General features: G+C 33.6%; 6 protein-coding genes, 2 long non-coding RNA genes and 3 pseudogenes across 11 annotated transcripts in view; 4 read left to right on the top strand and 7 right to left on the bottom strand.

Annotated features, from left to right (window-relative positions):
- The window catches only part of LOC145972934 (uncharacterized), a 65,034-nt pseudogene extending 48,312 nt beyond the window's left edge, over positions 1-16,722 (top strand). The window contains exons 2-7 of the transcript XR_014439319.1: positions 14,527-14,792; positions 15,007-15,060; positions 15,273-15,386; positions 15,501-15,757; positions 15,938-16,046; positions 16,240-16,722. The product of XR_014439319.1 is annotated as an uncharacterized LOC145972934 (transcript). The remainder of the gene's footprint in view (positions 1-14,526; positions 14,793-15,006; positions 15,061-15,272; positions 15,387-15,500; positions 15,758-15,937; positions 16,047-16,239) is intronic.
- Positions 16,723-26,006: 9,284 nt separating this feature from the next.
- LOC145972981 (uncharacterized) lies at positions 26,007-26,584 on the bottom strand. Its single transcript, XR_014439328.1, has 2 exons — positions 26,474-26,584; positions 26,007-26,140 (listed from the first exon to the last, which is right to left on the bottom strand). It is a non-coding gene; the product is annotated as an uncharacterized LOC145972981 (long non-coding RNA).
- Positions 26,585-29,708: 3,124 nt separating this feature from the next.
- On the top strand, positions 29,709-37,337 carry Thg (tRNA-histidine guanylyltransferase). The gene is made up of 3 exons (XM_083101817.1): positions 29,709-30,238; positions 32,118-32,362; positions 36,026-37,337. Exons 1-3 carry the CDS (start codon positions 29,881-29,883, stop codon positions 36,470-36,472), a joined length of 1,050 nt encoding a protein of 349 aa, XP_082957943.1. The 5' UTR covers positions 29,709-29,880; the 3' UTR covers positions 36,473-37,337.
- Vhaac39-1 (V-type proton ATPase subunit VhaAC39-1) lies at positions 36,977-40,281 on the bottom strand. The gene is made up of 6 exons (XM_083101818.1): positions 40,037-40,281; positions 38,493-38,843; positions 38,239-38,396; positions 37,987-38,163; positions 37,766-37,843; positions 36,977-37,561 (listed from the first exon to the last, which is right to left on the bottom strand). Exons 1-6 carry the CDS (start codon positions 40,155-40,157, stop codon positions 37,400-37,402), a joined length of 1,047 nt encoding a protein of 348 aa, XP_082957944.1. The 5' UTR covers positions 40,158-40,281; the 3' UTR covers positions 36,977-37,399.
- A 23,433-nt stretch (positions 40,282-63,714) lies between these two features.
- On the bottom strand, positions 63,715-64,794 carry LOC145973767 (uncharacterized). The gene has a single exon (XM_083103343.1). It carries the CDS (start codon positions 64,792-64,794, stop codon positions 63,715-63,717), a length of 1,080 nt encoding a protein of 359 aa, XP_082959469.1.
- Positions 64,795-65,563: 769 nt separating this feature from the next.
- Positions 65,564-67,350, top strand: LOC145973404 (uncharacterized). The gene is made up of 3 exons (XM_083102738.1): positions 65,564-65,751; positions 66,164-66,348; positions 66,466-67,350. Exons 1-3 carry the CDS (start codon positions 65,596-65,598, stop codon positions 67,226-67,228), a joined length of 1,104 nt encoding a protein of 367 aa, XP_082958864.1. The 5' UTR covers positions 65,564-65,595; the 3' UTR covers positions 67,229-67,350.
- Positions 67,351-68,156: 806 nt separating this feature from the next.
- Positions 68,157-71,384, bottom strand: LOC145973056 (uncharacterized). Of its 3 annotated transcripts, none has more exons than XM_083102218.1 (5): positions 71,238-71,384; positions 70,473-70,625; positions 70,180-70,401; positions 69,562-70,071; positions 68,157-69,396 (listed from the first exon to the last, which is right to left on the bottom strand). In XM_083102218.1, exons 3-5 carry the CDS (start codon positions 70,247-70,249, stop codon positions 68,321-68,323), a joined length of 1,656 nt encoding a protein of 551 aa, XP_082958344.1. In that variant the 5' UTR covers positions 70,250-70,401; positions 70,473-70,625; positions 71,238-71,384; the 3' UTR covers positions 68,157-68,320. The 3 variants fall into 3 exon arrangements, with proteins under 3 accessions (XP_082958344.1, XP_082958342.1, XP_082958341.1); XM_083102216.1 differs by having other exon boundaries at positions 70,473-70,640; positions 71,238-71,277; XM_083102215.1 differs by lacking the exons at positions 70,473-70,625; positions 71,238-71,384 and having other exon boundaries at positions 70,180-70,450.
- Positions 71,385-74,758: 3,374 nt separating this feature from the next.
- Positions 74,759-76,738, bottom strand: LOC145973768 (uncharacterized). Its single transcript, XM_083103344.1, has one exon. It carries the CDS (start codon positions 76,736-76,738, stop codon positions 74,759-74,761), a length of 1,980 nt encoding a protein of 659 aa, XP_082959470.1.
- Positions 76,739-81,000: 4,262 nt separating this feature from the next.
- LOC145973769 (uncharacterized) lies at positions 81,001-91,424 on the bottom strand (annotated as a pseudogene).
- A 3,055-nt stretch (positions 91,425-94,479) lies between these two features.
- Positions 94,480-95,448, top strand: LOC145972778 (uncharacterized). Its single transcript, XR_014439286.1, has 3 exons — positions 94,480-94,673; positions 95,091-95,310; positions 95,409-95,448. It is a non-coding gene; the product is annotated as an uncharacterized LOC145972778 (long non-coding RNA).
- A 17,817-nt stretch (positions 95,449-113,265) lies between these two features.
- LOC145973770 (uncharacterized) lies at positions 113,266-114,850 on the bottom strand (annotated as a pseudogene).
- Positions 114,851-144,179: the final 29,329 nt, after the last annotated feature.

Here is a 144,179-nt window from a genome sequence, read left to right on the forward strand (position 1 = left end):
TATCGACCCTGGATCGCGAGATCCAGGGAATCATTCTGGTGCGGGCGCTCTCAGCTTGTAGTCGTTTTGCTAAACGTATCGTGTCGTACATAGTGTGTTGTCGCCGAGTAGATCAAGCCGAGAGGACGAGACCGAGGATCATCCCCTGTCTACGGGAGCGAGTATCGGTGAGGTTGCCCATCGCTATTTTGTAAGCCACGTACGCGATTCCGTCCGCGGACCGGCCGCTCTGTCGCCGTCGCCATTTTGTGTCTCGTTGTCGCTCGGGCATTGTACCGAGCTCGCGATTTTCGTGTATTTCGGGCGACCGGAGACAAGCGACCGAGGCATCAAGGACGATCGTAACGTAGGCCGTAGATGATAAGGAACCGTTCGTCTCTCTCCGGGATTCGGGGTGTCGTAAAACGCGTAGTGACCGGCTCTCGCATATCGACCACGTGCGCGGTAAATCGCGGGGAATGCGTTCGCTATCCGTGCTGTCGAAAAGAGTTGTCGAAACCGCGTAAGACATCCCCGCAATCGATCTCCGGGCAATTTTCGTCTGCAATTAGCGTCTATGTGAGCGTGTGACCGTATGCGTGTGACGACGTGGCAAAAGTCGTGCTGTCCTTGTCGCTCTTGATACTAGTAGGAATCGCGTTTATTGCGTGGTATTTGTCGTACGTTTGAGTGTGTCGCGGTGCATAATAGATTGAGAAAGTGTCGAAATTCGAGGGTTTCGCGTAGATAGAAAGCGTTACGCCGAAAAGAAGCGAAGCGACGTCCGACGATCGAATTCCGAGCGAATCGATCGCGCTCGTCGCGGGCGACAATTTCTCATCTTCGCAGATTTCGGGATTGCTCTCGCTCAAATGTTCAGCCTCTTTTCAAACTTATTGCTGTCGACTAAGTGAGCGAGCGAAAGAATAAAGCCTAAAGATCGGGAAAATTGAGTCGTTAATGAGACTGTCGAAATTTCCGTTACGATCTCGAAACGCCGTTCGGTTTCGCAAAGTCCGGCCATAAAAACGGGCCTGGCGGATGACAAATATCCCAGCTTTCTTATGATCTCGATCTCGTATTATTATTGTTATCACCGCTGTCGAAGAAGTATCTGTTGTACGTTATTTCCAATTTTCGAATTTATGTTAACCGCAGTTATAGTTCGTTAATTCTGATCTGCTAATTATTGTCATTATTATTTCTTTCTGGGATTCACTATTTCTTTTCCTTTATATTCTTATTTTTATTATATTTCTATTCTTGAATAAATTTGTTACATTTTCTTTTCTATTAAATTCGCGTAACTTATTTGAGTGTTCGTTTGTCGTGAGCGTTAAATCCCGTTGTGTTCGTCAATTTTCGTAATCACCGACCGCCTCGCATAAAATAATTCAATATCCTTTTCAACGGACCCTGCCCCTCTACCGTTAGGTGAGCTAGTCGGCCCGTGGCGAAACAGGCTAATGTTTTTCGCGTTATTCTGACGATTTTGCGAATTGATACGTGAAAGACCGTATCTGGCGCCCATCTTCGAGATTTCGAGACGGCCTTCGCTTCGCCGCGGCTCGCGCGAGAACACCCTCCATCTTAGTTCCTCCGAGCGCGAGTATCTCTATCCGCCTTGTGTTTTTTTTTTTGACGGCGTTTTCGCTCCCCCTTTCACATCCTCCCCTCCAACATCCGAGGAGGATTGAAAAATTAAAAATAAAAAGCGTCGCAATGTATAAAAGCAATGCGAGAGTTACGTGAGGAAGCGAGAAGGACGAGTAAAATAATAATAAGAGCGAACGAGATAGAAATAGCACGAGCAACGAGGACTCGAGCTCGAGAATCGGATTTTTCTTGCGCGCTATTATTTTCCTCTCGCTCGCATCTATTACTGTCTCGCTCGCTCCTATTACTGTCTCGCTCACTCCTATTACTGTCTCGCTCGCTCCTATTATTGTCTCGCTCGTTCTTGTTACTGTTTCGCTCGCTCTCAATTCTTGGATCCGCTTATCTTTCCGAGCTGTCTATCACGATTGTCAAGTGTGACAAAGAAAGTAAGACCATGAGTAGAGAGCGAGCGAGATGACCTATCATCAAAGAGTTTCGAAGTCTCTTACAATCGGTTTCTTCGCTTCCTCTATCCATTCGCAATTCACGAAAATGTAAACATCTTATAAAATAAAAATTGAAACTTTTATTTTTAATTTTATCGGTTTGAAAGTAATTTTAATGAATTAATGAGATTTTTGCGATTAAAATGACATCAAACACGACGTAAATCGTAATTTTTAATTAATCTGATAATAAATATTTTATTATAATTATATATTTAATTAAATTTATGCGATTTATATCGTGTTTGGTCTTATTTTAATCGCAAAATTCTCATTATTCTATTAAAATTACTTTCAAATGAATAAAAAATGCATTTTATTTTTTGACATATATTCGTGAATATTATAAATGAAGTCTCATGTAAGAAACTTCGGAATCTGCGGCATCGGGAATTTTTTCGTTATTTATAATAATATACGACTTTAAATTGCCATAAAATAAAAACTAAAACTTTTATATTTTGTTTGATCTTTTTTGATTGAAAGGGATTAACGAAATTCTTGCGTTTAAAGTGACATCGAACACAATATAATTCGGATAACTTTTACTTATTATTATACATATAAGTAAAAGAATGTTTCTAATTGAAAATTATTTGAATAAAATGTTGGGTTTAATGTGATTTTACAATTAGTCGTAAAAATCATATTAATTATAAAATTATGTTCAGTAAGATAAATTAAGTAATATAAAAATTTTAGTTTCTAATACATTTTCAATGTTATCAATTGTGGCGTTCACATGACGTCTCCTGGTCTAAATATGTTCAATATAATTAATATTAAATGGTCTATATATTGTGCACACACACAGTGAAACAATTTATTTTACTTTATTATATGTACACGGTGTCCCATTTTAAACAACGACCTCAAATATCTCCCGAATAATACGTTTTACAGAAAAATGTTTCAGACAAAAGTTGTATGGTTTCGAGGGGGTCATAAGATGGTACCATTGGTTTGACCTTGAAGAGTCATTTGAAGGTCACGTGAAGGTCACTTCAATTTTTTTAAATGGAACACCCTATATATTTTTGCACATTCTTGTAGCTCATCTCGAGAGTTTTCCAAAACACTAATTAAGTTAGTTTTCCTTAAGTACTTTCCGAGTTATGAGGCTTGAAATAATTTCTTAATTTTACATAAACCGTAAAATATCTTGTAAAATATTCATATTTTGATTATCTTACCTTAATACTTTTATGTACAAAATAATGAGAGAAATCGATTGGTGTAAAGACACATAATTGTTTCGAAGAAAAAATATGTAATTTGCAATTACCAATTACATATTTTTTCTCAAAAACAACTGTGTTTTCTTTACACCAATCGATTCCTCTTATTATTTTGTACATAATAGTATTAAGGTAAGATAGTCGGAAAATGAATATTTTACAATATATTTTACGGTTTATGTAAAATTAAGAAATTATTTCAAGCCTCATAACTCAAAAAGTACTTAACGAAAAGGTACTTAATTATAGTGTTTTGGAAAGCCCTCGAGATAAGCTACAGGAATGTGCAAAAATATATAGGGTGTTCCATTTAAAAAAATTGAAGTGACCTTCACGTGACCTTCAAATGACTCTTCAAGGTCAAACCAATGATACCATCTTATGGCCCCCTCGAAACCAAACAACTTTTGTCTGAAACATTTTTCTCTCCCGGGCTTGGTTTTCGAGTTATTCTCCATTAAAGGTTAAAATGGTCCACCCTGTATAATGTAATGTATATAATGTATATAATGTATATGTATATAATGTAATGTATATAATGTATATGTATATAATGTAAAAATATATATAAATTGTATTGTATAGGTGTATTTATTATAACAAAACAGAGAGAAAGAGAGACAAATATTTTATATTTATTATAGAATAAAAATGCATACATATAAAAAACTTATTTTCATATAGAGAACCGAGAACCAAAAAAGTAAAAATGACATGAGCGAATGAAAGAATATCATACCGAGCAAATAAACAGAGAGAGAGAGAGAGAGAGTGAGAGAAACGTAACATGTGTAATCGTGTATGTGTGAAGCATGAAGCTGAGCGATATGTAATGAGCGAGAAATTAAAAAGAGACAGAATGAGCATATGATCGAGAAAACGAAAGAAAAAATACGAGAGGGAATGTAATAATAATAATGCATATATATAAATTATTGTCACACGCATGAAAGAGGGAAAGAGAAAATACGATTTTGTCTGTCCTTGTCGATAAAAGTTTAGATGGCAGTGCCATCTATCATGCTATCCGTCAACTAATTTTGTTTGGTTTTACTCTTTTGATATCGATACTGTATACGCACGCACGTACACTAAACAGTTCGATCATTAATCTTTTTATACAAGCTTCTGTTACGTCCAGACCCTGGAATGGATGGGTCGTATGGAAGGACGCAACTTACTTACCCCGTGACACACTTTATTCGGGCGTGTGTATGGATCGGGTCGAACGAATGTGAAGGGCCTGACACAGGTCAGCGACCGAAGGTCTCTTTAACGCTGCGTTTTTAAGCCTATTCGTTCGGTGGTCCCTTTTCGGCAAAGGAATTTAATCCTTGTTACGCGGGATGGGACCTAGTGCGATCTCAGGATTTAGGGAAGAGAAAATTAAATAATTAAATTAAATTTAAATAATTAAATTATACATTAAATTAAAAATACATATATTATAAAAAAAAATAATGAAAGAAAAATACATCTTAGCAGTTGTAGGTATGCGTGAGTGGGTATCTGTGTGTGTATGTATATATTCTCGCGGGTGTTACAATCATTCGGAGGTCATCAGTCAGAATATACAGGGAAGAATTTACGTTAAGAATTAAATTCTGACTGATTAATACAATATACATATAATTAATATAATATAAGAAATAAAACAAAATAAAAAGTGAATGTGTAATAAAAATATGAATAACGCTTACTCATTAAGGGAAGTATAGAATTCGTCGCTTGCGCGAATATATATGTGTTATAGTTAGAATTAAAATTTTCTAAATTCGCTGAAACACAGGTCTAAATTAAAATACAATAATAAAATTAAGATAAGAGATTCGCCAAGTCTAAGTTCGAAAATTATTCATCTATTTCAACGGCTTCTCCCAAAAGTAATGATAATTCAAAGGAAAATAATATGAAGAGAAAGGAAAAGATAATAATAATAATATGAGGATGGGAAATTGAAAGAAAACGAAAGGGAATCAAGAAAAAAATAGAAATGAAAAGATATATATATATATATATATATATATATATATATATATATACAGGGTGAGCCATTTTAATTAACGCACGCAATTATTTCGGAAACAAAGCATTTTAGAGAAAAATGTTTCAGACAAAAGTTGTTTGGTTTCGAGGGGGCCATAAGATGGTATCATTGGTTTGACCTTGAAGAGTTATTTGAAGGTCACATGAAGGTCACCTTCAATTTCTTAAATGGAACCTACTATTTGTCATTGCATATTCTTGTAGCTTATCTCGATAGCTTTCCAAAACACTATAATTAAGTACCTTTTCGTTAAGTACTTTTTGAGTTATGAGGCTTGAAATAATTTATTAATTTTACATAAACCGTAAAATATCTTGTAAAATATTCATTTTTCGATTATCTTACCTTAATACTTTTACGTACAAAATAATGAGAGAAATCAACTGGTGTAAAAAAAACACATAGTTGTTTTGAAGAAAAAATATGTAATTTGCAATTAACAATTCCATATTTTTTCTTAAAAACAACTATGTGTTTTCTTTACACCAATTGATTCCTCTCATTATTTTGTACGTAAAAGTATTAAGGTAAGATAATCGAAAAATGAATATTTTACAAGATATTTTACGGTTTATGTAAAATTAATAAATTATTTCAAGCCTCATAACTCAAAAAGTACTTAACAAAAAAGTACTTAATTATAGTGTTTTGGAAAGCTCTCGAGATAAGCTACAAGAATATGCAATGACAAATAGCAGGTTCCATTTAAGAAATTGAAGCTGACCTTCATGTGACCTTCAAATAACTCTTCAAGATCAAACCAATGGTACCATCTTATGGCCCCCTCGAAACCATAAAACTTTTGTCTGAAACATTTTTCTCTAAAATGCTTTGTTTCCGAAATAACTGCGTGCGTTAATTAAAATGGCTCACCCTGTATAAAGAAGGGCTGAAACGAGATATAAAGATAGAAAACAATATAAATTCTCGCTAAATAAATCAGAAAGAGCTAATAAAGAGAAATAAGGAATTGTTCGCGAACCACCTAGCGGAGATTCTAGGCGAACGGGGAATCGTCCATGAATCGCCTTGTGGAGATTCTAGACGAACGAGAAATCATTCGTGAATCGCCTTGAGGAGATTCTAGATGAACAGGGAATCGTTCGTGAATCGCCTTGTGGAGATTCTAGACGAACGAGAAATCGTTCGTGAATCGCCTTGAGGAGATTCTAGACGAACAGGGAATCGTTCGTGAATCGCCTTGTGGAGATTCTAGACGAACGAGAAATCGTTTGTGAACCGCCCTGAGGAGATTCTAGACGAACAGGGAATGATGAGGAAGATGATTAGGAAGAGGTGAGACAAGGATTGATTGATTGATAGTAATTAGTAAAAATTTAATGGTTATTAAACCGTTTGAAATTATTTGTCAGACATAGATTTTAAAATATGAGATAGTAAGATATGGGAAAGGGAGAAAATAAAAATTACTCAATTTTACTCACAACTCGTTGGCATCACAAAAATGAGTGCATTGATGAAATTGCAATGGCTGAGGTCGGAGGTTTATAACATGAAGAGCTGGGTAATGGAGATGTTCATCAGAAAATTCACACGATGCACAATTAAATGTTAACAAAATCATTTTCACTGTGATAAAACAGATTAATAACTCAATTGCATAATGCAAGAAAAGAGGATCCCCGAGGCTATATAATTTTAAAATTGAATGACTGAATCTTGACTGGAACTGTGAACTGAACTGTCAACTGCACTGCTGCTCGTCGGAAGAATTAGGATACTGAACTGTCAACTGTAGTGTTAATAGCGCGCGTCGCGTCTTGCGCTTGCATTTTAAAATTATTACTCCTCCTCCTTACTGGATGGTGGGAATCTTTTGTAATAATTTTAATACTCCCTTCTTAAGGACAAGGAGGCTGATTTTTGGGAGGAGAGGCGTTTCTTAAGATTTTTATTGGTTAAGCCCTTTGGCTCGAGACTTAGCTCCATCCAGTAGAGAGTGGGAGTAAGTTGATTAGCTTATCGTTCTTGATGATTTAACGATTCGGAGAACGCTTGAGGGTGGCCTGTCGAACGAGCGCACGTGCACTATCAATTTCAAGAATATTGCTGTATGTTTAGATTTTGACAATCTTCCTGAGAACCAGATCTTTATTTTAAAAATTCTTTAGATAGAGCGGCTTCGAACATAAAGCCGTACCAATAGATACGGGACAGTTGGAGTTTCTTATAACAACTTTTCGTCTTATAATTCACGAATTTATTTAGAGTTCCGTTAGCGCTATCTCGACTGGCCATTCTCTGAATTAGATTTGTTAAAGTTTAGTGGCGATACACGCGGGTTAGGTTGCGTTCTTCTACGCGTTATCTTTATTTCTAAGAAGAATCGCTTTACATTCCAAATGCAAGTCGATCCTTGATTTCTTTCTTCCACGAAATCGTTTCGAGGAAAGAAAAGAATCGTGGAGTCCACCGGACGTAACACTTCTAAGATCATTTCTTTTACTTCTGTATTATTCTTTCATGTTATCCCAAGTAAGAGCGCTGTGTCTTTTACACAGACAAACTGCAAAACTTATATATTAAAGCAATATTGTTACGACCTGATGCAAGAAGTCGGTAACACGACTGTAATTAACACAATTATAAGTAACTTTTCTTGGTTTTTTGTATGAAGTTATAGGGCCCGCACTTCGTTATTCTTAGTACTTTAATTGTGGAAAAGGATTTATCGATCTGTGTAGCCAATAAAAAGATTAATGATCGAACTGATTCTTCGCATCTTATCGGTAAAAAAGTCAACTTTAGGATCCCCTTAAACAACTTGGAAAGATAAGCGGACCCGAGAATCGAGAGCGAGACCGAGTAGAGAGTGAGCGAGATGACCTATCATCAAAGAGTTCCGAAGTCTCTCATAATCGGCTCCCTCGCTTTCTCTATCCATTCGCAATTCACGAGAATGTAAACATCTTATAAAATAAAAATTAAAACTTTTATTTTTTATTTTATCGATTTGAAAATAACTTTAATGAATTAATGAGATTTTTGCGATTAAAATGACATCAAACACGATATATATCGAATAATTTTTAATGTCTAATAATAAAAATTTTGCTTACATTTAACTGTCCGATTTATATCGAGTTTGATGTCATTTTAATCGCAAAATTCTCATTATTTCATTAAAATTATTTTCAAAACAAATAAAATGCATTTTATTTTTTATAGTAAGATGACATATATTCGTGAAATGTTATAGAGAAAGGGAATCTCGCGTAAGAGATTTCGGAACTCTTTTTACGATACATCATCTCGCTTGCTCTATTCGTTCTCGCTCTCGTTTTCAATGATATCGGGAATTTTTTCGTTACTTATAATAATTTACAACTTTAAATATCCACAAAATAAGAACTAAAATTTTTATATTTTATTTAATCTTTTTGAAAGTAATTAAAATAGATTAATGAAATTTTTATGTTTAAAATGACATCAAGCATGACATAATTCGGATAAGTTTTGCTTATTGTTAGATAAGTAAAAGAATTATATCTAATCGAAAATTATTCGAATGACAAATGTTAGGTTGTTAATATGATTATTTTATATTTTTTTGCAAGAATCTCGTTAACTTTAAAATTATCCATAACATAAACTATTAAGAAAAATATAAAAAAATTTAGTTTCCATATATTCAATATTATATTTATTTTTAAAAGAGTTATATATATATATATATGTGGTGGTTCATTAATCTTTCCTCCGCCGACATTCCGGGAGAGGTCCAAGGCCTGTTACAACTAGGGGATAATTTTTGCTTACCAATTGGAAGTAATGAAAAGGCAATAGTTGAAATGGTCAAAAATATCGAACATAACATTAGAAGGCTTCCGATTGGTGATCAAATTACTATCAGGAACCGCTCTGCCCCAATAATTAATAAGATAGCTGGCCACTCTTTTGGTGTGTCGGAGGAGGATGAGACACTTATTCGCGCGGCAAACTTTACAAAAAAATTCCTACGGGAAAATCCCAACGTTATTTTTACAAGAGCGGATAAGGGAAATATCAGGGTTGCCCTTGACAGGGAAATTTATTTAAAAAAGATGACAGATATGTTTAGTGACGAAAGCACCTATTTGATTTTAAGTAAAAATCCGATTAGAAAAATGATTAATGGTCTCCATGAGTTGCTAGTGAGATGGAAAAATCATAACTACATTTCCGATATGACTTACAAGCGTTTGAACTGCACTGATGGTGTGTTACCGAGAGCCTATGGATTATCAAAAATTCATAAACCGAACTGCCCATTTAGGGTGATTGTCTCCTCAATCAACACTCCCCTATACCAATTAGCTGCATTTTTATATAACATCATCTATGACGCTATCCCCAGGGCACATAGTCATGTTGCCAATAGCTTTGAATTAGTCAAAAAACTATCAGGTGTACAGTTAAATGACCACTTTAAATTACTATCATTGGATGTTGTTTCTCTTTTTACTAACATCCCATTAGATTTAGCGTTGGATAGCGTCTCAGAGAGATGGTGTTTAATAAAAGAAAAGTGTAGCATTCCCCGCGACGAATTCTTGACTGCAGTTCGGTTTATATTAAATTCTACTTTCTTCACTTTTAATGGAAAAATATACCAACAAACATTCGGAACTCTCATGGGCTCTCCCCTATCCCCCATCATTGCCAATATCACTCTGCAAGATTTGGAAAATAAAGCAATTGGACGAGTTCCCTTCAATCTACTATTCTATTATAGGTATGTGGATGATATAGCTTTGGCGGCTCCCTCTTCTATGTTCAATAAGGTCTTGGGTATCTTCAACTCTTTTCACCCAAGGCTTCAGTTCACATTGGAAGAGGGAGTTGATAATAAACTTAATTTTCTTGATGTTACGATAATCGTGAACAATAATTTAATTGAATTCGATTGGTATCACAAACCTACTTTTTCCGGGAGATATCTAAATTATAAGTCGAATCATCCACTATGCCATAAGAGGGGAACAATCGTAGGATTGGTGGATCGTGCCTTTTTATTATCGCATCCGAGATTCCATCAAAAAAACTTTGAGCTGATAGTCGGCGTCCTCTTGAACAATATCCTCTATTTTACATTTTCCATGTAATACGAGAGCGTCTGAAGTTGCTATTGGCCTTGAATCGGACAGGCTTGGAGCCCGACGAGGACCACCCTGAGAAAAGACCCTCTTCATATTTTACAATCCCATACATTCCAACGTTTTCGGAACAATTTAAGCGAGTTCTTCGTAATCATGACACAGGAGTTTCTTATTTTGGCTTAAATAAACTTCATAATTTTGTCAAGGTTCATAAAGACATAATGCCAAAAGATTCGTGTAACAATGTAGTGTATAAAGTCTCGTGCAATGATTGCGATGCGTCATATGTCGGCCAAACTAGCAGACAGTTAAAAAAACGAATTTCTGAACACCGAAATCACATTCGACGAAATACGTCACAACCTTCGGTTATAACTAATCACAGACTGGAATTCGGTCATGATTTTAATTGGGAAGAATCTGAGATTTTGGACAGGGAGTCCTCGTTGGAAAAGGCTTGTCTCTGAAATGCTGTTTATCAAGCGCCAAAAAAATAGCTTGAACTTGCAGAGTGATACAGAGGGCTTGCATCATACATTTGCGACGATAATCGATAATTTATCGAAAATATAAGGCGTTCGTTCATGCGTCGGTATGTTTGTTATCGTTGAGTTAACTGCGCATGTCCTTGGTTGAGTCCATGTTTACGTCCTGACAACCGAGGACATATTTATACAGTTCGTCATCGAATCTCGAATCGACATGAGGCGCACAGCGGTATACTATATTATTAAATTGTAAAAAGCGCGGAATCTAGTGAGCCATGCTTCTAACTATTAATTTAAGCAAAAAAGCTTATTCACGTGTAATATCATTCGGTATTTATTTTATTATTTTTACTCGATTTGTTAGATCTGCTGTGACGTCGCATAGCATAACTATAGTATATTTAGTTGATTGTTGGAAGCAGAGCGCTTACTAGACCTCCGCGGGATGTAATTTAGCGTCACCTACGCGTCGAAAACAAATTCGTTTAATGTAACGCGCTCACACTATCTGTAATGTATATTGTTAACATCGCGCTGAAGAAGGATCAAAAGATGATCCGAAACGTTCGCTTTTTGTTATTATAATGTGTTTTTTAATAAACTAATATTGAAAAAAGAAAGAAGTGTTGTTGCTTCTCTGCGCTCCAACTACCGTGCGTTGGCTCTTATGCCATTTTCTTTTTAATTTTTTGATTACTTGAGCCAAATCTCTAATTATTAAATATATACAGGGTGACCCATTTTAACTTAGGCAGCCAAATAACTCGAAAAATAAGCAAGATAGAGAAAAATGTTTTAGACAAAAGTTGTATGGTTTCGAGGGGGCCATAAGATGGTATCATTGGTTTGACCTTGAAGAGTCATTTGAAGGTCACGTGAAGGTCACTTCAATTTTTTTAAATGGAACATCCTATATATTTTTGTACATTCTTGTAGCTCATCTCGAGAGCTTTCCAAAACACTATAATTAAGTACATTTTCGTTAAGTACTTTTTGAGTTATGAGGCTTGAAATAATTTCTTAATTTTACATAAACCGTAAAATATCTTGTAAAATATTCATTTTTCGATTACCTTACCTTAATAGTTTTATGTACAAAATAATGAGAGGAATCAATTGGTGTAAAGAAAACACATAGTTGTTTCGAAGAAAAAATATGTAATTTGCAATTAACAATTCCATATTTTTTCTTAAAAACAACTATGTGTTTTCTTTACACCAATTGATTCCTCTCATTATTTTGTACATAAAAGTATTAAGGTAAGATAATCGAAAAATGAATATTTTACAAGATATTTTACGGTTTATGTAAAATTAAGAAATTATTTCAAGCATCATAACTCAAAAAGTACTTAACGGAAAGGTACTTAATTATAGTGTTTTGGAAAGCTCTCGAAATAAGCTACAAGAATGTACAAAAATATATAGGGTATTCCATTTAAAAAAATTGAAGTGACCTTCACGTGACCTTCAAATGACTCTTCAAGGTCAAACCAATGATACCATCTTATGGCCCCCACGAAACCATACAACTTTTGTCTAAAACATTTTTCTCTATCTTGCTTATTTTTCGAGTTATTTGGCTGCCTAAGTTAAAATGGGTCACCCTGTATATATATATATATATATATATATATATATATATATATATATATATATATATATGTTGCGTATCAAATGTAGTGTTCAAAACGTGTGATATCTCCTGGAAATTGTCTATAATTGTCTTTTTTCTAGGACTGTTTTTTAACAAATAAAATTTAATTTACTGAATTTTGTATAATTTTTATCTCCCTCTTTTCTATTTTTTATTACGAAAATAAAATATCCTAAACAATGTATATTACATGAATTTATTTTATTAATAGCATATATTGATGTTTATAATATATGCTTGAATGGAAAAGAGAAATCGCGCTAACGAAGTATATTATTAATTACGTCTATATGCGAGACGTATTTCTGGTCTATAAATTGTGGATGTAGCACGGACATGAACCAATCGACTGTTTTATCGGCACCTAAAAGTAGATGTGGCCATGTAGTTCCAAGTGACGTAAAATGGATGTACGCACCGCTAGTGCACGACGTAGGAAAAGCGTTCCCTGAAAAATGGCAGCGTGGCCCCTCTCAGGCTTCTCTCTGGTATAGCTACAGACTTCTATATAATATACTAGATTGCGAGCTCTTTATATACCCAGTGAGAAAGCTAATATCAATTCGATGTCGAATCGATATCAATACCGTCAGAATATATCAATGTGCCATAGAATGCAAACATCAACGAATTTTTAAATTTCGATCTTTTCTCGATATATGTCTGTAAGATTTATATTTTAAAATATAATTAAGAGTCGCTTCAAACATTTTTTTACTCGAATTTATGAATATTTTTGAACGTAACTAAGCTAATTTTTCAAAAATTGTTATAATTAGTACTAAAGCTTGTAAAACCAATTATATTTTAAAATATAAATCTTACAGAGATATATCGAGAAAAGATCGAAATTTGAAAATTCGTTGATGTTTGCGTTCTATGTGGCATATTGATATATTCTGACGGTATTGATATCGATTCGACATCGAATTGATATTAGCTTTCTCACTGGGTACTAGAGCACTAAAAACGTAGGTATTCTCGTCCGCCATTTTTCTTCCAACCGTATGTGAAGGTTAGGTATGTTTTGTATACGTCAAACGTCAATAATCTATACAGTCTCGAGGTTATAAACACATCGTGTCTTCGTTTCATCGTCGCATAAAGTTCTAAAGCGTCGTCTACAATAGGTGGAGTAAGCGTGGTGTAAGAAGTAAGAGTAGGAGTAAAAGAGCTATTTCTGGTTTAAGAGAGCTGGAGTAAGGGCGTAAGCAAAATGAATTATTTTTATTTCTTACGCCTACTCTTACTCTTACGCTTACACTCGACCAATCAGAACGCAGGAGGAAAACTCAGGAAGGTTAGAACATGAACACGGGAAGATCGCTCGAAAACGTCGTTAATTGCAAATGTGTTTTGCTATTGTAATTGCTCGATCCCACGCTTTTTTCACGTTTGACTGTCGGGACGGCAACGTCACAGACTATAGCATTACTCCACCGTATTGTAGATTGAGTCAGCGTAAACAGCTTACGCCGAAAACGTTACTCCTACTCTTACTTCTTACGCCAAGCTTACTCCACTTATTGTAGACGACGCTTAATGGTGCTTTCGCAGTATTACGGTTGGTTCACTTAGCGCTACGAGATGCTGGCTGTGTTCCAAAATTCACTGCCAGCGCTGCCAACGCTACAAACTGCGTTCCAAAATTCATGGCAGCACGCTACGGCAGTGCTGTGAGAGAACAATTGACTGCGTTCAGCAGGAAAAGCTGTTTTGCAACTGTTGTAAAATTCGTGAGCCTGATTGGTGTATGCTCTTAATTTTGACTGAATCTAAGAGCATACACCAATCAGATTCATGAATTTTACAACAGTTGCAAAGCAGCTTTTTCTGCTGAACGCAGCTAATGGCCGCATTCAGCGGACTCAACCGCTAAGTAGCAATCGAACATGATTGGTTTCTACTTTCAGGTCCGACCAATCAGCGTCGAATTACATCGGAAAATCTAGTAATGTTGCCCAACTGTTGAGTCTGCTGAATGCGGCCAATGACGTCATTGATTTTGTCGTCACTTCCTGCTGCAGCTACTGCGGCTGGAAAGGTGAGGCAGTTACAATATTTAAGATGGCGGAAACCATGGACGGTGCCATGGAGGAGTTCACTCTCATCGACGCAGAAAATAACGAAGAATATAAAATTTTAATATCGATTACAGATGCTGCAAGAGCAAGAAATGGTATATTTACAACTTTTGTAATATATGCATTCATTTTACAAATATTTCGGAATAGAAATTAATACATAACCTATTTGCTTATAGTTTGATTCGTTAATTTATCTATTATTCTTGAATGCCCAAATAGTGACATTATCATTATTTATTATAATGTACATATTATATTATTTACTATAACATTCATATTATACTATTTTATTTTGTAATTTTTCAGATAATGAATTTACTTATTCATTATTGCGTCAAGCAAAAAAATACGCAAATAAAGGTACGCATATGGAATTGCAAAATGTCATACAAACAGATAATCAACAGATATCAAACAAACAAATTATTTTGATGTTTAATTTATTAATTTAACTATTTGAAATTGTCCATTTGTCATGCTGTATGTTCATAATATTGTATAATATTATGAACATACAGCATAAGAAATGGACAATTTCAAATAGTCAAATTAATAAATTATATATTTTATAGAAGATACATTTACAGATACAGATGCAAGATATGATGAAGTGAGACATGATGAAACAGAGGTGCAACGCAAACCTGATGATACTGCAGACTGCAGTACTGAAATCGGTACAAAAGGTAAAAATTAAAAAAATAATTTTCAAACAAAAGAACATATGTATTATATTTTATCTGTTTAATATTATATTCTATATCTGTTTAACATTTTATATTCTATTTTTATCTCTTTAGATCAACATATATGGACATGAGCTGAAACGTTGTTACTAATTAATTTATATAAGGAGCATATGGAAATGTTCAATAATCCAAAAATTACAGCCAAGCAATGTTGGAACAATATTTCAAAAAAAATAGGAGAAGCAGGACATCAAATATCACCAATAAAATGTTCCACCAAATTTCAGTGTTTAAAAAGAACGTATAAATCTGTTACTGATCATAATAAAAAGTCAGGAAATAATAGGAAAAAATGGGAATATTATGAGGTATATTATTAATTAGAAGTATTATACAATTTATATCAAATATAATTATTTAATTAAGATTTAAGTGTAAATTGCTATTTTGCAAAGACAATTTATTAATCAGAAAGCAATATTTTTTTTTGCTTGAAATTTTCATAATTATTTATTAAGTATACATGTAGAAAAATTTTTTTTATACAGGTTATGCATGAGATATTTGGAACCAAACCTTGGATTGCTCCAATAGCGACAGCTGGGAGTAATATTAATACTATAAGTGAAGATACAGAAAACGATCCAATAAAACCAGGTACTTTATTATAAAACATTATGATTACATATATTGTGTATAATAAATATTTTATTTTTTAAACATAATTATAGAATCTATAATGTGAAATATCTGCACTTATTTACATTTTTTTATTACATTTTCCAATTATGTAGGCATTATTACTTTTTTCTAATTATTAATTTTTTTAAATTATCTTTTTTATTTGCAGTACCAAAGAAACGAAAAATTAACAACATAGTAGAGGATTATTTTGAAAAATCTTTAAAATTTAGAAAGGAAAAAGAAGACAATCTTGAAAAAAGACATAAAGAAAGAATGACTCGTTTAGGTAACATAGAAAATTTAATTACAGAAATGCTAAAAAAATAATATGACTATTATTAATGAGACTAAATAAGACTATTATTTATTATATACAAAATACATAAGTACAAAATTACATAAGTTATTGTATATGTTATTGTTATTGTTATTTGTTATTGTTTTTGTTAGTTATTGTTAATTATATGTACAATTTATTGGAAACGAATGTGTAGTGTATAGTAATCTTATGTTATCTTATTATTTATTTTTATATTATAGTATTATAAGCAATGCAAATAATAATCGTTAGAGCTATAGAAATGAGAAGGGATAATATAAAAGGCAATAATATTCCATAATTTTATAAAAATTTATTAAAATCTATTAAAAATTTTCATTTTGCAAATAATATACAATTGCATTACGTTTTTCAATACCTTCTTCTCTTAAAGCTTCAGGTGCATTTTCGACATGTTGATTTTGTACAGGTTGATTTTGTTGCACAATAATTGGGATATCAAAATGATCATTACGGATTAGACATATGTTATGTAAAATGCAACAAGCACAAATATATTTTGGTATTAAGTCAATTCTTCTCATAGGTAATATATCTAAAAGACTTCGAAATCTTCCTTTTAATAAGCCTATTGTTCTCTCAACCATCATCCTGGCTTGAGATAAACAGGTATTATACTGAACTTGTGCGTTTGTCAAATGTCCATTATCTTTACCATATATCAATACCATCATATATTTTTGGATACTATATGCGGCATCACCTAATAAATGGCTATTTTCGGGAAAATTTTGTGCAGTACACATATTTTCAAAAGCAGATAATCTAAACACTCTCATATCGTGTACAGATCCAACCTGTCCTGTATAAACATGAGTGATTTTCAATTCATGATCGCATATTATCTGGAAAAAAATATAATTATTACTGTTATGTATAGAATCTTAAAAATTCTTTACAAAAATATCTTTAATATCTTCATAGAAATACCTGTAACTGTATGGAATGGTAACCCTTTCTATATATAAGCATCAGGATGCAATTTTGGTGCTGCAATTTTTATGTGAGTTCCGTCTATTGCTCCTATCACTTTTGGAAATTTATATTTGTTTTTAATATGTGTCCAAATTTCTTCACTTCTTCTACTATCTGGCCATGTAATGAATGTGTTAAGATGTGAATATAATGCATTCACAACTTTCTGAACACATCTCCAAGCTGTTGCTTCTCCTACATTGAATCGATCAGCAACGCACCTAAAATTAATAATAGAATAGAATTAATAAATATTAAATATTATGTATTTATTACATCTTGTTATATACTTTATTAAATATATATTTGATAAAATATATAAAACAGGATGTAATAAATATATAATATTTAACATTGAATGAAAATACAGCATGTTTAAAATCGGGATGTTTTTAAGACATCATTAAGATGTCTTTCAGACATCGTAATATCGTGATATCGTAAGACATCTTTAAAATGTCTTTAAAACATCCTATGTCCCGATTTTGATCATTGGTACTATACCTTTTCATCCAAAATTAAACTTACCTGTATGAATTGGGAGTTGCCATCATCCATATTGCTAACAATAACCCCAATAGCCAAGTCTGCTAAAGCAGATCTTATCAGGTAATCTGTTACAAATTTTTGTCGACAGAAAGATTACAGAATTGATGCAGGTTCTGATATATCATGTGATGTCGGCAGAATGTCAACAGAAATATAACAAAATCTGTTCACATAACTGGACAACAGATTATCAACAGAAACCGAGTAGAGCCTGCTAATGTAACTGACAGCAGATTGATGGCAGAAATGGAACAGGATCTGTGCGGCGAAATTTGATGTCAGATTGCCTGTAGAAACCGAGCAGGATTTGCGCACACAATATCTGATAGCAGATTGACGGCAGAAGCAGAACAGGGTTTGCATGATTCGATAGTTCCTTCGTTTACCGCTATGTGATATACTTTCTCGCAATCAAATCTCTGTCAAAAATATATATAAAGTCGCGATTATTAATAAAAGATCAAAAATATAGTAACTATTTCTATCACTTTAATTTCCGACATCTGATACAAACAGATGAGATTCAGAATATTAAACTGATTGGAATCAATAGGATAAATGGTAAATTATTTATTTACTGCCTATTTGAAGCATAAAGCAAGAATTTAATTCTAAATAAATTACATCTCCAGTTTTACAAGTTACATTTACTTTTATCATTTACTTTATTATTAATTTAATTAAATTGAACTAGTCCTTCGTTATGTGAGAATAATTACGATATAACATATATTATTATACATTATGTCATATCAGAAAAAATTGTAATTAATCGATAACTCACCGATAATACTCTTATTTAGCACCTGTAATAATCAATTTTATTGCATTTATACAACATTAATATAAGTAAGCCCAAATCTTGTTCGGTTTCTGCTGTTAATTTGCCATCAGATTGCGTGCGCAGATCCTGCTCGATTTCTGCCGACTATCTGTTGTCAGATTATGTTTACAGATTCTGCTCGGTTTTTGCCGCCAATCGAGCGTCAAGTTATGTTAACAGATCCTGCTGGATTTCTGCTACCAATCTGCTGTCAGATTCTGTAAGCAGGCTCTGTCAGCAGAATATAAGCTGAATGAGGACGCAGTTGATGTCAGTCTGCTGATATACTTTGATTAAACCTGTTACCAGTCTGCCGACATACTGCTAACATTTTGCTTACGGGGAATGTTTTTTCTGGGTTGATAGTATGTCTACCTCGTCCTTCGGATTGTTTTATTAATTGTGGACTTAATAGTTCGAACAAAAATATAAACGTTGATCGACTAAGACTGAAGAACACATTAAAACAAATTAAAATATAACATGGAACTTTTATATGAGATTATAAATTATAAATTATATTTCTTCACAAAAATATTGTTAATGTTCTTTGTTACATTAAATGAAAACGGGTAATAAGAAATCAATAATAATTTATCAAATAAATTATTTACCGAAAATGACTTTTAAAATCACTATCTGTACATTGCCAAACTACATTTTCGATATAATTATTGCAACGTACTTTAGGTACACGTTCGAAATAACTTTTTATTAAATTTATAACTTCTTCCGAATCAGATTCATCGCTTGAGTCTTCATTTGATTCTTCAAGTATTAAATTTAAATATGTTCCAATCAAAAATTTTTGTCGCCTGTCCATATTTCTAGGTTAAATAGGTTACTCGATTACTTTAGTACTGCCAGCACTGAAATAGCGTTCCATTTTGAACATCGTATTCGTACTAGCAGTACGCTCTCATAAAATGGAACGCTGTTGATAGTACGCTTTATGACGTAACGCTTACAGTGCTGGCAGTGAATTTTGGAACACAGCCGCTATAGTAAACCTTATGACGTCATAAAATACGTCATGCTAGCAGAAAACCACATTCCACGAAACGATTTTCGTTATTTCCTTCAACTGAGCAGTCTTGTGATTGGCTATCTGCCTGATCCGCTTACGCTAATTCCGCTCCATGGGACCATAGAAACGAAACTTTCGCGTATCAAAAACAGCGGAACGTCTGCGATTGATCAGATTTTCAATACGCGCAATCCGCGATACGCGCGATACGCTCCATGGGACTGCACCCTTAGGTCCATATTCTGAATCCTCTTTTATCGATAAAAGTGCCTCTAAAAGTGGCTTACAGCCAATCAGAAGGCTTGTAAGCCACTTTTAAAAGCACTTTTATCAATAAAAGAGGATTCAGAATATGGACCTTAGTCACCGAGACGTGACTATTTACTGATGTAATTTGACACTGATTGGCCGGAACTGAAAGTAGAAACCAATCATCGTTCGATTGCTATTTAGCGGTTGAGTCCGCTGAGGGCCGCTTCGACCATGGTGGAATAATCAGTAAAGCCCCTTGCACAATGCTAGGCAACAGGAAATAAGAACAAAAATAGTATCTATTCTCTGCTGCTATTGGCGAATATTTTCTGTTCCGCGTATTTATTGGTGAATAGTTTCTATTCCTTATTTCTATTGCCTGTTGCCTAGCATTGTGCAAGAGGCTTTACAAGGTGTTCTCGTCAAGCAGACCAAATTTCAACTCGTTCTGCGCACATATGGCGCTGGAACAAGTGGCCTTCCATATTGAAAAAATAAAGTCAATTTGTGCCTTGCCATTTTATTTAAATTATGGTGGCATGTAGCATTAAAAGTTGCAAAAATAGCGAAAATGTTAAAGGAAAGAAAATTAAGTTTCATTCTTTTCCAAAAGATCCCGAATTCATATTAAAGTGGATGAAAGCCTGTGGCAAGGAGGTTAACCTAAAAACTGGTAAATACATAAATTTAGCTTTATTATATATTAAAATTTTAATAGATAATATATTTTTAATGTAACCACGTATATATGTTCTGTTCATTTTCTGCCAACGTGCTACAAAGCAAAGCCCGAATATTATGGAGATTATTCTCCAAAGACAGTAAGAAATCTTTTGCCTGACGCTGTTCCGACAGAGAATTTATTTAACGATGAACAAATTTTAAAAGAAATCAACACTAATGATCCCTCAATTTGTGTAAATATTAATAAGAACTCAAGGTACATAATTGTTTGTGCTATTATAAATATGTTTGTGCTAATTTGTGTTATTGCTAGTTGTTGGCATATTAATTTTGAAATAATATTCACACTTTTTGTTTAGACTTATTGTGCCAGTGGCTGAATATTCCAATTCAATTGCTAATTCAATTGCTCGAGTCAACTCAACTATCCATAATGAAAATAATAATGCTAGCAGAAATAGCTATAGATTAACTGCTTTAAATAAAGATTTAGAAAATAAAATTCCATTAAGGATATAGAAGAAGCATCAATACCAACAACACTTGAAAAATTAAGTGCGAACATTATACAAAATGAAAAGTATGTGTTTTTAATTTCTTAAAACATTATATTTTTTTTAGAATATCATATTTAATATACTTATTCATTTATAGTTCTTTTGATCGGCAAATATCTGTTTTTGATAAAACAAGTTGTACAAATTCTATATTAAAAAATGTTTATGAAGTTGGAATACAATGTTCGTTAACAATCTCAAATAAAGCTACTGTTGATTTTTGTACAAAAAATATAAACAATGAAAGTGCAGCACCATCTCTACAACAAACGACTTCTGAAAAAGAAATTGGGTAAATGTTAAACATTTTTATTATTATTTTATTTAAATATAATATTTTATTTTGTTATATATTTTAAATTATTTTATTTAAATATAATATTTTCATTTTGAATAAACTTTAAATTGTTTAATATTTTAAATAATTTATATTTTAATTATGATTACCATTTTGTTTACATTCTGCTTATTTTTAACTGTACCAATATATTGTAATTTGTATACTTTTTATTTTTGTAGATCTGAAAATGTAAATTGTGTATTGCAATTGAAGAAGGAATTGGCGAGTGAAAGGGAACAAAATAAATTGGTTAAAAAAAATATAAAGCGACTGCGAGGGGTAAACCGCTGAAGGCATTGCGGTGTACAGATTTGAGGCATTACTGGGCATTGCTTGGGCATTACTTGGGCATTATTAGGTTTTATTGAAGTATTAATGCGTATTATGGACGTTATTAAAGTATTATTAAATCTTTTCTTCCAAATAATAATTTTAAATTTATTAAAATTTAAATTATTAAATTTTAAAAATTTAGCAGTAATGCCCAGGAATTGGGCATTAGTAGACATTAGTGTACATAATTTTGATCAGCGGTTTACCCCTCGAGCGACTGCAAAGAGAAAACAAAGTTACTGTTAAGAAGAGAGTTCATGAAATATTACAAAACGTATTTACACCACAACAAATGCACAAGATTATGAATCCACAGAAAAAAAGAGTCAAATGGGGAATAGAAGACATCGCTTCAGCCATTGCATTGAGAAGTGTGAGCCCGAAAGCTTATAGATATCTTAAAAAAAATAACTATCCCTTACCCGGATTATCTACACTCCGTAATTGGGCTTCTCGTTTAGATTTAACCGAAGGTATTTTAATGGAAATTTTGACTCTCATGAAACGCAAAGCAAATTCACTTTTAGATTTTGAAAACTTTTAGATTTTGAAAAGATTGTTGTTGTCTGTTTTGATGAAATTTATATATCACAGAAAGTTGAGATTGACAGCTGAACAAGTAGTAGGTCCTCACAACACATGTCAGATTGGCATTGCTCGTGGCTTATTTGGCAAGTGGAAGCAAACAATTTATTATAGTTACGATCAAGCTCTCAACTCGTCTATCGTTAATGAAGTCATTAAAAAATTATATGATATGGGTTATACTGTAGTCGCAGTAACCACGGATTTAAGTCCATCTAACAGTAAAACTTGGAAAGATATGAATGTTGGAATCGACAAAGAACAAAAATGTTATTTTACACATCCAAATAACAATAATCTTAAAGTATTTGTTTTTGCTGATGGACCTCATTTGCTCAAACTTATTAGAAACCATTATTTGAATAACGGGTTTTTGATAAACGATAAACATATCAGCAAAACATGTATAGAACGAATATTGTCAATAAATTGCAGAGATTTGAAAGTTATGTTTAAAATAACTGAAGTTGATCTAAATGTTGTTGGTCAAGAAAGACAAAAAGTATCAACGGCTACAAAACTTTTTTCCCAAACAACAGCTCGAGTTATTAGATGGTGTGGAGAGCAAGGTTATCTTTACAATGAAGAAGCTTGGGAAGAAACCGCTGAAACTTTTCAACTTGTGAACAATTGGTTTGACGCATTCAATAGCAAAAGTATACATGAAAGGGATCCTAAAAAGAAACCTTATGGACTTAATTTAGATTATCAGAATGATTTATTGAATACAATGACTAATTTCATGTATGAAATGAGAGTTGGTGGTCACAAGAATTTATTACCTTTTCAAAAAGGTGTCATATTAAATAATACTTCTCTTCAACAGTTGCTACCTTATCTTCAACAAAAATATAGAACAAATGACTTCAAATTGACTTATATTTTGACAAATAGACTTACGCAAGATTGTTTAGAAAATTTATTTTCTTTTCTCCGAGCAATGGGAGCAGCAAATAATCAACCTTCTGCTCTAAACCTTCGATACAGATTACGTTGGTATTTATTAGGTAAGCACGCATTTGACGTGCTTTCTAATGCAGTAAATACTGAAGTTGATGGGGATGAAAGTAATTTGATTAATTTCAATGATACAGAAAATCCGTTAATAGCATCAGCTTTTGATGCAGGCCAAGAATATCTTAATCCAGCAGTTGATGAAGAATTCAACAAATTAGCTAATGCATTTCAGAATGAAGATTTTATAAATAATGATGTGAATGAGTTTGAAAATGATATAGGTATGTACGTAATTAAAGTGATATAGGTATGTACACTGCCCTTCAATAATTCATTCCGTTTCCCTAGCAAAGGTTAGTAATATATCTATTCTTTGCTAATGCATAGGATTCTTATATATTAATAAAGGATAGATATATTACCAACCCTCGCTAGGGAAACGGAACGAATCGTTGTGTATTGTACAGATGAGTTAAAGCCAATAATCTGTTATTACTGTATATTAACAATTACAAAAATTTAGTATTTTCTTTCTATCACAATGAGTTTTAAAATAAACTATAGTTTATTTTATTTTTTAATTTATTAAAATGGAGATCTTGTATTTAGTATTTGATATTTTACTATTAAAAAAAGAAAAAGTACTTGTGTGTGTGTGTGTGTGTGAAACTGTTTCAAATTTCACTATTTACCATTTAAACTTTTCAACAAATTAAACAATCATTAGTACAAATAAAGAATAAATATATAGAAAAACTAAATATTTTTAAAAAAGTGCGCAGGTTTAAATAATTATAGTTAGAAGACGCAAAAATTTTTTCAAATATTTTATTTATTTATTAATAAGACCATATGGTGAATATTAAATTTTTATTAAAGTTACAAAGTTTTGTAGTCACAGATTAATAGCCTCATAAACTTATATCATGAGTAAATAATTTCTGTGAAAAAAATTATGAATTTGATATACTTTACAAAGAATCATATTACTCGATTTCTTGCACATACAGTTTATGCGACTGTAATATTAATGACTATACTATTTTCACATAATTCGAACTTTTATGATTGCATATTTCTTACAAATATTTTTTAATTTTTTGTATATTTTTCTTATTTTTTTACAATTTTTCGTAATAAATTTTGTTATTCAATTCTCATAATAAATAATAATCTCATAATAAATATATCAAACATCCTTAGATTTCTGTGATTGCAATATGTAAGTATGAAACTTTATATTACTGTTTGTCATTTCAAACGGAAGGAATTAATAAATATTGAAGAATATAAATATATATTGAAATTTATTTATTTATTCTTTAATCCATTTAACTTAAATTTGTAACAAAAATATATAATCACAAAATTAATTATTTTTTCACATTTAGTTTGATTGTTTTTTCCCGTTTCACTTCTATAGTTTTTTATGAATGTATAAAACCAATCGATATTTAATGAGGTACACGACATTATATTGCTGCAATACTTATTTTTATAAATATTGCAACAATACTTTCTTAAGAGAATGTTTAAGGTATTATATATTTCTTTAAAAGACCTTTAATGTTATTGTTTTTCTGGTATCCCTTAATTTTAGATATTACACAAAATGAAGAAACCGTTATACAAGAAATTATTGAGGCTGAAGGTTTAAAGTATATCGCTGGTTACGTTGCTCATAAATTTAAAATAAAATATCCTGTCTTAGGTGATGAGACAAGAAGATTAGAACTCGATAATGACCATCTTGATTGGATTCATTTTTTTTCTGATGGTTATCTTATTTATCCTAGTAAGGATTTAATTAATGTAGTGAACATTATGGAAAAAGAGTTCGTTCTTTTTCATGGACTCTGGTTTGAGTAAAGAAACATTTATATTTGAAAAAGTCACTAGCCTAGTCAAGCAAAAAATAAATGATAATATTATATCCAAAGAAATAATATTGGTTGGTTCGCACACGTACTTATATTAGATTAAGAGAAATTAATAAAAAAATTATTTTTAATATTAATGATAAATATAAGAAAAACAAAATTTTAAAATTTGTACGTTAATATTTTGTTACATTTTTTCTAATAAATTCTGTGACAAAACATTTATAGTTGATTTACTTATTTATCTTTATCTTTATTTTTTAAAATACTTAAGTGACTTCTATAATATGTTAACATTATTATTAACTAAGAATTTGAATCATTTTTAATTTTTAAATTGACGATATTTTTCAATTCTTAATTGTAAGAGGGTTTGTATAGGTTATACGAAAGGATATCTTAAGCCTACGGCACACGGTACAATTTTTCGTACTGGATTTGATAAGATTTAGTAAAATATTAGAAATGCTGCATTCTGATTGGTGCATTTTTAGTATTTTACTAAATCTTATCAAATCCAGTACGAAAAATCGTACCGTGTGCCGTCGGCTTTAGATGGAGGTGTCAGGATAGGAGGACTTCCAAGAAGGGAATCCGCTAACTGAGGTTTCTTAATAATTGAGGCTCTGAGTCTAATATACACATTTAATCTTAACACAAGCCTTATCACTCAACCGTGACTACACTCCATGACTACACTGTCCGACTCCCATGCTGCGACTGTCTCACGTGTCACTCTCTCTCGCCATCTCCCCGCAACGCCACCTATCACATCCCGATTTCCCGCGTTAGGGCCTGAGCAGAATGGCTGCCTTAAGATTTTAAGACTATGTTTTATGCCTTAGGTCTTTGTCTTAGGTAACGCACAATACTGTGTGTTATGTCTCGAGTCTTATGTATACGCGAACGTTTATTTCTTACAAACGTTCGCGTATACATAAGACTCGGGACATAACACACAGTATTGTGCGTTACTTAAGACAAAGACCTAAGGCATAAAACATAGTCTTAAAATTATAAGGCAGCCATTCTGCTCAGGCCCTTACTGAAATGGCGCCTGATAAGGCAGTGGCCTTACATAATTATCCTTTCAATTACCGCGGACTTAGCGGCAAAACATTGATTGGCCAATACATCAATATGGCTGGTCACTTGTTCCATAACGCTGATTTGCTAACCATGACTGTGCGCAACAGCACACCTTGTTAATTACACCATGGCTTCGACTAAACTTAGGGTGCAGTCCCATGGAGCATATCGCGCGTATCGCGGATTGCGCGTATTAAAAATCTGACCAATCGCAGACGAAACTTTCGCGTATCAAAAACAGCGGAACGTCTGCGATTGGTCAGATTTTCAATACGCGCAATCCGCGATACGCGCGATACGCTCCATGGCACTGCACCCTTAATCGTTGATTAAAGGGTTGCCAATATGACAAAATAATTCAGTGTGACCAATTGTATTTCTGACGATATACCACAGACATCTATACTATATACTAGACCGCTAACTTGCGTCAAATACATGTCCACGAAATTTATGTATTAAATTCTCACGCATGCGTAACGTTGGTGGACAGCAGTCACGTTTGTGATTGGTTGATGTTATGTACAATGTACATAAGTATGTAATTTGTGTATAAACTTACAGTTGAATATAAGTTATTTTTAAATAATATATAATGTTCTTCGTTTTTAATTAAAATTTATTACAGCCTTTAAAGATAAAATATATCAAAATATATTTAAAAGGTATATGATATAATTAAAATCAAGATTAAAAATATATGTATATAACATTTATATATATATATATTTATATTTATTTTATTACAAAATTAAAAGTTTATAATGTAAAAAGTACAAGTTTTAAGGTGAAAACTTAAATATTAGCTGGCTACAAGTGTCCACCATATTAGTTTTCCACCAATATTACGCATGCGCGACCGCCATATTATATGGTTTTCGAGGACACATTTTATGTACAAAATCAATGGGAGTTAGCGATCTAGTTATAGTATAGATATCTGTGCGATATACTGTATTTCTACAATTAAGGTACAATTTCATGCAGACGCTCGACGCTCATTTTTAGCGTCAAATCTGGTCACTACATTTGACGCTCTATCTGTGGAGGAGGCAATAGCGTCAAACAGCCAGCGTCCATGCTTGTTTGAGCGTTTGCGGAGTCTGTATCCGTATTATCGACTTGTTTATCACTTAGCGCATCTTTGATAGTATATGAAACAAACAATATAATATTCTGTAATAAAAAATTACTTTCAAGTGATATTTTGAGTGCAGTGTAATATATTTAATAATTCAGAGGGACGCGAAATATAGCCTAACCATGTTAGGTCCACGAGCCTAACCACTGGATTGACTGAAATGAGCGTCGAGCGTCAAAGCTAAACACAGTTTAGCTTTTATCTCTCGACGCGGGAATTTAAAAATCTATCACGTGACCAGATTTGACGCTAAAAATGAGCGTCGAGCGTCTGCATGAAATTGTACCTTTATATTGGCTTCTCTCTGTATATTGTTAGAAATACAATTGGTCACACTGAATTATTTTGTCATGTTGGCAACCCTTTAATCAACGATTAAGTTTGGTCGAAGCACCTCAATATAGTTAGCAGACAAATTCAATATTTCGCATTTTCTATTATTGCATTCGTTTGGGAATCATTTGGGCAAGTTTAGGAAAGCATTTTCATAGTTTGGGAAATAATAGTTTATTTATAATTAATAAAAATAAGTTCGGCGTATAGTTAGCAGAAATAATTTAAAAAAATTTTTTTTTTTTTTTAATCAACGTAGAATTATTTGGGAAACACTTCTGTAACGGTCCCATAGTTTGGGAAATAATAATTTCAATGTAATAAATAAATAAAAATTTCACGATCATATAGTTAGCAGACAAATTTGATATTCTCTATTATCTATTAAACCAATCGCTTGGGAATCGTTTGGGCATATTTAGGAATAGATTCTCATAGTTTAGGAAATAATAGTTTATTTATAATTAATTAAAATAAATTGAGCGTATAGTTAGCAGACATAAATATTAAAAAAAAAATTTTTTTTTTTAATTAACGTGAAATTATGGGAAATATGTCTGTAATGTTTTTAACGTTTGGGAAATAATTATTTCATCTGAAAATCGGTAAATATGTCGATGAAAGGAGCCCGCCTCGACCTCCGGGAACATAGCCGGGCAACTTCGACTTTTTAATTTTTTTTTTTTTTTAATCCTTTGTTGGTTAATTTCTTACGACAAGCATGGAGCTGACACACACACACACACACACACGCGCGCGCGCGCGGGGGGGGGTGGTGCGAGGGGGGCCTTCGGCCCCCCTTCCGCACCCACCTCGTCCCCCTCGCTTCGCGTGGAAAGTTGCACCCTACCGTAGGCACCCCTACCGGCGGGGTGGGTGCAGGAGGGTGCAACTTTCCACGCGAAGCAAGGTTTCACTTTGCAACTTTCCACGCGAAGCGAGGTTCCACTTTGCAACTTTTCACGCGAAGCGAGGGGGACGGGGTGGGTGCGGGAGGGGGGCCGAAGGCCCCCCTTGCACCCCCCCCCGTGTGTGTGTGTGTGTGTGTGTCAGCTCCATGCTTGTCGTAAGAAATTAACCAACAAACGATTAAAAAAAAAAAAATTAAAAAAGTCGAAGTTGCTCGGCTAAATTCCCGGAGGTCGAGGCGGGCTCCTTTCATCGACATATTTACCGATTTTCAGATGAAATAATTATTTCCCAAACGTTAAAAACATTACAGACATATTTCCCAAATAATTTCACGTTAATTAAAAAAAAAAATTTTTTTTTTAAATATTTATGTCTGCTAACTATACGCTCAATTTATTTTAATTAATTATAAATAAACTATTATTTCCTAAACTATGAGAATCTATTCCTAAATGTGTCCAAACGATTCCCAAGCGATTGGTTTAATAAATAATAGAGAATATCAAATTTGTCTGCTAACTATATGATCGTTTATTTATTACATTGAAATTATTATTTCCCAAACTATGGGACCGTTACAGAAGTGTTTCCCAAATAATTCTACGTTGATTAAAAAAAAAAAAAATTTTTTTTAAATTATTTCTGCTAACTATACGCCGAACTTATTTTTATTAATTATAAATAAACTATTATTTCCCAAACTATGAAAATGCTTTCCTAAACTTGCCCAAATGATTCCCAAACGAATGCAATAATAGAAAATGCGAAATATTGAATTTGTCTGCTAACTATATTGAGGTGGTCGAAGCGGCCCTGGATGCGGCCATTGGTCAATGAGTCTAGTAAACTACCCCGGGTTAAACCCGACCATTCGAAAACACCAGAAGGCACACACCGAGCACACAATTTCCGAACGGATAGTGCAACTTCGTGTGCACACAAGTGGTGTTTCCGAACGAAGCCCAAAGCCCAACACTGGACTGCGTGTTCCGGCGGCAATGTTGTATCTCTGACAACAAAGCTTACCTGAATGAAGGGTAGCGTCTTGATTCGAAGGCTCGTCAGTCGGGACAAACAAGTTGCCTCGTGTCGATATTTAAGTCTGACGACGATGGCAAAGAGTAAATTCGAATACGTGAAGGAGTTCGAGCAGGACAATAACTGCTTGCCAAACTGTTGGATTGTAATTAGGATAGATGGCAGAAATTTTTCCAGGTTCTGCGAGACACATCAATTCGTCAAGCCAAATGATGTGGCTGCTCTTGAACTGATGAATCGCGCCGCGATCACTGTTATGGAAGATTTCAAAGAAATTATACTAGGTTTTGGACAGAGTGATGAATACTCATTCGTTTTTCGGAAGGACACACAGCTCTATAAGCGCAGAGGTACACATATGCTCAACAAAGTACGGAGTTTGCCTATCCAAAAGAATTAAATTACTTTACCTATGATTGATATTTTAATACAATTTAATAGTAATGATACTTCAATTATTCTTATATATATATATATATATATATATATATATATATATATATATATTTATATATGTTCATAATACAATAAGAAAAAGAGAAAATAATTTGTGACAATTTTTCTTTAATTTTTCATAGCATCAATTTTGAAATATTTTAAGCATAATTGTTCACTATTATCAGAAAGTGAAAATTAACATATCTCTACTACAGTTTTTATTAATATTATTTCATAAAATAATACTAATAAAAATAGCTTCATATTCATTATAATAAATTTTCAAACTTTTTCTTTCTCTTCTTCTCTTTCTCTATTTAGACAATTAGATATTTTGACTAAATTTTCTGCAATAATTGATTTATATTCTGTTGAAAGATTAAAAGGATGTAAAAAACTAAAATAATAGATGTCTCGTATATCAAATTATATTTCACTTATAGATTTTACACTTCCTTTTTAACAAACATATATGTTAAGAGATTAATAACTGTTAAGATATATTAAATAATTTAAAATGTAAAGAATTTTTCGCAGTTTTTCAAAAATATAAACAAATAAAACTATTTTAATTTTTGGTTGGTCTTTAACAAATTAATTTCAAGATTATCTAAAAAGATTTAATATCAAAAATTGAAAATTAATAAATTTTGTTTAACATTTCTGTTAAAAATTAACTTTGGTTGAAGAAATAATAATAATTTTTAAAAATGAGGAATAATGTAAAAAATGAGGAAATTCACTAGCAAATCTTATATATAAGGTATCACTTTTACTGGAACAGGATAGCTAATTATTTACTTTCAAGATGCAAATAAATAAATATACTTTAAACAATTTGAATAATTTTAAAAAACATGATAAAAAAAAATATTTTTAATATTTCTTTTGCATAGAATTTCTAAAGTCATAATTATTTTTTTAAATGAAATTTTAAATATATATTTTTTTCTTGTCTATTATATATTTAGTATATATTTAGACCACATAATTGATTTCAATATAATTACAAATTTCAAGATTTAAATCAAATATGTTGATTTTAACATTATTAATATATTGAATTTATTTAATTATCATAACAAATATTCAAAGTAATGGTCCTTGAATATTGTCACAGATTTTCTTTTTCTTAGTCCTATCGCACACAAATTGACATTGCTATATGTGCATAGCATAAGATCATATGGACTAATGAGCATCTAGGTGATTTAATGCTATTCGTCCAGATGATCTTATATCATACATATGCAGTTATATTAATTTGTGCAATAGCTCTTAGTGTATTATGAATATACACACACTTATAGTAATAATTGACATATATTAAATTGTTTAGATATCAAATTGTATTAAAATATCAGATTATATTATTTTTATATTATAGAAAATATAATTTATTTTTTTATCTTTATTGTTAAAATTTTCTATGGAAATACATATATTTCTCTTCAGATATAATTTTCATGTGCTATATAATTTATTTAAATAAATTTAAAAAATTTAAATCATTGATTACGTTTCATTTTAATGAAATTTCCAGTATATTTTAAATCATAAAATCTAATTTTGTTCACCGATTATTGTATATATTTTATATTTATGTTATATATTTTATAAATCTATTTAAACTTTATAATTTTATTTAAAATTAGTTTAATTTATAATGTTCTTATTCTGAATGTATAAACAATACAGTTGATATGTTAAATTTTCATCATTAATTATGTTGATTGACTATACATCTACAAATATATTTTTTAAATTTATGTGTGTTTATGTGTGTTTCAGCATCAAAACTATTGTCTAATGTAAATTCATTATTTGCTTCGGCATATGTTTATTATTGGCCACGTATATTTAGAGGAAAAGAATTATACTATCCGCCTTCGTTTGACGCTCGTGTTGTATTATATCCAACAGATAAGAATTTAAGAGACTATTTGGCTTGGCGACAGGCTGATGTACATGTCAATAATTTATACAACACTTGCTTTTGGAATCTGGTTTTGAAAGGAAAATTAACTCCGAGTCAGGTATTATATTTCAAAAGGCAAAAAATATGTGATATGCAAAACTTGTACACAATATTATATAGCTTAATAATTGTTATATATTCACATATACGTTTATTATATCTTTGTACACACAAACTAGTATGATTATTATTTTTCAGTGACAATATATATGTTTATTAACTTTTTAAATAAAATAAATAGTACATTCTTAACAAAAGTAATAAAAATTCATCATTTTTAAAAAATTTATTTGGAAATTATATTTTAGATATATTGCTAAATTTAAAAATTTAGTTATTGAAATAAATAATAGTTTTTTTATTAAATATTTATTTATGAACAACTCGTTAAAAATTTATTAAAAAAAGATTTGTCTTTAAAATATAATATTTATAACACAAGGAATCCATATAGTTATATATAGCACTGGCTATAATACATATGTATTAATAATACATGTGTACATTTCTTTCACAAAATATGTAGATAAATTAAAATATTTTTCTCATGTATATTTGTGTATTGTTATATATATTTTAACACTTTTGCAAACAATATTGAAAAATCGTTAAAAAGAGAAGTGGAAAAAATACAAAATTTTATTTAAAATTTAAACAAATTTTTTTTTAATGCAATTATTATGATTGTAATTGATCAAATTAACATTGTTTTTTCTCCATAAAATTTCATAAAGCTTAGAATGTGTTTATAAGTTTCTAATAAAGAATCCAAATATAATATTAAAATACAAATATGCAGTTTAAATAAAATTTAAGAAATAATGAAATATACATGTGAGATTGAATCAACAATTATCTGCAATCTATTTCTGCAATTTATTACACAAAGAATAATTTACTACACAAAGAATTTAGAAATACATCGTTTCTCCATGTAATTCTTTGATTTTCAATGCATTTGATCTAGTATTTTATAAGTTCGTTCACTCAAAAAAAAAGTTTTTGTTTGTATCATCAGCAACACATGCATATTTTTATGTTGGTTGAAAATTTGAAGAGTTTGTTTGAAGGGAGAAATTTGAAGAACTAATTTGAAGGAGCAAGGTCAGGGCTAGTGAATAGCTCAAGATCTCAAACCCTAAGTTTTGAAGTGTTTTAACTGCATTTCCTACAGACCTTGTGAAAGATATGGTGTATGTATGATTAATAGTACAATGAAAAACTTACTAAAACTAGTACTTTTTCTGAAAACATAAACAAACTTGGAACATTGGACCAAGTGTATTGAAAAACAAGGAGATTATGTGGAAAAATAATCTATAAGTTCTCTGTCATAATTATAATAAATTGAAGAAATAGATGGATAATTTTTTATTTATCTTTGTGTGTGTATATGTTATTTATATTTTAAATTAATTAAAATGTTTATATTTTTCACAACAACAATTCATGATACAGTCTTTATATACAGGGTGTGTCATTTTAAGTGATGCAGCTGAATATCTCTTAAAGTAAAAGAGATTGGGAAAAATGTTTCAGACAATAGATGTATGGTTTCGACGGGGACATAAGATGGTGCCATTAGTTTGACCTTGAAGAGTCAGCTGAAGGTCACGTGAAGGTCACCTCTAACTTTGTAAATGGGACATCCTATATGCTTTTGCATATTTTTGTAGCTCATTTCGAGAGCTTTCCAAAACACTATAATTAAGTTAGTTTGCATTAAGTACTTTCCGAGTTATGAGGCTTGAAATCATTTCTTAATTTTACATAAGCTGTAAAATATTTTGTAAAATATTCATTTTTCGATTACACAAGTTTACAAGGTTTTTATCACAAAAGAAGTAAGAGGTTTACCCGAAGGAATTCGGTGCGCTGAATCCAAATCTGGCCTCAGAATGGCGCCATCACGTCAGGATTTTGAAATATTCTAACCTAAAAGTGCAAAAATGGCTGTTTTAGGGCATTATTGGAGTTCACTCCTGGTTGCAGAGAATTTTACCGACAAAAACTAAACAAAGTACCGTAAAGTACAAGTCTTGCCCTTTAATTTCCATTTTGAAACATCCAAATAGGATTTTTTTTCACCGAGATACAGCAGATTTAAGTTTTTACTGCATACAGAAAATCAAATAATTTGATTTTCTGTATCTAGTAAAAACTTAAATCTGCTGTATCTCGGTGAAAAAAAATCCTATTTGGATGTTTCAAAATGGAAATTAAAGGGCAAGACTTGTACTTTACGGTACTTTGTTTAGTTTTTGTCGGTAAAATTCTCTGCAACCAGGAGTGAACTCCAATAATGCCCTAAAACAGCCATTTTTGCACTTTTAGGTTAGAATATTTCAAAATCCTGACGTGATGGCGCCATTCTGAGGCCAGATTTGGATTCAGCGCACCAAATTCCTTCGGAAATCAATATAAAATTTCATGTGATATTAAATACCCTTTAATTTGTAGACCTGTGTTATCTTACCTTAATACTTTTATGTACAAAATAATGAGAGGAATCAATTGTTGTAAAGAAAACACATAATTGTTTCGAAAAAAAAAATGTAATTGCAATTAACAATTACATTTTTTTTCTTAAAAATAACTATGTGTTTTCTTTATACCAATTGATTCCTCTCATTATTTTGTACATAAAAATATTAAGGTAAGATAATCGAAAAATGAATATTTTACAAAATATTTTACAGTTTATGTAAAATTAAGAAATGATTTCAAGCCTTATAACTCGGAAAGTACTTAATGCAAACTAACTTAATTATAGTGTTTTGGAAAGCTCTCGAGATGAGCTACAAAAATATGCAAAAGCATATAGGATGTCCCATTTACAAAGTTAGAGGTGACCTTCACGTGACCTTCAGCTGACTCTTCAAGGTCAAACTAATGGCACCATCTTATGTCCCCGTCGAAACCATACATCTATTGTCTGAAACATTTTTTCCAATCTCTTTTACTTTAAGAGATATTTAGCTGCACCACTTAAAATAACACACCCTGTATATATACACATATAATACACTTATTGTTATGTATGATTTAAAAAAAGACTGATATTATGTATATATGTATGTGTGTGTGTGTGTGTGTATACAGAGTGTCCGATTCGTGAGGGACCAAACGAAAAGTGATGATAGATTGGGTCAAACTAAGAAGAAAAGTCCTGTACCATTTTGCAAAATTCGCAATAATTATTAAGTAATAAGCAAAAATGTCCCGGCGCATGAGAAGCGGTAAACCGCTTGTAGTGTGTGATTATTAAGTGATCAAACGAAAAGTGGTGATAGATTGGGTCAAACTGAAAAGAAAAGTTCTCTACCATATTGTAAAATTCGCAATAATTATTAAGTTATAGGCAAAAATGTCTCAGCGCATGAGAAGCGATCTGTCTACCGCTTCCTATACTCTGAGACATTTTTACCTATAACTTAATAATTATTGCGAATTTTGCAATATGGTAGAGAACTTTTCTTTTCAGTTTGACCCAATCTATCATCACTTTTCGTTTGATTACTTAATAATCACACACTACAAGCGGTTTACCGATTCTCATGCGCCGGGACATTTTTGCTTATTACTTAATAATTATTGCGAATTTTGCAAAATGGTAGAGGACTTTTCTTCTTAGTTTGACCCAATCTATCATCACTTTTCGTTTGGTCCCTCACGAATCGGACACTCTGTATATATATATATATATATATATATGTTACAGGCAGAAGAAAAGCTTAGAGGCACTCTAGCATCACATAAGAATGAGTTGCTTTTCCAAGAGTTTGGAATAAATTATAATAATGAACCACAATTGTTTCGGAAAGGTACAACACTCATTCGGAAATTGGTGCCCGATGGGTCAGGAAGGTTGAAACCTGCTGTGGTGCCCTTGGTAGACGATATTATCGGTGATCGTTTTTGGAAAGAAAATCCCGAAGTAATTGGTTTGAAGAGTTTAACAACTTATCAACCGCCGAACTTAGTGAATAGCATCAAAAACACAAAATCTGTGTCAACACCTTCCTCACCCACAATGAAACATGGAAATAACATTTCATCACAAGTAATTAACATGAATTCAATGAAAGAAGAAGTAGATCCTAACAGAAATAGAGAGACGGATGGAGATCGAATGCAGTGTGAAAGTGAACATATTTGTAGAAGATAAATTTATATATTTTCTTTTTTCTTCATACAATAAAATAGAATAAATCAGAATTGTATTTCTACTTTCTAGTATTTCTACTTCTAGAGATGCATTAAATAAAACTTTACTACAGAATACTATTAAAACTTTAGAAGAGAATATTATTAATGAAGGAAGAAATGCAGCAAAAGAATGAGCTTTCTTTAAAAAATAATTGTTAAAGAATTTGAAAACAATTTGAAAACTAAATGTGTAAATATGTGTATAAATAAAATGTGTCAAATTCATTGATATATGAATTCAGTAGTGAATTTAAATAATGATAAATTATTTCATATATACAATAATATATGTATTTTCAAAAATATGTAAAATACGTTTTATTGTGCTACAATTATACAAAACAACTAATAAAAAAGTAAAATTATTGATAATAATTTTTTTCTCAATCTTTTTTAGCTTAATGTCAAAAAATAAAGGATTATAAAGGATATATGTATGTGTTTAGAATTAAAAAATTATCCATTATATTATTAATTATGTGGAATATATTTTTTTACTTTATATTTACTTTAAATTGAATATTTGCTATATAATAACTTATATTAATAAAATATATACTATGCACACAAATTTTGCTAAATCATTTAAATTCTAAAGCAAGTACGAATAATTCTAAATATTAATTCTCTTTCTTAACACACACGTTCTATGTTATAGTTAGCACGTACAATATTTAATAAATACATATATTTTTTTACTTTCTTAAAATAAGTTTTCTGGATAATATTTTTCAAACAATTTCAGAAGATTTTCTTCCTCTGATAATTATAACATTATCATATAGTTCACAATATTAGAAAATATCTTAGCATATATTAATAAATTCATTATTGTTGCAGAAATGAATGTAATTAACGTTATTGTAGCATTTATAATATGTTCAATTTAAAATATAGGAATATAATTATCTATTTTAGCACGATGCTTTTGAGCAACGCATTCCGCAATCCACACAATATTGCGACACTCTTGTTCCTTCAATTTTAAATAGCTATAGAATACTCCAAAGTGAAATTGTTGAAGAAATGCATGAACATTCAAACGAACCTGTGTATATCAAAAAGTTAAAAAATTTCAAGGTTAATATAAAATTATAATTGTATTATAAGATACGTTATATATATATATATATATATATATATATATATATATATATATGTGTGTGTGTGTGTGTGTGTGTGTGTGTGTGTGTGTGTGTAATATTTGCATGTATTTTTATGTATTTTTATATAAAGTAATAAATATACTTGCTTCATGCTCAAAGAACTTGTCTTCCAAAGTTTTATCACCAGGATTATTACCTGCGCCTTCAAATAAAGCGCTATATTCCTGTTTAAATATGGAGCAATGAAAAACAAACATTAATTTAAAAGAGAATTATTATATATTATAATTGCAATTACAAAATTAAAGAATTATATATTTTTATTTAAAAAGCATTAATCAAACTGCATATTTAAAGTTTTACTCACAGCATAATATTCTGCTACAGCCTTCACTTGTTCATAATCGTCAGCTCTTGCTAAAGCTGCTAATCCATCTGGATTCAAACGTCCGCAGCGTGGATATAATTTTGCACGATCATCTTTACCCAATTCAGTTCCAAACGAATTAATGGTTATAATAATTGCTCTTCTATCTGCTTCAAACTAAAGAAATAATAAAAATATCATCTATTTTACGCATATCCAATGTTATTATTTTAATAAAATAGAATATCTTACAGCAAGTATTTCGCACATAGTGTCTGCAGTTGTACCACTAAGTTCTTTACAAAATTTATAAAATGCTTCCAAATAAGCTTTATAAAGTGTATTCCTTATTATTTCAATATTCATCTCATCCAAATCTTGCTCAGATATGCAATCCACAAAGAAAGGTGCTATAGTAAAATAAGCATGTTTCATGACATTTGTGTATAATGTGTAATGTAAGAATAAAGAAAAATAAATAATCAATATAAATCAAAATCTCATACCCAAGGGTGTATCTACCAATACAGCATTGTACAACTCAGCAGGTGTGGCAGCGACATGAATTGCTTCCATTTGCTCAAAACTACCAAGTGGATGGCATTTTGGAATTAATTCTGAAATAGGTCTTTGATGCAAAGTACCAGTGATTAACAGAATGATGTTGTCAATCATATAACTGTAAGTGATAAAATCTAGGAACTGAGACAGGGGCTCAACGGAATGATTGCGCATATGTTGAAATTCTACAACCAGTTTCTCTCTCAATTTGTCATCAATCACACTAACAGAAAGTGGAGATGGTTCATTTGCCAAAAAGCTGCCATAGTCTGTACCAGCCAAATGTAGTTTCAGATCTAGATAAAGAAAATTAATTTGAGCAAAAAGAAAAGCATAAGTTTATTAATAGTAAATAAGATAAAATACAATGAACAAACATTTTCCTATGTCTATCACCTTAATGTTATAATAAAAAGATATATATATATATATATATATATATATATATATATATATAACTATAAGAAATTAGGCTCTGTGTATTAAAACATAAACTTAAATTTAAAGGCAATAAGAGCTAAACGCGGATGGTAGTGCGTAAGTTCAACGAGAAATAAGTTTTCGTTGAAACTTATTTGTGTGCACAGGGCACAAATTTTCTCGCCTACAACATTACAGGGGGGAAAGAGGGATAATAATTAAATAAATTCTCGAATTGAGAATTATTTAAATTTGCTTGGTATCGTACCAAGAAAATTTGTGCCCTGTGCACATAAATAAGTTTCAACGAAAACTTATTTCTCGTTGAACTTACGCACTACCATCCGCGTTTAGCTCTTATTGCCTTTAAATTTAAGTTTATATATATATATATATATATATATATATATATATATTTTTTTTTTTATAAAGAAAGTTTTATATAAGAAAAATTCTAGAATACTTGAAAAAACAAACATTTTCAAAAAATTGTGGGATTAAGATAAGGAAACAACAAATTTTATGATAAATTTTGGCATGAATAAAAAAAAATTTAGGATTTGTTGAAATGATGTCAACATTAAAGCATTTAGCAATAAATTGTAGAGATCAGAAATGATACAAGAATGAATCAGTTTTGGAAAAGAAGGGAGAAAGAATCAGTTGAATGAAGAAAATTGTAAGGATAAGGAAAGAGAATAAGAAAATCTAGAAAATAGACTTAGAAAGAAATAAAATAAGTTCAAAGATAATCTAGAAATAATTTATCTTGTGCAATTATTATAAAAATTTAGCGATTAAATCAAGTTATTAGATAAAGATTAGTTAGCCCAAAAGTCATTGTTATGTAAAACTTATTTATATATTTTATATACTCATTATAACATTTATATTTTTATATACGATATTATACACTATTATACAATTTTTGTAAAATTACCTTTAAAGCTTTAAAGCAAGAAATAAATAAATATCTATATCTATATAAATTACATGTTACGAAGATATGAAAAATCTTTTATTAAATGTGAATCCAAGACGACTCGGATCAAATAAACCAAATAAATACCTTCAAGCGTCTCGCACTGAACCAAATTCAGATAATCGCTCTGTTGAAGTATGCCACACTTGAAACCACGGCACAGACCTTCTAAGTAGCCGCCGTCAATGTTGAATATGCATCCCTTCATTCTGCGACGAGATTTTTTTCGAATTACGTTGATGAGGAAAAATCGTAAAATATATGTCAAGTTCGAAACTGGATCTCACACACGACTCGCCCTTTCCTTCGTGAAAATCATATGACCATACGGACTGCGTTCCAAAATTCATTGCCAGTGCTGAAAATCTATAGTTTACGTGATGTACACTATAGATTTTCAGTACTGGCAGTGAATTTTGGAACACAGCCGAAGATATATTGCGAGAACTGTCACATGTACTTGCTATCGATATCGATTCTCGAAACGTAAGTGCACAATTTTGAAATGAATAATTGTTTATTTAGCTCAACTTTACATATTTTCGTTTTTCTTCTATTTTTCTTCAATTTCTATATTTATTTAATTTTATTCTATTTTTTAATTTATCTAAGAGGAACAAAATCTGTAGGCAGTCTTCATAAATCGAAGATTTATACAATTGTTTCAATTGTAATTGCGATTTTTACGTTACGCTTATTAACGGCAACAAAAGTATCGAAATTAAACTTCTTTATTAAGTCTTAATTTTTATTCTACATTTTTTAGAACATTTTTTTTGAAAATGTGTTCTACATTCAAAATTATATATTTTGTTAAATATAAATAATTTTTTTAGCAATGGCTTTTTTCCTTAAAAGAAAATCTACCCGGGAAAAAAAAGTCCATGTCTATTTATATAAAAAAAAGTAAAATTATAAAGGTTAGTTTCATGTATGCTTTGATATAAGTCATATATGATATTATATATAATCATTTAATATTATATATGATTTTACCTTTTTTTATATAGACAAATATAATTTTTCCTAAAAATTATATCTTGCATTATATATTTAATTAATTAAAAGTCCTCTTTATAAGTCCTCTTAATAAATATTCTTAATAAATAAGAATATATTCTTAATGAATAAGAATATATTCTTAATTTGCGACTTCTACGCCGCAACTCGATTTTCGTGTGCGCGACATGTTTCTTCATTTGCCGCTACGCGGCGACACCACTCTTAATTTTTCTCGTATTCAATATTTATCATGAAATGTATATAAAGGACTTGTATTAACGTAAGATCTAAAGTATATTTTTTTCCCTTAGCAGTAATGCGAAAGAGAGGACGCGGCTCACACACAGGTTCTCTGTGTGCACGTGAGCCGCATCCTCTTTCTGACATCACTGTTTATCAGTTTAATTTCAAACTGAATTTAAAATAATTTATTTAATAATCTGGATTCCTTGTTGGGATTCAGAATATTAAACAGATTATTTGAAATTAGGCGGAAAAAAACTTTTAAACCAATAATTAAATTTATTTGACTTCAACAAAATTTATTAAATCCAAAGAAATATTTTTTTCTGTATATTAAGAATATCACTTTAGAAGATTTTCCTCTTAACTTAAGAGGATCCTCTTGGCGCCTATTTTAGTGGTATATATTCTAAAAATAAGTGGCATATTCTTAAGTTAAGAATACAATTTTTTCGGTGTACTTTTAGTGGTACTTAATTTTCAGATCTGATAATATTTATTCATATATGATATCATATATGACTATATTTGGCAAAACATAATTAGATATTGACAAAATCCATATATGGCCAATTTTATATGGACTTTTTTTTCCCGGGTAGCCATCTTTCCGTCGACTTAGGCCCAGTTCCACAACTTATTTTAACCGAAGTTTAGCTCGTTAAAGGAGGATTTACGTTGCGTCCCAAACCCATTGTATCCAATCGGACGTCATACATCGGACATTGAACGCAATGTAAATTCTCCTTTAAAGGCCATCACACACAAAATTGCATAGCTGCATATGCATAACATAAGACCATATGGACCAATGAGCATCGAATATTATGTTATGTAAGTCAATATGGCGATTTAATACTCGATGCTCATTGGTTCATATGGTCTTATGCTATGCATATGCAGCTATGCAATTTTGTGTGTGATGGCCTTAACGAGTTAAACTTCGGTTATAAAAAGTAAGTTGTGGAACTGGGCCTTAGGGTCAGTTTTACCATCTCCGGTTAACTTAATTGGCCGATATTTAAGAATTGCCAACTACAAAATTTAAACTAATTTTTACTCATAGACATCTTATTATCCCGGTAAAAAATTGTTCATGTATATTCATGCAGAATTGAATATAATTGTACAAAACTATATATAATTGTGCAAAAATATGTATAATTATAAATGATAGAGTACAGGACATTATATATATTTATATATAAGCGATAACTGTTACATATAATTATATATAAGGGCGCATTTTGCATACTTATATATAATGTTCACAATGTTTTATGTATAATTATATATGGATTTCTGTTAGTTTAATATATAATTATATATAAGTCTTGCGTCATATATAAATATATATAAGTAACAAATATAGTTCAGATACAATCATGCATAATTGTATACGATTCTATATAAACGAGAAATCTTGATCGAAATGTATATGTATCTTTTCCTCAATGCACTCATGAACAACGGATAGGTGAAACATTTTGTTTTGTGCTTAATAACTGTGATTGGGATATACTTATATGTATACACATTGCAAAAGATCTAGATACGATGTCAATAAATAAATAATCATAAAATTATCTCACTGTTGATATAAATAAATGTAAAATAAATTTTCTTCTAATATTATGCTTTCTACAACCGTTTCGCTGTTGCTTTCAGGTATACATATATATATAAGAAGTATATATAAATAAAATAAAATAAGGTGAAAAAAAGCACCATTTTCACATTAATAAGAACTGTGTTTGTTTATTCTTAAAGAAATATATATACATATATAATGTGGGATACGAACACATTTTGGAGAGCGTTACCGTTATATATTATAATTAATACTTATGGATATATTATAATTATGGATTAGACTATTTTCTAGACATGAACTATATGGCATATACCCCGTAAGCAAAATGTTAGCAGTATGTTGGCAGACTGGTAACAGATTTAATCAAAGTATATCAGCAGACTGACATCAACTGCGTCCTCATTCAGCTTATATTCTGCTGACAGAGCCTGCTCACAGAATCTGACAGCAGATTGATAGCAGAAATCCAGCAGGATCTGTTAACATGACTTGACGCTCGATTGTCGGTAGAAATCGAGCAGGATCTGCGCACGCAATCTGATGGCAAATTGACAGCAGAAACCGAACAAGATTTGAGCTTACTTATATTAATGTTGTATAAATGCAATAAAATTGATTATTACAGGTGCTAAATAAGAGTATTATCGATGAGTTATCGGTTAATGACAATTTTTTCTGATATGACATAATGTATAATAATATATGTTATATCGTAATTATTCTCACATAACGAAGGACTAGTTCAATTTAATTAAATTAATAATAAAGTAAAAGTAATTTAATTTATAAAACGAAATATAATTTATTTAGAATTAAATTCTTGCTTTATGCTTCAAATAGGCAGTAAATGAATAATTTACCATTTATCCTATTGATTCCAATCAGTTTAATATTCTGAATCTCATCTGCTTGTATCAGATGTCAGAAATTAAAGTGATAGAAATAGTTACTATATTTTTGATCTTTTATTAATAATCGCGACTTTATATATATTTTTGACAGAGATTTGATTGCGAGAAAGTATATCACATAGCGGTAAACGAAGGAACTATCGAATCATGCAAACTCTGTTCTGCTTCTGCCGTCAATCTGCTATCAGATATTGTGTGCGCAAATCCTGCTCGGTTTCTACAGGCAATCTGACATCAAATTTCGCCGCACAGATCCTGTTCAATTTCTGCCATCAATGTGCCGTCAATTATATCAACAAGTTCTGCTCGTTTTCTGTTGATAATCTGTTGTCCAGTTATGTGAACAGATTTTGTTATATTTCTGTTGACATTCTGCCGACATTATATGATATATCAGAACCTGCATCAATTCTGTAATCTTTCTGTCGACAAAAATTTGTAACAGATTACCTGACAAGATCTGCTTTAGCAGACTTGGCTATTGGAGTAGTAATATGGCATATTTTTTATTTTATTTATAGTTGATTGATAAACGATTGTGTAATATATTGTACGCGTGCTTATATTACAAATTATATATACACAATCGTTTATCAATCAACTATAAATAAAATAAAAAATATACCATATTACTAAATATACCCAGGTAAGGTTTGCCAACTCTTGCCCAACGTTAAACGTCGGGCCGACATTGGCGATATCACGGCAAATCGACTGTCACTATTCGATCGCGGCGCGACGTCGGCTCAAGCAAGATTAGCCGACTTTTGCCCGATACCGACTCTGGGGTCAACGTTGGCAATACCGCGACAACTGGTGTCTGACATTGACCTGACATTAAGAAAAAAATTATATTCGTATATTTATTTCGAAATTTTATTACTTTCTTAAAACTGAATTTGTTTCTTAATGATAAATTTGGTTCTTAAAATAATTTATGGAAAATTATATATTTGCGCTAGTTATGACATATGTAGATAATATATAACACTTAAATTAAATGAAGAAGTAGTCTACTACACGAAAGGCAGTTGGCTCACGATCCAGAGGTCCCGAGTTCGAGTCCCATCAAGGTAAGTGTGTTTTTCAAATACGAGAAAACATTTAATCCATTATAAAAAACGCTAATTTTCAGATAGAATCATCATATAGGCTGCATCTTAAAAAACAAACGTAGTTAAAAAAAGTAATAAAATTTCGAAATAAATATACAAATATAATTTCTTTTTTATGTCGGGTGAATGTCGGAAATCAATGTCGGAAATCAATATATATATATACACGTGATTACAAAGGATATTGTACTGTATCTAGTTAAATGTAAGACAATAAAAATGCGATGTAACACTTAGTAAATAATTTGTAACAAGCACGCAACAATAAAAAACAAAAAAACCTATATTTGTTACTTTCATTATAAAAATATACCTTTATATAATAATATACAAATATATACAGGGTGTTTCATTTTAATCCGACCAGTCGAATATCTCGAAAACCAAGCCCGGGAGAGAAAAATATTTCAAACAAAAGTTGTTTGGTTTCGAGGGGGCCATAAGATGGTGACAATGATTTGACCTTGAACAGTCATTTGAAGGTCACATAAAGGTCACCTTAAATTTCTTAAATGGAATACCCTATATATTTTTACACATTCTTGTAGCTGACATCGAGAGCTTTCCAAAACACTATAATTAAGTACCTTTTCGTTAAGTACTTTTTGAGTTATGAGGCTTGAAATAATTTCTTAATTCTACATAAACCGTAAAATATCTAGTAAAATATTCATTTTTCGATTATCTTACCTTAATAGTTTTACGTACAAAATAATGAGAGGAATCAATTGGTGTAAAGAAAACACATAGTTGTTTTGAAGAAAAAATATGTAATTTGCAATTAACAATTCCATATTTTTTCTTAAAAACAACTATGTGTTTTTTTTACACCATTTGATTCCTCTCATTATTTTGTACATAAAAGTATTAAGGTAAGATAATCGAAAAGTGAATATTTTACAAGATATTTTACGGTTTATGTAAAATTAAGAAATTATTTCAACCCTCATAACTCAAAAAGTACTTAACGAAAAGGTACTTAATTATAGTGTTTTGGAAAGCTCTCGAGATAAACTACAAGAGTGTGCAAAAATATATAGGGTGTTCCATTTAAAAAAATTGAAGTGACCTTCACGTGACCTTCAAATGACTGTTCAAGGTCAAATCATTGTCACCATCTTATGGCACCCTCGAAACCAAACAACTTTTGTCTGAAATATTTTTCTCTCCCGGGCTTGGTTTTCGAGATATTCGACTGGTCGGATTAAAATGAAACACCCTGTATATATTCATATACATTTATACATAAGCATATCTGTTTTTATGGGCAAAATTGATATATAAGTTTGTATAACTAGATATAATCAGTTTTGTCTAATTATATATGAAAAATTTTTTACCGGGTGCACCTGACCTGCGAGTAGTTGCATAGTTCTGCATGCAACTTGAAAATTTTTTAAAATCTTTTTTCCAAAAAATGGCTCTGTGGCGAGCTGGAAATGATTCTACTGATTATAAATATCATAATTTTAATACGATTCTCTTTGTATTTTGGCTAAAATAATGTTATTACGAATTGGTAGTTCCCGACTCTCCACGGGAAGTCTCCACCGTGCCTTTAGCTGACCCTTAATAATCGTCAACAAATCATCAAATTTTGTAACCAAAAATCGTCATTTTGATTTCTTTTATTGTGATGTAATTATGACGTCAAAATAACGTCATTTTGATTACAATGTGTTCTTTGGGTATATATATATCGTTTCATTCTCTGTTGTGTCATTTTATTTCATCTATGCGAATTTATTATAATTATATTTAATAATAATTATATCGTATAAATGATATATACCCGGTAAAAAATTTTTTATATATAATTAGACAAAACTGATTATATCTAGTTATACAAACTTATATATCAATTTTGTCCATATAAAAACAGATATGCTTATGTATAAATGGATATGAATATATATATATATATATATATATATATATATATATTCATATCCATTATATAAATCCATCATATTCATATATATATATATATCCATCATATTCATATATATATATATATATATATATATATATATATATATATATATATATACAGGGTGAATTTTAATGGTTGTGTCAATCTTTTTATCATGCGGGAGATTACCGACCGCAATTGTAATAAATTGATCGGTACATAGATGTCAGATAATTGGATCGGCCGTATCGAAGGCCGGGATATAATGTGTACAATTAAAGCAAGTTAAAAGCTAAAATTATGTGTGTAGTATGGATTTATTTTTATTATTAAAGCTACGTATTTATTATTATTATTATTATTATTATTATTATTATTATTATTATTATTATTATTATAGCTACGTATACATATTCGATATATTAAAGCAGTAAGAATACATATTTAAAAATTTAGTTCAAATTTAACACTTTAATGTTTCATGTAAAACTTTATTTCAAATTCCGCATTTATTTTTATGGTAAATTTTTATTATTGTTTATATGCTAAAAATACGCAGCAAAAAATTTTCTTCCTTCTTAAATTAAAATTACGCAATTGTTTCATAAGAATGTATTTCTCATGGAACAATTGCGTAATTTTATTTCAAAAAGGAAGAAATGCTACATATCTTTAGCGTATAAAACAATAATAAAAAGGGGGAGAGTCGATAAGGCCGGTTTTCGACCTAAATTGTATTTGGGTGAAAAAATTCGAAAAAATTCCTGTAGTGTCTACTGAAAAAACTGAGTCGATTCCACCCTAAATGGACCACCCCCAACCCCCCTAGTTTCCCCCAACCATCCCTCAAAATAATGAAAATACCATCACTTTGTAACAGCATTTTCGAAAAGATTCGTCACTGGCAAACTAATATTTGATAAATTACATGTACTATGAACTCTCTTTAACTATCTTTACTCTTATTAATCATTTTTTACCTTTTTACTCTCCCTTGAGGAGGGTGGAGGGGGTGGTTTTAGTATTTATTCATGTAAGGGGTATATAAATACAAAAAATCAAAGCTTGATCGCCAGACTTGACCAGGGTATCTTAGGGTTTCCGGGTCCGCTGACTCCGAATTTGAGGTCCGTTAACCTCTATCACATCAGGTTCAAGGTCATTTGAAGGTCAAATTGAAAAAAAGCCGGTAAAAAATCTATAAAAAATGATTACTAAGTTTTTGGGGCTTCTGAATCTGAATTTGGAGTTTGCTTAACCATTCTCTGCCAATTTAGTGTCATTTCAAGCTTAACTCAGTATCGTAAGGAATCAAAAAGCGGTCCAAATTCATTGAACAGCACTTTTATCATCTTAACCTTACAACGATACTGAGTTAAGCTTGAAATGACACTAAATTGGCAGAGAATGGTTAAGCAAACTCCAAATTCAGATTCAGAAGCCCCAAAAACTTAGTAATCATTTTTTATAGATTTTTTACCGGCTTTTTTTCAATTTGACCTTCAAATGACCTTGAACCTGATGTGATAGAGGTTAACGGACCTCGAATTCGGAATTAGCGGACCCGGAAACCCTAAGATACCCTGGTCAAGTCTGGCGATCAAGCTTTGATTTTTTGTATTTATACAGGGTGATTCAAAATAACCCCTGTGTCCCTGAAATGACATATTCTTGAATCAATTCTAAGACGATTTTTCCTTCGGCAAAATTTCGTCCGAAGCTTAGTTTTTGAATTATTAAAGGAAGTAGTTAACGTATGACGGGTCGAATACAAGAGGCAGGCAAGGGTGGCGCGATTCACCGTCAGACGCGGGAGCTTACGCGGGGCGCCTGCTGCGATCAGCTGATCGCTATACACATACAGACACACATGCGAACACATACATTCTCTCTCTGTCTGTCTGTCTGTCTGTCTGTCTGTCTGTCTGTCTGTCTGTCTGTCTGTCTGTCTGTCTGTCTCTCTCTCTCTCTCTCTCTCTCTCTCTCTCTCTCTCTCTCTCTCTCTCATTCGCTCACTCACCTGTAAATTTTTTTTTTTTTTTTTTTACGAGAGAGGGGAAAATGCATTTTATGCATACTCACCGGTCGATCCAGTGAGTTATGTGGGACTCGAGTACCAAGTCGAATTACCAACTCGGTACTCCCTACCCACTAAAAACCCCTCTCTTTTCACGAATTTCCTTTGACACACTGTCCCTCTGACTTCCCGAGATCTGTTTTCACATAACGTCAAAAAATAGTTATTATTACCTTGTTCGATGACTTTTGATGTATTGCTGTAATTGCTTGAAGGAGAAATGAATTTTCCGATAGATCGTACGTTCTCAAATTTAACGTAGATATCACGTTGCAAAAGACAAGAAATCCACACTAAATTATTAACTGAAAGTTTTTCTTCTTTCATGAACTGTATTCTTTTATAAACTTTAACGTAATCACATTTATTTACTCACTCGATGAGACGAGAAATTTACTAATGACTCTATCACTAATCACTATTAATCACTGTCGAATAATAACTGTTGGCGATTAAAAATCACTCGATGAAAGAAACACGCGCGGACACGTTACTACACGACACGACGACGCGACAATGCGACGATAATTACTCGGCGACTGCAAGCAATTTTTTGTCATGGTAGGTTGCGGTAGGTTAAGGTACTACTGGCGCTACCGAACGCGATCATGTGTTCGATTGAAGAATGCGGTAAACATAATAAACATTTAACATATTAATATTATTATTATCATGAATGTATGTGATATCCATACATTGTATGATATCTATTTAAAAATTAATTAGATTAAATAAGTGTTTTTAAAATATTTATTACTTTTACTATTATCATATAAAATATTAATATTAATATTAAATATTTATTTAAGATAATAGTAAAAGTAATAAATATTTTAAAAACACTTATTTAATCTAATTAATTTTTAAATAGATATCATACGATGTATGGATATCACACACATTCATGATAATAATAATATTAATATGTTAAATGTTTATTATGTTTACCGCATTCTTCAATCGAACACATGATCGCGTTCGATAGCGCCAGTAGTACCTTAACCTACCGCAACCTACCATGACAAAAAACTGCTTGCAGTCGCCGAATAATTATCGTCGCATTGTCGCGTCGTCGCGTCGTGTAGTAACGTGTCCGCGCGTGTTTCTTTCATCGAGTGATTTTTAATCGCCAACAGTTATTATTCGACAGTGATTAATAGTGATCAGTGATAGAGTCATTAGTAAATTTCTCGTCTCATCGAGTGAGTAAATAAATGTGATTACGTTAAAGTTTATAAAAGAATACAGTTCATGAAAGAAGAAAAACTTTCAGTTAATAATTTAGTGTGGATTTCTTGTCTTTTGCAACGTGATATCTACGTTAAATTTGAGAACGTACGATCTATCGGAAAATTCATTTCTCCTTCAAGCAATTACAGCAATACATCAAAAGTCATCGAACAAGGTAATAATAACTATTTTTTGACGTTATATGAAAACAGATCTCGGGAAGTCAGAAGGACAGTGTGTCAAAGGAAATTCGTGAAAAGAGAAGGGTTTTTAGTGGGTAGGGAGTACCGAGTTGGTAATTCGACTTGGTACTCGAGTCCCACATAACTCACTGGATCGACCGGTGGGTATGCATAAAATGCATTTTCCCCCCTCTCGTAAAAAAAAAAAAAAAAAAAATTTACAGGTGAGTGAGCGAATGAGAGAGAGAGAGAGAGAGAGAGAGAGAGAGAGAGAGAGAGAGAGAGAGAGAGAGAGAGAGAGAGAGAGAGAGAGAGACAGACAGACAGACAGACAGACAGACAGACAGACAGACAGACAGACAGACAGACAGACAGACAGACAGACAGACAGACAGACAGACAGACAGACAGACAGACAGACAGAGAGAGAGAGAATGTATGTGTTCGCATGTGTGTCTGTATGTGTATAGCGATCAGCTGATCGCAGCAGGCGCCCCGCGTAAGCTCCCGCGTCTGACGGTGAATCGCGCCACCCTTGCCTGCCTCTTGTATTTGACCCGTCATACGTTAACTACTTCCTTTAATAATTCAAAAACTAAGCTTCGGACGAAATTTTGCCGAAGGAAAAATCGTCTTAGAATTGATTCAAGAATATGTCATTTCAGGGACACAGGGGTTATTTTGAATCACCCTGTATACCCCTTACATGAATAAATACTAAAACCATCCCCTCCACCCTCCTCAAGGGAGAGTAAAAAGGTAAAAAATGATTAATAAGAGTAAAGATAGTTAAAGAGAGTTCATAGTACATGTAATTTATCAAATATTAGTTTGCCAGTGACGAATCTTTTCGAAAACGCTGTTACCAAGTGATGGTATTTTCATTATTTTGAGGGATGGTTGGGGGAAACTAGGAGGGTTGGGGGTGGTCCATTTAGGGTGGAATCGACTCAGTTTTTTCAGTAGATACTACAGGAATTTTTTCGAATTTTTTCACCCAAATACAATTTAGGTCGAAAACCGGCCTTATCGACCCTCCCCCTTTATCATAAAAATAAATGCGGAATTTGAAATAAAGTTTTAGATAAAAAGTTAAAGTGTTGAACTGAATTTTTAAATATGTATTTCTTTCGCTTTAATATATCAAATATGTATAATAATAAATCCATAATTTGATCACAGCTTTTAATTTGCTTATTGTACACATTATATTCGGGTCTTCGATACAATCGGTCCAAATAACTGAAATATATTATGGAACAATCGCGTATTTTTATTTTAATAAAAAATTATCATAAAAATAAATGCGGATTGAAATAAAGTTAATAGTGGATTTCCACACCACCCTTGAGGTCCCACTAATGGCGCGTTAGATTTTTTTAAAGTGGACCTTCGCCTGGAGCCATATTATACCACATTAGTGATTATAATACATCAGTATTATAATACATTTTTCGGTATGTAAGGCTCAAACAGTTATATTGAAGTCATATTACGTAAAAGCACATGCGGATGAAAAAATTACATCAACACGTGATCGTGCGTAATATGTCAACAATTTAACTTATTTTTACTTCAGCATGTGCTCGAAGTGACCCCCTTCCATCCTCTCACAAAATATAGCTCTCTTCAAGATTGCGCCATTAGTGGAACCTCAAGGGTGGTGTGGAAATCCACTATTAACTTTATTTCAATCCGCATTTATTTTTATGATAATTTTTTATTAAAATAAAAATACGCGATTGTTCCATAATATATTTCAGTTATTTGGACCGATCGTATCGAAGACCCGAATATAATGTGTACAATAAGCAAATTAAAAGCTGTGATCAAATTATGGATTTATTATTATACATATTTGATATATTAAAGCGGAAGAAATACATATTTAAAAATTCAGTTCAACACTTTAACTTTTTATCTAAAACTTTATTTCAAATTCCGCATTTATTTTTATGATAAATTTTTATTATTGTTTTATACGCTAAAGATATGTAGCATTTCTTCCTTCTTGAAATAAAATTACGCAATTGTTACTTGAGAAATACATTCTTATGAAACAATTGCGTAATTTTAATTTAAGAAGGAAGAAAATTTTTTGCTGCGTATTTTTAGCATATAAACAATAATAAAAATTTACCATAAAAATAAATGCGGAATTTGAAATAAAGTTTTATATGAAACATTAAAGTGTTAAATTTGAACTAAATTTTTAAATATGTATTCTTACTGCTTTAATATATCGAGTATGTATACGTAGCTTTAATAATAATAATAATAATAATAATAATAATAATAATAATAATAATAATAATAATAATAACAATAATAATAATAATAATAAATACGTAGCTTTAATAATAAAAATAAATCCATACTACACACATAATTTCAGCTTTTAATTTGCTCTAATTGTACACATTATATCCCGGCCTTCGATACGGCCGATCCAATTATCTAACATCTATGTACCGATCAATTTATTACAATTGCGGTCGGTAATCTCCCGCATGATAAAAAGATTGACACAACCATTAAAATTCACCCTGTATATATATTTGTATATTATTATATAAAAATATATTTTTATAATGAAAGTAACAAATATAGGTTTTTTTGTTTTTTATTGTTGCGTGCTTGTTACAAATTATTTACTAAGTGTTACATCGCATTTTTATTGTCTTACATTTAACTAGATACAGTACAATATCCTTTGTAATCACGTGTATATATATATATATATATATATATATATATATATATATATATACACGTGATTACAAAGGATATTGTACTGTATCTAGTTAAATGTAAGACAATAAAAATGCGATGTAACACTTATTGTTAGTAAATAATTTGTAACAAGCACGCAACAATAAAAAACAAAAAAACCTATATTTGTTACTTTGATTATAAGAATATATTTTTATATAATAATATACAAATATATATATATATTCATATCCATTTATACATAAGCATATCTGTTTTTATATGGACAAAATTGATATATAAGTTTGTATAACTAGATATAATCAGTTTTGTCTAATTATATATATATACAGGGTGAGCCATTTTAATTAACGCAGGCGATTATTTCGGAAACAAAGCATTTTAGAGAAAAATGTTTCAGACAAAAGTTTTATGGTTTCGAGGGGGCCATAAGATGGTATCATTGGTTTGACCTTGAAGAGTTATTTGAAGGTCACATGAAGGTCACCTTCAATTTCTTAATTGGAACCTACTATTTGTCATTGCATATTCTTGTAGCTTATCTCGAGAGCTTTCCAAAACACTATAATTAAGTACCTTTTCGTTAAGTACTTTTTGAGTTATGAGGCTTGAAATAATTTCTTAATTTTACATAAACCGTAAAATATCTTGTAAAATATTCATTTTTCGATTATCTTACCTTAATACTTTTACGTACAAAATAATGAGAGGAATCAACTGGTGTAAAGAAAACACATAGTTGTTTTGAAGAAAAAATATATAATTTGCAATTAACAATTCCATATTTTTTCTTAAAAACAACTATGTGTTTTCTTTACACCAGTTGATTCCTCTCATTATTTTGTACGTAAAAGTATTAAGGTAAGATAATCGAAAAATGAATATTTTACAAGATATTTTACGGTTTATGTAAAATTAAGAAATTATTTCAAGCCTCATAACTCAAAAAGTACTTAACGAAAAGGTACTTAATTATAGTGTTTTGGAAAGCTCTCGAGATAAGCTACAAGAATATGTAATGACAAATAGTAGGTTCCATTTAAGAAATTGAAGGTGACCTTCATGTGACCTTCAAATAACTCTTCAAGGTCAAACCAATGATACCATCTTATGGCTCCCTCGAAACCATAAAACTTTTGTCTGAAACATTTTTCTCTAAAATGCTTTGTTTCCGAAATAATTGCGTGCGTTAATTAAAATGGCTCACCCTGTATACAGGGTGATTCTGAACAGACGTTTGTCTTTAAAAAGATAAATTGTCGAGTCTATTCTAAGACGATTTTCCCTTTACCAAAATTGTCTACGAGGCTTAGTTTTTAAATTATTAAATAAAATAGTTCGCGAATTACGGAACGAGTACAAGAGGTAGACAGGGACGGCGCAACTCACCGTCCGATACAGGCGATCATGTGGGGCGCGCGACGCGATCAGCTGATTGCTGCACACGATGAGTGTAACAATCAGTGTGTGTGTGTGTGTGTGGGGGGTGTATTTATGCACGCGTATCCACACATGCACCGTACTCTCTCTCTTTCTCTTTCTTTCTCTTTCTCCCTCTTTCTCTCACTCTCTCACTCACTCACTCACTCACTTATTCTTACCTTAATAATGAGATTCTTCATACTGCTGATAAATAGCAGTGCCCAGTGTGTTGCACGATAATAATCGTCGTCGACGAGACGTCGTTTCTTCAACACGCAGTCTGACACAAATAAGCGAAGTTTTTTCTTTCATCACTTTCGACACTTTTACAAATTTACTCGCGCACTTAATCACTCACGATTGATAAAAGGAGGAATTTACCAACAGTTACGGTACGAATTTAATAAACGGTTAACGCATTTAATTATTAATTACACACTCGATTAAAGAAACGCGTTAACAGAACGCGATACTCGATGCAAAGCGCGCGACGACCGACGACAAGCAGGTCAGGTTAGTACTAGCGCGTAATGCTACACGTTTATGTTTGGCAGCGCTAGAGGCGCTAGTATTAACCTGATCTGCTTGTCGTCGGTCGTCGCGTCGCGCGCTTTGCATCGAGTATCGCGTTCTGTTAACGCGTTTCTTTAATCGAGTGTGTAATTAATAATTAAATGCGTTAACCGTTTATTAAATTCGTACCGTAACCGTTGGTAAATTCCTCCTTTTATCAATCGTGAGTGATTAAGTGCGCGAGTAAATTTGTAAAAGTGTCGAAAGTGATGAAAGAAAAAACTTCGCTTATTTGTGTCAGACTGCGTGTTGAAGAAACGACGTCTCGTCGACGACGATTATTATCGTGCAACACACTGGGCACTACTATTTATCAGCAGTATGAAGAATCTCATTATTAAGGTAAGAATAAGTGAGTGAGTGAGTGAGTGAGAGAGTGAGAGAGAAAGAGAGAGAGAGAGAGAGAGAGAGAGAGAGAAAGAGAGAGAGTACGGTGCATGTGTGGATACGCGTGCATAAATACACCCCCCCCCCCACACACACACACTGATTGTTACACTCATCGTGTGCAGCAATCAGCTGATCGCGTCGCACGCCCCACATGATCGCCTGTATCGGACGGTGAGTTGCGCCGTCCCTGTCTACCTCTTGTACTCGTTCCGTAATTCGCGAACTATTTTATTTAATAATTTAAAAACTAAGCCTCGTAGACAATTTTGGTAAAGGGAAAATCGTCTTAGAATAGACTCGACAATTTATCTTTTTAAAGACAAACGTCTGTTCAGAATCACCCTGTATATGGGACGTTTCACGTCAACCGGATCACTTGTCTGCCCAAAATTTGAAGCGACCTACAAAGACATTCGATAGCTCAAAAAATTAGTCTTTACTAGTACTTTCAAAAGTCATGTGCCCCGTTTTGAAATTCAAAATGGCGGATCCAATATGGCGGCTGAATGGATGAATAATTATTGAATAGCCTACGTAATTCCACAGTATCTCCTTTTTCAAAATTACATTGGCGTTGAAATTGCTTAGAAAGGAGTTTTCAGTGTCTCTGATCACAATCCTAGGCCCGTATTTATAGTCGTTTCTCGAGTCTCGTCTCAAGAACGTATCAGATGAGATACTCAGATTGGAGTTTTGTGTCTTGAGATACGAACGGTTCAATAGTTACATTTTGATTAAAGATCACTTGAGACTGTATTCAATTGAAAAATGGAATAATTACTCACATGAAATTCGTCTTGAGATTTAAAATATTGATTAAAGCAGCGATACGCGCTTGTTTGAGTAACCTTTTTTTAAATAAGTGTCATAAGTGAATACAAAAGTGACAGAATGTCATCGATACAAAAAAAGAAAAATTTTACATCTTTTGAAAAAAAGTTTTTACTTGAATGCATGGTCAAGTACAAACATATTATTGAAAATAAAAAAACGGATGGCAGTTCCATTAAAGCCAAGCAAGAAGCATGGCTCAAGATTGCATCTGCTTTCAATGCTAGCACTTATATTAATGAAAAGGTAATTATTATATATAATAATTTATATAATTGTATATAATAATAATAATAATATAATAATATAATAATATAATAATATAATATTAATATAATTTATGTAATTATATATAATAATTATTATAAATAATTTACATTCTTATATATAATTTATGTATTATATTATTATTTGAGTAATTAATTTTTTACATATAGGCTACAGACAAACAGTTGCAAAGATTATGGGCAAATTTAAAACAACGCCAACGAAGCGAACTAGCTAAAGAAAGGCAACATAGAATTGCCACGGGTGGTGGAGAAGCTATTGGGGATGTAGAAATAGATCCCTTAATAGAAATTATAAACTCGCATTTAATTATGGAAATTCCATCAATTAATGATTCCGACAATCTCCACCAAACTGATGAACGTAAGAGAGTATTGTATATTATTATTATTTATCTTTATGATTATTATAATTATTATTAGTATTATTATTATTATCATTATATATTATTATTATTCTTATTGTTATATTTATTATTTATTAATAATTTATTATGTTTATTAATAATTATTATATTACAGTTAATGAATCAATTACTTTATCCGATAATATAAACGATACTCTGCCAATTTTGATTGAAGAGTCTGAAAATGAAGATATTAGAATTAGATTATTTAATATTAATAAATATTAGAGATTTTATATTAATAAATTTTAAATATTCTTATAATAATAATGTATTATTGATTATATATATATATATATATATATATATATATATATATATATATAATGTACATAATATGTTATTATTACAATATATAAATTTTCTTTATTATTAATATCTATTTGTTTTTTTTTTTAATAATTGTTAGATATAGAACCAACAAAGAAAAATAAAATAGACGTAACACCAATAAAAGAAAATAAAATAGACATATCACCTGCAAAAACTGTTGCACGACGTTGTCCATTTTCAATACACGAACGTAAGATGCTGTACGAAGACAAGAAAAGTACAATTATAGAAAAGGAAGCAGAAGAAAGATTGAAATTAATAAAATTAGACAAGCAGTTACGAGAAGAACAAATTCGAACGGAAAGAGAAAAGCAGAGAGAAGCCAAAGCACGAGCAGATATAGCGGAATTAGAATTAGAAGTTTAAAAAAAAAAATTAAGTTAAAAATCTTATCTTATGTTATTATATCAATTATATTATTATTATTATTATATTATTACAATGTTATATATTATAAATTATAATTAATATTGTTACATGTTACATATAATAAACAGACAATTTTAATTTTATGAACTATATAGGCAATTATATTTTAAAAATATTACATATTTATATTTAAAAGTTTTTTAAAAAGCGAGAATAGTATAAAATAAACATGTGGATTATATATATATATATATATATATATATATATATATATACAGGGTGTTTCATTTTAATCCGACCAGTCGAATATCTCGAAAACCAAGCCCGGGAGAGAAAAATATTTCAGACAAAAGTTGTTTGGTTTCGAGGGGGCCATAAGATGGTGACAATGATTTGACCTTGAACAGTCATTTGAAGGTCACATAAAGGTCACCTTAAATTTCTTAAATGGAATACCCTATATATTTTTACACATTCTTGTAGCTGACATCGAGAGCTTTCCAAAACACTATAATTAAGTACCTTTTCGTTAAGTACTTTTTGAGTTATGAGGCTTGAAATAATTTCTTAATTCTACATAAACCGTAAAATATCTAGTAAAATATTCATTTTTCGATTATCTTACCTTAATACTTTTACGTACAAAATAATGAGAGGAATCAATTGGTGTAAAGAAAACACATAGTTGTTTTGAAGAAAAAATATGTAATTTGCAATTAACAATTCCATATTTTTTCTTAAAAACAACTATGTGTTTTTTTTACACCATTTGATTCCTCTCATTATTTTGTACATAAAAGTATTAAGGTAAGATAATCGAAAAGTGAATATTTTACAAGATATTTTACGGTTTATGTAAAATTAAGAAATTATTTCAACCCTCATAACTCAAAAAGTACTTAACGAAAAGGTACTTAATTATAGTGTTTTGGAAAGCTCTCGAGATAAACTACAAGAGAGTGCAAAAATATATAGGGTGTTCCATTTAAAAAAATTGAAGTGACCTTCACGTGACCTTCAAATGACTCTTCAAGGTCAAACCAATGATACCATCTTATGGCCCCCTCGAAACCAAACAACTTTTGTCTGAAATATTTTTCTCTCCCGGGCTTGGTTTTCGAGATATTCGACTGGTCGGATTAAAATGAAACACCCTGTATATATAATATATTAAATTAAGTAAAATGTGTCTCAATTAATGCTTGACGGACAGCCATACCTTCTCCAGGACGTGGTGGTATTGAATCTATTGGTATGGGCAATTCAAGAGGAATATTATTATCAATTATTAAAGCGTCTTTAATTATGAGAGCAATATTATGTAAAACCGCGCAAGCAACTATTATGTTGCATACTGTTTCCAATTTGTTTCCCATTCCTCGATTTAAACATGGAAATCTTCTTTTCCAAATTTCAAACATGCGCTCTACAACATTGCGAGCTTTAACATGAGCACGATTATATCGTATTTCTGGAGCTGTCCGAGGATTCAATATGGGGGTATAAAGATATGGAAGGCTGGGATATCCATTATCACCAAGTAGTGCACCTTCTAATTCTCTTTGCATGTATTTCATATTTACACGGGACATATTAAATATTCGGCTATCATGTGTACTACCAGCCCATCGGGATACGATGTCTAAAAATTCTCCTTGAGGTCCAGCTACTGCTTGTACATTTATCGAAAAAAACGATTTTCTATTTCGAAAAGCTTCATGAAATTGTTGGCCTGGTGTATTAACAATTTTGATATGTGTACAATCAACGGATCCATCAATTCTTGGTATTCCATTCCAGCCTTCTTGTCTGCCCAATTCTTGATACATTTGCCAATTTCTTTCAATTTTTTCACGTGTACTTGGAAATTTAATGAAAGTCCGATGCATGCCGGCAAGAAGATTTGATATTTTACGAACAATATTCGAAGCGCTAGCTTGAGAAATTTCTTCTAAATCACCGCATACTATCTATAGAAATATAAATTCATATACTATATATGTAAGAATATATAAACAGCATTTAAATTTTTCAATACAGAAATATCTTTTTTTTTTCAAAAATCAGTTTAGCTAACTTGGAAGGATGCTGTAGCATAAAATCGAAGGCATAAAAGAAGCTGTTTAATCGGTGATATTGGAAGACCTCTTCTTGATGGTTTGCGAAGAGGCTCTTCAATTCGAGAGAGAATATAATACATTACAGATTCTTTTCGAAATCTGTATCTCTTAATAAATTCCTCTTCAGACCACCATTCGAAGGGATTTCGTGCATCTCTAATATAACGTTTTGGTAAACGTTCGCGTAATTCCTCATGTATATCATATTGATCATAATTTTCATAAATATCATATTGTTCATAATTTTCAATCCAATTCATTTTAATTAACCTGTACGTTGTTAAAAATTTTGTAATAAAAATATTTTCACTATTAAGTGCTTCTTTGAAGTAAAAATATTATTTATATTACTTATATTAATCATATATTAATTATTTATATTATATTATTTATTTTATTTATATATTTATTTATTTATTATATTACTTTTTTATTATTAGGTACACTTATATATTATTAAACTGCAATATAAACGTACTTCTATGAATCAGTTGATGATTAATCTGTGTAAATTATTTTATAAATCCTGTCAACTTTTCCTCAAGTCACTTTCGAACCACACTTGAGTGATACGCAATTTTTCCCGACTCAAATCTTAGCTGATACGAAATCTAAAGACTATTAATATGTACACGTATGATCTTTTCTCAAGTATCGATTATTGAAATGCAATGAACATAGCTCAAGCTGCATCTCAAGACAAACTTCCTCTGAGTATCTCTATTGAATCGAGATTATAAATGAATATCATATCGATTCTTAAGATTCATTTATTAAACCGTATCACATCTCAAGATTAGTTTTAGCTGAGTTTCTCAGCAGAATCACGACTATAAATACGGGCCTTAGAGTTGTGTCACTGAAATCCGAAATGGCTGATCCAATATGGCGGCTGAAAGCCTGAAAATTGGAGAAAAATCTACATAATTTAACGTAATCATGTTTTTAAATATTGATTCGGTTTTGAAATGGCTTGGTAAGGAGTTTTCAGTGTCTGTGATGTTGAATCTGGGTGGGTTCGGTTCTATACCAGTAACTGATGTTTCAAATTTTGAAAGTAGTTAAAAATCTGCAAGGTATATTGTCTTCTCATAAACGTGTGTTCACGTAAACACTTTCAGTTTTTTTTACATTGATGGTATTAAATGTTCTTAATAATGAATCATGGCAGAGTCTACAATAAAAAATAGGGTTTTAGATCTTTTGCTTCAATATTGCACAGTAGAAATAATATCCTTCGCAGCAGAATACCTTTTTACTTTCAATACTTTATTTGATGTCGGTATAAATGCGTAGCTCATTTGAATGTTAGTGACAGCTGGAGCTGTAGAAAACCTTTTATTCAAAAATTTTTTTGTCTTTTGATGATGTTCTTTAGAGTAATAAGAGAATTTAATATTTTCAAATTTTCCCTTTGCCCAAGTGAAGAGCCTAGTTAAATTCAATATAGCATTATTCTGATGTACTTGTAGGCTATAACGAGTCGCCTCCCTTTTCAGAGAAGCTCCAAGACCGTCACATGGTCCTTTACCATGTGCTGTAGCATGAAAGTGCCATTCGGCTTCTGCGTCGAAATCGTCCTTGTGATTCATTAAATTACTCATTTGGTATCTATTTTTAAAGTGCTGTTTAGCACCATCAGTAGCGTAAATGATTTTTTTAAATTTTGGACAAATTTGTCTAATTTTATTGGTATCACATTTTGTTGCATTATATATACAGCAGCTGCGTCATGAGTTGTGCTATCTGACAGTAAAATGATGCTTTGATGTTCTAATTGTTCACCAGAACGGTAATAAAACAAAACTGTGAAAACTGTGCACTGATCATTGTTGTAATGAAAACCCTGTGCTGCGTCTTGTAAAACGTAGGCGTAATTTTCAGCGAAATCGCACTGAAGTAATACCTCGTCTTCTTGTAAATTTTCCTTCTTATTAGAAATGAATTTTGACTGAGCTTTCGAGATGAAATCGTGAGAAATTAGTTCTTTTAGCTTTTCGCAAAGTTCTTCTACGAAATCTTCGGTTGGAAGACATTCTTGTCTTAAAGTGCATCGATCCGTAGATTGCCATTTACTGAAAATTACTTGCCGAATATTGTTTTGATTCAATATTCCTAACAGAAGATCAGAAAAATTTTCTAGTTTAGGACAATCCTTGCATTGAAGCACATGACAGGTATCTTTAGGTTTATCACAAAGAATGAAACGAATGCAATCATCAGAGTTGTTTAAGATAGTTTTTAAATTTTTGCTGTTGCTGAATGTTTCCAAACCTGCAGCATCGATCATCGCCTTAACATTTTGATGAATAACGCAAACGCATACATTATGTGTTCCTGAAGTACCAGCAAGGACACACCATTTTGGCCGAAGTTCAGCAAATTTGGTCAAACCAATAGGAAATAAAGGATATTTCTTTTTGAAGCAAGTGTGCAGTACTTTAATGTCACTCAATAATAAACGCTTCTGCTTTTTTTCCTTACGATCATTGATACGTACAGTGATAGTCTCCTTTTTGTGCGGCATTATACGACTGTTCTCATCATTTTCGTAAAACTCAATCACTTTGGAAACTGTTTCATCAGGTAAATTCCTTCCTTTTTTTAGTGACGGTATTGCTAAAACTCCGCTCGATTTTCTAAGATCTTTTGCTTGTTTGACCATTCTATAGGAAGCCTGGAATTCTTCAGCTATTTGACGAATACTCTAACATTCTGGAGCTATTGTGAGTATACTTACTCGGAGGGGATCATTCTCAGGTAAATTTTTAAATTTATGTTTTAAACCTTCCAAAAGATCTTCTAATTGTTGTTCTCTGGACAAACAAATCTTTTTACTTGGAGAATGATCATTATCATTGAAATCCGAATCTTCAGTGTCCTCACAAAATGAGGAATCCCTTGCCTTTGTCTCATTACACATTTTTCGGCATTGGCTGCAAATTTTTGCGTTCAGACTTAGGTTTGGGAACATTTTAGAGATACTCTCTGAAATGTTTCTCAGACTTTTACCGATATGACCATCCCTTCTTAATGGGTTAGAACATCTATTGGAAGATAACTTTTTTGGCTCATTTGTAGCGTCCTTGCGTTTCTTTTCCATTTTCTCTAATTAATATTTTATAGATTATTTTTTAAAAAGTCTACTAATTAGGAATCCGATAGTCAAAGGTAAGAGCAGTCAATTTGAAAAGGACCGTTGAAATCACCACAGTAACTCTCTGAGCAACCTATGATATTAGTTCACCACCTATCCTGAAAAGGACTGTTGGAGAAAATATATCGATAGCTCACTAAGTTACCGATGGAAATGCTCACTAACTATCCTGAAAAGGACCGCAACTCTCTGAGCAACCTATACTATAGGTCCTATAGTATTCGCTGACCAACTATCCTGAAAAGGACTGTTGGAGAAGCAACATTTGATTTTAAGAAAGTTGGGAAATTTTCACCAACTTTCTTAAAAGACTGCTGGAGAAAATATAATATTAACAGCTCACTGAGTTACCGATGGGATTGCTCACTAACTACTCTGAAAAAAAACGTTAGAGTAGTAACCACAGTAACAATTTGATTTTTAAATTAAGTAGTCTTTTTACGGTTTCTGCAACCATATTGGATACGCCGTCTTGAATTTCAGTAATGTAACTCCCAAGTTAAGATTAGCTTTTTACTAATTTTCACACTTTCAGTCGCCATATTGGATCCGCCATTTTGAATTTCAAAACGGGGCATATGACTTTCGAAAATACTAGTAAAGACTAATTTTTTGAGCTATCGAACGTCTTTGTAGATCGCTTCAAATTTTAGGCAGACAAGTGATCCGGTTGACGTGAAACGTCCCATATATACAGGGTGTCCCGAATTTAAATGGCAAAACTTCAGGAGCGTGTAGGGGACCGAAAAACTAAGTCAAAAAGTCCTTTAGCGATTTGCTCGTTTTTGCTTCATTTTGGAGAAAATCGCAAAAAAAGAAACAAAACAAGTTTTCTTTTTTTTACTTATTTATTTACATTTTATTTGTTATCATCTATTTAATGCAGATATTGTTCAAAATGTAGCCCTCTTACAGCAATGCAAGCATTACATCTAGCACTGACTTGATTAATTGCGGCTAGACATTGTTCTGGTGATATTTGGTGCACTGCATCTATGATTCGGTCTCTTAATTGCTCTCTTGAATTGATTGGCACCGAATAAACTTCCTGCTTCAAGGTTCCCCATACGAAGAAGTCCATGGGTGTCATATCAGGTGATCGGGGTGGCCAAGGTACTATTCCTCCATGTCCAATCCATCGTTGTGGATAATTTATGTTCAGCCAAGATCGAGCAGCTCTGCTATAATGAGCTGGACATCCATCGAGTTGGAACCACATTTCAATCCGCTGCTGTAAGGGAATGTCTTCTAAATAATTAGAAAAGTCGTCCTCTAAAAAATGCGTAAATGTGATTCCATTCAATCTTTCGGGTAAGAAATACGGTCCCACCAGCAATCCGTTCCAAATTCCAAGCCAAACGTTTATAGCAAATTCATGCTGAAACCTGTTTTCTCTAATAGCTCTGGGATTTTCATGAGCCCATACATGATAATTTCTTTGGTTAACAATTCCTCCTCTTGTAAAGGTAGCTTCATCGGTCCATATTATTTTTAATGGAAATAAATTGTCATTGCGAATTGTTTCAAGAAACCAATTACTAAAATTCAATCTCTTGACGTAATCTTGAGGTAATAAATTCTGTACTTTTTGAAGATGGTACGGGTAGCGATTATCACCTTTCAAAATTCGCCATATTGCCTGCCGCGATATTCCTAATGCAGCTGATGCTCTTCGGACGCTAGTCTCAGGATTGTTATCAAAGTGGTGTTGAATACAATTTCTTCTCCGACAATCTGCTCTTAACGCTGCCTGGAATTGGTCGCCTTCATTACGAAGTGAAAATGACCCAGTCTCTCGTAGTCTATTAAAAGTCAACGAAAAGACTTGTCGATTAGGCACTCTTCTATTTGGAAATCGGCGCGCATACTCTCGCATCGCTTCTAAAGCATTACCGTTGCAGAAACCGTACACGAAAACTATATCAGCGTATTCAACATTAGAATATGTACGCGGCATTGTAGCTGATGCTATTCACTTCAAAATATCTGAGTAACTGACTAAAGACTGATGAAGGACTCATAGAAGAAAGCAAGAATGTGAACAAATGAAAGAATGTAAAGGATAACATCAAGTAACATCAGTAAAAAGAAGAAAACTTGTTTTGTTTCTTTTTTTGCGATTTTCTCCAAAATGAAGCAAAAACGAGCAAATCGCTAAAGGACTTTTTGACTTAGTTTTTCGGTCCCCTACACGCTCCTGAAGTTTTGCCATTTAAATTCGGGACACCCTGTATATTGATTTCCGACATTGATTTCCGACATTCACCCGACATAAAAGAGAAATTATATTTGTATATTTATTTCGAAATTTTATTACTTTTTCTAACTACGTTTGTTTTTTAAGATGCAGCCTATATGATGATTCTATCTGAAAATTAGCGTTTTTTATAATGGATTAAATGTTTTCTCGTATTTGAAAAACACACTTACCTTGATGGGACTCGAACTCGGGACCTCTGGATCGTGAGCCAACTGTATGGCACGCCGTTTTACTTTTTAATAATATAAAAAATATTCTATTCAATATAAAAGTTTCAAAAAATAATTGTTTTAAGAAAATTGCGATTCTTATTAATAAATTAAAATTATGTCAGGACATAATAAAAATTCGGAATTATTTATTAAATTTAACTAAATATTAATTATATTAATTATATTTATTTAATTATTGTTATAAACAGGAAAAGGTCGTCCTGCTGTTCAGTTAAATGAAGAGCAATTGACTTTATTATACAATGAAGGGTATACTGCTATTAGTATGGCAAACCTCTTAGGTTGTTCAAGAAATATTATTTATAAAAAGTTATATGAATTAAATATGCCTATGCATGCACGATATTCACAAATATCAGATAATGAATTGAGAATAAAAATTGCACAAATTCATGAAGAACATCCAAGAGCTGGACATACAGTATTTATTCTCTCTCTCTCTCTCTCTCTCTCTCTCTCTCTCTCTCTCTCCCTCCCTCTGTTAAAAATTTTTAAATTATTCTTGTTAATAAAATTTTTTATTTTATTTAAACTGACAATCAAGTTTGATTACAATATGCATTGACATGAGTAGGTGCTTTTCAAAGTCGGTTTACCAAACATTTTATAATGTGATTAAATAACAACCGTCAATATCTGAACTCACGTAAAAGAAATCACTTGATAAGAACCAAAACCGATGGTCGAAACGTCATGCATGTTATAATCAAACTTGATTGTCAATTTAGTCAGAAATAAAAAATTTTATTAATTTTTACACTGATGACTTACTTTTATATCATATTCTTGTTAATATATCTGGAAATAATTATAATAATAAGAATAAATTACAGATGATGCAGTCATATTTAAAGGCAGCAGGAATTTGTGTACAAAGAAATCGAATAAGAGAAATTTTGAATGCAATGGATCCAATTGGAACTGCGAGCAGATGGAGCCAGACGATTAAGAGAAGAACTTACAAAGTAGCCACACCAAATTCTTTATGGCACATGGATGCACATTTAAAACTTTCAAGGTATAATTTCTTTCTGTTATTTCTACAATACTAATGCTAATTATCTATTCTTTCTTATTCTTTTACACATTTATTATTTATAATTATTTATAGATATAATTATATTATAATTTATAGATGGGGTTTTGTGATTCATGGTTGCATCGATGGATATTCTAGATTAATAATATATTTAAATTGTGACACATCTATTCAAGCAGAACCTGTCATCAATTTCTTTGCGCATGCAGTAAATAGTTATGGTCTACCTTCACGAGTACGGTCAGATCATGGATATGAAAACCTTCTTGTGGCTGTTTTAATGAACACAATTCGCGGTATGCATAGAGGAAGCCATATAACTGGCAAATCTGTCCATAATCAAAGAATTGAAAGATTATGGGTAGATGTCTATAAAGAAGTGTGTGATTCAATTTATACTGAATTATATTCTTTAGAAGATCAGGGTTTATTAGATATTGAAAACATCATGCACAGATTTTGTATACAATATATTTATAAAAATGTTATTAATAAAAAGTTATCATCATTTCAATCTGCATGGAACGTTCATAGTCTGAGAACAGAAAATAATAAGTCTCCACGAAAACTGTGGTTGGAAGGAATATTAGAAAATTACAATACGACTTACACAGCAGTACGTGATATTTTTGATACCAATATGACTTTACGTGAAAAGCTTTCTGAGGCCTTACAAAATTTAGGGATCGATCTTTCCGCTTCTATTATAAATAATAACACGAGTCTCCCTTCTTCGTCTTTTAGTGCGATATTAGAAATAAGTGAAGAACAAAAATTACATCTAGAAAATATTATTAGTTTAGAAGAAAAATGTAATAAAGAAAAATATATACTATGTGTCAATTTATTAAATTCTTAATATATTATAATAAATATATTATATAATTTTATGTAAGTTAATGTACTTGAATATTATAATTTTTACTTTTAACGGATTTTTAGTTTTAGCTTTTGGTTATCATATTTAACATTGCATATTAATATTTGAACGCAACTACTATTTTTATTATATGAATTATTATATATGAATAAACTAATGTACGCAACTATTATATATAAATAAACCGATATATGAATAAACTTTGTTAACTTCATTAAATAGATATTGTTATTTAAAATTTTAGGGATTTACTTGTTGAACATTTTTGTGAAACAAAATTATTCTCTATCTTATACATTTTATTATAATATATTAGCACAATAAATTACAACAAGAAATTAAATAAAAAATATTGTTTTATTTCAAAAATAAAATTATTTTTATTTATAAAATTATAAATAAATAATTAAGTAGCTTCATATTTTAACAAAAAAATACATATTCAGTCTCTAAGTTATTATAATAAGAACAATTAAAGTTGTAATTTTAAACTTATTTAATTTTTAACATTGTAATAAAACAGAACTTATTAAACAAAAATCAAAATAAATTTTTTACATTTTACTTAGAATTGTCTATATAATTTTTTACGTCATAGAATTATGCATATATGTATTTATGTATAATGCATATATTGCATATATGCATTATGTATATATGAAATTAATATTATAATGTTATTGTTCAATAACAAATGTTAAAATTAATACTAAAACAATAAAATTAAATTAATTGCATAAGGAAAACAAAAATGTTGTTAATTCTAATTGCCATTTAAATTAATAAACGTTTTGTCAATATTAAATAAAACAAATAAATTGAAAAAAATGGTAAAGCAATTAATTAAATTATTGAGCATTATTTTATTTGTGTGTATGTGTGTGTGTGTGTGTGCGTGCGCGCGCACGTTTGTGTAATTTTGAATACTTAAATTTTTAAGTACACTGCCCGTCAATAATTCGTTCCATTTGCCTAGATAATTTATATAAAATATGTAACATATCCTATATAAATTTGCTAGGGAAATGGAACGAATTAATGACGGGCAATATACATAATGACATTTGAATATTAGTACATTGTATATTCCATAGCTTCCTCACTATTTAAGCACATATTTAAATCATTCTTTAAGTCATCATAATTTGCATATGTTTTTGGCAATGTTATAGTATTAGTACATGTATTAAACATAGGTCTTTGACTTAATCCCACTGTATCATTAAATTTTACGTCAATATGCAATGGCATAACAAAAGATCCAGTAATTAAAAATATCAAGTTTGTTAATTTATCTTTGTCAAGACAGTGAATATACATGGTAAAATAATGTAATATATCATTTTCTTCATTTGTTAAATGAGGATCAGTTACTAAACAATTAACAATTTTTATAGCAGTAGGAGTCTGCATATCTAAAAAGACATCAAAATCGCAATTATTCCAAAAATTAGCATACTTTTCTGGTGATACACCTTGTCGAATTTTTGTAATCAATTTTTTAGGTTTCTCTATTAAAATTTCTGTAGCAATAATTTTTAATTGTTCTGACAATGTCTCGGAATTTGGTCTCGCAAAAAATCGATTTGTTTGAAAAAAATCTTGAATGGTCTCCTTTTCCTTTTCACTTAAAGATATAACATTTTTCAGAGCTTTTTTCAAAATCTTTCGTAAGTACGGATTTACATAACGTAATAGTTCTTGTAATAAAATATCAGAATTAATATCTCTTTCAGGCTTTGCAATTAACATTAATGTAATTCTTGATAATTTTGCAGGTATATTATTTGTCAAAAGTAACATATGCTGCAATATTCGTCCAATTATGACAAATTTGTCTAATTCATTTATTTTGCTTAGCTCCAAGTATGGAACTATACAATCCTCACCTCGAAAAAACATACTTTCGCATTTAATAAAAAAAATATTAAATAACTCTTTAGTAAGACCGCCTCCATCAAGACCTATCTCTCCAAGAAAAGTAACTTGCAAATTTTTGTTGATTATTTGCTCATCCATGTACATATTCATTAAATCATGAAAACAATGACTCCTTGATATTTGGATAGTGATAGTTTCTGCATTTTCTGGAAGAAACGGAAGTACTACAAAGCATTTCTCCACACTGTTAGTTTCCTCCTTAGTACCTTAAATTAATAATTTATTATTATTTTTTAAAGTCAAGTCGTCAAATATAACAAATAATGAAAATCTTTTTTTACGGTTATACAGAATATCCCTACATTACTAAATAATCTACATTATTAAATAAATAATGTAGATTAAAATATTAAATAATTATAATTACATACGTAATTGATCATCTTCCTCTTCCTCTTCTTCTTCCTCTTCATCTTTATCAAAATTATTTTCAATTGTTTGATATTGCATTGTTGTTGATCTTGACTGGCGAGCAATTGTTGTGCGTCGTGATACAGTTGAATTATTCAACGAAATTTGCTCTAATTCCAAATGATCAGAATCATTATCTTCCTGACACATATGAATTGAGGAATTTATAGAAGTATCACACACATTTGTTTGAACGGAAAAAGAATTATCTTCAACAAGAGGCAAATCATTTGGAAAATCATTTAGAGGCAATATGACGATTTTGCTTTGAAGTAATTTCTTTTCTAAATCTGTTCCATCTTGAATGTCTTTTAAAAGAGTGATTTTCTTAGTTCTCTCTACTTTTCCCAATCGAAAGCCACACATTCTTAACAAATTTTGAATATGAGGATGAAAAAGTGAAACAATATCTGCCTTTATTTTATCAAATGAAGAATGTCTTGCTATTTCGAATGGCTGTTCAACTAAACCTAGAAATACAATTTTTTAATAATACAATTATTATTTAATATAAATACAATTCAATAATTATATAAATTGAATAATTCGATAAATAATAAATAATAATTAAACTATACCTAATCCTCTTTGCTTTAAAAATTTTAATTCTGTGTTAGATGGAAAAAAATCAGCATGTGCTAGTTTCATCAAAATCACTTTTCTTTTAAATGTTGCTTTTTTCTTTCTGCCTTTACATGGACTAGATATAACATTATTCCTTCTAAAACTTCTTCGAGTAGCTGTCACCAAAGATGAAAAGTCTTGTTCTTCTTGTGTTGATTCACTGCATGCACTAGTTGCTATCATCAACAAACGATTAGCAATTTCCCTTTCATCGGACATTTCAACTTGAATTTTCCAAAAAGCTTACTTTTAAGATTATTTTCCGAGTAATATTATTTTTGAGGTTATGTGGGCAAACGCGGGAAAGTTACACACGCCACATGTAAAAAAGAAACTTTATAGGCACTATTCGTCAGAGAGTTTGCGCGTTGTCGCTCCTCAGTGCTGCCAATATTGTAGACTAAAGAATCACCAGCTTGAATTAAAATTATGTCGCGATATAATAAAAATTCGAGGAATTAAAATTATGTCGCGATATAATAAAAATTCGAGGAATTAAAATTATGTCACGATATAATAATAATTCTATGAATTAAAATGATGTCCGGACATAAATATAATTGTGAATTTTTATTATGCTCCGACATAATTTTATTTTCATAAATTAATTTTCTTCAATCCTTCATAAATCTTGAAAACCTTGAAAATATAAAATAAAAATAAAATCTATAAAAATATATTAAATTATCTTTTTCAGCATAAAAATAACTTCACATAATAATTTAAAATACACACAATTTTAGATAATCTCAAAAAATAATTTATATATTACTTTTAAATGTTAATAAAAATGTGCACATTTTAAATGCAATACAATATAAATTACAAAATATAAAAGTAAGATTTACTTGCAATATTTTGACCATGTATAGTTTTAATGTGTGTATAAAAAAATGTGTTCTAATTTTTAATAATTTATTTACAAAATAAAAATATTTTGATTCTATGTAATAAAATTGAATTATATTTATGTCAGCACATAATAATAATGTCCTAAAATTCCTATCTTTACCTATACTGTTAAGGTAAAATTTACGTTTGACATCATTTTATATAATTTTTTTTATGTGTCTACATAATAATAATGTTTCCAAATAGTTTCTTTATTAATTTAAAATAAAAAATTTATTTTTAATTTTGTACTTAAAATGTTTGCTATTAAAAAGTAAAACGGCGTGCCATACAACTGCCTTTCGTGTAGTAGACTACTTCTTCATTTAATTTAAGTGTTATATATTATCTACATATGTCATAACTAGCGCAAATATATAATTTTCCATAAATTATTTTAAGAACCAAATTTATCATTAAGAAACAAATTCAGTTTTAAGAAAGTAATAAAATTTCGAAATAAATATACGAATATAATTTTTTTCTTAATGTCAGGTCAATGTCAGACACCAGTTGTCGCGGTATTGCCAACGTTGACCCCAGAGTCGGTATCGGGCAAAAGTCGGCTAATCTTGCTTGAGCCGACGTCGCGCCGCGATCGAATAGTGACAGTCGATTTGCCGTGATATCGCCAATGTCGGCCCGACGTTTAACGTTGGGCAAGAGTTGGCAAACCTTACCTGGGTATATTTAGTAATATGGTATATTTTTTATTTTATTTATAGTTGATTGATAAACGATTGTGTATATATAATTTGTAATATAAGCACGCGTACAATATATTACACAATCGTTTATCAATCAACTATAAATAAAATAAAAAATATGCCATATTACTACTCCAATAGCCAAGTCTGCTAAAGCAGATCTTGTCAGGTAATCTGTTACAAATTTTTGTCGACAGAAAGATTACAGAATTGATGCAGGTTCTGATATATCATATAATGTCGGCAGAATGTCAACAGAAATATAACAAAATCTGTTCACATAACTGGACAACAGATTATCAACAGAAAACGAGCAGAACTTGTTGATATAATTGACGGCACATTGATGGCAGAAATTGAACAGGATCTGTGCGGCGAAATTTGATGTCAGATTGCCTGTAGAAACCGAGCAGGATTTGCGCACACAATATCTGATAGCAGATTGACGGCAGAAGCAGAACAGAGTTTGCATGATTCGATAGTTCCTTCGTTTACCGCTATGTGATATACTTTCTCGCAATCAAATCTCTGTCAAAAATATATATAAAGTCGCGATTATTAATAAAAGATCAAAAATATAGTAACTATTTCTATCACTTTAATTTCTGACATCTGATACAAGCAGATGAGATTCAGAATATTAAACTGATTGGAATCAATAGGATAAATGGTAAATTATTCATTTACTGCCTATTTGAAGCATAAAGCAAGAATTTAATTCTAAATAAATTATATTTCGTTTTATAAATTAAATTACTTTTACTTTATTATTAATTTAATTAAATTGAACTAGTCCTTCGTTATGTGAGAATAATTACGATATAACATATATTATTATACATTATGTCATATCAGAAAAAATTGTCATTAACCGATAACTCATCGATAATACTCTTATTTAGCACCTGTAATAATCAATTTTATTGCATTTATACAACATTAATATAAGTAAGCTCAAATCTTGTTCGGTTTCTGCTGTCAATTTGCCATCAGATTGCGTGCGCAGATCCTGCTCGATTTCTGCCGACAATCGAGCGTCAAGTCATGTTAACAGATCCTGCTGGATTTCTGCTATCAATCTGCTGTCAGATTTTGTGAGCAGGCTCTGTCAGCAGAATATAAGCTGAATGAGGACGCAGTTGATGTCAGTCTGCTGATATACTTTGATTAAATCTGTTACCAGTCTGCCAACATACTGCTAACATTTTGCTTACGGGGTATATGCCATATAGTTCATGTCTAGAAAATACTCTAATCCATAATTATAATATATCCATAAGTATTAATTATAATATATAACGATAACGCTCTCCAAAATGTGTTCGTATCCCACATTATATATGTATATATATTTCTTTAAGAATAAACAAACACAGTTCTTATTAATGTGAAAATGGTGCTTTTTTTCACCTTATTTTATTTTATTTATATATACTTCTTATATATATATATATGTATACCTGAAAGCAACAGCGAAATGGTTGTAGAAAGCATAATATTAGAAGAAAATTTATTTTACATTTATTTATATCAACAGTGAGATAATTTTATGATTATTTATTTATTGACATCGTATCTAGATCTTTTGCAATGTGTATATATATAAGTATATCCCAATCACAGTTATTAAGCACAAAACAAAATGTTTCACCTATCCGTTGTTCATGAGTGCATTGAGGAAAAGATACATATACATTTCGATCAAAATTTCTCGTTTATATAGAATCGTATACAATTATGCATGATTGTATCTGAACTATATTTGTTACTTATATATATTTATATATGACGCAAGACTTATATATAATTATATATTAAACTAACAGAAATCCATATATAATTATACATAAAACATTGTGAACATTATACAGGGTGCTTCATTTTAATCCGACCAGTCGAATATCTCGAAAACCAAGCCCGGGAGAGAAAAATATTTCAGACAAAAGTTGTTTGGTTTCGAGGGGGCCATAAGATGGTATCATTGGTTTGACCTTGAAGAGTCATTTGAAGGTCACGTGAAGGTCACTTCAATTTTTTTAAATGGAACACCCTATATATTTTTGCACACTCTTGTAGCTTATCTCGAGAGCTTTCCAAAACACTATCATTAAGTACCTTTTCGTTAAGTACTTTTTGAGTTATGAGGGTTGAAATAATTTCTTTATTTTACATAAACCGTAAAATATCTTGTAAAATATTCACTTTTCGATTATCTTATCTTAATACTTTTATGTACAAAATAACGAGAGGAATCAATTGGTGTAAAAAAAACACATAGTTGTTTTGAAGAAAAAATATGGAATTGTTAATTGCAAATTACATATTTTTTCTTCAAAACAACTATGTGTTTTCTTTACACCAATTGATTCCTCTCATTATTTTGTACGTAAAAGTATTAAGGTAAGATAATCGAAAAATGAATATTTTACTAGATGTTTTACGGTTTATGTAGAATTAAGAAATTATTTCAAGCCTCATAACTCAAAAAGTACTTAATGAAAAGGTACTTAATTATAGTGTTTTGGAAAGCTCTCGATGTCAGCTACAAGAATGTGCAAAAATATATAGGGTATTCCATTTAAGAAAGGAGGTCCGGTAAATAAGGCCAAAATCTGCCTCGCGATGGAACCTAAACTAACCGTAGAAAAGTCTTTCTTACGACCCAAGAAAGACGAAAATCACCGTCATTTATCCGAGAAGTGGTGGGAAAGTTTTGGGAATAGCGTATTAAGCTGTTAGGTTTTAATGTCGATTTATACATAAGAACTAACAGTTTTTCCTGTATTAACTTTAAGAGATCGTATCTGTGTAACCAAAGTAAAGTAATTTTTTATTTTTTTAAATATTTTTAATTGTTTTTAGATTTAAAACTTTTTAATTTTTTTTATTTTTTTATTTTTACTTTTTTTACTTTTTTAATTTTTTTAGTCTGTTCTTAAACATCATCCTCATCGTTTTCTTCGGACTCTGATGATGCTATGTTGTAAAAAATATCACAAAGAGAGTGTGCAGGTTTGTTTATGTCAAGTAAAAAACGGGCATAACCAAAAAACCACATGATTGTGGCTACATGAGAACAACATCCAACGACACGTTGTCCCACTTTGCAGCTGCAAAAATGAGCACTAAGTGCTTCGATTCCTTGTTTGTTTTTATCGACAAGAACATATACAAAGTACTTAATGGACATGGAGTGACGAGATCGTATACGCACTTTCAAAAAAATACTAGCAGACCAGTCCAACGCTATACCGTATTTTCTAAAATCAATGGGTCTTGTTGGTTTCGCCATTTCAAACTCAAAATCACCGTTTGAATTTAAGTGATCAGCATAATAACTGTGTGCCATTTTAATTGCGTACGAGCCGCAAGTGTAAAGCCAAAGATCTTGCATATCTAATCGTGGAAAGAATTCTATCTCGACATCTTCCATACGTTGGAAACGAGAGGTCTGCGAATTTAGTTTTTCTTGACATACCAATTCAAATAAGTGATTTTTTTCGTTCGAAAAATGAAGCATTCTATCTATAATTCTTTTATCAAGATCAGAAGTGACAACTGGTTTAAATGTCAAGTTAAGTAAAGCACAAGCAATCTTAAAATCGTTGAATAAGGTATCTAGTATGGTATTTTGAATAGTTCTATCAAAATACTTAAAGATTTTCTTTATTCTTCCGTTTACAACTTCGACAATATAGCGAACTTTTGTGATAAGTCGTGAGGAATTTGCTTGCTGCGTTGTCAGTGGTAATGAGGGTTTATCGGCAAAAGATGGCATCTTCGCTACAAATCCTTTGCTCGAGATATTTGGAATGCAATCCCTAAAACCGCGATCAACGATTATAACATCGCCGGGCTGAAAACTATTCCAATCGGTAGTATTTAAAAGATCGATCAAAATAGAAGCGTCGTTTTTGTTTCCCGGAAAAGGACCCCAAACCGCTCCAATATAACCATCAGGAAATACTGCCATCATTGGTTTGATCAAATTCCTGTGTTTATGGCCAGAATAAGTCATACGTTGAAATGCGAAATTGGAGCTTTTCTGGATAAAGACATATGTGCCATCAAGCACGAGAATAATGTGTTCACCAGACGGAGCATGTAAACGTTTAGCAGTATCAGTTTGATGATTGATCAGATCAGCACGATCGCGCGTCAGTGAAAGATACTTGTCACAAAAAGGCCCTATAAGAATGGATCTGCAAAGTTGGCAGTAATTGCGAGCAGTTTTTTCTGCAATATTCCAGCGAATAGCTAGTTCTTCAAAAGTGTAACCTCGTCGAAGACGAGATAGATACACTCCCAAAGCGAATTCCATTCGGACACGAGTAAGTAAATCTTCACTTGACAGGAATTGTAGAACGTCGAAATATTGCTGATGCTCTAAACCAGTTTCGAATTTCAACATGTCATTTTTCATATTCAAAAAGGAAAGAGGTGCTTTGTCTCTTTCTGTCAGAATAATGGATTTAAATGTGTGGAAAGAAGTTAGTATTTCTTCAGCATTCAAAGAAACCCCCATACCAGCTGTTTCAAAATCATTAGGAATTACTAGTGATTCTTTCAAATCATGCACGGTACAAACACGTGCACCATATTTTACAAATACGTTTTTTTTTATAAATATCTCGAGACATTCTTCTTTAGTCAGATTTCTTAAACTTCTAACTACAGAACACCCAAAAACGCATTTGTTGTGGCCTGAATAACTTCGTTCAATATCTAGATGAACAGTAGGCTGTAACTCATTTTGCTGTGCAGCAAAATCATCTTGCCCAGATGAGGAATGTGCCTCAGGACGATGCAAGTTTCTGTAACATTTTTTACAATAATATCTTTCGTCCACTTCGCGATAATCTGTGCGTGATCGTTTTTCGAGACTTATGCCACAGGTCGAACAGACTTTTGTCATCGCGATATAATTGAAAGAAAAAACTAAATTGAATAGAACTATCCCACTAAAATAAAACAAACTTGACGTATTAAACAAACTGTGTGAAAAATCTGTGTTCTTATTGAAAACTTCAGAACCTCTATTCAAAGTCTTGTTAAACTCTGAGTCAGATATTTACTATCTACAGATTAGTAATGAAACAAAATCTGTAAGCGTTTTAATACCATACACTGCAACAGTAATCTTAAAAAATCCTAAATAATTTGGAAAATACAAAGACATAAACTTGTATGTGCATATAGGTGCGCATCATACATAACATAGGTGTAACATCAGCGAATGTGGATTTATGAAAAATATTAACTGTAAAATGAATATAGACAATAGCATGAAGGTGATTTCTACATGTCCGTTCGTATTGTTAATATCTTCTTTTTTAAGTCAAAAGTGAGCACGAAACAAGTCATGCGTTTCCAAGACTGAGTTCTTATATCCTCTCTTCTCAATACACACAGTATAGAGATTATATAAGGACAGGAGTGCGCACTCGGGTTTTAATCTCGGATGAAAAAATCGAAACAGTAGATGTCGCGTCGGTAGCATTTCTCAGAGATATAATGGGGGTATCAGTGGGGCTAACAGATACGATCTCTTAAAGTTAATACAAGAAAAACTGTTAGTTTCGATGTATAAATCAACATTAAAGCCTAACAACTTAATACGCTATTCCCAAAACTTTCCCACCACTTCTCGGATAAATGACGGTGATTTTCGTCTTTCTTGGGTTGTAAGAAAGACTTTTCTACAGTTAGTTTAGGTTCCATCGCGAGGCAGATTTTGGCCTTATTTACCGATCCTCCTTTAAGGTGACCTTTATGTGACCTTCAAATGACTGTTCAAGGTCAAATCATTGTCACCATCTTATGGCCCCCTCGAAACCAAACAACTTTTGTCTGAAATATTTTTCTCTCCCGGGCTTGGTTTTCGAGATATTCGACTGGTCGGATTAAAATGAAACACCCTGTATATAAGTATGCAAAATGCGCACTTATATATAATTATATGTAACAGTTATTGCACTTATATATAAATATATATAATGTCCTGTACTCTATCATTTATAATTATACATATTTTTGCACAATTATATATAGTTTTGTACAATTATATTCAATTCTGCATGAATATACATGAACAATTTTTTACCGGGTAATAATAATAATAAAAATATATTATTTTTTTTATTATTATTACATATAATTTATACGACTGGGAGTAATGAGATAATATATATAAAGAGAAAAGATCACGCATAAATGAACTCGATGCCCGTGTTTCTCAATACGAAAATTATGGGTGTAGCACGGACACGCACCCAATATAAACTTTATCGGCAGTGTCAGAAAGTGGGTGTTACGTCCCGGTTACAAAATAATAGAATACTACAATACCGAGATGGGTAACTTAATTATTTTATTCCAATGCCTCTCGTATTTTTCAGTCACTCTGCATTCACCGGGTTTACTGGGGATGAGGGAGATTATGATCTATTATCAAATTTAAAATTATATTCCAAATGAGGATAAACAGAATAAAAAGATAAAATAAAATAATATAGTATAACTAAATGATTAGATTAAATAAGAAAACGCAATTGATCATAAAGTAATGCCGAAAGAATGAATAAAATTAAAATAATCAATATTAATATAAATTATCAATATTAATATAAATATTATTAACTCAATCATTTCATTTATTAATAAACGATAATAATCAAATAATGATAATGAACTCAAATAATAGGATAATTAATAATTATAAATCGAAATAATAATTATAAATTATAGTAATAATTATGAATCGTACAATATAATTATATCAAGTAAAGTAATAATGACAAAATTATGTTAAATAATCCAATGGAAATTAAATTAATGACATTAATTATAATAATTATATGATAGAAAAAGGATTAAAATAATTTTAACTCCCCTAGTTTCTAATTATCCCTTACTTACTAGGAGAATATATAATATTCTTCCTTCCTTCTAGATCTGTCAGAAGTATCGCTCGAAATTCAAAGATCCCGCAGTGTGAATTTTCCAATGGATAATGCATTTCAAAATTCGGCGGTAAAGAGTGGTTCTCAGTAAAATCTCTCGTAGAACTTTCCAATTAACTATACATTTATATTGTATAGAATAAAAGTGTATAAGTAGTTACAATCAAGTCAGTGAATAATGCAGTGAACAATCAGCGAAAATCAGAGTACGTCTTGACTGTAGGCCGGAGAAAAAACTTCTGATCCTCCGTGACAATGCCGGTAGACGCTGGTCCTCCTTAGTACGATTTGGTGGGGGATTAGATAATGCAAATTTCGTCATCTTCTTTGTCCGTTGGAATATCGATCGGCCAGAGCTTGGTATGCGGATGTTATGTTTAGCTGATTAGCGAGAGCAAGTCGCCGTGTGAAATATATGAACGAATCCTCTTAATAATTTTACAATTCTATTACAGGCTTAGTTCCTTTTTCCAAATTCGGCTATGTACAATTTTGAATTTTGCTCTTATTACCTAATTTCGATATTACTTAAGTGGAATATTTAATTAACCGAAAATTTACAAATGATGTCATAACGAGGGAATAACGACGGTCGTTATCTATAATTATGATTTACATTCCATAGTAGATAAAAGCGCTCAAATCTTAAAGGCGTTTTAATACCGCTCCCTTGTACAAAACATTATTCGTTGATGAACTTATAATTCTTTTTATATGAGTATTCTTATAAAATTAACACTATAACTCTAATAAATTTGGTTAAAGTAATTATTTAAAATAATTAATTAAAATATAATAAAAAATAATTAAAATATAATTAAAATTAATTAAAATATAATTAAGGATAAATGTAGTTATGATGCTAATGCTAACAAAAGATGATATTTCCTTCAATCTTGCTCTTTTATAATTAGATGGAATTGCACAAATTTTAATAAGGTAAAGAAGGAATCCACTTATATGGTAAAAGAAGAAAATTATTGGTCGGGACGTCACAGGGTGTAGCACGGACACGCACCAAGTGGAGACATTACCGGCAGTATTAGAAAATGGGTGTACGAAGTAGTTCCAACTTTGAAAATGGGTGCGAGGGGCGTATCAAGCAGTCAAGTAAAAGGGCAACAGGCAAAAGGCCGTCCTGGCCGCTCTCAGGTTTCTCTCTGGTATCTATTCTCTGTTCCTATTGGCGAATATTTTTTATTCTACGTTTTTATTGATGAATAGTTTTTATTTCTTATTGCCTGTTGCCTAGCATTGTGCAAGGGGCTTTACACTGTTCAAGTAGTGTGTCAGCTTGCGTAAACTATTTGACAGTTTTTGATATTTTTGACATTTATATGTGTGTATAGTAAACATTGGTAAATGTGCAGTATAATGCCCCCACCTCCGATTTTTCTGAAACTTTGTAAATTTGTTCGTTTTAATGTTTAAAATATATTCTGAGAAAGAAAATCGTCGCTCATGCCTCATTTTTTTTTATTTAATTTCAAAGTTTTATGATGTCGGTAAACAGGAAAATGATAATTTATGACTGTAAGATACTACTCATTAATGGTTTGTTTTTTGTTTATGAATTAAGTTGTCTACATATTTATTACTGATACCGTTTAGAAATTAATTTTAAAATGTCATATTCAGTTGATCAAATTAATAATAACCCTTGGATTGCTTTACAAGACATCGTTGGTGACGCTAATTCCTGGCCCAAATTTATTCGAGAAATGTTTTGGAATAAAAATTTAACAGACCATAATCGCATGATTTTGGTTAACTTCGCATATTTAAATGCTATATCGGAGGAATTTTTGCATGACATTTTATCTTTCACTTTAAAAAGTGTCTACACGAAAAATCGAAAACGCGAGATTAAAGATAGATTTAGATATTTAAATCATGAGGTAATATTTATTAACTTTAATTTAAAAATTAATTAAATAATAATATTTATTAAATATATTTTTAAAATTTTTAGATATTTGGGCGAGAACGACGTAGCCGTGCGTACAGTTATAACGTATATTTCAAGGAAATGTTAGACTTAAATTTTAATCCATACAAAAAGAATTAAAAAGGTATAGATTTTGAATCCCACTGTATTCTCTGCTATATTAATTATTTGTGTTTTTAACAATAGTAGAAAAAATTTATATTTTTAGGAATTTATTCAGATTAAAAAGCAGAGAATATTACGTAAAGCAGAGAATATGTTGTACTGTTATGAATTTATTGAGGTTGGAGGATATAATTCAATTATTTTGAAAAATTGTATAATACGTTCGTTTGAATTAAATTTTCTTTTAAAAAGAAATTCGGATAAATATCCAACTAAATGTGTTTCTCTCGTACCATATCTTGGGATATTCGCTCTAACTTCACGCCATAGTCGTTCGATATTTTGGGTATGTGCATCTAATATTAAAAAATTAAAAAGAAAATGGCATAAGAGCCAACGCGCGGTAGTTAGAGCGCAGAGAAGCAACAACACTTCTTTCTTTTTTCAATATTAGTTTATTAAAAAACACATTATAATAACAAAAAGCGAACGTTTCGGATCATCTTTTGATCCTTCTTCAGCGTGATGTTAACAATATATATTACAGATAGTGACGCGTTACATTAAACGAATTTGTTTTCGACGCGTAGGTGACGCTAAATTACATCCCGCGGAGGTCTAGTAAGCGCTCTGCTTCCAACAATCAACTAAATATACTCATGATATAAATACAAGGGTATGCTTTTGCGCATATTTCCAAAACCAGCCAATCAGTGACTTGTCCAAGCTTACGTCACACTGAGCGGCACATTTAAGCAGCGAATCTGTAATAGTCATTTATAAAAGCATTTTGAGCGGACATTATGTGAATACAAAATAATGTTGATCATTTATGTGAGAGAAAATTCTGTTTTATAAATAAATGAATATATATGGATGAAAATATATAAATATAAAACGCACGTGACATACGGATAAACGCTCATCGTTTCCCGAATTTGTCTCTCGTTGTAGATGTTAGAAACGTTATTGTTATTTGACGAATTTTATAATTATTTTCTGTGGTTTGTCTAAATATATAATATTACAGAAAATATTATTATTATTAAGAAAAAAAGAATTGTGTGCATTGAATGAAAGTCATCGCGAAAAATTTCACACAAAACGAGATTTTAATTTCCAGTTATTTATTATTAAAATTCTGCGAATTATTAATTTTAATCAAAACTGATCGGAAAACGATTGGAAAAGAATTGTCAGCTGAAACGCAAAACTAAAATATATTGTGGCGTACGACATAAAGAACTATGCATAGGAAAGATGCAGATAAAAGATAAAATAACAATAAATGCAGATATTTAATATGCAGGTTTTTTATTAGTTAATTTTGACATCTTTTTTTGTTTTCGCCTGTGATTTGCGATTGCAATCGCTCGGTTTATTTCGCGCAGCCTAATATATGTCCTAGTCCTAATGAGGCATAGTAATGTCTCTCTCGGTATTTTAATTTTTAATTGTGGTTCTATTATTTTTGCTAAGTTTTGAAATACAAGGTTTTCTTTATTCAAACTGGATCCGTGATATTTAGCAAACTCAATATTCATTATATGATCACATTGTAATAATTTGTCACTCGGATACATACATTTTCCTCGCGAAATAAATTGTAGCCAATCTTGATCACCCATTGTTTCCAATTGGCGCGTTTCAATACCTAATGTTTTATCTTTGCTTTTAAATCTAAATGCTACGTATCCGGCTATATATTTTAAACCCTCTTCTTCGATAGCCTCGCTAATATTAAAATCTTCTACTTTCTGTAACAACTGTTCTTCCTCATAATTTGAAATAATTGCGCACGGATCCAGCGCAGAAGCTTCATATGCTTCATCAAAATATACCTCTTCTTCATAACTAGTTATAGTAGTAACTTGTTCGTCAACATAGGACGCAAGCATATCCGTTAACACAGACTCTTCGACATCACAGTTAAGAGGAGATACAAAGATCGATTCGTTCGATTTGTTTTCTTGAACATTACATTTATTTGACAACGCATTACTAGAATGTTTGCCCAATATATAACGCTTTAATCGGTACTTGAAATCTAATGGTGTTGGATGATCGTACGCACACCCAATTGAACGTATAAACGAAAAAAAATTTTCTAACAGATCTTGATTAAGACGGTAAGTTATCAAATACGTAATAGGAAAATCAGAAGTACTATATTGCTCTTGTAAGTACGGTAGCAGTTGTTGTAAAGAGGTGTTACTGAGAATAATACCTTTTTGAAAGGGCAGCAAAGCTTTTATGCTTTCCTATCCTAGTTTCCTTGATGAAAGTCGTCATGTTATTCAAAATTATAATCTGTTCTTCAACATTTATACCATACGCATTTTTTCCTGTATGTTTACCGTACATACATTTCGAGTTAAACACATCGAACCAGTCATTACATAGTCTGATAACATACGCAGTTTCTTGCCATGATAAGTTCGAAAGGTAACCTTTATGACCGCACCATTCTATCGCAGATGCTGTTGTGTTGGATAACACTTGCGCAGCAGGAAGAACTTTCTGTCTCTCGGAACCTTGTACTTCTACATGATACGCAGTGATTTTATAGCTCGTTTTTAAATCTCCTGCATTAATAGAAAACAACTTAAGCAATATTTCCTTAACAATAGTTTTACCATTCCAAATGAACCCTTGGTCCAGCAAATGATTCCTCAACAGCTTCAGAAGATGCGGTGCATCTGCGAAAACAAATACTTTTAAACTATCGCATGCAGGATGTTGAAAATAGGACTTTTTCGGGTGCATGCCTATTTCTAATTATGACCATAGTTTAAGATTGCCCGGGCCCATATCACTAGTAATTGCAACGACTGTATACCCTGCATCATACAATTGTGATATAATATTATTGAGAGTTTTTGCATCCATTGCTTCGTCGTACTGATAATAAATAGGTTGTTTCCAAGAGGCAAAAAGGTTTCTTACCATCACACACTGACAAGTTCTATGTGGACCGATAACTTTTTCTACTTTACGATCTATCGCAACTTTGTTGTTTATATAAATCTCGTCAAACGTTACTACAACCAATCTTTCAATATCTAGCATGCATTTTCGTTTTGCAATCATGCAATAAAGTACGGAGGATAATATACCAGGCTCGACATTGATTGTACTTGCCCACCTTCTTAGTGTTGAAAGGCCTGGAAGTGGCATTTGCAAAACATTCTTCATATAACGATATGCCTTTGGGCTGACACATCGCAAGGATATAGCGCGTGCGATATCTTCAGAAGACCACTTTATTTTCCGCAATGAAGGATTCAATATCATCCGTATTTGTCCTGGACTAAACATTTGTCCCAATAACTCGGTCATTTTTTTTCCATGAATTCTTTATCGTCTTTTGGTTTTGTTTGTATTTTGTCTATTGTCTTCTTCAGTGCGGCTACCTGGGCTTCTAGACGACGTCTGAAAGCATAAAACAAAAAGAAATATAGTGCTACATTTAAAACTACACCCAGCAAACCAGAATCATATTTATGTAATATAATAACGATATGTAATGTCAGCATATTTATGTGGTTTGTTATGTAACTGTCAGCTGTTACATAACATATATGTAACATGGATCAGTTGCATAAACGTCTATATGGTTGAGCTTACATATCGATGTTATATCACTGACACATATACGGTTCTTGTTTGCTGGGTATACTTTGTGCTTGCTGGGAACAGTAATTTATAACTGACATTTGTGACAACATGATAGCTTCAGTACTGGACGATGCTGGTGTCTGTTCTTCTGTACTGGATGATGCTGGTGTCTGTTCTTCTGTACTGGACGATGCTGGTGTCTGTTCGTCTGTACTAGACGATGCTGGTGTCTGTTCAACATCCATCAAAGCTTCATTTGATACAGGCAAAGCCATTGTTTCAGCTAACACATTTTCGTTTGATGTTAGTGGAGGTACTGCATGGAGATGCAACGTCGGGATAGCATCAGGACGTATCTTCCTAGTTCGTGTAGGTGAATAACCTAGCAGAAGTTCTTGTAAGGGCTTCGTAAATGCTTCATCAGCAAAATGCTTCGAACATATCCTAGCTGAAGCAAACAAGGTTTATTCTTAAATATATGCTTATAATAATAAACAAGAGAAATCTATGGTACAATATTATTATACAAAAGTACATACCATATTTTGATGAAATATTTTCTTTTCCGCATATTTGACGCCACTTATTACACAGTGCTGGATCCTTTGGAAAGGAAAAATACTTTATTTTATTTCCTTTGATCTTTCTGGTCTTTGCCAGATAATTCCCACACCCTTTCACATTACACGTCATTGCGCACACTTTTATAACCACAAACGAATTACTCGACATAAATAGCGAACGCAGCCACTGCGCAATCGGAATCACCGAGTACATCCGATTCATTCCGATGCTACACGAATATGACGTAAGCTTAGACAAAAGTGGTGGGAATGCGCAGTGGTCTGACACGGTATGAGCATACCCTTGTATTTATATCATGAATATACTATAGTTATGCTATGCGACGTCACAGCAGATCTAACAAATCGAGTAAAAATAATAAAATAAATACCGAAAGATATTACACGTGAATAAGCTTTTTTGCTTAAATTAATAGTTAGAAGCATGGCTCACTAGATTCCGCGCTTTTTACAATTAATAATATAGTATGCCGCTGTGCGCCTCATGTCGATTCGAGATTCGATGATGAACTGTATAAATATGTCCTCGGTTGTCAGGACGTAAACATGGACTCAACCAAGGACATGCGCAGTTGACTCAACGATAACAAACCGACGCGTGAACGAACGCCTCATATTTTCGATAAATTATCGATTATCGTCGCAAATGTATGATGCAAGCCCTCTGTATCACTCTGCAAGTTCAAGCTATTTTTTTGGCGCTTGATAAACAGCATTTCAGAGACAAGCCTTTTGCCCAACGAGGACTCCCTGTCCAAAATCTCAGATTCTTCCCAATTAAAATCATGACCGAATTCCAGTCTGTGATTAGTTATAACCGAAGGTTGTGACGTATTTCGTCGAATGTGATTTCGGTGTTCAGAAATTCATTTTTTTAACTGTCTGCTAGTTTGGCCGACATATGACGCATCGCAATCATTGCACGAGACTTTATACACTACATTGTTACACGAATCTTTTGGCATTATGTCTTTATGAACCTTGACAAAATTACGAAGTTTATTTAAGCCAAAATAAGAAACTCCCGTGTCATGATTACGAAGAACTCGCTTAAATTGTTCCGAAAACGTTGGAATGTATGGGATTGTAAAATATGAAGAGGGTCTTTTCTCAGAGTGGTCCTCGTCGGGCTCCAAGCCTGTCCGATTCAAGGCCAATAGCAACTTCAGACGCTCTCGTATTACATGGAAAATGTAAAATAGAGGATAGCCATTGTCCAAGAGGACGCCGACTATCAGCTCAAAGTTTTTTTGATGGAATCTCGGATGCGATAATAAAAAGGCACGATCCACCAATCCTACGATTGTTCCCCTCTTATGACATAGTGGATGATTCGACTTATAATTTAGATATATCCCGGAAAAAGTAGATTTGTGATACCAATCGAATTCAATTAAATTATTGTTCACGATTATCGTAACATCAAGAAAATTAAGTTTATTATCAACTCCCTCCTCCAATGTGAAATGAAGCCTTGGGTGAAAAGAGTTGAAGATACCCAAGACCTCATTGAACATAGAAGAGGGAGCCGCCAAAGCTATATCATCTACATACCTATAATAGAATAGTAGATTGAAGGGAACTCGTCCAATTGCTTTATTTTCCAAATCTTGCAGAGTGATATCGGCAATGATGGGGGATGGGGGAGAGCCCATGGGAGTTCCGAATGTTTGTTGGTATATTTTTCCATTAAAAGTGAAGAAAGTAGAATTTAATATAAACCGAACTGCAGTCAAGAATTCGTCGCGGGGAATGCTGCACTTTTCTTTTATCAAACACCATCTCTCTGAGACGCTATCCAACGCTAAATCTAATGGGATGTTAGTAAAAAGAGAAACAACATCCAATGATAGTAATTTAAAGTGGTCATTTAACTGTACACCTGATAGTTTTTTGACTAATTCAAAGCTATTGGCAACATGACTATGTGCCGTGGGGATAGCGTCATAGATGATGTTATGTAAAAATGCAGCTAATTGGTATAGGGGAGTGTTGATTGAGGAGACAATCATCCTAAATGGGCAGTTCGGTTTATGAATTTTTGGTAATCCATAGGCAAACTTTACAAAAAAATTCTTACGAGAAAATCCCAACGTTATTTTTACAAGAGCGGATAAGGGAAATGTCACGGTTGCCCTTGACAGTGAAATTTATTTAAAAAAGTTGACAGATATGTTTAGTGACGAAAGCACCTATTTGATTTTATGTAAAAATCCGATTAGAAAAATGATTAATGGTCTCTAGGAGTTGCTAGTGAGATGGAAAAATTATAACTACATTTCCGATATGACTTACAAGCGTTTGAACTGCACTGATGGTGTGTTACCGAGAGCCTATGAATTACCAAAAATTCATAAACCAAACTGCCCATTTAGGGTGATTGTCTCCTCAATCAACACTCCCCTATACCAATTAGCTGCATTTTTACATAACATCATCTATGACGCTATCCCCAGGGCACATAGTCATGTTGCCAATAGCTTTGAATTAGTCAAAAAACTATCAGGTGTACAGTTAAATGACCACTTTAAATTACTATCATTGGATGTTGTTTCTCTTTTTACTAACATCCCATTAGATTTAGCGTTGGATAGCGTCTCAGAGAGATGGTGTTTGATAAAAGAAAAGTGCAGCATTCCCCGCGATGAATTCTTGACTGCAGTTCGGTTTATATTAAATTCTACTTTCTTCACTTTTAATGGAAAAATATACCAACAAACATTCGGAACTCCCATGGGCTCTCCCCCATCCCCCATCATTGCCGATATCACTCTGCAAGATTTGGAAAATAAAGCAATTGGACGAGTTCCCTTCAATCTACTATTCTATTATAGGTATGTAGATGATATAGCTTTGGCGGCTCCCTCTTCTATGTTCAATGAGGTCTTGGGTATCTTCAACTCTTTTCACCCAAGGCTTCATTTCACATTGGAGGAGGGAGTTGATAATAAACTTAATTTTCTTGATGTTACGATAATCGTGAACAATAATTTAATTGAATTCGATTGGTATCACAAATCTACTTTTTCCGGGATATATCTAAATTATAAGTCGAATCATCCACTATGTCATAAGAGGGGAACAATCGTAGGATTGGTGAATCGTGCCTTTTTATTATCGCATCCGAGATTCCATCAAAAAAACTTTGAGCTGATAGTCGGCGTCCTCTTGGACAATGGCTATCCTCTATTTTACATTTTCCATGTAATACGAGAGCGTCTGAAGTTGCTATTGGCCTTGAATCGGACAGGCTTGGAGCCCGACGAGGACCACTCTGAGAAAAGACCCTCTTCATATTTTACAATCCCATACATTCCAACGTTTTCGGAACAATTTAAGCGAGTTCTTCGTAATCATGACACGGGAGTTTCTTATTTTGGCTTAAATAAACTTCGTAATTTTGTCAAGGTTCATAAAGACATAATGCCAAAAGATTCGTGTAACAATGTAGTGTATAAAGTCTCGTGCAATGATTGCGATGCGTCATATGTCGGCCAAACTAGCAGACAGTTAAAAAAATGAATTTCTGAACACCGAAATCACATTCGACGAAATACGTCACAACCTTCGGTTATAACTAATCACAGACTGGAATTCGGTCATGATTTTAATTGGGAAGAATCTGAGATTTTGGACAGGGAGTCCTCGTTGGGCAAAAGGCTTGTCTCTGAAATGCTGTTTATCAAGCGCCAAAAAAATAGCTTGAACTTGCAGAGTGATACAGAGGGCTTGCATCATACATTTGCGACGATAATCGATAATTTATCGAAAATATGAGGCGTTCGTTCACGCGTCGGTATGTTTGTTATCGTTGAGTCAACTGCGCATGTCCTTGGTTGAGTCCATGTTTACGTCCTGACAACCGAGGACATATTTATACAGTTCGTCATCGAATCTCGAATCGACATGAGGCGCACAGCGGCATACTATATTATTAATTGTAAAAAGCGCGGAATCTAGTGAGCCATGCTTCTAACTATTAATTTAAGCAAAAAAGCTTATTCACGTGTAATATCTTTCGGTATTTATTTTATTATTTTTACTCGATTTGTTAGATCTGCTGTGATGTCGCATAGCATAACTATAGTATATTTAATTGAGTTGGAAGCAGAGCGCTTACTAGACCTCCGCGGGATGCAATTTAGCGTCACCTACGCGTCGAAAACAAATTCGTTTAATGTAACGCGTCACTATCTGTAATATATATTGTTAACATCGCGCTGAAAAAGGATCAAAAGATGATCCGAAATGTTCGCTTTTTGTTATTATAATGTGTTTTTTAATAAACTAATATTGAAAAAAGAAAGAAGTGTTGTTGCTTCTCTGCGCTCCAACTACCACGCGTTGGCTGTTATGCCATTTTCTTTTTAATTTTTTGATTACTTGAGCCAAATCTCTAATTATTAAATTTAATATTAAAAATATATTTTATTATTAATTTATTAATATTATTATTGTTATATGTATATTTAAAATGTTGTATCGGTATCTGGGTCGACAAAATTTAATGAGTGGTTAACAGTGTAATGTTTGAAATCTTCATTCTCTAAACATTTGTACGCTTTCCAGCGATCGGACATTATAATTGTTCCAGGGAGTATCCATTCTTTAATAACACTTATTAATGTTTCTGCTGTTCTATCAAGGACAGGTACAATGAATATTTTTTTACTATTTCTCTCAAATCCTCCAAAAATCCATTTTCCATCAATAAGTCGTCCTCTGTTATACTTTTTTTTCCCAATTTTGACTTCATCAATTTCGACGATCATTCCTTCACCTCCAATTATCTCAGAATGAGACTCAGCCCAATAAACGCATACCTAATTATATATAATTAGCATATTTAAAATAATTACAAATATTATAGATTTTATGATAGAATAATAAATATTATTATATTATTACTTCACGGCGAAAGTTTTGCCAATCAACTATTGTGTGATTTGCTAGATCTAATTTATTTTTTTTTTAATTTTGTCGTGGCGGTCTTAACATTATAAAATATGCCATAAAGATACAAATTTGATGAATTAACATTTTACTTTTAGAAAACCAAGTATTTTTTCGAACACTCGAAATTGACATTTTACTCTTTTCTTCTTTTTATGAGAGTCAGTCACATAATACCATTTGCTACATTTAAACTCTAAATTATCAATATTTAAATTAATAATGTTTCCACAAATTTCACATTTTAAAGTTTCATTTATAACATTAACTTTAATTGAAAAATCAATTAAACTTTGTTTTTTACTTATCAACACTAAGAATTCATGTAACTTCATCGTTTACAAAGATTATAACCTTATTTAATTTGTAAATTATCACATTAATGAGCATATCCAGAAAATAAACAAAAACCAAACCATAAATAAAAGCCATAAATTATCATTTTCATACTTACCGACATCACAAAACTTTGAAATTAAATAAAAAAAAGAGGCATGAGCGATGATTTTCCTTCTCAGAATATATTTTAAACATTAAAATGAACAAATTTACAAAGTTTTAGAAAAATCGGAGGTAGGGGCGTTATACTGTACATTTACCTAAACATTTAATGAGAGTAATGTTTTTTTAAATGTAAATGCAAAATACATTGTAGCATTGAAATAAAATAAAACTGACACAAATACATGAAAACATAAAGTACATAAAGATGAGCAAAGTGAAAAACAATGGTATTATATATATGCATATGTGAGTAGATAAATTATTATTATATGTAACTCAATAATTACAATTTTTCAATATTTTGTCTTCATGAATATCATTTAATGGTATCGTTCTTCGTCTTAGAATCAATTTGTTATCATTGTCAATTAAAGAATGAAACTTATGTAGTGAAGATAAAAAAAGGAAAGTAAGGAAGATAGAAGGAAGACTAAATGGAGAATAGACAAATATATCAGATAAGTAGCTAACATTCTCATAAGAGCTAATATTTTCAAAAAGTTTATGGTCCATATTTTGAATCCTCTTTTATCGATAAAAGAGGATTCAGAATATGGATCTATGTATCTATGTAGTCTGTAATTAAAGATGTTGTTGGACCGATACTTTCCTTAGATTAATTTTTTTGTTCCAGCTAACCATGTAGAGTAAAATTATTAACCACAGAACTCTGTGGCGTAAGATTGTCAAATTCTGAGCCTATTAAATCCTCGAATACATCACAGACAGATTGATGCAACAAACCAAGAGCAGGTTTGTAAAATCGATCATCATCAATTGATTTATCATCAATCTTTCATCAATGCTTTTGACAGGCTTACTTGATGTTTATTGTCACCTTGTCATATTGTCTACTGACTGTTTTTTATCTTTTAGCGAACAGGATTTGTTACCTGTGCCATTGTTAAATGTGTTACACTCCGACATCACCCAAGTTTTTGAATGCCTCATGCAAGTTTATGAAGATATTGTTACGTCAAGTTTAATTTTTACAACATTTATAACTTTTCTTATTACATCTATATAATTTTTGGCATTATGTTCTTCCATTATTATGTATAAAATTGGAAGTATCTGACATTTGTGTACAATCAAATTTTTATATATTTATATAGAATGTACAGATCTTTTGTCATTGAGTGGATTTTACTTAATAAATGAACTGATAAATTGTTTTACATATTTTACCATGTGTAATTATAACTGTTCACAATTGTTACGTCCAGGCCCAAGGAAGGATGGGCAGAAGGAAGGACGTAACACTTGTATCCCGAGAACAGGTGCCTTAGGGGCAGATGTCTCGGGTCGAGCGATCCTGCGGGAGAGCCAAAGATAAGTCAACGACCGCAAGGGATCGATCTTACGCTATTTATGGTCCGAATGGCCGCTCGACGGTCCCCTTTTTGGTAAAGAAATTTAATCCTTTTTACCCGGGACGGGACCAAGTGCGATTCAGGAGCGTGGGTGATGAGAGGGATCGATTGAGTTGAACGCGGAAGAATAATTTAAATGAATTTATTGTACATTATAAAGAAAGGTTATATAAAAATTTTAATCATAAATCGATACGGTCTAGTACATGAATCTGTAACAATATTAAGTGAGTATGTGTGTGTATGCGAGACAAGGGGATCTAATCAAAATCAGGAGGATACCTTTCCCGGAAGTATTCTATGGGAAAGGCTATGGGCTTATCGGTAAAAGGGGTGAAACAGGGGATGGAAATATCGGGAGGAACGGTGCGGAGAAAAGCCTTAAGGCTAGGAATGTGTATGGGCTCAAGGTGAAATAACCTGGCAGAACGGGATCTATGTATTCAGGGTAGGTTAAGGAGAGAATTGTTGCGACAGTTCGATCGCTAAGATCGATCGAGGAGAAAATAGGAGGAGGAAGAGCGGGAGGAGAGAAGAGATGAGAATCGGGAGCTGCTTCGTGGAGTGGAGAAGGAAAGGGCGACAATGGCGGAAAATCAGGCGGATGGTCGGGTTCCGTGTCGTACACGGGAGAGTAACTAGGAGCAAGAGTTCCAGGAGACAGATACGGGGAGTAATTGGGAGGAGAGGTTGAGGGGACAGATAAGAGGAGTCTCGCGTATCTTCTTGGATGTTACTCAAGAAGATTCGGGTAATAGGAAGATTCGTATTTATTTCGTTTAAATCTAATGTAAAAGAAGGGTCAGCCACAGCCCGAGCCAGTAGTCTGCGGGTTCGGCGATTGCGACGGTATCGAAGTCGCTTTGTCTTGGCTCTAGTGGATTTCCTCGAAGCGGGTTCCACTAGGGATTATAATAAGTTAAGAGAAGAAAACGGAGGGGATTCGTAAACAAAAGAAAAGACTTACTATTTGCTTTAGAGAACGCGATTGCGGTTAGCGCTGGCTGGTGGTGGTTGTTGCTGGCCTCTGGCGTCGAGAATGACAGGATACTTGCACTGTTATTTTAGTTGCGAACACGCACTGACTCGATAGGGTTACTGACTGTTTTTGCTAATACTATTAATCTCGAGATTTTCGAGAATAGTGACTTAGTAATGCAAAGAATGCTGAGATACTGAATGAATAGCCGATTAACCGAATAACTGATTAATAATAATGAAGACTTAAGAATGAAGAATGCTTAAGAAGTGCTGATTTGTTCGAAGTTCGCGCTTATATATCGTTTTTGGATTACCCTCTCCTAGAGTGAGGAGCTAGGGAAGTTAACGAATAGAAATTCTCATTAGATTTCCATCGTCTCTTTCCTGCCCCCTCTTATGAGCGTTTAGAACAAATGTAACAAATCAGAATTTTATTACATTCGTTCGCGAATAGGAGAGCATCTTCCAAAACAGGGAGACCTAGGATTCTCAGTATCGGAGGTGGTAGTAATTTATGTCTTGCAGGATGCGTCTGCTAAAGACAAGGGATGACTTTTACTACCTCCTTGAAATTAAGATGGGTACGTGTGTCGCGTCGCGACATCCGGTCACGTTTTCATGAATAGTTTCTTTTATTTTCTATAGTTTCTTTAGATTTTATGAGTTTTTTTAAGCGATCGGAAAATATCAAATTCGGCTGACTGGCTGACGCCTTGACTGTGACCAGATGCTACTCTTTGTGATTTTATAGCCCGTTAATATCTGGCTATCGTTTTTGGAGCACTTACTGAGAATCCTATTCCAATTTAACTGACATTAATGATTTTTTGGAATTCATGCACGTGTGCGCCAGTTATGGGAAAGAAAAGAATCGTGAAGTCCCTTGGACGTAACACAATTAACAATTATTATATTTTGTCCGGATACTGTCGTAAATGTTTAAAAAAAATGGTTAATTTTTCATTACTTATATTCGTAATTATAATTGATACTTTTCAATAAAAACTTTTGTCATTTTTGGTAAACTTAACAATATAAAAACTTTTGCCATTTTTGGTAAACTTAACAATATAAGAGTTCGCTGCATTATGAGTATTTGCTTGCTTTTGTAATTAATCATGTATCACTTCTCTTTTTTAAACAATCATGTAAATCATTAAGATCTTTTGGAATCTAATATTTTGTTTTATAATATTTAATAAATTTTTAGTATTAAGAACCCAGGTAGCAAGCACACGTCATTTTGACATTTCAAACTGGTCATTTTTGGTCATATGTCGTCAAAATGACTGATTTCTTACATGACTTTATATTGACGTCTTGATATAACATGATTTTGACGTCATATTTCAGTCATGAACTGACGATTATTTTATTATTAATATAATTAGTTAGTACGTCGATTCCATAAAAAAATCTTTTAAAATTTTTTATATAATATGACTTTCGCGATCAGAGTTTAACAATTATTCTTTCGACGCAAGCGTTCATTTGTGCACGACTCATGTTGCTGCATAGTTACACGCGCGGAGTAGAGATAGCGCGCAAGTTGCGACCAGTAGTCGCAGTCATCATTTAGTGCTTGCTGGTGCTTGCCTAACTCGATCGCCACGTGCTCGCCACTCACAGCCACCTACTCAAGTGTTCATTAAATTAAATTGCACAGTGAAAATATTAGTTGGACAATTAATGAAGTCGGACTCATGATAGATTGAAGGAATACTGAATACTTTATGAACAGAAAGTGTCAAAAAACCGTCAAGTGAAAGAAAATCGGATCGCCATCTTGTCGAAATTGTGTATTTTAGCGGTCGTCTCAGTGGTAAGATTTATAACAGAATTATTCTTCTTTTCAATAAAGTAATTAAATTTGTATATTAATAAGTATATTTAGCAGAACGCAATCGTTATTGCAACTGTCTTATTTATGTCTATTTCTACCAACATAGATTAATTTTAATCTCGGTTTAACTTACTTTTCGTCTCTTTCTAATTTTTAGAATTAGAATAAGATGAAAAGTTAAAGTTAAACCAAGATTAAAATTAATCTACAGTAGTAGAAATGGATATAAATAGAGAACTATATTTTCGTAGATTTATATATTACATGGATTTAAGATATATTTTTTACAATTATAAGCAAAAAATCATAAACAATTGCATTTCTACTGAATATGCTCAATAAAATTAAGTTCTAATGAAATTAATAAAATAATTGTTTGCTATTTTGTAAACATAGCACCAAATGACTTTTGTAGGAGTTAAATTTGTTAGCGATGGTGATGAGAAAATAAGCATAATTGCATTGGTCCATCAATCATGATTTACGCCTTTAAAGAATCAGGTCTGGTGGCCTCCATATAAAACAAGTGCTCAATTAAAAAAAGCACTTTTCATTACAGAAGAAGTAAAAAATACGTGGACATTATATGACGTCAAACGTATATTTTTTGCTTGTGGTACGTATCATGCATATATACATATACATATAGTATTATACTTGTTTATTTTTTGCATAATAGTACAGATAGAATTTAATGTCATTGTTTATTTCCAGATGATTTCAATAGCTAACAAGAAACTGAAAGAATGTGAAGAATTTTCAGACTGAATTACAGACTGATTTACAGACTGAATTACAGACTGATTTACAGACTGAATTAGAAGATGAAGTATAAAATAAGAAAAGGAAACGCAAACCAAATATAAAATATATGAATTCTAGTGAAGATGAAGAAAACTTTGATTCTCTAGAATTATTTTATATCTAGAAGATTGAAATCCATAGTTTTGTGTGCGATGCAACCAATCGTACATAGTTTTCTTTAGATCTTTATCGCACTTTTGCATATTTAAATGAAATATATCAGTCAAGTTTAATTCAAGTGCCAAAAAAATATATATTTTTTTATAATACAGTTGGCAAAATTATAAAACGCAGGCAACGAAAAACTGTTAAAATTTTATATGATATTAAACTATGTAACTTATATAACTTTATTTATAATAGTTTTATAAGAATATTTATTTATAAGAATATATAACTTTATTTACGTTTAAATAAAATAACAAATATAAAACTTGTGATCTATTTTCTTACCATATTTGCGTTTTGATTCCTCTCATTATTTTGTATGTAAAAGTATTAAGGTAAGATAATCGAAAAATGAATATTTTACAAGATATTTTACGGTTTATGTAAAATTAAGAAATTATTTCAAGCCTCATAACTCAAAAAGTATTTAACGAAAAGGTACTTAATTATAGTGTTTTGGAAAGCTCTCGAGATAAGCTACAAGAATATGTAATGACAAATAGTAGGTTCCATTTAAGAAATTGAAGGTGACCTTCATGTGACCTTCAAATAACTCTTCAAGGTCAAACCAATGATACCATCTTATGGCCCCCTCGAAACCAAACAACTTTTGTCTGAAACATTTTTCTCTCCCGGGCTTGGTTTTCGAATTATTCTCCATTAAAGGTTAAAATGATCCACCCTGTATATATATAATTTGTAATATAAGCACGCGTACAATATATTACAGAATCGTTTATCAATCAACTATAAATAAAATAAAAAATATGCCATATTACTATATATACCCAGGTAAGGTTTGTCAACTCTTGCCCAACGTTAAACGTCGGTCCGACATTGGCGATATCACGGCAAACCGACTGTCATTATTCGATCGCGGCGCGACATCGGCCCAAGCGAGGTTAGCCGACTTGCCAGATGCCGACTCACGGGTCAACGTTGGCAATACCGCGACAACTGGTGTCCGACATTGACCTGACATTAAAAAAAAATTATATTGGTATATTTATTTCGAAATTTTATTACTTTCTTAAAACTGAATTTGTTTCTTAATGATAAATTTGGTTCTTAAAATAGTTTATGGAAAATTATATATTTGCGCTAGTTATGACATATGTAGATAATATATAACACTTAAATTAAATGAAGAAGTAGTCTACCACGTAAGGCAGTTGGCTCACGATCCAGAGGTCCCGAGTTCGAGTCCCACCAAGGTAAGTGTGTTTTTTATATACGAGAAAACATTTAATCCATTATAAAATCGCTAATTTTTAGATAGAATCATCATATAGGCTGCATCTTAAAAAACAAACGTAGTTAAAAAAAGTAATAAAATTTCGAAATAAATATACGAATATAATTTTTTTTATGTCGGGTGAATGTCGGAAATCAATGTCGGAAATCAATATATATATATACACGTGATTACAAAGGATATTGTACTGTATCTAGTTAAATGTAAGACAATAAAAATGCGATGTAACACTTAGTAAATAATTTGTAACAAGCACGCAACAATAAAAAACAAAAAAACCTATATTTGTTACTTTCATTATAAAAATATTCCTATATATAATAATATACAAATATATATATATTCATATCCATTTATACATAAGCATATCTGTTTTTATATGGACAAAATTGATATATAAGTTTGTATAACTAGATATAATCAGTTTTGTCTAATTATATATGAAAAACTTTTTACGGGGTAATTAACCGCAGACGGTTAATTTTTTTTAAATTCCATCATATATGTATCTATATACAGAACATTAAATCGATCAAGTTTTTGAGAAATGGCATATAAATAAAAATTTAGTAGTTAATGGACATGATATTAAATTGACTGAAAATTGACTTATAATCGCCATAAAGTTGACTTCTAAGGCTGCGGTCCGAAATGTGCTCATAGCGCTATCGGCGCGCTTACGGCCGTTCCGAAATGGCTTGAGTGTGCCCGCCGTAGCGAAGTGACGTCATACTTTTCGTGCTCACGCTGCCCATAGTTGAATGGTAAGGCACCGTGAGCGCGACGTAATAAGCGCGGGAAACGCAAGCAAATTTAAAAATTTAAAAATATAGTAAAAATATGTATATATGTATATGTATATGTATATGTATATGTATATGTATATGTATATATATATATATATATATATATATATATATGTGATTAGTTTTACAATTAAATATATACCTGAAATGCATTTTAAATTCTAAAGCAGTATAATTAGGCATAATTCTTTCAACATAATTTTTTAAACGAAATCTGTTCTGTTTTTTTCTTTTACATTTCTGGACAGCAATTGCAACTTGTATTTCATCCTCATCGCTAGAGGAAGATAAATAAAAAAAAGATAGTGAATCTTCATCAGAAGATTCACAAGCTAATTCTAAAAATTGAGTGAGAATAATTCATTGTTCTTTATTCATTTTGTTTTTCTTAACCTTATATTTATTATTGACAAGCAGAGGATGTTCGCTATTCGATGCGATTTTGAATTTTGAGCGCGTTATATAGCGTTCCGAAATAAATCATGCTTAAGCGCGCTTATAATTTCGGACCGGTCTTTGGCGCTGTTGGCACCATCAGCACTGTAAGCGCATTTCGGACCGCAACCTAAGTCGACTTATTAGCTGACTGACAGTCGACTATAGTCGAGTCATTTGTCGGCTGTTAGTCAACTTTAAATTGACATTCAGTCTGACTTTGAAATCGACTTTAGATTTTTTTCTGCCGACTGACAGTCAACTAACAGTCGACTTGGTGCTGTTTGGGTATTTACTGTTTTTCAGTGATAATACACTGATTCACTTTTAGAGAGTGCTTTATTCGACAACACTATTAAATATATTATTATGCTAAGAAAAAGACGTCAAAATATGGTACATTTTATGACGTCAAAATACGGTACATGTCATGACGTCAAGAATCTGTGACATTAGACCGTCACTTTTACGTCATAAAAACGTCAATTCGTGACGTCAAGAATAGACAGTGAATGACCAATTTGAAACGTCAAAATGACGTGTGCTTGCTACCTGGGATGGTAAGAAAATAGGTCAGAAATTTTATATTTATTATTATTATTTTATTTAAACATAATAAAACTTACTTCTAATATCATATAAAATTTCAACAAATAATGTCTTCCGTTGCCTGCGTTTATAAAAATATATTTTGCCAATCAACTGTATTATAAAAAAATGTGTATATTTTTTGGCATTTTAATTACACTCAATTGATATAGCTAATATTTTCACTGTGCACTAATTTAATAAACACTTGAGTGGTTAAGCAACATGATTGTGCACAGATAAACGCCTGCGTCGAAAGGAAAATTGTTGGTCTGATCGCGAAAGTCATGTTGTATAAAAAATTTTAAATGATTTTTTTATGGGATCGATGTACTAACTAATCACATTAATAATAAAATAATCGTCAGTTCATGACTAAAATATGACGTCAAAATAATGTTATATCAAGACGCGTCAATATAAAGTCATGTAACAAATCAATCATTTTGACAACATATGCAAAAAATGACCAGTTTGGAACGTCAAAATGACGTGTGCTTGCTACCTGGGAATATTCATTGCCAGTACTGAAAATCTATAGTGTACATCACGTAAACTATAGATTTTCAGTACTGGCAGTGAATATTGGAACGCAGCCCTGGGATCCCAAGTAGCAAAGTGAGAAGACGTCAGAAGACGACATAATGGCCGCATTCAGCGGACTCAACTGCTAAGTAGGAATCGAACATGATTGATTTCTACTTTCAGATCGGACCAATCAGCGTCGAATTATATTGGAAAATCTAGTAATGTTGCTCAACTGTTGAGTCTACTGAATGCGGCAAATGACATCTATTTTTAGTCATTTATGGTCATGAGGTCGACGGCTAATAGATGGACGTTTAAAAGACGTAATTTTTAAACCATTCAAGGACGTCATTTTAAAGACGTTCTAAAGACCCATAAAAGTCCATATAAAGGCTTTCTAAGAACTGTTTTTGTTTTTCTTCCTGAATAACAAAAGTAATTATTCTGACATCAAATCGCAAGATAATTACTTTTGTTATCTGGATTAATATGATATAGGGTGCGGTCAAACAGATCTTACTGAATGCTTCAATCGCTTTTATTCTAACGCTTTCATAGGACCGGTCATTGAACACTACCGAAGTTGCAAACATAAACCTAAGTACGGTCAAAGTGGCGCTACAAATGCTTCCAATTTCGAAATAAATAAGCGATTCTCGTCGTGGTTCTCGTTCATACTGTCATCATGGATAGAAAAAAAGAAATAATTATATTAATGTGCGTGAATGAATTTTTGAAACCACCTTCGTATTTAGACGATGACGAAGATGATCTTGTAGTAGAAGGTTTTAAAAATCAATCCTATAATCGAAAAATTGAAGGTTACGTCGAGCACATAATACCATCATTCAGCGATGACCATTTTAAATCGCATTTTCGGTATTATTATTGTTATTATATTTAATTTTTTTATATATATGTTATATGATATATACATGATATGATATACTTATGTTACGTCCAGACCCTGGAATGGATGGGCCGTATGGAAGGTCGCAACTTAATTACCCCGTGACACACTTTATTCGGGCGTGTGTATGGATCGGGTCGAACGAATTTGAAGGGCCTGACACAGGTCAGCGACCGAAGGTCTCTATAACGCTGCGTTTTTAAGCCTTCGTTCGGTGGTCCCTTTTCGATAAAGGAATTTAATCCTTGTTACGCGGGATGGGACCTAGTGCGATCTCGGGATTTAGGGAAGAGAACGGGTTAAATAATTAAATTATACATTAAATTAAAAGTACATATATTATGCAAAAATAAAGAAAGAAAAATACATCTTAACAGTTATAGCTATGCGTGAGTGGGTATTTGTGTGTGAATGTATATGTTCTCGCGGGTGTTACAATCGTTCGGAGGTCATCAGTCAGAATATACAGGGAAGAATTTACGTTAAGAATTAAATTCTAACTGGTTAATACAATATACATATAATTAATATAATGTAAGAAATAAAATAAAATAAAAAGTGAATGTGTAATAAAAAAAAATGAATAACGCTTACTCGTTAAAGGAAGTATAGAGTTCGTCGCTTGCGGATAAGTGTGTGTAGGTTACAGGAAGTGGGGGATTATGTACAAATTTATTGGGTGATGGGAAAAGAGAAGGGTCAGAGTTCTTCAATCCTAGCTGTGGAAGGGGGAAACTCCTCCAGAGGGCTTGGATAGGGACAGCTAAAGGGAGTTGGTAACTCGGGAGGTACCAGGGGATGACGGAATTGGAAGGGGCGGTGGTTATGAGATTAAGTAGGTCTTGGTGGTTAACTCGGCCTGGGCCCACGCAGAATGTCCCTTCAGGTATGGGGAGAAGGGGAACTGAGATAAGAAATAATTTAGAGAATCAGGATGAGGAGGTTCAGGTGTTTCGTTATGATGAGGATGTTCCGACGGGTAATCGGGAAGGGAGTCGAAGTCGTGGGGATCCTCTTCAAGGTCGGGAAGATCTCTCGCAAAATCTTCCAGAGCTTCGCCGAATTCAGAAAACTCTGAGGAGGTGGAAGGGGAAGAAGGGTCTGAATCAAGGATGATGACAAGTACGGGAGGGGTACGCTCCCGGACAGGAGGTGAGGGGGAACGAGGGGGTTCGGGAGAGGAGACTGGAGAGTAGTTAGGAGGTGAGGGAGTGTCGAGTAAGTTGAGATTTCGTAAACTATTATTACTATTATAACTATTGTCGCTATTATTGCTAATATCGCTAATATTGTTACTATTATTACTATTATTATTATGATTGGTAATATTATTACTATTGTTGTGTAGGGTAGATGGGGAGTCCGTTAAGTTTTCTGTTTCTATACTATTATTCGGGGTTTGGTTCGCAACAAGGGGTGTGATTCTCTTGGCCAATTTCTTTTTGAGAGCCCTATTCCAACGATTCCTGCGCCGCAACTGCGCTCTGCGTTTACCGTGCCCTGGCACTAATAATAATTCAACGGTAAATGAGGGAGATTGAAATATCGTCAAGAGGTGTTGCTAACTAATTACCGTTAACTATATTACCGTTGTCATTGGGAAAAGATATTTGAATCTTAGACGGGATAGTAGCCCGTTTATATCCTTAAATTTAAAGAGTTCTTAATTGTGGGTTACTGATGATAAAGAAATATAAGTGAAGGGATAGTTAAGAGAGGAGAACAAAAATTGAAAGGAGGTAACGTAAATTCCAAATGGGTTTTAAGAAAAGTTTCAAATTTAGGAGTGTTCGATAGGGAGTCGTCTTCGGAGATGTGAGCCGGATTAGAAATTGTTCGTGAACCGCCTTGAGGAGATTCTAGACAAACGAGAAATCGTTCGTGAACCGCCTTGTGGAGATTCTAGACGAACAGAGAGATCGTTCGTGAACCGCTTTGTGGAGATTCTAGACGAACGAGAAATCGTTCGTGAACCGCCTTGAGGAGATTCTAGACGAACAGAGAGAGATGAGGAAGATGATTAGGAAGAGGAAAGAGACAAGAAGTAATTAAACGATTATTAAATTGTCGAAATTTATTTTCTATAGATTAGAGAAAAAAATCGGTCAAGGATCATTCCCAATGGGAGCGTCCCGTTTGACGTTGAGATTGACCGCAGCCAATTATATCGACCTATGCCTAGGGTAACCAGCAACATTAACCAATCAGAGATGGCTGTGGTCAATCTCAACGTGGTCAATCGGGTGCCACCCATTCCCAATGACAGTTGGTTAACACGAGAGAGGGGAATTGAACGTTAACGATAGATTACTATTGATGGTTACTATGGAATTTTAACTGATCGGGAGTATTATTGATTAAACTCTTATTACCTTAAAGATCTGTAACTCAAACTCTTTAATTACCTAAAGATCGTTTCTCAATCGAATGGGAAGGAGAAATAAGGACTGAGAGAGGATTTAGACATACTACTTATTGAGAGCGTTGATATATATATATATATATAACGATTTAGCCAAAGCGAGTCTCTAGTCGCGGTCGGAGAGGCCCCAATGCTGGAGAACAGGTGACCTGGTTGATGTTGGACTCCGTTCACTTCGTGCACTTCGCGTTTTCTTTTTCGGTTAATTTAACTCGCGAAAGCTAAGACTCAGACGCTCAAACTGCGGAAAAAGTACTGGCAGCTGCAGGGGAATTTTTGAGTACGGAAAGACTGAGTCTCGCGTCTTGCGCTCGAGTTTTTAAAGTCATTGCTCCTCCTTTTTTCTGGATAGTGGGAATCCCTTTTGGGCGAATGAGATAATTTCAGTTGCCCCCTTCTTAAGAACAAGGAGGCTGATTTTGGAGGGAAAGGCGGTTCTAAGATTGTAATAGGCTGCCCCTTTGGTTCCAAAATTTGGCTCTATCCAGCAGAGAGTAGGAGCTTAGCGGACAGATTTTATGACTTGCGAGAGTCTTTTCGCGTTTCGGCTAGCGCTTAAGGGTGGCCAGGCGAATTGTTTAGTTTCCCCTTTTGATTACTCGCTTAAGATTCTGCAGCCCTGAAGGGTTTCTGTTTTCATAGCTCCACGTGTGGAGCGCTATAAAAATTTTATTGCGGTTCTGGTTCCGATTTGTTTAAAATTTCTAAGTTCCAACGACTGACCATCCTTAGCTCTAGTTTTTCTTGTATATTTTTGCTTCGAGTCTCTCGATCTCAGATATCCGCTGCAAGGTTTAGATATACATATGTTTATAGTTGGTGCGATTCTTAAGAAGGATCGCTTTGTTACTAGAGTTCCAATGGTTCTAACGGACGTCCCAACTGTAAACATATGCGAGTTCGATTTTATTACAGTTCTTTATTTTAGTGGAAATTTTCTATTTATAATAACATGCTGTCCGCGTCTAGACTCATTTATTATTTTTCGTTTCCTTGATTTGGATATCGCCGAGAGTTACCCGCGCACATGGTTATCGTATAGTTTTTGTATAGCTTCAAAGAAAGAAAAGAATCACGACGTCCATCGGACGTAACAACCCCCGCCTTAGACAAATGTTGAGGGGTACACAACATTTGCAAATAATAGAAATATTCGATTCTTTTCTTTCTGAGAAAAGAAAAAGGAAATTACACGCATTATTATATACTTAATGTAACGTGTAAGAGTATAGTATAAGTGTATAAATTAATTATTATAGTATATGCTAGTTCTTCTTTCTTCCTTTTCTTAAAGGAAGGAGGAAAGAAAAGGCGACCTCCATAACCCCTTCCTTTTATTCCTTCGTCCTTCCTGCATAAGATTTCCATATACATATATATATATACAGGGTGGACCATTTTAAGCTTTAATGGAGAATAACTCGAAAACCAAGCCCGGGAGAGAAAAATGTTTCAGACAAAAGTTGTTTGGTTTCGAGGGGGCCATAAGATGGTATCATTGGTTTGACCTTGAAGAGTTATTTGAAGGTCACATGAAGGTCACCTTCAATTTCTTAAATGGAACCTACTATTTGTCATTGCATATTCTTGTAGCTTATCTCGAGAGCTTTCCAAAACACTATAATTAAGTACCTTTTCGTTAAGTACTTTTTGAGTTATGAGGCTTGAAATAATTTCTTAATTTTACATAAACCGTAAAATATCTTGTAAAATATTCATTTTTCGATTATCTTACCTTAATACTTTTTACGTACAAAATAATGAGAGGAATCAACTGGTGTAAAGAAAACACATAGTTGTTTTGAAGAAAAAATATGTAATTTGCAATTAACAATTTCATATTATTTCTTAAAAACAACTATGTGTTTTCTTTACACCAATTGATTCCTCTCATTATTTTGTACATAAAAGTATTAAGGTAAGATAATCGAAAAATGAATATTTTACAAGATATTTTACGGTTTATGTAAAATTAAGAAATTATTTCAAGCTTCATAACTCAAAAAGTACTTAACGAGAAGGTACTTAATTATAGTGTTTTGGAAAGCTCTCGAGATAAGCTACAAGAATATGTAATGACAAATAGTAGGTTCCATTTAAGAAATTGAAGGTGACCTTCATGTGACCTTCAAATAACTCTTCTAGGTCAAACCAATGATACCATCTTATAGCCCCCTCGAAACCAAACAACTTTTGTCTGAAACATTTTTCTCTCCCGGGCTTGGTTTTCGAGTTATTCTCCATTAAAGGTTAAAATGGTCCACCCGGTTTAACTAAGAGATGGCGCCAGCGAAAAGTACGCAGCGTATTAATTTGACACATACGTCATTTTGTTCGTCTGACATTTAAAACTACAAACACACACAAGTTGAGTCCGCCAAAAACTAGCGTCTTTGTTTTATCGTTCAGTGATCATGTCGAGTTTTGTGCCTGAAAAAGAACATTTGCGGCACGCATTGCTTTTCTTATTTAATCAAAAGAAAGAGGCTGTTGAAAGTCATCGTTTGCTGGTAGAAACATATGGTGAACATGCTCCATCGATTAGAACATGTGAGACATGGTTTCGACAATTTAAAAGTGGTGATTTCAATGTGAAAGACAGTGAGCGCTCTGGTAGACCACAAAAATGCGAAGACGAGCAATTGCAGGAGTTATTGGATGATGACCCAACTCAAACTCAACGGCAATTAGCAGAAGCATTACATGTTTCACAAGAAACTATCAGCAGACGTTTACGAGCAATGGGGAAGATCAATAAACTCGGTAAATGGGTCCCACACGATTTGAATGAACGTCAAATGGAAAATCGCAAAATCAAATGTGAAATGCTGCTTCAACGCCACGAAAGGAAATCATTTTTGTATCGAATTGTGACGGGTGACGAAAAATGGATATATTTTGAAAACCCGAAGCGGAAAAAATCGTGGCTTTCACCTGGCGAAGCCGGTCCATCAACACCAAGGCCAAATCGCTTCGGCAAGAAGACCATGCTCTGTGTCTGGTGGGACCAGAGCGGTATTGTGTATTATGAACTCTTGAAGCCCGGCGAAACCGTTAATACACAACGCTATCGCCAACAAATGATTAATTTAAACCACGCATTAATCGAAAGACGACCGGAATGGGCCAGAAGACATGGCAAAGTGATTTTGTTACACGACAATGCGCCGTCTCACACAGCAAAACCAGTGAAAGACACCTTGAAATCGCTTGGATGGGACATCCTTCCGCACCCGCCGTACTCCCCAGACCTGGCGCCATCTGACTATCACCTCTTCGCATCAATGGGGCACGCGCTCGCAGAGCAGCACTTCAGCAATTTCGAGGAAGTTGGAAAATGGCTCGACGAATGGTTTGCCGCAAAAGACAAACAGTTTTTCTGGCATGGTATTCATAAATTACCTGAAAGATGGGCGAAATGTGTAGAAGCCGATGGCCAATATTTTGAATTAAAAAAAATTTAATTTCCCTTGAAAATTACGTGTTTTTTTTTACCAAAAACCGGAAAAAACTTATGCATACACCTGGTATATATACAGGGTGACCCATTTTAACTTAGGCAGCCAAATAACTCGAAAAATAAGCAAGATAGAGAAAAATGTTTTAGACAAAAGTTGTATGGTTTCGAGGGGGCCATAAGATGGTATCATTGGTTTGACCTTGAAGAGTCATTTGAAGGTCACGTGAAGGTCACTTCAATTTTTTTAAATGGAATACCCTATATGTTTTTGTACATTCTTGTAGCTTATTTCGAGAGCTTTCCAAAACACTATAATTAAGTACCTTTCCGTTAAGTACTTTTTGAGTTATGATGCTTGAAATAATTTCTTAATTTTACATAAACCGTAAAATATCTTGTAAAATATTCATTTTTCGATTATCTTACCTTAATGCTTTTATGTACAAAATAATGAGAGGAATCAATTGGTGTAAAGAAAACACATAGTTGTTTTTAAGAAAAAATATGGAATTGTTAATTGCAAATTACATATTTTTTCTTCGAAACAACTATGTGTTTTCTTTACACCAATTGATTCCTCTCATTATTTTGTACATAAAACTATTAAGGTAAGGTAATCGAAAAATGAATATTTTACAAGATATTTTACGGTTTATGTAAAATTAAGAAATTATTTCAAGCCTCATAACTCAAAAAGTACTTAACGAAAATGTACTTAATTATAGTGTTTTGGAAAGCTCTCGAGATGAGCTACAAGAATGTACAAAAATATATAAGATGTTCCATTTAAAAAAATTGAAGTGACCTTCACGTGACCTTCAAATGACTCTTCAAGGTCAAACCAATGATACCATCTTATGGCCCCCTCGAAACCATACAACTTTTGTCTAAAACATTTTTCTCTATCTTGCTTATTTTTCGAGTTATTTGGCTGCCTAAGTTAAAATGGGTCACCCTGTATATATATATATATATATATATATATATATATATATTTTTATAATAATGATTAAAATATGAGTAAAAATATAAAGGTAACTTAATATAAGAAGAATATAAAGATAGTATATAAAAGGAATTGATAATTGATATTTTAGCGCAATTATATAGTAGCGCGAAAGAGGAGGCTGGAGCGAAGAAAGGATAGAAAGGATAAGAGAGAGAGATATGGACATATCGTCCTTGTCAGGGTCGATACCAGATCTGCGTATGTGAGAGAAACCAGGTTCTTCCTTTGTCCTTCGCTGTTACTCTTTTTCCTTTGGGGACGGGCAGGCACTCTCCACGTTTGATCTAAATGAGCGTCGATGGTTTCTTTTCAGGTAATCGGAAGTTTTGGAAGGAATTCGTGATCTCGTTCTATTGCTAGATCTATGAGTTTCCTCTTCATATGTTTCGGAGTTCCAGGAAAACCATGATCCTTCTGCCATTTTAAGCTGTAGTTGATGTGTAATCATTGAAGAATTAACTGTAAATACTTAGAATGCCAGATTATGCGTTTTTTTTAATTTATATATATATATATATATATTTTTTTTTTTTAGGAAAAAGAGTAAATAATGCGGAGATGAGCGATGCCACGTGGTTATGGTCAGAGAGTCTGGATCCGGTGTTGAAGGTGGGGGGGAGGGGGAAAAGGTTTCTTTTTCACTATTGTTTTTCTTCCCATCGTGCGAAGACAGGCGCTCCCCATCCTTCATAGAGATATGCTTCATCGGTGGTTAAGTATTCTTCGATGCTCAGTAACGATAGCGTAGTGATATTAGCGGATGCTGAACCACAATCATAGCCTATTATTCCGTAAGTAGATTGTAATTCCACAAATAAAAATATTAACGTGGCTATTTGCCTGGGATCCATCTGAAAATTTTTTATTGATATAATTACGTATCTATTGCTATTCATTTACTTCGTTAGTGTAATTATTATATTTATTATTTAATTGCTACCTAATAATAACAGGAATATTATGTGTATACGTGCATTTTCCTTTCCCCGTAAGAGTTTTATTAATGTTACTATTGTTAGTATGGTTGATTTTATTACTATATTTATTATTATTATTAGTATTATTATTATTATTATTTAAGTTTATATTTATTATTATTATTCCTTTTGATGGCTTGATGGTTTATTAGTGGGTTTAATATAAGAAATTCGCAACCGATTCGGATGTACTATTCGGCTGTTCTTTTTTATTCTTATTCTCACATTATTTTTATTCAGTATTTCTAAAACTTCATGAGGGCCTGTGTAATGATCGCCGAATTTTCCCGGTTTCGGCCCTTTTAGTAAAAATACTTGATCTCCAGGTTTAAAGGTTTGAGGGTTGATCTTTCTGTCATAATATTTCTTTGATCTATGCTTGGCGTCGATCACGTTTTCTCTGGCATTCCCTTGAATGGTGTGTAGTTGCGTTACAAGGTTTATCAGATATTCATCGTAATTCGCTAATCTATCCTCGGGTGCTGGAAGCTCACTTGAAGGGACTCTTGCTATTTTTCCAAATACTAACTCATATGGAGTGTGTTTTGTAGCTTCATGCACGCTTGTGTTATAATTAAACATTGCAAGTCCTATCCATCGGTCCCATTGCTTTTGTTCGTTAGCATATTGTTTAAGATATTCTCCTAGCGCGTGATGTGACCTCTCCAAAGATCCGTTTGATTGCAGATGGAAGGCGGTAGTACGGAATTTACGGATTTTAAATACTTTGGCTAATTTTTTCATTAGGTCGCTAATAAAATTTCTGCCTTGGTCTCAATAAAATTTTGGTTAATATCAATAAAATTTTGGTTAATATGGCTTTGGGAGATCCAAGTACGCAAATAAAACGGTCTACGAATACTTTTGCAATTGTTTCAGATGTCTGGTCTGGCAATGGTATTCCCATGCAGAATTTTGTTAATTGATCTTGTAACGTCAGTATATATTCGTTGCCTCTCTCAGTTTTTGGTAAAGGACCGACGATATCCATTGCTACTTTATCGAAAGCAGACCCTGGAGTGTCGGTGATTATCATAGGTTGCTTAGTTTTTATTCGGACTAATTTCTTTAATTGGCATTGTAGACATTGTTGTATATATTTTTGAATATCGGATTTTAAATTTTCCCAGTAATAATTATGTTTTATTCTATGATATGTTTTAGTAACGCCACGATGTCCCCCTGTTGGCGGACAGTGCATCTCGCCGATTATAACAGGGCGTAAATCTTTAGGAGGATATTTAATTAATCCATTACATATTATTATTCTGGTGGGTACGTCAAGGAGTATCAATGGAAGCTGTATTTTAATATTATCCCATGGGACATTATTAACGTAATCGGTTTTTGCTATGCTAAGTGTTTCTAATTTCAATGTTTCAAGTAGATTTCGTAAATCGTTTAACACTGTAATGATTTGATTGAGAGCTACTGTAGGGCCTTCTCGTTGTCCCTCGCTGATAGGCAGTGCTACGTGGTAATAGTTCTTATATTTTATGGCGGTAGCTTTACTCAAGACTAGAGAATTTAGATGTGGTAATTCGTTTCGCTCAAATAATTTTTTAGATCCAGAATCCAAAGGATTTCCCTCAGTATCAACAAAATATGCAATGTTATCTCTTCATAAAAATAGTAATTCGCGTGAGTCGACAATATTACTCCTTAAGAATTTATCTCTGATTATAAAGGGTTTTGTTTTCCTGGATTTTAGGTTTTTATTTATGTCATCTTCTTCTGTATCTTCTTCCTTTTCCCTTTCCTCTTTTTCCTTCTCTTCTTCCTCTATGTTTAATTCATTTATTGTTTTATAAATTTTATCAGGAGGATCATTTTGTTCATTAATTTTTTCGGTATCGTTTTTTAATTTAGCTGTCTGACTTCTTGTTAATATTCTGTTCTGTTTAGGAGGATCATGTATTAATGCTTTCTCTGTTAGCTGTGCTTCAATCGGTTCATTTAATTCTTCTAAGGTAAATGGAAGGGAGTCAGGATTGTCTTCCGTTATTATTTCTTCATTATCTTCGCTGTCGGAAAGATGTAAATGAAAATAGTCGCTTTCTTCTTCTCCCTCATCTTCTTCAAGTTCTTCTAACATTTCAGATATTACTTGTGCATCTTCGGGGTTATCAGGGTTTAAAAGTTTTTTATTTCTTATAATCTTGCAATCAAGTTCTTCAATATTTGCGGGATTCCTGGATAATGCATCTGCATTTACATTAGTTTTTCCTGCCTTGTATACTACTTCATAATCGTATTCGGCCAATTTTAATCTCCATCTTAATATCCGCATATTTGCATCTTGAGCGTGTTTAAACCACATTAATGGTTTATGATCTGTGACTAAGGTGAATTTTCTTCCGTACAGGTATGGTCGGAAATGCTTAACGCAATATACTATTGCAAGTGCTTCCTTTTCGTAGGTATCGTATTTTAATTCGTTGTCGGTCAGAGTGAAGCGTAAGCTATTGGTCTATCCTTGTTTACTTGTCCTTGGGATAGGATTCCTCCTACAGCTATCCCAGAAGCGTCAGTAGTCAATAAATGGTTTAGAGAAATCTGGATATTGTAGTACTGGTTCTTCGCACAATTTCTGTTTTAAGGTTTCAAATGACTCTTCTTGAGTGGTCGTCCACTCGAATCGAACATCATTTTTTAATAATAGTGTTAATGGTTTTGCTAATTTAGAAAAATTTGGTATAAATCTTCTATAATATCCGGCAAGTCCCAAAAATTGTTTAATATTTTTTGGTGTTTTCGGTCTTGGAAAGTGTTGCACTGCTTCTAATTTTTTCGGATCCGGTTTTACTCCATCTCTCCCGATTACATGTCCCAGATATGTTACTTCAGATTTCAGAAACTCACATTTGTCGGGTTGTAATTTTAGATTAGCCTTGCGAAGCCGTTCAATTAAGGCATTATATTTTCTTTCGTGTTCTTCCAACGAGGATGCATAAATAACAATATCGTCCATGTAGACAAATAATTCTTCACCTTGTAATCCAGTCAACACTAAATCCATTAGGCGTTGAAAGGTCGCTGGAGCGTTTTTAAGACCGAAAGGCATTCGGTCGAATTCATAATGTCCAAAAGGCGTTGTAAAAGCAGTTTTGTGGCCATCTGCAGGATCCATTTTTATTTGATGAAAACCGGATGCTAAATCGCATATTCAAAAATAACGAGCTCCTCCCAGTTGATCTAATATATCGACGATATTCGGGAGAGGATATGCATCTCCTATAGTTTTATCGTTTAAAGCGCGAAAATCTAAAACCATTCTTCATCGCTTATTACCCTTAGAGTCTTCCTTTTTTGGCACAATCCATATAGAAGTATTGTAAGGTGATTGTGAATGTTTTACTATTCCTCCTTCTAGTAATTCTTCTACTTGTCTATTTATTTCGTCCTTGTGTATTTGTGGGAAACGATATTGTCGAGTATTTATTGGATGATCATTTGTGGTCGGAATTTGATGTAGTAATACGTTTGTTGCAGTCAATTTTTCTCCAGGAACGTGAAATCGATCTTGACTGTTTCTTATTAACTTTATTATGCTTTCTCTCTCCGTCCCATTTAGATGCTCTAATCGTAGTGATTCTATTATCTCGACGAGTCGATCCTTTATTTTTCCTTCAGTGACCACTAGACACTTGGAGTTTGCAATATCAGGTTGTCGATTTCCTTTATGTTTTGATTTACGTTTTCGCATAAATTTATCTATGATCTCTTGAGATTTGTTTAATAAGGACGTGGAAATTTTTGAAGATTGTTTATTCCTTTGAAGACCTTTAGGTTTTAATTTTTTGTTTTTCCTAATCTGTTTTTGAACTTCTTCAAAGAGATTTTTTAGAGAAATTTCCAATTCATTGTCGTTATTTTTTGAGAATAATTCAATCTCTGGGAATTCGATGTCTAAGGGAGATGAAGAATTGCTCCCTTTTTTAAAATAAGAAGGTGTCGAATTGTGTAACGAGGTTTCGTAACTTCCCCCCCTCACAATTGACGGAGCTAGGATTTTCTGTCGAGGTTTGGAAATTTCCCTCCGAAGTCCTAGAGTTAGTCTCCTCCGAAAAGGTCTGGTAATTTGCCTCTCCTAGGGAATTTGAATTTAATTCCTTATTTTTCTTTTCGTAGTTGTTTTTATTTTTGATTTCTTTTCTGTTTTTCCGTTGGTTTAATATTTCCTCGTTATTTTCATCCGATATTTCTTCGATAGCAAGATTGGTGGTTTTTATCTTTATCTTCTGGTTCCGTTCCATCTACGTAACTTCTAATTTCCTTTTCTTCTCCCTTTTTTATTCTGATTTTAATTTTGTTTTTATTTTTAATTTTATTTTTTTCTTGATTTAGCATTTCCTTATTATTTTTATTTCGAGTTTCTTTGATGCTAATATTATTTTGACTATTTTTATCTTTATTTTCGTCTTCAATTTCGTCCTCTTCCTTGTAGTTGAACCTTTCAGGCATTTGGTGAGATTCTTTATGTTTGATTTCTCCCTCTGTACATATTATTTCCTCCAAGTCATTCAAGTCTTCCAAAGTGGATTCATGATCATCGAGCACTTCATTTAATGGTTTTAAGTGCAAGATCGGAACTTGTACTTCCGTTTCTTCGTCTAGAGTGCTTATGACGTTTAAATAGGCTTTTCCAGATGTATTTTCGACAATGGTGTCCCCTAGATAGATTCCGTGCGTTAACCTTATTCTGGGTATATATCCTACTTTTATTTCTGGATTTTTTATCCTTACATAAAATAATGACTCAGATCGTGGAGCCACCACAATCATCTCCGGCGTAAAGAAAGGTATGTTAATTCCAGATGCAATCAGGCATTCCTCCGCATAATCTATTTTGTAAAAGTTTATTTAAAAAATTCATTGCCTAATATTCCGGATTGCGGAATTGGGAAATCGTTAGATACAATATGAAAGATGACCGGTAGCTCAAAAAGAGTTAATACGATTTCATCGAGAGTGTAAACAGGATCATTGTTTATACCATTTAGTTTCAATATATTTCTGATATATTGAAACTAAATGATATTAATTCCCTCAGGTGTAAGATTTTCTTTAATAACATTTGGCCCAGATCCTGTATCTAACATAAGAGTTATGGAAGTCGGAATATCTTTAACATTAACCCGGACAGTAGGCACTAGGCTTTGCTTATTGAGATTTACTGTTACAGGCTGTATAGTCACATCACCGCTTCTTACGTGGCTCCTTGAGATTGTGACGGGTGTGAAATCGGCCCGGCCCCTTGCTGCACACCCGACGTCGAGGGGCCCTTGTAGTTTCCCTGACTATTTTCTTTGCGACGGTTATTACTCGCGATGCGCAATTGGCAATCATCGAGAAGATGACCTCGGTCCTTGCAATATCGACAGAATAAATCGTCCTTAGGTGTCGTTTGTTGATTAGTTTTAGAATGATATTCTTTAGAGGTGTACCCGAATTTATCGCAAGTTTGACAGATAATTCTTGGTTTATTCTCGAAGTTCCGCTGCTCGTTCTGTTTCTTCCAGCAATTATTGGCGGAATGCCCGGGCTTATCACACCACTGACAGATTACAGGAGTTTTATTAGGTTGACTATTAGTATTTTGTCGACAGGTTTTTGCATTATGTCCTGGTTTTGAGCATAACTGACAGGTGACGGCTTTTTCCTGTATTACATTTTGTCGAGCTTGAGGATCGCGAAACCGGCATTTGTCAGCACCGTGCCCTCGCTTCTTACAAATCTGACATATTAATATTTCGGTGCCTAGATCGGATTTATGGTGATTTTGTAGTGAAAATTGAGAGTTTTCGACAATTATTTGCTACATGCCCTTCTTTGAAACAGATCTGGCATGTTTCCCGCAACCGATTAGTGAGTAATATTTTTGTTTTGTTTGAATCGCTGCTCTGTCCCTGTCGCAGGTCTGTCATTATCCGCAGTTCTCTTTCTATCCTTAAAGCATCGGCGACCGTTTCTTGTACATCTAAATCCCTCGCGATTCTTTGTTCGATTTCAGGCTTAAGTCCCCTTATAAAGCATTTACACATATCCTTTTCTAGAGATGTCTTGGTGGTTTGATCAGGCAGTGTATTTCCGGGTTCTCTATAAGCCTCTAATATCTGTTTCCCTAGGATTTTGACACGGTTAGCGTAAGTAACTACGTCCTCTTCATTTTTCTGGTAAATGCAACCTAATTCCCCTTGTAGTTGGTAGACGGTTTTTACAGGCCCATAAATTCTTTTCAAATAGGCAGTTAATTGCGATACCTTATCAAAGTCTTGATCTTGAATTGTTCTGCGTGCTTCGCCTACTATTCGAGTTCTTAAAATTTTAGTAAACTGCGGTTCGGCTTCCTTAGGAAGCATCGATTTTGCTTCTTCGCAGCCCTCAATAAAATAGTTAAGCGGAATGTTGCTGCCATCGAAGAAGGGGACAGCGTCAACCGCATATTTCAGTGTGGCGAAAGGATTTTGTTGCGCCATGATTATAGGGTTTTCAAGATAATTTGCAAGATTATTACTATCAATTATTTTACTTATACTAGCGTTTGCAGCGGTAGATTCGGAATCGTTGGAAGACGGCTCAGGCGAATCGGCAATTAAGGTATTTTCAGTTAAATTGGAAGAATTTTCCTCAGTAAATTGGACTTGTTTAGATGTCGATTTAGGGGTAGATGTGTGTAAGGGAGTAGAAATAGATCGAGTATTTTTCAGTTTACTATATCGCTCTAATGCTGTTTTATAAAGATCTTCTACTTCGTCTTTATTAACTTTAGTACTTCGAGTCCCGTCACTCATTCCGGTTTCCAAGATCGCACATTTCAATCCCGGACGAGCCCCCAAATTTGATCAGTATGTTACGCCCAGACCCTGGAATGGATGGGCCGTATGGAAGGTCGCAACTTACTTACCCCGTGACACACTTTATTCGGGCGTGTGTATGGATCGGGTCGAACGAATGTGAAGGGCCTGACACAGGTCAGCGACCGAAGGTCTCTATAACGCTGCGTTTTTAAGCCTATTCGTTCGGTGGTCCCTTTTCGATAAAGGAATTTAATCCTTGTTACGCGGGATGGGACCTAGTGCGATCTCGGGATTTAGGGAAGAGAACGGGTTAAATAATTAAATTATACATTAAATTAAAAGTACATATATTATGCAAAAATAAAGAAAGAAAAATACATCTTAGCAGTTGTAGCTATGGGTGAGTAGGTATCTGTGTGTGTGTGTATATATTCTCGCGGGTGTTACAATCGTTCGGAGGTCATCAGTCAGAATATACAGGGAAGAATTTACGTTAAGAATTAAATTCTGACTGGTTAATACAATATACATATAATTAATATAATGTAAGAAATAAAATAAAATAAAAAGTGAATGTGTAATAAAAAAAAAATGAATAACGCTTACTCGTTAAAGGAAGTATAGAGTTCGTCGCTTGCGGATAAGTGTGTGTAGGTTACAGGAAGTGGGGGATTATGTACAAATTTATTGGGTGATGGGAAAAGAGAAGGGTCAGAGTTCTTCAATCCTAGCTGTGGAAGGGGGAAACTCCTCCAGAGGGCTTGGATAGGGACAGCTAAAGGGAGTTGGTAACTCGGGAGGTACCAGGGGATGACGGAATTGGAAGGGACGGTGGTTATGAGATTAAGTAGGTCTTGGTGGTTAACTCGGCCTGGGCCCACGCAGAATGTCCCTTCAGGTATGGGGAGATCGAAGAAGGGGAACTGAGATAAGAAATAATTTATAGAATCAGGATGAGGAGGTTCAGGTGTTTCGTTATGGTGAGGATGTTCCGACGGGGAATCGGGAAGGGAGTCGAAGTCGTGGGGATCCTCTTCAAGGTCGGGAAGATCTCTCGCAAAATCTTCCAGAGCCTCGCCGAATTCAGAAAACTCTGAGGAGGTGGAAGGGGAAGGAGGGTCTGAATCAAGGGTGATGACAGGTACGGGAGGGGTACGATCCCGGACAGGAGGTGAGGGGGAACGAGGGGGTTCGGGAGAGGAGACTGGAGAGTAGTTAGGAGGTGAGGGAGTGCCGAGTAAGTCGAGATTTCGTAAACTATTATTACTATTATAACTATTGTCGCTATTATTGCTAATATCGCTAATATTGTTACTATTATTACTATTATTATTATGATTGGTAATATTATTACTATTGTTGTGTAGGGTAGATGGGGAGTCCGTTAAGTTTTCTGTTTCTATACTATTATTCGGGGTTTGGATCGCAACAAGGGGTGTGGTTCTCTTGGCCAATTTCTTTTTGAGAGCCCTATTCCAACGATTCCTGCGCCGCAACTCTGCGCTCTGCGTTTACCGTGCCCCGGCACTAATAATAATTCAACGGTAAATGAGGGAGATTGAAATATCGTCAAGAGGTGTTGCTAACTAATTACCGTTAACTATATTACCGTTGTCATTGGGAAAAGATATTTGAATCTTAGACGGGATAGTAGCCCGTTTATATCCTTAAATTTAAAGAGTTCTTAATTGTGGGTTACACTGATGATAAAGAAATATAAGTGAAGGGATAGTTAAGAGAGGAGAACAAAAATTGAAAGGAGGTAACGTAAATTCCAAATGGGTTTTAAGAAAAGTTTCAAATTTAGGAGTGTTCGATAGGGAGTCGTCTTCGGAGATGTGAGCCGGATTAGAAATCGTTCGTGAACCGCCTTGTGGAAATTCTAGACGAACAGGGAGATCGTTCGTGAACCGCCTTGTGGAGATTCTAGACGAACGAGAAATCGTTCGTGAACCGCCTTGTGAAGATTCTAGACGAACAGGGAGATCGTTCGTGAACCGCCTGGTGGAGATTCTAGACGAACGAGAAATCGTTCGTGAACCGCCTTGAGAAGATTCTAGACGAATAGGGAGATCGTTCGTGAACCGCCTTGTGGAGATTCTAGACGAACGAGAAATCGTTCGTGAATCGCCTTGAGGAGATTCTAGACGAACAGAGAGAGATGAGGAAGATGATTAGCAAGAGGAAAGAGACAAGAAGTAATTAAACGATTATTATATTGTCGAAATTTATTTTCTATAGATTAGAGAAAAAAAATCGGTCAAGGATCATTCCCAATGACAGTTGGTTAACACGAGAGAGGGGAATTGAACGTTAACAATAGATTACTATCGATGGTTACTATGGAATTTTAACTGATCGGGAGTATTATTGATTAAACTCTTATTACCTTAAAGATCTGTAACTCAAACTCTTTAATTACCTAAAGATCGTTTCTCAATCGAATGGGAAGGAGAAATAAGGACTGAGAGAGGATTTAGACTTACTACTTATTGAGAGCGTTGATATATATATATATATATATATAACGATTTAGCCAAAGCGAATCTCTAGTCGCGGTCGGAGAGGCCCCAATGCTGGAGAACAGGTGACCTGGTTGATGTTGGACTCCGTTCACTTCGTGCACTTCGCGTTTTTTTTTTCGGTTAATTTAACTCGCGAAAGCTAAGACTCAGACCCTCAAACTGCGGAAAAAGTACTGGCAGCTGCAGGGGAATTTTTGAGTACGGGAAGACTGAGTCTCGCGTCTTGCGCTCGAGTTTTTAAAGTCATTGCTCCTCCTCTTTTCTGGATAGTGGGAATCCCTTTTGGGCGAATGAGATAATTTCAGTTGCCCCCTTCTTAAGAACAAGGAGGCTGATTTTGGAGGGAAAGGCGGTTCTAAGATTGTAATAGGCTGCCCCTTTGGTTCCAAAATTTGGCTCTATCCAGCAGAGAGTGGGAGCTTAGCGGACAGATTTTATGACTTGCGAGAGTCTTTTCGCGTTTCGGCTAGCGCTTAAGGGTGGCCAGGCGAATTGTTTAGTTTTCCCTTTTGATTACTCGCTTAAGATTCTGCAGCCCTGAAGGGTTTCTGTTTTCATAGCTCCACGTGTGGAGCGCTATAAAAATTTTATTGCGGTTCTGGTTCCGATTTGTTTAAAATTTCTAAGTTCCAACGACTGACCATCTTTAGCTCTAGTTTTTCTTGTATATTTTTGCTTCGAGTCTCTTGATCTCAGATATCCGCTGCAAGGGTTAGATATACATATGTTTATAGTTGGTGCGATTCTTAAGAAGGATCGCTTTGTTACTAAAGTTCCAATGGTTCTAACGGACGTCCCAACTGTAAACATATGCGAGTTCGATTTTATTACAGTTCTTTATTTTAGTGGAAATTTTCTATTTATAATAACATGCTGTCCGCGTCTAGACTCATTTATTATTTTTCGTTTCCTTGATTTGGATATCGCCGAGAGTTACCCGCGCACATGGTTATCGTATAGTTTTTGTATAGCTTCAAAGAAAGAAAAGAATCACGACGTCCATCGGACGTAACACTTAAATTCTCACACAAATGTGTTTGTGTAAAATTCAACGTTAATGCTAATGTTCAAATTGAATGTTACTAGTATTCGACATTCAACATTTGAGTACATTTTGACATTTTGACACTGTAACTTTCCCGCGCTTGTATATTTGAATCGTAAACGCTTCAGCTACACTACCTCTTCAGCAGCAGCATTAAAAGCGAGCTGGAAGCGAAAATGTATGACGTATTCATGACGTCATACCTATTGCTAGAATGCTTTGCAACGCTCGATTGACCGCACTCGAAACGCTTCTCAGCATTTGCAATGACACTTTGATCGCACCCATAATAAAATAAAAATTACAAAATTAATTTTAAAATATTTGTTACATAATTTTATGATTAAAGCAACGAAAATCAGTGCTGAAAATGTATAATACATTATATACGTTAGAGACTTTTAATAGTAGCAATAAATTTCGAAACGCAATCATAATAATGAATGCATAATTAACATATCCGCGCATGCGTGTAAAAGTGTTGCGTAGGTTTATTCCTACATACTCGCGCAAGCGCATAAAAATGCTGCGTTTATTCCTATTCTGTAACATTCGCGCCAAACTGAAAGTTCGATTATATTAATTGATTATATGCAGTTACATGTGATTATTGAAACGATTAAGGCTGTGTTCTTTTTTTATTGGCAGTGCTACTAAAATGACGTTATAACAGTACACTGTCGTAGCTGTTCCGAAATTGATTTGATACTGCCAGCAGAATTGTGACGTTGTATTTGGGAACAACTTGCAGTACACTGCAGTACACTGCAAACAGCACCTAACCTTTTTCCGCGCAATACCGCTAATTAAAAATAATTATTTAAATGAATAAAGATATGAAAATGTTAATGTGCTTCACGGTCATAGAAGCATTATGTGAAAGCAGTGAAAGTGATGACGATAAGAGGAATTATTAAGTTTAATATATCCTGCCACCCAAAATATACGACCGCCCGTATAAAATTATTTAGATATTGTTCATGAATATTCTAATGCTGAATTTAAAAGTCACTTTAGGTAATGTGAATACTAATATAATATTTTGTTTGCTTTTTAAGCTTAAGATATTTTAATGTTTTTTAAAATTTTTGTATTATTTATACTGCTGCAAACTTATAATTGTGAAAGAGGAGATTTTCTTTTGTTACGTCCAGGTCCTGGAACGGATGGACCGTGGAAGAACGTAACTTACTTACCCCGTGACACACTTTATTCGGACGTGTGTGCGTGGATCGGGCCGAACGAATGTGAAGGGCCGGACACAGGTCAGCGACCGAAGGTCTCTTTAACGCTGAGTTCTTAAGCCTATTCGTTCGGTGATCCCTTTTTGGTAAAGGAATTTAATCTTTGTTACGCGGGATGGGACCTAGTGCGATCTTAGGATTTATGGAAGTGAACGGGTTAAACAATTAAATTACACATCACGTGAAAAAATACATATATTATGCAAAAATAAAGAAAGAAAAATACATCTTAACAGTTATAGCTATGCGTGAGTGGGTATTTGTGTGTGAATGTATATGTTCTCGCGGGTGTTACAATCGTTCGGAGGTCATCAGTCAGAATATACAGGGAAGAATTTACATTAAGAGTTAAATTCTGACTGGTTAATACAATATACATATAATTAATATAATACAAGGTTTAAAACAAAATAAAAGTGAATGTGTAATAAAAATGTGAATAACGTTTACTCATTAAAGGAAGTATAGAGTTCGTCGCTTGCGGATATGCGTGTGTAGGTTGCAGGAAGTGGGGAATTATGCACAAATTTATTGGGTGAGGGGGAAAAGCGAAGGGTCAGAGTTCTTCAATCCTAGCTGTGGAAGGGGGAAACCTTCTCCAGAGGGCTTGGATAGGGACAGCTAAGGGGAGTTGATAACCCGGGAGGTACCAGGGGATGACGGAATTGGGAGGGGCGGTGGTTATGAGATTAAATAGGTCTTGGTGGCGAACTGGGGCTGGGCCCACGCAGAATGTTTCTTCAGGTATGGGGAGATCGAAGAAGGGGAACTGAGATAAGAAATAATTTAGAGAATCAGGATGGGGAGGTTCAGGTGTTTCGTTATGGTGAGGATGTTCCGACGGGGAATCGGCAGGGAAGTCGGAGTCGTGGAAATCTTCTTTAAGGTCGGGAAGATCTCTCGCGAAATCTTCCCAGAGCCTCGCCGAATTCTGAAGACTCTGAGGGGGTGGAAGGGGAAGGAGGGTCTGAATCAAGGATGATAACAGGTATGGAGGAAGGAGAGGGAGATTCCAAGGAGGGTGCGGGAGAAGACAAAGGAGAGGGTTCAAAAGCGAGGGTAGAGGGAGTAGCTGGTGAAGGAGAAAGTTCCGGTGGAGTCGGGGTAGGAGATCTGGCTGACGCAATTGACGGCGCGGGGCCCGGAACAGGTGTGCCGGGGGAAGTCGAGGAATGTCCCGGGGAGGAGATAGGAGAATAATTCGGTGCAAGGACTGAGGGGAGTTGGTTAGGTTGGTGTGTGTTAGAGTCTTTTGACGAGTTATTAATGCCTATACCGATGGTTGAATGATTTGTTGGATGGGCGATAATGGACTATGAGATAGGTTGAGCCAACCCCTCTCTTAACCGTCTGTTCCGGCGATTCCGCCAACGCTTTATGCTTGACCGCGAATTGCGAGGCGACACTAACAAGATTGAAGATACGCGATTTAGATACGGTAATTATTAATGAAGACAGATGATTGGTCAGATATATTAGGTCTCTATCAAGAAACGATCTTTAAGGTTTATTTATCGTTCAATCTTTTCTTTTGAAATATATCCGGTCACAATTTGAACAAATAATTATGTACATATATATATATATATATATATATACATATATATTGAGAAAGAAAAGAAAGAGAGAAAAGAAAAAAAAAATTTAAAGGAAACTAATGGGATAGATTGGTTTAAAGAATCTTTGGAGAGTGGGAAAGTATTCGCGAATTCCAATTCTGAAATCCAGAACGCATAAGTAATAGAAATATTCGTGAATTCCAATTCTGAAATCCAGAACGAATAGGTAAAAAGAATATTCGTGAATTCCAATTCTGAAATCCAGAACGAATGGATAAGAATCTCGAGTGATTTATTCGCGAATTCCAATGCTGAAATCCAGGACGAATAAATGAGAGGAATATTCGTGAATTCCAATTCTGAAATCCAGAACGAATGGATAAGAATCTCGAGCGATTCATTCGCGAATTCCAATGCTGAAATCCAGAACGAATAAATAAGAGGAATATTCGCGAATTCCAATTCTGAAATCCAGAACGAATAAATAGGAGTTATATGGAGAGGGGAATTGAACCGTTAACGATAAATTACTATTGATGGTTACTATGGAATTTTAACTGATCGAGAGTATTATTGATTAAACTCTTATTACCTTATAGATCTGTAACTCAAACTCTTTAATTACCTAAAGATCGTTTCTCAATCGAATGGGAAGGAGAAATAAGGATTGAGAGAGGATTTAGACTTACTACTTATTGAGAGCGTTGATATATATATACAAAAAAACGATTTAACCAAGACGGGTCTCTAGTCGCGGTCGAAGAGTTGGGTGGCCCCAATGCTGGAGAACAGGTGCCTCAGTTGATGTTGGACTCCGTTCACTTCATGCACTTCGCGTTTTTTGATCGGTTAATTTAACTCGCGACGCACAAACTGCGGAGAAAGTACTGGCAGTTGCCGGAAAATTTTGAGTACGGAAAGACTGTGTCTCGCGTCTTGCGCTCGAGTTTTAAAGTCATTGCTCCTCTTCTTTTCTGGATAGTGGGAATCCCTTTTGGGCGAATGAGATAATTTCAGTTGCCCCCTTCTTAAGAACAAGAAGGCTGATTTTGGAGGGAAAGGCGGTTCTAAGATTGTAATAGGCTGGCTCTTTGGTTCCAAAATTTGGCTCTATCCAGCAGAGAGTGGGAGCTTAGCGGACAGATTTTATGGCTTGCGAGAGTCTTTTCGCGTTTCGGCTAGCGCTTAAGGGTGGCCAGGCGAATTGTTTAGTTTCCCCTTTTGATTACTCGCTTAAGATTCTGCAGCCCTGAAGGGTTTCTGTTTTCATAGCTCCACGTGTGGAGCGCTATAAAAATTTTATTGCGGTTCTGGTTCCGATTTGTTTAAAATTTCTAAGTTCCAACGACTGACCATCCTTAGCTCTAGTTTTTCTTGTATATTTTTGCTTCGAGTCTCTCGATCTCAGATATCCGCTGCAAGGGTTAAATATACATATGTTTATAGTTGGTGCGATTCTTAAGAAGGATCGCTTTGTTACTAAAGTTCCAATGGTTCTAACGGACGTCCCAACTGTAAACATATGCTAGTTCGATTTTATTATAGTTCTTTATTTTAGTGGAAATTTTCTATTTATAATAACATGCTGTCCGCGTAGTCTAGACTCATTTATTATTTTTCGTTTCCTTGATTTGGATATCGCCGAGAGTTACCCGCGCACATGGTTATCGTATAGTTTTTGTATAGCTTCAAAGAAAGAAAAGAATCACGACGTCCATCGGACGTAACACTTTTAAAAACAATTATTTTTTAATTGCAGGATGTCGCGTGCAGTTTTTTATTTGTTATTAAATCTTATTAAACCAAGATTGGAAAAACAATCAGAAAGATTTGGTCGAAGAACAATTTCTGCAGAAAATCAATTGTTGATTGCAATATGGACCATGTCAACACCAGATTCTTATAGGTAATTCATATACATAAAATAGCAAAATTTACATTGAGTAGATGGATTTTAAATGATAATTGTATATATATATATATATATATATATATATATTTAATACAATTGTGTATATATATATATATATATATATATATATATATATATATATTTAATACAATTACTCTATTTATAGATCAGTTTGCGATCGATTTAACGTTGGACGAGCAAGTGCTTGGCGTGCTATTAGAAGAGTTTGTGCAGCTCTTTACTGTTTAGCACCACAATATATTAAGTGGCCAAATGAAGAGAAAGCTCAATATACTTGGACTAACATTCAGATCAAGGGTTCCCCAAAGTTATAGGTGCTATAGATGGGACGCATATAAAAATAACTAAACCCAATGAACATGATGAAAGCTATATTAATCAGAAAGGTTATCACTCAGTACAATTGCAAATAAGTAAAACTAATAATGTTATCTAAATTAGAATATGCAGTCTAATAAATTATATGAAGTAATGTAATAAAAGTTATTGATAATTAATTAACACATATTTAAATATTTTTCTATTTTGTTCTTTTGTTATAGGTAATATGTGATTCAACATTAAAATTTATCCATTGTTATGCAGGATAACCAGGATCGGTTCATGATATGCGTGTTTTTAGATTGAGTGGTGTCCAAAAAATGTGCACAGACAATTATTTTCCTGCAGATAGTCACATAATAGGTGATGCTGTATACGCTTTACAAAAATATGTCATGGTACCGTTTAAAAATAATGGTCACTTAACAGAAGCTGAAATAATTTTTAACAATTATTTATGTTCTGCTCGCGTAATGGTGGAAAGAGCAATTGGATTATTGAAAGGATGTTTTCGTAGCTTACTCGATAAATTACATATGAGACGAATAGACTTGATACCAAGATACATTATAGCATGTTATGTACTTCATAACATTTGCATTTTAAATGAAGACTTTATAGATATTCCTATAATTATAGAGGAAGACATAAATGAATTTGATGTTGTACAACATAATGAGAATGAACAAGATGTACAAGGTGGACTTTAAAAAAGGAATGCAATTGTGTATATATTAAGCCAATAATAATTATTTATTGTTTCATTTTTATTATAATTATTATGTAAGGTAACAAAATGTATGATATTATATCACATCACATGTAAATAAACGTTTAACATATAAATAAACATTTATAACAAATATAACAAATCTTTGTTCATTTATCAATAAACCAAAATGTTCATGTAACTAATACTTCTACATATATACGAAATATCATGTTACAAATTAAAATAAACTCTCTTTTACAATAAATAAATTCTCACATAAGTGTAGTTACTTATCATTTAATTTACCAATTATATAAAGCAGTAATTATATGAAAACTTTGGTTTCCATATAATTACTGCTTTATATAATTTTTACATAAAATATTAAACAAGTATAGAATATTTGTAATAAGCTCAGTACGTATAGGTGCAAGAGTGTGGCTTAAATTTGTTTTTGATATTAACATTAAATGTAACTTAATTCTTTCTACATATCATGTTACGAGTAAAATAAACTCTCTCACAATAAATCTTTACATAAGTGTAATTATTTATCAATTAACCAATTATATAAAGCAATAATTATATGAAAGTAGTAGTAGTAGTAGTAGCAGCAGTAGTAGCAGCAGTAGTAGCAGCAGTAGTAGCAGCAGTAGTAGCAGCAGTAGTAGCAGCAGTAGCAGCAGCAGTAGCAGCAGCAGTAGCAGCAGCAGTAGCAGCAGCAGTAGCAGCAGCAGTAGTAGCAGCAGTAGTAGCAGCAGTAGTAGCAGCAGTAGTAGCAGCAGTAGTAGCAGCAGTAGTAGTAGTAATAAAAACGGGTGGGGCTAGATCAGTCCCTGATGTCACCTAGATCTAAAAGATCTTCTGTAACCCCGTGATTGTCTGAGGTTATAAGTGGCGATCCAATTTGGCCCTTACAAGAAGGTTATGTAGATCGCCCACCCTCACGTTTTGTAATGCACTGGGTTCAACGAACATGTGACCCCAGAGTGTGTATCTCCTAAGAGCAAGTGCGGGGCAGTAACACAGAATGTGAATGCTGTCCTCTTTTTCTTCGCCGCATAGCCGGCAGTCTTTCCGCTCGGCCAGGCCGAGATTGAATAAGTGGGCCCTGAGAGCCATATGGCCCGTGAGCAGGCCAATGGAGATATTGAGCTTTTTTCTGCTCATAGTTAGGAGTTCATCCGTCCTTTTAGAAAGGGGTCGGTTCAGCAATAACTTGGCTTGACGGCAGCCCTGAACCTGGGCCCACGAAACCAGATGTTCCCGTTTCAGAGACTCTTTTACCTATGATAGAGGGGACGACTTGTCTAGCCGGGACCTCGAGGGTGCCTAGCTTTGCCAGGCCGTCCGCCACTTCATTGCCACGAATTCCCTGATGACCGGGAACCCAGGCTAAAGTGATCCTATTGGATTCGCCTAGTCTGTTGAGCGCTAGCATGCAGTCCCAAACCACCGAGGACTCAGTGGCGGTCTTGGCTACAGCGTTAATGGCTGCCATACTATCGGAGCAGATGAGTATATTTCTATTGGTGGCTTTAACTAAGGTTAAAGTGTTTGCGCACTCAAGGATTGCTAGAACCTCAGCTTGGAAAACCGTGGCCAGCTCCCCTAGGGAATAAGATTCCCTGTGGTTAGTCCTTGAGCCGTAGACTCCAGCTCCAAATCGTCCTTCCGCCCCCGAGCCATCTGTGTACCAGATGTCCCAGTTTGGCCTTTCGAATAATAAATCCATCTTTTCTTTATGCTGTTTGTCTCTCTGTTCAGCACGACTTTTCGTATAATCTAAGACTCTTTGTTTATAGGAAGAGGCATGCTTATTCTCTGTAAATAGAAATATTTATCTTAATTAAACCAAAAGTTTTGAAATAATATGTGGGTGTGTAATGTGAAGTATGTAACTGTTATATATGTGGCAATCAAACCTTGTGGCATGTACCTTTCTGTATCTTTCCTTTTGTAGCTTGATGACTTGATGGTTCTTCCAATTCATCAATTATATTAGACCCAGCTATTGCTACTGGCTGAATCCATAGTTTTGTGCCAAATAAATCATTCATTTCCTGTAAGAGTATAAATTATAATGAATATACATAAAAATTTTTATGTACATAAAAATAATATTAACAAAAACAGAATATAAATTAATATACATCAAGGAATTCCCACGTTTTTCTCGAGTTTTCAGATTTATTATTATGATTTTTAATTTGCTTGTAAGTCCTTTTTAGGGTTTGAAATTTTGTGTAACATTTTTTGCCAGAAATATTATAATCTTATTCTGTCATTTTCTTTGCTATATATTCCCAACATGAATGCTGTTTAGTTTTCCCGGATGTAAACATTGCTTCATTTTCTTTATATAAACTTAATAATAACGTTTCCTTTTTGCTCCAAATGTATGTATCTACAAAATATAAAAAAATGCATCAGTAAACTTTAATATTACTAACAATAACAAGTTAACACACAATAGTTTTATAAGTTAAAATAAAAGATTAGATTTATACAAGTTATATATAATAACGTACCTTCTTTTTTTGACTGTTTACCCGGTAAAAAATTTTTCATATATAATTAGACAAAACTGATTATATCTAGTTATACAAACTTATATATCAATTTTGTCCATATAAAAACAGATATGCTTATGTATTGTGACGTTGCCGTCCCGACGCGCGTCCATCCACCCCGGAAATCTTGACGGGGCGCGAGCCGAGCGGTCGCGCCAGAAAAAGATTGCGAGAGCCGTATCGAAATCTCCGGAGAGACGAGCCATTAGTATATTTCGCGCTATTATTAATTATTTTTTGTTTGTATCCTTTTCTTGACGTCGGGCAACCCGCCGGAAGGAAACCGGAAAAGGCCCAAGAGGAATCCATGTTACGACAGCCGATACGACATTTCCTACCTCCGACTTGAGAACGGAGAAGGCGCCGGAGGAACAGGACAGCGCAGATTCGTGGGTGGATTTTGCCCCCTTCAATTAAAGATGGAAAAGCGGCGAAGAACCAGCTGTCTTGAACCGAGATAACCGGACCGGATCGGCGCCACCCTCCGAGGACGGAGGACGATAGACCTGCCTCCGGAAGACCACGGATAGCAGGGTCGCCGAGATTCGGAATTTTAAATTATCGGGGCCGTTACGGCCCCCGATACGGCGTTGTCGCGGGGCGCAGTAATACCTCGCGTGTCGCGGCGCTATTGGCCACGAATCCGCGCACTCCTGCGCGCAGGATTGACGCCGCTATCGACCCTGGATCGCGAGATCCAGGGAATCATTCTGGTGCGGGCGCTCTCAGCAGATAGTCGCCAAAAATTGTCGTTGTCGTTTTGTGCTTCGTTGTCGAGATCCAGTCGAGAGGACGAGCCGAGAATCATCCCCTGGCTACGGGAGAAAGTATCGGTGAGGTTGCCCATCGCTAAATTGTAAGCCACGTACGCGATTTCGTCCGCGGACCGGCCGTTCTGTCGCCGTCGCCATTTTCGTGTCTCGTTGTCGCTCGGGCATTGTACCGAGCTCGCGATTTTCGTGTATTTCGGGCGGCCGGAGACAAGCGACCGAGGCATCAAGAACGATCGTAACGTCGGCCGTAGCTGATAAGGAACCGTTCGTCTCTCTCCGGGATTCGGGGTGCCGTAAAACGCGTAGTGACCGGCTCTCGTATATCGACCACGTGCGCGGTAAATCGCGGGAAATGCGTTCGCTATCCGTGCTGTCGAAAAGAGTTGTCGAAGCCGCGTAAGACGTCCCCGCAATCGATCTTCGGGCAATTTTCGTTAGTAATTAGCGTGTATGTGAGCGTGTGACCGTGTGCGTATCGCGACGTGGCAAATGTAGTGCTGTCTTCGTCGCACTCGGTACTTGTATGAATTGCGTTTATCGCGAGGTATTTGTCGTACGTGTGAGTGTGTCGCGGTGTATAATAAATTTCAGCGAATTAAGAAAGTGTCGAAATTCGAAGGTTTCGCATAGATAAAAAGCGTTACGCCGAAGAGAAGTGAAGCGGCGTCCGACGGCTATCGAATATTGATCGAATCGGACGCGCTCGTCGCGAGCGACAATTTCTCGTCTTCGCAGATTGCTGGATTGTTCTCGCTCAAATGTTAAGCCTCTTTTCGAACCTATTGCTGTCGACTAAATGAGCGAGCGAAAGAATAATGCATAAAGATCGGTAAAATTGAGTCGTTAATGAGATTGTCGAAATTTCCGTTACGATCTCGAAACGCCGTTCGGTTTCGCAAAGTCCGGCCATAAAAACGGGCCCAGAGGACGATAAATATCACAGCTTTCCTATGGTCTCGACTTCGTATTGTTATTGTTATCACCGTTGTCGAAGAATTTTCTGTGGTACGTTCCGCTATTTCAAATCTTCGAAATTATGTTAACCGCAGTTATATTTTGATAATTCAGTCTCGCTAATTTAGGTCATTATTATTATTTCTTTCTGGAACTCGTTATTTCTTTTACTTTATATTCTCTTCTATTATATTTCATTTATTTAAATAAATTTGTTACATTATCTTTTCTATTAAATTCGCGTAATTTATTTGAGTGTTCGTTTGTCGTGAGCGCTAAATCCCGTTGTGTTCGTCAATTTTCGTAATCACCGACCGCCTCGCATAAAATAATTCAATAACCTTTTCAACGGACCCTGCCCCTCTACCGTTAGGCGAGCTAGTCGGCCCGTGGCGAAACAGGCTAATGTTTTTCGCGTTATTCTGACGATTTTGCGATTTGATACGTGAAAGACCGTATCTGGCGCCCAACTTCGAGATTTCGAGACGGCCTTCGCTTCGCCGTGGCTCGCGCGAGAACACCCTCCATCTTAGTTCCTTTGAGCGCGAGTATCTCTATCCGCCTTGTGTTTTTGACGGCGTTTTCGCTCCCCCTTTTACATCCTCCCCTCCAACACCCGAGGAGGATTGAAAAATTAAAAATAAAAAGCGTCGCAGTATAAATGGATATGAATATATATATATTTGTATATTATTATATAAAGGTATATTTTTATAATGAAAGTGACAAATATAGGGTTTTTTGTTTTTTATTGTTGCGTGCTTGTTATAAATTATTTACTAAGTGTTACATCGCATTTTTATTGTCTTACATTTAACCAGATAAAATACAATATCCTTTGTAATCACGTATACAGGGTGAGCCATTTTAATTAACGCACGCAATTATTTCGGAAACAAAGCATTTTAGAGAAAAATGTTTCAGACAAAAGTTTTATGGTTTCGAGGGGGCCATAAGATGGTATCATTGGTTTGACACTGAAGAGTCATTTGAAGGTCACGTGAAGGTCACTTCAATTTTTTTAAATGGAATACCCTATATATTTTTGCACACTCTTGTAGCTTATCTCGAGAGCTTTCCAAAACACTATAATTAAGTACCTTCTCGTTAAGTACTTTTTGAGTTATGAAGCTTGAAATAATTTCTTAATTTTACATAAACCGTAAAATATCTTGTAAAATATTCATTTTTCGATTATCTTACCTTAATACTTTTATGTACAAAATAATGAGAGGAATCAATTGGTGTAAAGAAAACACATAGTTGTTTTGAAGAAAAAATATGGAATTGCTAATTGCAAATTACATTATTTTTGTGCGTGCGTGCGTGCGTGCGTGCGGGCGGGCGGGCGGGCGGGCGTGCGTGCGTGCGTGCATGCGTGCGTGCGTGCGTGCGTGCGTGCGTGCGTCTGTCTAACAGACACCATACTTGAAAAAACTAGAATATAAAAAATAACTTGTCTGTATAACAGACACCATACTTAAAATATAACGAAATAATGCAATGTGGTATGATAGGGCTTCAGGCGAAGGTCCTCATGAAAAACCTAACGCGCCATTGGTGATACCTCATGGGTGGTGTGGAAAGTCGCCACTTATATTTTTATTTTTTTATTATTTTAGATATATAAAAAAATTAATAATATTAAATATATCGCAAAACGTGTATGTGTGTGTATACATATATAACATAAAGAAAAGCTGTAAGAGAGAAACATATCGAGCATATATCGATATATATATATATATGTATATATATATATATATATCGATATATGCTCGATATGTTTCTCTGTTACAGCTTTTCTTTATGTTTTATATTTTTGTTACAACTGTGTGGTAAATATGTATAAATATGTATATATAAATATTATATTCCTAACATATATATATATATATATATATTTTTTTTTTAAATATATTATACGTTTATATATATATATATATATATATATATATATATTTATACATATTTACCATACAGTTGTAACAAAAATATAAAACATAAAGAAAAGCTGTAACAGAGAAACATATCGAGCATGTATCGAGATATTGAGGAGCGAGCAGCGTCGCGCGTCCTCCGTCGCTTTCGTTGCCTGCTTGGTAAGAAGGAGACAGAAAACTGTATTCTGTCCTCTTCTTCTATCTGAAGCTAGCCGAAGCGTCGAGCTCACACGTACGCTTACGCTCACATCTCCGTTACCCCCCCCACTGCGCGTTGCATGTTGCTTGCGGAGATCTGGCAGCTTTGCTTGCAGTCGCCGAATAATTATCGTCGCATTGTCGCGTCGTCGCGTCGTGTAGTAACGTTTCCGCGCGTGTTTCTTTCATCGAGTGATTTTTAATCGCCAAGGAGAAAAAATAAACATGTTATACGATTCCGGATCAACAATTTCCTTAATAAAATTAAAACATTTAAAGGACGACACATTAATATACGAGAAGAAGATAGCACTTATAGGAATAAGCGGACGTAAAATATATACATTAGGCAAAATGTACGCTACGATAAAAATTAATAAACACAAAATCAAACATGCATTTTACGTAATAAGAGATGATACCGCCATAGAACACGAAGGAGTTCTAGGATTAGACTTCCTTAAAAAACAAACAGCTAAATGCGATTACGAAACTAACGAAATAAAAATAAAAGACAGCACATTAAAACTCCATCCTTGCAACAAAATGATTTTAAATCCGTGTAGCGAGACAATAATAAAAGCTGCGACTAATCGAAATCGGATAGGGATAGTCCGAACAGAAGAAACCACACTAGGAGTTTATATTGGAAGCTGTCTAGTAGAACCAAAAAATTTTTCATGTCCCGTGAGCGTAATAAATACGACCGATGAAACCATCGAATTAGCAACCCCCCTCGTCACATTAGAGGACATGGAAGACAAAATTAGCACAACCGAAATAAATACAATAAAATCAAGGACGAAGATTAAAACCAACACTCCGCGAGTCCAGCGCATTTGACAACTACTGCGAACTCAACACTTAAATAAGGAAGAGGGGCAGACACTCTTAAAAATCTGCGAAGAATTCAGCGATACATTCCATTTAGAAGGAGAACCACTGACATGCACCGCGACGGTAGAGCATGACATAAACACGCGTGCCGACACAGCGCCGGTGAACGTGAAGCCGTATCGTTTACCCGAGAAACATAAGACAGAGGTAAATAGACAAATTCAAGAAATGCTAAAAGACGAAATTATTCGAACTAGCACAAGTCAATGGAACGCACCGTTATTAGTAGTGCCGAAAAAAACAGACGCATCTGGAAAACCGAAGCTCCGAGTAGTAATAGATTTTCGGAAGCTAAATGAATTAACAATAGGTGATTCATTTCCATTGCCTAATATAACCGATATTCTAGATCAGCTGGGAAATGCGAAATATTTCACCACATTAGATTTAGCATCAGGATATCACCAAATCCTAATGGCTGAGAGGGATAAAAATAAAACAGCTTTCTCAACTCCCTACGGACATTACGAATTCAATCGAATGCCGTTCGGATTAAAAAATCGGAGAAGTTCTCAACTCCCTACGGACATTACGAATTCAATCGAATGCCGTTCGGATTAAAAAATGCGCCAGCAACATTTCAACGACTGATGAATTCGGTCTTAACAGGAATACAAGGACTTAGATGCCCGGTCTATCTCGACGACATCGTAATATACGGATCGAGCTTAGAAGATCATAATAAACGTCTAAAGGAAGTACTACAAAGATTGCGAAAAACTAATTTAAAATTGCAGCCGGATAAATGCGAATTTCTACGCAAGGAAGTAATTTATTTAGGGCATATTATTTCAGAAAACGGAAGATCGCCAGACCCGTCAAAATTAACTGCGATAAAAGAATTTTCAACGCCGAAAAAGATAAAGGATATCCAATCTTTCATAGGACTCGCAGGATATTACAGGAAATTTATTGAGAACTTTTCAAAAATAGCTAAACCGTTAACAAAATTAACGAAAAAATCGGAGAAGTTCGAATGAACAACGGAACAGCAAGCAGCATTTGAACTACTAAAGGAAAAATTAATGACTGCACCAGTGTTGAAGTACCCTGACTTCACGCAAGAATTTATAGTGACCACCGATGCCTCCGACTATGCGATCGGAGCAGTACTATCACAAGGAAAGATAGGCAACGACCGACCGATTGCTTACGCCAGCAGAATATTAACAAAGGCGGAGCAAAATTATAATACTGAAAAAGAGTTATTAGCAATTGTATGGGCCGTAAAACATTTTAGACCATACGTATATGGAACGAAATTTAAAATTGTGACCGATCACCTCTAATATGGTTGTTTAACGTAACCTCTAATATGGTTGTTTAACGTAAACGACCCCGGATCAAGACTAATCCGATGGAGATTAAAACTAGAAGAATACGACTATGAAATTATACATAAGGCCGGACGAGCAAACGCGAACGCCGACGCATTAAGTCGCAACGCGATACCGGGACCCTCAAATGAAAATAATAATCATGAAGTCCTAATAATAGAAGAAGAAGAAGAAGAAGAAAACGAAGCAAGCAACGAACAAGCAAAAACATATACAGAAGAGGAGAAAAAGCAAATACTCTCCGAATATCATGATGCACCTATAGGAGGGCATCAAGGAATAGAACGGACAATAAGAAGAATCCGACTTCAGCATAATAGGAAAGACTTAACAAAAGACGTCGAACGATATATTGCAAGATGTGAATCTTGTCAAAAAAATAAATTATCGCGAAAAAATAAAATACCGTTAATAATTACGGATATGCCTAATAAACCATTTGAAAAATGCGCATTAGACATTGTCAGACCGTTAACGATTACTACTAATGGAAATAAATATTTATTAACTTTCCAAGATAATCTAACTAAATTTAGCAAGGCAATACCGATTCCGAATCAAGAAGCGAATACAATTAGTAAGGAATTTGTTATAAAAATAATATTTGAACACGGAATACCGGAAAAAATTCTAACGGATCGAGGAACTAATTTTATGAGCGAAATATTTAAAAATACTTGTAAATTATTAAAAATAAACAAAATTCAAACAACCGCGTATCACTCGGAAAGCAACGGCGCGTTAGAACGATCGCATCGCACATTAGCCGAGTATCTACGACATTATATAAACGAAGATCAAACGGACTGGGATGAACGGATACCGTTCGCGATGTTAACATATAATACAACACCGCATACCGCTACAAGATATACACCCTTCGAATTGGTGTACGGACATCAAGCCGAAATTCCGACAGCATTGACAAAACCGCCTAAACCGACGTATAATTACGATGATTACGCACAGGAATTAAAAGAAAGATTAAGAGCGACAAACCAACTCGCGAAAGAACACATAAAAGAGGAAAAATTTAAGGCTAAAAAACAATACGACAAAAGCAGAAAGGAAACACAATTTAAAGTAGGAGACAAAGTATTAGTATATGACGAAACACTACGACGTGGAAGATCAAAGAAACTAGAATCACTATGGACAGGACCATATACAGTTCTAGAGAAAAACTCCAATGTTAATTATACAATAAAAAGAGGAAGAAAAACGATACGCATGCACGTGAACAAATTAAAGCTATTTATAGAATATTAAATATAAAATAAAATGCACTTACCCAGGCGAGCAACCACGACCACGACCGATAGGAGGCATCCTCTCCCGCAGCCTAGGAAAAGGCACCACAGGCAGATGATAGCCGCCCCCGCCAAGCATCAAAAGTCACTGAAAGCGACGATGTCCCCGTAAGGCAACGAATTCCTGGGCCTCCTGCGCTCGGAAAATATCCCAGAACCAATGCAGGGTATCCCTCTGGTAGGGCACCACTTCATGCACAACGCGCTCACCCATATTAACATTTAAAACAACCCGCAAGGATAACGGGCTGTTCGAATAGACGCGCAGACAAGCCCGCTCAAAACGGTCGCGCGGCAGAGGCGGGCCACACAAAACATCACCCCTATCGTCGATCATCTCCTCCGACGAGGCGGGATAACTCGTACTTGACATTTCAACAATTATAAACAACGAATGTTACTTATTGAACGGACAGCGAGAGACTGAAGCTCGCAAAAGAATATAAAGTATAGCAAAGCTAGTCGAGAAAAATTAAAACCAATCCCACACTGATAAAACTAGCAAGAAACGAATAAATATCACTCGCAGAGTGCATAATATAATACTTAATATATATAATCACAGAACACTAACACTAGGGATCAACCCCGTTCTCACCAAGCAAGACGAAACCCGTCTTCCGTTTGAAATTGAAGAATTCAAGCACAACCCAGGAATCTACTACGAGAAAATCGGATATCTACATCAAATCAAGAAAACCTAGAAATTAGTCATCAAATTAGATATAACTGAACTAAATGATAGAACCTGGTAAGTAAATAAATATGTGCAACAAACGAACGAAATGTGTAAAAACATAAAATCCGAAAATAACATTAAATGAACGTGCGAAAATTTAAAAAACATTATCAACAATGATTCCAATACACTAGCTAAAATAATAAAATTAATAAATAATCTGTATAAAACATCATCAGACAGACGCAGAGGTCTGATAGATGGAATAGGCTCAATAACTGAGACGTTATTTGGACGCGAATGATAGAAAACTAATAAACGAACAAATTCAACTATTACAAAATAATCAGCAAACACTAAAACACGTCGCAAAAAATCAAATGAAAGTCCTAAACACTACTATAATTCATTTAAATAAATTAGAAAACATATTAGATTACAATGGTAAATTAATAAATCATTATATTAGAGAATATACGACGCGAGAAGAAATAGATGAACATTTCACTGTAATTATAGCAATGATAACAGATTTAATCAGAGACGCGAAAGACATTTTAGAATACCTCACATACATACGTAAAGATGTAATCCATCCACTATTAACATCAATAAATGAAATAATTTCCCATTTGAAAGAAGCTGTCTTACAGTTACCACGAGGATCGTATTTTCCGTTCGAAATAAAATACGACGAATGGTTAACAATAGAAAATTATATGAAAGTAAGCGCGTACTGCGACAAAACAACTATATACACAATACTAAAATTTCCAATAGTCGCGCAACCAATGTATGATATTTTGAATGTAATATCGTTACCGACGTATAATCATGTAAATAAATTTGCGTACACGAAAGTAGATAATACATTAATTGCAATAAATAAAGATATGCGTATATATGTAATCCTAACGAAACAAAACCTAAATGATTGTATAAATAATAATAATCAATACTTATGCGAAAAAAGTCAACCAATATATCATGTAAACAGAAATACACCGTGCGAAATTAAAATGTATTAGGTGCGCAACTAAGTTCTCGCTGTTTTTTTTATGAAAATGCAACTTTATTGTGAAAAAATGGTTACAAATGAATCATTCAAAGTATTACCCATCGCTAGCTACAACTTTTTCCCCATCTTTCTGGCAGAGCTCGAATACCGTTACGGTAAAAGTGTTCATCTCTTGAGGCTATCCACGAATCAAGCCATTTTTTGATGTCTTCATATGAGCGGAACTGCTGATCAGCCAGACCATGTGCCATCGAACGGAACAAGTAATAATCGGACGGCGCAATATCTGGGGAATATGGCGGGTGGGGTAGGACTTCCCATTTGAGCGTTTCCAGGTAGGTTTTAACGGGTTTGGCAACGTGAGGCCGAGCGTTGTCATGCTGTAGAATCACTTTTTCGTGCCTCTGCTCGTATTGTGGCCGTTTTTCGCGCAGTGCTCGGCTCAATCGCATCAATTGAAGTCGATACCGTTCCCCAGTGATGGTTTCGTTCGGTTTCAACAGCTCATAATAAATAACACCGACCTGGTCCCACCAAATACACAGCATAACCTTCGCAGCGTGAATATTCGGCCGAGCCGACGACGTAGAAGCATGACCGGGCAGTCCCCATGACTTTCTTTTCTTTGGGTTGCTGTAATGAATCCATTTTTCATCACTCGTCACGATGCGATGAAAAAAACCCTTCCTTTTTTGCCGCTGGAGCAGTTGTTCACAGGCGAAAAAACGACGCTCAATGTCCCTTGGCTTCAAATCATAAGGAACCCAAGTTCCTTGCTTTTGAATCATTCCCAACGCATGCAATCGCTTGGAAATGGCTTGGCGGGTAACTCCTAATGCTGATGAAAGCTCTTGTTGCGTTTGGCATGGATCCTCATCGAGCAATGCCTCCAATTCAGCGTCTTCGAACGTTTTTGGCCTTCCTTCACGCGGACGGTCGTCAACATCGAAATCACCGTCTTTGAAGCGACGGAACCAATCACGGCACGTTGTTTCACTTAGAGCAGCATCTCTGTAAACTTTGTGGAGCTCTCGATGCGCTTCAGCCGCCGTTTTCTTCGAATGAAAGAAGAAAATCAACACTTCCCGCAAATGACGATTATTTAGCACAAAATCAGACATTTTCACACAACCAAAAGTATATGACGCCAAAACAAAATCACTACTGTGTCAAAACGGTTTGTTTACCATATGTCTAAGCTTGGTTCATGACGTTTTGGATATGTCGAAATCGACCAACACTTATTGGTGGCGCAATCTATTGACAAACAGCGGGAACTTAGTTGCGCACCTAATATATACGAGCACAAGATTACCGCGAACAGTGGAACATAGACTATACGATAACGAACCGCACTATATGGATTACGTTACATCAGCCACACTCTTGGCTATATTCGACTGCATCCGAGCAGCAAATTGTAATAAATTGCGATAACCATCCTGAGTATAAAAGGATACTCACAAAATCAGGTCGAATTATTTTAAACGACAATTGTAAACTGACAACTGCAGACATGACAATACAAACAGAAACAATTACATATAGAACGAATATAGAAACATTTTTACCAGAATTCAATATAACAATTTCCCGAAACATTGACGAATCAAATGACGAACGAAAATTCAAAGACGTAATAAATAATCCTCTAGAATTAAAAGAACTAAGTAACAAATTAGAAGAAATAAATAAAGATTTAAATAACAACGAAAATAATTTCTTTAAACAAAAGGAATTCATTTATCCAATGGCTTCCAGTGGAATAACCACTATAATTATTATAATACTAATAATATGGATAATTGTCCAATATAAGAAAAAGAAATCTAAACGACCGACTGTCACAGTAATAGACGAAACTGACAAACCATACGGAATGCTTAGACCAATATTAAAAAGAAGTAAGAGCACACGATTCTAGAATAAATAAATTTTAACTTAGAAATAAGAAACGATTATAATAAACATTGTAAACGGGAAACATTGTATTTAAAACAGGGATAGATATATGTAAATTTAGGAGATAGAAAAACTCCGTTTAGAACCTCCGTTTTTCTTTTCCAACGGGGGAGAGATGTTATAGTCCGAAAGACTATAACTTTATTTTATTTTACCGTTAATAAATTTTATACAATTAAAATGCGATGGAACGCGAACCGCGTAAAACCGCTATTTCAGCGACCCACGCACGAGTTCGCCGGAACGCGAAAATGCCAACGAAGGGATTCGACTTTAAACCTCCTTCGCTTGCACTTGGACTTGACCGCCACGAAAATCTTCCATGACCATATATGGTCATGTCGCTAGGCGAACCCCTTCAAAAAACCCCTAAAAACGAGGTGTTAAAAACCGTCCACCGCGAGTCCGCGGCGGACAGTCGTTAATTAAAAATCAATCAATAAAGAATGCGAATCTGGGGCTAACCGCTATTCTGCGCATCAAACGCTGAAGAAGTTTGTTAACACTCGAAATCTAAAAACGAGGCGATATAAGGAAAGATGATACTAAGAAGAAAAGGCTTAAAAGAAACCGATTAGAATAAAATAAATGAATATATTTGTAAAAAGGACAGTAATTATAATAATAAAAAACTGAAATTCAAACGGTCCTGAGGCCTTGATTGGTTATCCGGCAACATCCCACATCTCGTGCCGCACGCGGCACAACAATTTATTGAAATAAAGTGAGAATCGATAATGATCGTAAAGCGGAATATATTATCAATGATGGCGTACATTTTGATCTTTTCTTTGAAATCATCGTCGTTTGATCTCCGACTCGCCGTCTATTCTTTTTTTCTTCTAACTCGTTAAATTTTTGAATTTTTATCTGTTCAGTAATGTAGAATCTCTCTATAGCTTTACATGTCTCGCATAATATAATTATGTTAATTTAAATTTTACTTTTTCGTGAAAAAATTTTAATGACTTCTATGTATAATATGTGTAGATTTCATGATTTTTATTGTTTCAATTAGTAATTTCGTTTGTAATTCTATTGCTGTCATCACACACAATATATTTTTATTTGCTATAACTGAGTCTTTTTCGTCCTATATTTATTTGCAATAATAATACATTCCAATTGAATCAGATCATCACACATTTACTTAGAAACGGTTGCTTGTTCACGTGCTTCGATAAAAACATAATGGTTGCGTAAAGCACGTGAAGAAGCGACCGTTCCTGAGAAAATATATGATGATCTGATTTAACTGAGATTTCTCTATTATTGTTGTGAAGCCGAATAGAACGGAAAAGAAATCCAGTTAAATTGAAAAAAATATATGGATGATATCCGCACGATGAAATGAAAATTATTTATCGAAATAACAATAAAAATCATGAAATCTTTTGTGTACACATTATACAGGGTGGCCCATTTTAATCCATCCAGTCGAATATCTCGAAAACCAAGCCCAGGAGAGAAAAATGTTTCAGACAAAAGTTGTTTGGTTTCAAGAGCGCCATAAGATGGTACCATTGTTTGACCTTGAAGAGTCATTTGAAGGTCACGTGAAGGTCACCTCAATTTTTTTAAATGGCACCTCCTATTTTTTATTACATATTCTTGTAGCTGACCTCGAGAGCTTTCCAAAACACTATAATTAAGTACCTTTTCGTTAAGTACTTTTTGAGTTATGAGGCTTGAAATAATTTCTTAATTTTATATAAACCGTAAAATATCTTGAAAAATATTCATTTTTCGATTATCTTACCTTAATACTTTTACGTACAAAATAATGAGAGGAATCAATTGGTGTAAAGAAAACACATAGTTGTTTTGAAGAAAAAATATGTAATTTGCAATTAACAATTCCATATTTTCTCTTGAAAACAACTATATTTTTTCTTTACACCAATTGATTCCTCTCATTATTTTGTACATAAAAGTATTAAGGTAAGATATTCGAGAAACGAATATTTTATTAGATATTTTACGGTTTATGTAAAATTAAGAAATTATTTCAAGCCTCATAACTTAAAAAATACTTAACGAAAAGGTACTTAATTATAGTGTTTTGGAAAGCTCTCGAGATAAGCTACAAGAATGTGCAAAAATATATAGGGTGTTCCATTTAAAAAAATTGAAGTGACCTTCACGTGACCTTCAAATGACTCTTCAAGGTCAAACCAATGATACCATCTTATGGCTCCCTCAAAACCAAACAACTTTTGTCTGAAACATTTTTCTCTCCCGTGCTTGCTTTTCGAGATATTCGACTGGATGTATTAAAATGGGCCACCCTGTATATAAATTAAATTATTCACAATTTTTTGATGAATTAAAATTCAGATCTAATGGGTGCAATCATATAAAGCTATAAAGAGATCACATTGAACAAATAAAACTTCAAAAATTTAACAATTTAGAAGAAGAAAAAAATCGATTGTTGCGGCGAGTCAGAGATCAACGGCGATTTCAAAGAAAAGGCCGAAAACGTACGCTATCATTGATTGTATTATTAGTATGTATGTATGCCTTATTTACAACGTTTTGACTCATTGCCAATTTATTTTATTTGAATGTTTTCGATAGATTTTTATAAATTGTTTTATGTATTGTTTAGCAAAGAGTGAAGGTACATATCATGCACGTCGTGCGCCGGCGCCTAAAGAATCAGAAGTACTGATAATGAGTATGTATATGCACTTTATTTTAAGTACACTCAGTTTTATTTGAATTTTTTAATATATTTTTATAATTGTATTATTTTTACATTTTTTAGAAAAAAGTGATCGTGCAGCAGGCAGCCGTACGCTGCCACCGCCTCAGATGGAATCGATCAATAAAAAAACGATCGACGCACCAGCTCGGACCGAGACACCGGCACGGATCGAGGCACCGGCACGGATCGAGGCAGCGACACGGATCGAGACACCGACGGTGCGTACGCACGACCGGCATGTTTCTCCGCACGACGTCTCCCTACGTATATTAGTGAAAAATCGATTAAATAAGGTAAGTTCAAAAATTTTTTATGCGCGTGTGTTTGCGTACGTGTAAAATATATAAAATGTAATTTTTTAAATATTTCAGCGCATCAACGAAGCGGTAAGGGCCGTCAATAAGGAGCGGCGGAAGAGACATGCCGGTCGTGCGTACGCACCTGTATGTCATATGATGCCGACACCACCGACCTATACAGTGCCGCCAGCACTGCCAGCACCACCGGCTTATATGCCGGCTTATATCACGCCGTATTATGTACCGGCATCTGCACCGGGGTACTTGGTACCGAACTACATGGCGCCGGGATACACAGCGCCGGGCTATGCAGCGCCGGGGTACACAGCAGCATCGGGATACACAGCAGCGCCGGGATACGCAATTCCATCCGGATATGCGCCGCTACCACCTAGAATGTGTAAGAATCTGTTTTACTTATTTTTATGTATTTATATGAAATGTTTTTATTCAATATTATATTAAATATTATTATTTTTTTCAGGGAAAGAGAAAGATGGTGCTGCCTCCAGCCTCATGACATGCACACACACACACATTCACACACATCCACACACATTAATACTATTAATATATTTTATTTTATTAACATAACTTATTTCTATGAAAAATTATATTGCATATCTATATTTAAAAAATATATATATTATTGTAACTACGTTTATTATAAAAAATATTATTGAAACTACATTTATTTTTTTTACAGAGTGCACACACACACACACATCCACTCACATTAATATATTATAATTTAAAAAAAGCAAATTATAAAAAGAGAGATTACTTTATAAAATAAACTCTTAATTACACAGATTTATTATATTCCTTAATTATTCCCCCAAACCAATATAATATGAGCAAGCTTCTATGTTACAACTGTAAAAATTGATGTGGAACTGTAAAAATTTATATACAGGGTATTAGAAAAGTCTGGAAACGGTCAAATATTTCGAAAACAAAACGTTTCTGAGAAAAATGTTTCCAACCAAAGTTATAGGGTTTTAAAAGTTCTATTTAATGATCATATCCGTTTGACCTTGAGTGGAAGGATCAAGGCGAGGTCAAGGCCAACATGATTTTTTTAAATGGAATACCCCATTTTTTATCACACAGTGTTAAAGATGATAGCGAGACATTTCTAAAACACTACTTGATGATCTATTTTTGTTGAGAATTGTCTGAGTTATGAGCTTTAGAATTTACGGTGCCGCCAGCATTAGTATTATCCAGGATGTACCGCGTGGAGGTTGCATGGTCGGACTTTACACCTCTGTGTGTGTGTGTGTCAGCAGAGATAAGGACCCCGCGGATCGTCACTCCCGCAGTATTTAATGACTCCAAATCCTTTCTGCTGTATGTGTGTGTGTGTGTGTGCGCGCGCGCGCGCGTGCGTGTGTATGTAGACGAGTTTTTACTGAATTAAGTGTTCAAATTGTCTTCCGTCTGCTGCTTGACAATGACCTAATCGTAGATAAAATTCATTTAAAATGTTTCGTCTCATTTCTGGTGAGATAAGATTTACTTGGTGCAGTATGCGTTTCCTAAGGTCTGCCAAGTTAGTAGGTTTCGTTGCGTACACATTGTTTTTAACATACCCCCATAAAAAGTAGTCCAATGGAGAAAAATCTGGTGATCTAGAGGGCCACTCTATTTCTCCACGTCTTCCTATCCATCGGTTTGGGAAAGTATCAGTTAAAAATTGACGCACTACTACTGCATAGTGTGGCGGTGCACCATTTCTTGTTGAAACCAAATATTTTGTATATTTTCATCAAACAAATTGTCAATAGCAAGAACTATTTGATTTCGCAATAAATTTAGATAAGTGTTCGCATTTAAATTTCCTTCGATAAACTTGTATGACGAATACGATCTGCATCTAATATCTAGCATCTAATAAATTTTCTTCGATAAAGAAGGGTCCAATAACCATAAACCCGTCGACATGTTTTTTTGGGGATACTACAAGTAACAAATTACTTGTTCGTAGTATATCAAGTCAAAGTAATTCCTTTTGCAAAGTAAGAAATTACCTTCGGTAGTCGCCAAAATGGTATTGACTGAAAGGGAAAGAATTACAATATTGATGATGCGAGGATATGGTGACCGCGTTAGATCCTTCGAACAAGTAGTGACTTTGTTTAACGATACTTATGCAGATCGTGAACCAATTTCAAAGTCTACAGTTCAAAAAACTGTCAGACGATTCGAAGAAACGGGATCTGTCAAGGACTGCCCGCGGAGTGGTAGACCAAAATCAGCGACACATTTCGATAAAAGTTTGGATGTGATGCAATCATTTGTAGAAAATCCTCATTCTTCGATAAGGAAGGTAGCGAAGACTCTAGCAGCGACTGAAGTTAGTACATTTTCCATTCATAAAATTATAATGAAAGAAAAATGGTATCCTTTTAAAATAAAATTTACTCAGGAGCTAGCGGAATGTGATTTCGATAGAAGAAATGAGTTTTGCAATGAAATGATGCGTCGATGCGATAATGATAACACTTTTCTTGATAATATCATTTTTTCCGATAAAGCTTCTTTCGAATTAAATGGAACGGTAAATCGTCAGAATTGCCGCTATTGGAGTGACGAGACCCTCACTGGATGCGTGATCTCCACACACAGTATCCCCAAAAACTGAACGTGTGGGCGGGTTTTTGCGAACGTGGTATTATCGGGCCCTTCTTTATCGAAGGAAATTTAAATGCGAACACTTATCTAGATTTATTGCGAAATCAAATAGTTCCTGCTATTGACAATTTGTTTGACGGAAATATACAAAATATTTGGTTTCAACAAGATGGTGCACCGCCACACTATGCAGTAGTAGTGCGTCAATTTTTAACTGATACTTTCCCAAACCGATGGATAGGAAGACGTGGAGAAATAGAGTGGCCCTCTAGATCACCAGATCTTTCTCCATTGGACTACTTTTTATGGGGGTATGTTAAAAACAATGTGTACGCAACGAAACCTGCTAACTTGGCAGACTTTAGGGAACGCATACTGCACCAAGTAAATCTTATTTTACCAGAAATGAGACGAAACGTTTTAAATGAATTTTATCTACGATTAGGTCATTGTCAAGCAGCAGACGGAAGACAATTTGAACACTTAATTCAGTAAAAACTCGTCTACATACACACGCACGCGCGCGCGCGCGCACACACACACACACACACAGTAGAGAGGGTTTGGAGTCATTAAATACTGTGGGAGTGACGATCCGCGGGGTCCTTATCTCTGCTGACACACACACAGGGGTGTAAAGTCCGAACATGCAACCTCCACGCGGTACATCCTGGATAATACTAATGCTGGCGGC

Source organism: Camponotus vicinus, unplaced genomic scaffold (genome assembly GCF_025532165.1).
Source record: "Camponotus vicinus isolate PSW18456_S1 unplaced genomic scaffold, iyCamVici1.0 SCAF_6, whole genome shotgun sequence".
Lineage (NCBI taxonomy): Eukaryota > Metazoa > Arthropoda > Insecta > Hymenoptera > Formicidae > Camponotus > Camponotus vicinus.

Excerpts from the sequence above, each read along its gene's own strand:
- Thg (XM_083101817.1), top strand. The coding sequence starts at position 29,881 with ATGAAGGGTAGCGTCTTGATTCGAAGGCTCGTCAGTCGGGACAAACAA. Across the intron at positions 30,239-32,117 it reads ACAGCTCTATAAGCGCAGAG|CATCAAAACTATTGTCTAAT; the intron begins GTACACATATGC and ends TGTGTGTTTCAG. Across the intron at positions 32,363-36,025 it reads GAAAATTAACTCCGAGTCAG|GCAGAAGAAAAGCTTAGAGG; the intron begins GTATTATATTTC and ends TATATGTTACAG.
- Vhaac39-1 (XM_083101818.1), bottom strand. The coding sequence starts at position 40,157 with ATGAAGGGATGCATATTCAACATTGACGGCGGCTACTTAGAAGGTCTG. Across the intron at positions 38,844-40,036 it reads TCAGTGCGAGACGCTTGAAG|ATCTGAAACTACATTTGGCT; the intron begins GTATTTATTTGG and ends TTCTTTATCTAG. Across the intron at positions 38,164-38,238 it reads CTATGTGCGAAATACTTGCT|TTTGAAGCAGATAGAAGAGC; the intron begins GTAAGATATTCT and ends TTATTTCTTTAG.
- LOC145973767 (XM_083103343.1), bottom strand. The coding sequence starts at position 64,794 with ATGCCGCGTACATATTCTAATGTTGAATACGCTGATATAGTTTTCGTG.
- LOC145973404 (XM_083102738.1), top strand. The coding sequence starts at position 65,596 with ATGGCAAACCTCTTAGGTTGTTCAAGAAATATTATTTATAAAAAGTTA. Across the intron at positions 65,752-66,163 it reads ATCCAAGAGCTGGACATACA|ATGATGCAGTCATATTTAAA; the intron begins GTATTTATTCTC and ends AATAAATTACAG. Across the intron at positions 66,349-66,465 it reads GCACATTTAAAACTTTCAAG|ATGGGGTTTTGTGATTCATG; the intron begins GTATAATTTCTT and ends TATAATTTATAG.
- LOC145973056 (XM_083102215.1), bottom strand. The coding sequence starts at position 70,444 with ATGTCCGATGAAAGGGAAATTGCTAATCGTTTGTTGATGATAGCAACT. Across the intron at positions 70,072-70,179 it reads TTTAAAGCAAAGAGGATTAG|GTTTAGTTGAACAGCCATTC; the intron begins GTATAGTTTAAT and ends TTGTATTTCTAG. Across the intron at positions 69,397-69,561 it reads AGAGGAAGATGATCAATTAC|GTACTAAGGAGGAAACTAAC; the intron begins GTATGTAATTAT and ends TATTAATTTAAG.
- LOC145973768 (XM_083103344.1), bottom strand. The coding sequence starts at position 76,738 with ATGACAAAAGTCTGTTCGACCTGTGGCATAAGTCTCGAAAAACGATCA.